This window comes from Lissotriton helveticus, chromosome 5_1 (assembly GCF_964261635.1).
Source record: "Lissotriton helveticus chromosome 5_1, aLisHel1.1, whole genome shotgun sequence".
Lineage (NCBI taxonomy): Eukaryota > Metazoa > Chordata > Amphibia > Caudata > Salamandridae > Lissotriton > Lissotriton helveticus.
In genome coordinates, this window is record NC_136065.1 from 2,068,349,145 (window position 1) to 2,068,493,323 (window position 144,179).

Sequence of the window (144,179 nt, forward strand, 5' to 3'; positions counted from 1 at the left end):
CTTGTTGAGATCCAACTTTGAGAATACCCTGGCTCCATTCAGTGCCACTATCATGTCACTCAGATGGGGCCCTGGGTGCCGCTCCCGTTCAATGGCTGTGTTGGGAAGCCTCATGTCCACACATAATCGTACTTTCTCAGGGGTACCCTTTTTAGGGACAATTACAACTGGTGAAACCCATGGTGTGGGACCGTCCGTTTTTTCAATAATGTCTGCTTAAAGAAGTTCCTGAATCTCGTCCTCTACTGCCTGCTGAAGGTGGAAAGGTACTGAGCAATAGGACGCACTTGGTCGTTTATGTGTAGGCGAATCAAGAACTTGTTCATTTTGCCTAGTCCGCTGAACAACTTGGGAAACTTCCGGACAGTGTCTGGATTGTCATGTACCCGGTATAGTATTTCAACCAGTCTGAGTCTCTCTGCTGTGGGCAAACTGAGGAGGCAATCAGCCTCCGGTCCTTCAATGACATGGATGTACGCCGGTACCGCTGTGGATTCATGTTTGAGTGTCGTTGCAAACTTGCCCAGGCAGGGAAGTGGTTTCTTCACCATCCAGGTAAATACTCTGACATGTGCGGGACTCAGGACCGGCGGCGGTTTCATCTTGTGATATTCGGTCACAGGCATGTAGTTCAAGGAGGCCCCACTGTCAAGTAAAAATTTGGTGGCGTGAGTCCCCACTTTAATATTTAGTGGAGGATACTTTTTCAGCTGGTCTGGGTCAGCCACCATGCATATGTACTCATCCGTGAATGCTGTCTCTTTAGAGGTCGACCTCGAATCCCTCGACGGTGACCTTCTGATCCATTGAGATCTGTGCGATTCCTTGCTGCAATGCGACGAGCCAGAAGATGACAGTGCTCTGTCTTGCACAACCTTTGCGTGATGTCGCTTTTCATCTGGTCGAGATCTGGTTTTCTCTCTCCTTCTCTCCATGCTGTACACTCCACACATGGCTTCGAAGTGGTTCATGCGCCCACATTTCCGGCACTGTTGGCCCATTGCTGGACAGGTGTCTATGTGTGGGAAGTCATACCCACATCTGTAACATTTCCTTGAACGTTCTGGCTTCTTGATGTGACTCGATCTCTTTTCTCTCCTGCTCGATTCATGGCGTCGATGACTTTGGCGCGTGTGTCTAGACGCTGGACAAGACCTTCTCTGATGGTCGCTTGATCTATTCTGCTATTATTGCGTGTTCTTCCGCCTGGTCGTATACTCTCATCATTTCTTCAATCTCGTCGAGATCATGGCTCTTCCGTAGCAGTCGCCTTCCAAGCGTTTCTGAATGGCAACCCTCAATGACTCTCAGTCTGATGGCATCCTCTGTTGAAAAGGAGTCAAAATTGCAGTACTGCGACAGTCGGCGCAGTCGTGAGATGAAGGTGCTCATCATTTCATCTTTGTCCTGACGTGCCTGATGAAACACGTATCTTTCGTAATCCACATTTCTTTTGTGCACAAATTTTTTGTTTAGTGCGTCACGCACTTTGTCATAAGTTCCTTTGTCATCCGTCGGTAATTCTTTGATTACCTTGCCGATTTCTTTGCCAACAAGATTGCGAAGTGCAATTAATTTGTCTCTGTCTCCTGTGACTTTCGACCCTTCTAGGTAATCTTCAAAATCCTCCAGCCACTCCTGCCACCGAGGACCCATACTTGCGCCCGCCACCAGAGTCAATGGTTCCGGGGGGCGTAGATGAGAGACGATGGGCACGACTGGGGCAGCCGCAGCCGCTGCTGCACCACCTCCGTTACGGGCAGATGAAGTCGACATGGCTGGTCTGACGTGTTAACGGTGCACTTTTTGCAATGTTCAATGCTTTTTTCTGCAACTGTCACTTTTTGTTTTTCACGTGCACTCGCCAATGCTTGTTTTGTACTTGTCAATGCTTGTTTTTACTTTTTCAAGGCTTGTACTCGCCAATGCTTGTTTTGTACTTGTCAATGCTTGTTTCTGCCTTTTCAATGCTTGTTTTCGCCTCACACTGGGGATGCCTGACTTCAAAATGGCCGCCCATGTACTTTACAGGGATGTCCTTCCCAGCTGCCTGACTCTAAGATGGCCACCACATATCACCCACGAGGCTTGAATCTCCATTCATTCTACAGCTCACTCGGTCTCTTTGGACACTCACCGAGGATCTCTTCTCCACACAGCAGGAATTGTGCAGCTCAGTTCCCACTTCCAGACCACTTTCACCATTCAGGTAGGCCAGGGGGCAAGCTCCGGTTTCTTCCGTCCACCGCGTGCCATTCCTCACGCATCGGGGGTGAGACCCGATGTCGGTAAATCGACGCTTTTCTTCCTGCGCCTCCGCGGGGGTCCCTGGCTTCTCCGGACGCTCCCCACTTCTTCAGGGCACTTCAGGAGGACTGAGGTGGGCTCTCAGTTCCTTCTCTATGGGCACAGTTTTCAGGACGCACTCGCAACTTTCTTTTGGCACGAAGGGTCGCGTCGGGTGCCAGAGAGGCAGCGCTGCACTCACGCTGTTTTGGAGGGGTTCTACACGATCGCCTGATCGCGGAGCAGCTCATTCACCGCTGGCCTAGGGCTGTAGGCGGCAGTTTCCTCGGGGCACACGTGTCCTGCAGACAAATTTTCTTTTTCTTCGTGGTTCCCAGGGACAGGACGCTTCTTCTAGGGTTCTGAGGTGATTGTCTTCACATCCCACCCTCGTCGCCAGTTGTCATCTCGTGACTTCAATAACGACATACAAATATAGTTATATTAATAAGAGCTTTATTGCTTGCTTCCATTCATGTCCCTGTCCCTACCCTAACTGCCCCTTTCCTGTTACTGCTCCTCCTCTTCCTCCAACCCTAAGCTCCTCCCATCCCAACTACTAGAGCGTGTACAACATCACACCGACGTAACTAGAAAATATATTCGTTTTATGAAGAGAAGTGACCGCGAAGGTAAAAATAAACATTGTGCTCCCAGCACAGCCCTTGCCATTCTCACACCTACCTTTGGTATTTCAATGGTTAGTTTGATAGTACTCCAGGGACATGCCCCCCGGCTGCCAGTTGTTTTGTACCCCGACTCTACTTTGCAAATGATTGGAAAGTGCACGGCACTAGATGGGCGTGCTGGGAATCTCATCGAAAGTTCCCTTTGTCACGCATAGTCTTGCGGAGCTGCTTGCTTCTATTTTTCGGCATTTGTGGTTTTGCGTTGCTCAGTTCTAAAGGATTATTCTGGCTGGGAATTCCATTATGAGGCTTTCGAGTAAACCGGCTGGGCCCCAGCTCTCAGGTGTACCTGCATGCCAGGCTCTTTGTTGGCTAGCATGTTTAGGTTTCATTTCTTTCTCTACTCCAGACAATGACCTAAGGATTCGAATAATGGTCTCCTAAATGCTGTTGATAGATTGCAGGCTATAAATATTCCTGCCAGTTGGTCTGGCTACTTCTTTTAGCGTGATCGAAAGAAGTTGGTGGGATATATGTAAACAAACGCATAGAAAAGAGAACCCGGGACTGTTTCATAATGGGTGGGGGGGATATGAACTTTTTTTCTAAGACGGCAGCCGCGTGCACTGCATTTATCTCAGTCGTCTTCAAACTTTTTTATATCGTGCCCCCCCAGTATAAAATAAAAATCGCTTGGGCCCCCCACATTTTTTCACAATTATTCTATTAAATTGGCAATGAATGCTTCAATATGTCTAGACTTATTTAAACATTACAGTTACGTTCTGTTAAGCCTTTAAAAATGCTATTAAATACGATATCCAAACATACTATTCTGATTATCTAGGCCTTACTGACGTGTACACGTATCCACAGTGTGATTATTAGAAATGGGGGCGGGGAGGCTTGAAGAATATTTAAAGTAATTTTCCTTTGGACACATACTCCTAGCCAGATATAAATGACAAAAGATGTTAGCAATGGCCAATTACAGAGTGGCTTACTGCTGCGCAATTTTTTATCAGCTTAAAACAAAGCACTGCTATCAGCATGATGCTTCTTTTAGCCAGAACAAGGAGCCCCCCCCCCCCGTTCGAGCTACCCAGCCACGTTGAGGAGACCCTGATCTAGATTCATTCGATCGTTTGCATCGGGAGAATGATTACCTAGTTTGCAAGATAAGCAACAGAAATTTTCAGGACCATCTGGAGAGCCCATTAAGGATCGCACATTGCCCGTCCTTCCTTACACAAGTGCTCACCCCACTAATCTGTCCTGACGAAGACCCCGACATGAGGACACCACTCACCCTCCATCTTGCCGGGGTCGAAACGTAGACCGATTTACCCAAACACCCACGAGCTCATAGAATGGAATAAATCAATTGAAAAAGTACCTATGAGCAATGTGTATATAGGAACTGACTGACCTTTAATAGGCTGGAAAGGTAATGTTGTATATAATTTGAATTGTGTCTTTGTCACAACACCTTTACCCTGCCCCTCACTCGCCAATTCACTACCATTGCCCCATCTTCCTTTCTTTCTCACACTAAGAGCACTGTGAATACTTTATGCACTACCAATGTTTTGGAACTAATGCATTGCGACCCATTAATGCTTTGATTGACAATCGCATTTAATGCTGGGGTTATGTATGGGAATTAAATTTCTGTTTTTGAATTTGCCTTTGAATCTATAGTGGTGAATTGTTTTCTGTTTTGTAATTCTTATGAGAAATAGAACTACCTCGACCATTCCTTTCAACGTACTGTATTACTGACCCAGGCTGGGTAGTTTTTTCTGGGTGTCCACCCCGTAAAAACTCTCCCCCCCCTTTCCCCCCGGCATCAGTTAAACTCCCCCTCGCCCCCTCCCCCAGTTTCAAGACCCTGGATTTAGCTTGTATAGTTCTGTATTCCAAAATATTTACATGCCATCCCACTTATTTCCAGTACTTTTTCCATATCTTTATTTTGCTAGCATTTCCTGTAGGTGTCATTACTTAACTCTACGTGCAAGAAACGTTATGAAAAAACACGGGTTGTGTAAGGGAAAAATACACAAGAGAAGTCTTCATGGAAGCGCATTCTCAGGCCGAGCCCTTTCCTTGGGATGCAATTCCTAGAAATGCTGTCGCGTAAGGAATATGAGGCCAATCGTAGTTCTGCCTCTCAACCTCCTGCTCTCAGAAACAGTCTCGCTGAGGGGCATAAACGATTATCAGAAGAATCGCTGAATTCACACCGACTAACAGCACTTGGGGGCAGATTTACAAGCCCCTTGCACCTCATTTACGCCGCTGTTGCGTCACTTTTGTGACGCAGCGGCGGAGAAAATCATGCTCCATGGTGCAGGGGTACTTACAACGTGACGCATCTGGGAGATGCGTCACGTTGTAATGCCCTGCGCCACATGTAGGCATTCCTGTGCAGGGGGGGCGTTACGGCGCAGGAACGCCTCCTAAAAGTGGCTGAGTAAAATCTACAAGATTTCACTCAGTCACTTTTAGGCCCATGCTGCGTCAAAACCCTGCGCCTGCCTGAAGCAGGCGAAAGGATCTCGCTGAGGGGCATAAACGATTATCAGAAGAATCGCTGAATTCACACCGACTAACAGCACTTGGGGGCAGATTTACAAGCCCCTTGCACCTCATTTACGCCGCTGTTGCGTCACTTTTGTGACGCAGCGGCGGAGAAAATCATGCTCCATGGTGCAGGGGTACTTACAACGTGACGCATCTGGGAGATGCGTCACGTTGTAATGCCCTGCGCCACATGTAGGCATTCCTGTGCAGGGGGGGCGTTACGGCGCAGGCACCGGAACTCACTTCAGTTCAACTCCGCGAAAACCGAGGTGATGTACTGCCCTGCGAGTCGTATACCCCGCCCTCTGCCCGATGAGTTTTGGCCCCTGGAGAACTCCAACAACCCTCCACCAGTCACCACAGTTCGTAACCTGGGCGTCATGCTAAACCATCAACTGAGCATGGAAACTCAGGTCTCAAGAACAGTCGCCACTTGCTCTGGCCTTATGCGCTCACTGCGCAAAGTTTTGCCTCTACTCCCATCCTCCGCCAGAGCACTAGTAGTCAGGTGTACTATCCTTAGTCGCCTTGACTACTGCAATGCCCTGTTGCTCGAATCTCCTGCGACACTACTGGACAGACTCCAACGAGTCCAGTCGGCAGCAGCCAAATTGGCTCTCGGATGGACCAGGAGATCCTCGGCCACGGCCGCACTGGCCGAGTTGCATTGGCTGCCTTTGAGGCAACGTATTGCCTTCAAGGCCCTCTGCTTGGTCTTCAAAGCACTACATGGAATAGGACCCAGACCTCTTCAACGTCTGTTCACTTGGTATACCCCCACCAGAACACTTAGGTCCACAACTGCCTGCCTTGTGAGAGTGCCCAGATGTAAGAAGGCCAGGATGGGAGGTAGATCATTTAGAGTAGCTGCAGCCAAGCTATGGAACAGCCTACCTGCCGACATTCGCCATATCCCCAACCTCCTCTCTTTCAGGAAACGTATAAAAACATGGCTCTTTCCTCTACCCCTATAAAAGAATCGGCCAGCCTTAGTTCACCCTCGTCAATAAACCACAAGAGTAGCTACTAGCGCCAGGATACCTGCCAGGTGACAGCCGCGCTTTATAAATATTTTAAATAAATAAATAAATAAGGATTGACGCAGCATTAACTAGATAGGGCCCCCAGAGCATTGCTGGAGCTGCGTCGCGCTTGCGACGCAACTCCAGCAATGCGTCACTTTTACGGCACAGATGCATCACGCATCTATGCCGTTTTTGCACCATGGTGCGCCGCATTGTAAATGCGACGCATCTATGATGGCGGAGCTATGGCGCACAATAACTGGGGCATCCCTGCTGATTTCCAGGGATGCGCCAGTTATTGTAAATATGCTCATTTATTTTTATTTTTTTAATGCCAGGCTTCTAGGGCTTCAATGAGAGAATGCAGAAGTGCATGTTTTCACACAATGGGGGGTAAAGTTAACCAACTTGCCTTTATACACCTATTTTTCTTTTACATCGATTTTTTTCACCCACAACACACTTTTGTGTACTTTTATTTTTTTGTTTATTTATTGGAAGCAATGTCCATTAGACAGTCTGTAAAAGATGTTTTACCCCTTGAAAAAGAATGACCTACTCAAAAAGCGGTGTGGCCCAAAAGTGTCGCGACTAGATTAACCCGGCTTTTAACAGTTTGTGTCTGATACGTTTTCATTAATTCTGATTAATCAGCACTTAGGGCCTTATTACAAGTTCGGCGGTGTGGGAGTGTGCCAAAGTCACCCGCCCACCTGATTAGGAGTTTTCTCCTGGTCTGGTGGGCGGTGCTTTGGCGGTATTCACGGCGGTGCCTTGCTAAGGCTTATATGTGAGCCTTAGCACAACATCGCCGTGGGACCGCCAAAGCGCATTCCTGCACGGGATGGACTGTTAAGTCCATGTTGTGCATGAACTGGGGGTGCTTGCATACAGGGGGGGTACACCATGTGCCCCCCTGCATGCCTCCCCTGGCCCTGCAGCACCAGGGGCCCTGTAGGCCTCCCTTAGTTTCCTCATTGCCACTTTTCATGGCAGGCTCACCACCATGAAAACTGTGGTGGTGAGGAAACTCAGAATACGCTTGGCGATGATCGCGGAACTCTGGTGGTAGGAGCGGTCACATGGCGGTCCAACCGCCCAACTCGTAATAGGGTAGGTTGGACCGCCGGTGAAGCAGCATACGCATTGCCACCGTGGTTTGGCGGTCCATCGGACCATCAAACTTATAATCAGGCCTTTAGTCATTTCTAGTTCATTAATACAACTAAGAAGCCTTGTCACAGAATCCCATTTAACTGCGATATGCATAAAAAATCACAAAGTGCCACCAAGTGCATATTACTGAACGCTCAGATAAAACTTTGAGTTGTTTCCAGTGTGTAGTCATTTAGGATCTGTAAAACGGTCCAATATCCCTGAAGATGTGGTGAGCACTTTGTATATAGGTAGCACTCTACTTTTCTGGAACCATGGATGTACACATCTGACAGGGCCACTTTTCTTTTCATCATTCTTGATCACATTTAATGCCCGTGCTGCTTTTCGCACAATCAACAATATTAATTACACAGTCATGCACTAATAAGAAGTACAGCTCCACCCATTTTTAATAATGCTTTATATGGCCACCCCCTTTCTACGCAGCCACGAGCTAGTTTTTACAGGTCCTTCACAAGGATCAATGAAAATATATTGTAAACTATGAGCACTCGTAGCAAATAAAATCAATTTGTAGAGTCACTGTACCATTTTCATAATCTTGTTAAAATAAAGTCCTTTCTTTTGGTATGCTTCTTCTCAGTCTATTAAAAATGCAAAATCTTTGTAATTTTTAACAAATGTATTAAAAAGAAACTATTAAAAACCTAGATGTGCCGGTACTTCAGTGTTTTAATGAAAGGCCAATGTCATAAATAAAGAGTAAGTAACTCATAAAGTATTTAATATCATTGAATATTATGTTATGTATCATTGTAGGAAACCGCCTCTCTGTACAGTGTACTAAAATGAAGTACACTATGTAGAGATTGCGAGAAATTCCCAAAGGTCAGGCAGAGGTTAAAGTAGATAATACTAAACAGATTTTGTGGTAGTGTGGTTGAACAGTTAGGCTAATCAGAGGGTAGGGTTAAGCATTTGTTGTATTCACTGAGGCAATAAATGAGACACACACTAAAGAATAAATCCGAGACTGATTTGTAAAAATAACATTGTTTTTTATATAACGTTTAAGACCATAACCACCGTTCTAGGATAAATACTTTTCAAGTTATGAATTTTCAAAGTTCAATAAGTATATCACTTCTATGCGCAGTTACGCACCTTAGGAAACAATGAGGAAAAAGCAGAACCCATCCATATTCTCAGGGTCCACCAAGCCAACCCATGTGGAACTCTTCTCCTTACCTGTGCAGCACCTAAACTTGACTTGCTCACAGGTGTGTCCCAACAGACAGACAGCAAGCCACAGTGGCCACTGACAGTGGTCAGGGATAAGACCCAGGCCTTATGCCTCTCAGGGCTCTCCAACCCCTGTGGCGTCAGAGGGTGGGGGGCAGTAGCCCCAGGTGCTTGGCATCCTTTGTCCACTCCCCCTCCTGTCAGGTCAGGTCTGACATCCTGGCACTGACCCACCAGTCCTGGGCCTGTATCCGGTGGCTGGACAGGAGGTGGGTGGGCTTCCCGGGCCTCCTCTTCATTGGGGCTTTTTACCCTCCCACCTGAAGCGGTGCCCCCTTCTAGAATAGTCAGGGCACCTATGGCAGGTGTCCTGCACCAGTTACCCACCAGTTCAGGGGCTCTATCCTGCAACTGGGATTCCAGGTCAGGGGGGACACTCCGGACCTGGCCCTCCAACCTAGGCTCTAAACCTTCCAGGTGCACCGGGGTCAGAGGCAAGGACGCCCTCCCTCTGCGCCCCCCTCCAGAGTTCTGCACCCTCCCACTTGGAGTGGTACCACTAGAAGACAAATTGGTAGGGACAATGTTTACAGATGTCCTTCCCTCCAGGTCAGGTAACACCTGAACCTGGCTTACCAACCCAGGGGCCAACCCCTGCGGTTGAACACTTGCCTGGCACACCAGGACTTCACTCACAGATGTGCCCACACAGGTAGACAGTACCCTCCTGGCCAACACAACGGTGTGGCCCAGTCCACCCCCAGGGTGAGACTTCTGTCCCCCTTCCAGGAGCAACCCTGTCCACCAGGACAACCAGCCACTGAGGCCACTGACAGATGTCAGTGATGAGAGCCAGGCCTCCTGCCTGTCAGGTCTCTCTAACCTCTGTGGCGTCAAAAAGTGGGGGGCAGTAGCCCCAGGTGCCTGGAACCTTTCCTCCACTCTCCCTCCTGCCAAGTCAGGTAGGGCATCCTGACACTGGCTCACCAGCCCATGGTCTGCACCCTCAAGCTGACCAGAGGTCACGGGCGAGGCTCTCCTCTCCCTACCCTGCCTTCTGGGTTCCCGCTCTCTCCTACCAGGAGAGTCGCCCTCAGAACACAACTCTCCTACCAGTTCAGGACCTCTCTCCAACAACTGGTCTCCCAACCTAGGGTCTAAACCCTCGGGTTGCACCGGGGTCAGAGGCGAGGACTCCCTCCCTCTGCACCCCCTTCCAGAATGCTGCACCCTCCCCACTGAAGTGGTACCCCTGGAAGCCAAATCGATCAGGACACTGCTTACAGATATCCTTCCCTCTAGGTCAGGCAGGGACTAAACCCTGCGGTTGAACACCTGCCTATGTGAAGGTAAACACCCAGGCTATCTGTACACCTGCCTGGCATGCCAGGACTTCTGAGGACTCACACAATATCCCCCGAGGGTTACACATGACTCATGTGTCTTGTGACAGTCGCCTGACCCCTGTCCACTGGACAGTGCACGAAGATCCCCCCAGGACAGAAGTGGTGTCACCATGGTCACTCCTGGGAGACTCAGCCCTTATGGCTGGTCCCTGACTCACTGGTTCTCCCACTGGTAATCACATACTCCTCTCACCCCTCAATCTGGACTTCTGCACCCTCTCAAATGGAGCTGTACTGCCAGACACCAGAACCACTGGAGCTCTGGTTACAGAAGCTCCTGGTTCTCCTGACACTAGGAGGTCCCCCTCAAATGGCCTGCAAGTACATCCTAGGTCTCCAACCTGGTGTTCCCTTAAGGAACCCTCCAGGTCCTGCAACTGGGTTTCGGGCACCTGGGGACCCACAGTCCCACACTCACTCCTTCTCCACTGAGACAGGACGTGAGCCCCTTCACTCCTCCCACTACACTGGGACCTAACTGGGCTACACTGAACCTCTACCACCTCACAGGTCTGGAAGATATCTGCACCACTCATTTTTGGATCACTCCCCAATGCCCCTTCAGACCCTCTGGAATCCACCAAGAGGTGTGCCTCCAATGCAAGGTCCCTGGAATCAGAGAACTCACACTCCACTGTGTAGATATATGGTGGGAAAAGTTGACTTCCATTTTGGCAGGACTTTATAGGTGCAACACTTGCCAGAGTCTCAGTATCCCAAAAATACTTCCAGGAGGACACCAGGAAACAAAACAAACAGTATGTGGTTGCGTAATGGTCTGCACTAAATTAGTGATGTACACCAATTACTGTGGGTCAAGTACAAATACAAGTTCAAATCCTCACCGCTGACCACCGATGTTAGATCTGGGGTCTCTAGTTGGCAGAGGTAGGTACCAATGTCCAAATAGGGATCCTTGCTTCCAGTCAGGGTAAGGGGGATACACTCTTTAGATAACCCCTGCTCACCCCCTTGGTAGCTTGGCACGAGCAGACAGGCTTATCAAAGGCAAAGTGTGAAGTATTTGTACCAACACTCACAGTAACACAGTGAAAACACCACAAATGGACTCCAAACCAGTTTAGAAAAATAAACATATTTAATCTAAACTAAAAAAGACCAAAACAACAAAAATCCAACATACACAGTTTAAGAATATGATTTTCAAAGAGTCCTAGGGTTTGCGTTAAAATATCCACAGTTGTGTCACGTTTAGCCCAAAGTACCTGTAGATGCGACAAAAGTTCCAAAGGGAAGCTGCAGCGTTGAAAAACAAGCAATGCGTCACTCCTGAGACCCTGGGGAAGCGATGCGACAGCCCCGCTGGATGCAGCGGGCGTGTTGCAACGAATCCAGTCTGTATGAGGAGTGATGCGATACCTTTTATGGATTCCAGTGCGCAGGTTCGGTAGGAAGTATCTCGCACAGGCACGATGCGACAATCTCCGGGGCGGTGCCGATCTCTGGTGCGGTGGCGATGCGTGGCTCAGCATTGATCTTCTCCTCTCACGGCTCCTCGATGCGATGGCTCTGCGACGATGTTCGCAGCGACATGATGCAGTCCGCAAGCAAGCGGTGCGGCGATTTCACCCAACGACGAGAGGCGCTGCGAAGATCTTGAGCCTCGCGGGGATGCGCTCCACAAGCGAGCGATGTGTGTAAATTGCAGATTGTCTTTGTTTCTCCTTGTCCAGCTCCCCAAACAGAAGGCACAACTTCCAGAGGCCCCACAGTTGAACAGGCACTCTAGGAAGGGCAGAACTCTCTCAGCAGAGTTCAGGTGGGAAGCTGGGGGTGAAGTCCTTTTGTTCCTGGGACTTCTTAACAGGAGGCCAGCTCTCTTCAGGCCCTTGGAGATCTCTTCAAGCAAGGGGACTAAGCACCAACAAAGTCCTTCCCCTCTCCTTGGCAGAAAAGCAACTTCAGGTAATCCCACAAACACACAGCAGGACAGTCCTTCCTCTTCTGTCTTCCAGCTTTCTCCTTGGCAGAGGTTCCTTCTTGATTCCAGGATGATCTAATGTTCTGTAGTCTGGGCAGCCTTTTTTATGCCAGTCTTTACTTTGTTCTCTAGAGGCAGAGAGGCCTTGGCTTGGTCAGAACCAGTTCAGGTCAGTTCCTGAGCACTTTGTTTTTCTGTCTTCTCCTTTCCTTTCAGAGAGAGGGGCAGGGTTGTCAGCCGCCCAGCAGGAGGTGGAGCCAGCATTGTGGAGGGAAAGCACAGCCCTGGAGCACTTTGTTGACATGTATCCTTCTCTCCTTTCACAGTGCAGGGCAGAGACATCAGGCGCACCACAGGGGGTGGAGCCAGCACTGTTGGGGGCAGGCACAGTCCTATTCAGGTCCCAGGGGCAACTCCTCCCTCCCATCTAGATGCAGATCTCTCTATTCACCACTGGGCGGACTCATTCTGTCTCCTGGAATCCCCCAGCCCTGTCACTCACAAACCAGACAGTCAATTCACAAACAACCAAAGGCACACAGAAAGGTCAGACAAGAAAGTGCCACTTTCTAAAAGTGCTGTTTTCAAACACAGGATTTAAAAAACATTCTTCCTAAAAGATGTGTTATTAAATTCTGAGTTCGGGGATATCAGACTTTAATTTTTTATTTTGCTCCTATGGGAAGATATGCAGATAAACATTATACACAGCATTCCCCATTATAGCCTATGGGCAAGATAGCCCTCTCAATAGTGAAAAACAAAATTTGCAGTATTTCACTGTCAGGGCATGTCACCTACATCAGGACATGCTCTACCTTTCACATTCACTGCACCCTGCCCAGGGGGTACCTAGGGCCTTCCAAAGGGGTGTCCAATGTGCACAGAAAGGGAAGGGTTAGGCCTGGCCAGTGTGGACACTGATCAGGTCAGCATGGCAGTTAGCAACTGCACACAGGCTGTGCAATGGCAGGCCTGAGACACCATTTTAGGGCTACTAAGGTGGGTGGCACAATCAGTGGTGCAGGCCCACTAGTAGCATTTGAATCACCAGCCCTGGCACACTTAGTGTACTTTACTAATGACTTCCTGGTAAAACAAATATGCCAATCATGGATAACCAATCACAATAACAATTTACACAGAGAGCATATGCACTTTAGCACTGAACAGCAGTGGTAAAGTGCCCAGAGTCCTACTGCCAACAACCACAGGTCAGGAAAAATAAAGGAGGAAGAAGCAAAAAGTTTGGGGATAACCCTGCAAAACAGGCCATTTCCAACAGACCCTCTAAAATGGTCCCTTATGTGAATTTATTTTTAAATTCATCACTGGCGTCAGTGAGGACTTATTAAGACAAGTTGTTTAGTACCAAACACTTTAGAAATCAGTTAAGCTTCCCTGTTCACTTACAACATCACAGAATAGACTGGACTTTGTAGGAGCATCGCTGCTCATGTGATGTACTCACACATAGGATATAGTGCACCCTGCTTTAGGGCTAAAGGCCTGCAATAGGGGTGACTTACCTATATCCCATGCAGTGTATGGGAAGCATGGCACAGCGGGATGTGTGCCATGTCAACTCTTTGGATATCTCTGCCCCAAGACATGAAGCCTGCAATAGCAGAGTGCAGAGCCTTGGGGAGGGGTCCCTGTGGTGGCACAATCAGTGCTGCATCCCCAGAGGACCCTCTCCAGTACCCATGCCCTTGGTACAAGGAGTACCACTTACTAGGGACTTACGGGGTAACTGAAGTTATGCCAATTGTGGTATAGCTTTAGGGAAAGAACACTGGTACTGGAGACCTGGAAAACAGCGACACAGTACTCTACAGTCAAAGTTTCATCAAAAGCCAAGCAAAAAAGTGGTGGTGGTGGGTATTGCAACAGAAACCCGCTTTCCTACAATCTACAATCATTCTTTGATGCAGTTTGATATTCAATAATTGATTTGTGGACTAATAATGGCTGGTATAGACATTTACCATTCCATTCCATGCTTTTATCTTTCTTTATTTGAGAACATTCTGCTCTCAGTAAGTGGAGTGTTCTAATAGACAGCATTATAGCCCTTCTGCCTCAGGCTATTTTGGGTGTTAAAGCCCCTCACCCTCATTATAGGCCCTAACAAGGAGTCAGACCTGTAACTCACAGAGAGGGCCTTTAGCCCTCTGCTGTGGGCTATGGTCCTATTATTGCTACAACAGCTCTTTCCAGCCTAGCAACACATTCCAAGGAGCGACCCGTGACCCTGTAACCAGGTAGGCCGCCGCCTCAGCCACCACACGGTCCTCCCGTGTGGCGCTACCCCTGCTGCCGCCACTCGCTGTGCCCCGCTGTCCCCCGGTTTGTACCGGGTGTCCCCCGCACTGCCTCTGCACTGTTGTTCATTTTGGCAGGACTTTATAGGTGCAACACTTGTCAGAGTCCCAGTATCCAAAAAATACTCCCAGGAGGACACCAGGAAACAAAACAAACAGTATGTGGTTGCGTAATGGTCTGCACTAAATTAGTGATGTACACCAATTACTGTGGGTCAAGTACAAATACAAGTTCAAATCCTCACCGCTGACCACCAATGTTACATCTGGGATCTCTAGTTGGAAGAGGTAGGTACCAATGTCCAAATAGGGATTCTTGCTTCTAGTCAGGGTAAGGGGGATACACTCTTTAGATAACCCCTGCTCATCCCCTTGGTAGCTTGGCACGAGCAGACAGGCTTATCAAAGGCAAAGTGTGAAGTATTTGTACCAACACTCACAGTAACACAGTGAAAACACCACAAATGGACTCCAAACCAGTTTCGAAAAATAAACATATTTAATCTAAACTAAACAAGACCAAAACGACAAAAATACAACATACACAGTTTAAGAATATGATTTTCAAAGAGTCCTAGGGTTCGCGTTAAAATATCCACAGTTGTGTCACGTTTAGCCCAAAGTACCTGTAGATGCGACAAAAGTTCCAAAGGGAAGCTGCAGCGTTGAAAAACAAGCAATGCGTCACTCCTGAGACCCTGGGGAGGTGATGCGACAGCCCCGCTGGATGCAGCGGGCGTGTTGCGATGAATCCGGTCTGTATGGGGAGTGATGCGATACCTTTTATGGATTCCAGTGCGCATGTTCGGTAGGAAGTATCTCGCACAGGCACGATGCGACTATCTCCGGGGCGGTGCCGATCTCTGGTGCGGTGGCGATGCGCGGCTCAGCATTGATCTTCTCCTCTCACGGCTCCTCGATGCGATGGCTCTGCGACGATGTTCGCAGCGACATAATGCGGTCCGCAAGCAAGCGGTGCGGCAATTTCACCCAGCGACGAGAGGCGCTGCGAAGATCTCGATCCTCGCGGGGATGCGCTCCACAAGCGAGCGATGTGTGTAAATTGCAGATTGTCTTTGTTTCTCCTTGTCCAGCTCCCCAAACAGAAGGCACAACTTCCAGAGGCCCCACAGTTGGCACAAGCACTCTAGGAAGGGCAGAACTCTCTCAGCAGAGTTCAGGGGGGAAGCTGGGGGTGAGGTCCTTCCGTGTGGCGCTACCCCTGCTGCCGCCACTTGCTGTGCCCCGCTTTCCCCCAGTTCGTACCGGGTCTCCCCTGCACTGCCTCTGCACTGTTGTTCATTTTTGCTGTTGATCGTTTTTGCTCCTACTGTTGACTTGCGGCTATCATGTGTGCTGTTTACTTCTTTTGCCCACTGTTTTTGCTGTTAATCGTTTTTGCTCCTACTGTTGACTTGTGGCTATCTTGTGTGCCGTTTACTTCTTTTGCCGATTGTATTTGCCTGCCCTGTGTGCCCGTTTCTCTGTGCCCTCTTCCCTTCTGTGCCACCCGCCCTACTCGCTCTCCCCCGCCCCCCTGGTTCCCCATTTGCCGCCCCGCTCCCGCCTCCCAGCTGCTCCTCCCTCCCTCTGACCCTCATATGGAGGCCGCGCAGCGGCCGCACAGCGGCCGCGCCGCTGGCTACTACGACTCCAGCACCCTCCACGTACTCAACACCGGACGAAACCACCTCTGCTACTGGGCCACCCCGAAGCGCACCTAAGGGCCCTTCGCCTGCCGGAACTGCAGATTTACCAGCATCCAGCCCACCAAACCACCAACCAGAGAACCCAACCACCTCAGCTGCATCCTCCTCAACACTCGCTCCGCTCGCAAACACGCCATCGAACTCTGGGACCTCCTAGACTCTACCGCCCCCGACGTCGCCTTTCTGACGGAGACCTGGTTGAATGCCACCTCGGCACCAGACATTGCCATAGCCATCCCACAGGGCTACAAGATCTCCCGCAGAGACCGCACCAACGGAGGGGGAGGAGGAATCGCCATCATCCACAAGGACACCCTCAGAGTCTCAACCAACACCGACGACACCCTCACCACCGCCGAGCGCATGCACTTCCAGATCCACACCGACCCCAACACCACCCTCAGAGGAACACTCCTTTACAGACCACCCGGACCATGACCACAGTTCAGCGACACCATCGCCGACCTCGTCAGCACCCACGCCCTCGCCTCCACAGACTACATCCTCCTCGGGGACTTGAACTTCCACCTCAAGAACAACAACAACGACAACTCCACCGCCCTGATCGACAACCTCGCCAACCTTGGACTCAAACAGCTTGTGACGACACCCACCCACGCAGCTGGACACACGCTGGACCCCATCTTCTCCACAAGCCCCCACGTCTCCTTCAACCACACCACCGAACCCCACTGGACCGACCACAGATGCGTGCACTTCACCTTCAGGAAACCCACCACACACCACCGCATCCAACAGCTGCCACGCTGCTGCTGGGGCAAGGTCACCAAGGACCAACTGACTACCACCCTCGCCCTGAAACCACCTGCCAACCCCACCGACCCGGACACCGCCATGACCAACCTCAAACAGTGGATCAACAACTGCGCCAACACCCTCGCCCCTCTCAAGACCTCCACACCCAACCACACCAACAAGAAAGCCGCCTGGTTCACAGAAGACCTCCGGAGCTCCAAGAGCACCTGTCGGAAGTTGGAGAAGAAATGGCTCCACGACCGAACACCAGACAGCCACACAGCCCACAAGAACGCCACCTGCAGACATCACCAACTCATCAGGACCGCCAAGAGGACCGCCAAGAGGACCGCCTTCAAGGACCGCTTAGACAACAACGCACACAACACCAAAGAGCTCTTCAGCATCGTGAAAGAACTCTCCAACCCCAGCTCCAACACCAACGACATCCCACCTTCACAAGACCTGTGCGACTCCCTGGCAACCTTCTTCCACCGCAAGATCGCCGACATCCACGACAGCTTCAACTCCGACACCCCCGCACCCACCACCGAGTCCACCACCCCTGCGACCACCACCGGCACCAGTCGCCTGACCGCCTGGTCCAACGTCAGCGATGAAGACACCATGTACTCCATACACTCCGGATCCCCATCTGACCCTTGCCCTCCGGATCCTCATCTGACCTTGCATCTTCAACAAAGCCAGCACAACCATCGCGCCCCACCTCCGGAAAACAATCAACAGTTCCTTTGAGACAGCAACCTTCCCGGAAAGCTGGAAGCACCCCGAGATCAACGTCCTTCTGAATAAGCCCAAGGCAGACCCCAAGGACCTCAAGAACTTCCGGCCCATCTCCCTGCTCCCATTCCCGGCAAAAGTGACAGAGAAGATTGTCAACAAACAGCTAACCCGCTACCTCGAAGACAACAACATCCTGGACCCCTCCCAATCCGGTTTCTGCAGCAACCACAGCACCGAGACCGCCCTCATCGCCGCCACTGACGACATCAGGATCCTGATGGACAAAGCAAAAACAGCCGCCCTCATCCTCCTGGACCTATCAGCAGCCTTTGACACAGTCTGCTACCGCACCCTATCAGCTCGCCTCCATGACACCGGAATCCAAGAGAAGGCCCTACCTGGACCACTTTCTTCCTCTCTGGCAGAACCCAGAGCGTCCGCCTCCCCCCCTTCTGCTCGAAAACCACCGAGATCATCTGCGGTGTCCAACAGGGATCCTCCCTCAGCCCGACGCTGTTCAATATCTACATGGCACTGCTCGCCCACGTCTCACACCAACATAACCTCAACATCATCTCCTACGCCGACGACACCTAGCTGATCATATCCCCCACCGAAGACCCCCACACAGAAAAGCCAACCTCCACAGAGGAATGAAAGCCGTAGCCGACTGGATGAAGGACAGCAGACTGAAGATGAACTCAGACAAGATGGCGGTCCTCATTCTCGGACCCACCCCATCAGCCTGGGACGACTCTTGGTGGCCCACGTCGCTAGGCACAGCCCCGGAACCCACAGACCACGCACGCAACCTGGGGGTCATCCTCAACTCCACCCTCTCCATGACAGGCAAGTCAACGCCGTCTCCGCGTCCTGCTTCAACACCCTCCGAATGCTCCGCAGGATCTTCAAATGGATCCCTCCCGACACGAGAAAAACCGTCACCCAGGCCCTCATCACCAGCAGACTCGACTACGGGAACGCCCCCTACTCAGGAACAACAACTAAGCTCCTGAGACGACTACAACGAATCCAGAAAGCCTCGGCACGACTGATCCTCGACGTCCCCCAACGCAGCCACATCACACCCCACCTGAGAGGCCTGCACTGGCTCCTCGTCAACAAGAGGAACACCTCCAAGCTCCTCATCCACGCACACAAAGCACTACACAACACTGGACCTGCATACCTCAACAACCGTCTCAGCTTCCACACCCCCACCCGAAGCCTCCGCTCAGCCAACCTCACCCTCGCCACAGTTCCTCTTATCCGGAAAACCACCACCGGCGGCAGATCCTTCTCCTACCTCGCCATCAAGACCTGGAACGCTCTCCCTACCAACCTACGACAGACTCAGGCCCTGCTGGCCTTCAGAAGACTTCTCAAGACCTAGCTCTTCGATCAGTTGCAACCTGGCTCTTCGATCAGCAGAACCCCCCCCAGCGCCTTGAGACCCTCACGGGTATGTAGCGCGCTTTAGAAATGCAATGATTGATTGATTGATATTTCAGCAGAAATATCAAACATAAATTCAAAATCTTCTTTAAAGTACATAACACAAAAGAAAACACCCTACTCAGGAACGGTGTTTAAAAACAGTATGTGAGTTAAAATTAGTGCCCTGTACAACAATGAGCCCCGCCACATACACAACACAGTCCGGATTCACAGAGGTAAATGCACCTTTTTGTGTATGTTTTCAGGTATTCACAAACTAAGGGGTCCATTAGGATGGCGGACGGAAACAGTCCGTCCGCCATCCTGTCGGGGGCAGGTACCGTCCGCCACAAGGGCGGAGGAACCGTGCCCCCAATTAGGATGCACCCGCCACAGTGGCTGGTGCATCCCGCCTTTTTAACATTGCGGCGGACGGTGCTTAAAGCACCAGCCGCCACAATGTTAAAAATGCTTGTTGTGCGTTTCACAGCACAACATGACAGGCACCGCGCGGTGCCTGCCATGTTGTGCTGTGAAACGCAGGGGAGTACCACAGGTACCCCCCATGTGCACCCCCCAACCCCCCTTCACCTTGGGGGCCCGAAGCAGGAACCGTATGCCTTTTTGTGGCGGCATTGCCGCCACGGAAAGGCATTCCTCCCAGGCCATCCTAATATGGCTGGCGGTGTCTGATAGACACCGCCACCATATCAGGCCTTTTCAAAGCGGCGGACGGTCTTCCCCTCCGCCACGGTCCCCCCGCCATTGTAATATGGTGGGGGGAATGTAAATGTAAATGTAAATGTGTTGGACTTGTAAAGCGCACAGCTGCCCGTAAGCGTCCCGGCGCTTGCTTAGGGAACCCGTCCTGGTATTCCCCTGTGAGAAACCCCGGCAGGGTGTCCACAAGGTGAAAGCCAGGCATCCCGCCGCGAGGGGCCGTAGTGGAGATTAAGCAAGCTATTGCCCAGAGTCGCAGAGTGTGACCCCGTGAGTTGAGTAGGCACCAGAGCGAGAATTGTCGAGTCCATTGAATTTTGGGCCAGAGACCCGCCGAGGCGGGGAATCGAACCCTGGTCCACGGCCGATCTCAGCTTCTGGGTCTGCCGCCTCTAACCACTGAGCCCCCCAAGAAAGGTGGCGGATGGGCAAGGATGGCGGACGGATCGCCACCACCTGCATGGCGGTGGCGATCCGTCCGCCATCCGAATGGACCCCTAGGTGAGGAGTTTTATGACTACGCTCCCTATAGTTATGCCTGCTTAGCTCCCCCTAACAGGAGACTCCGCACACATAAGAATAGGGAAGATAAAGTCATAAAACTCCGCACAAAGTTTGTGCCTAAAAGTAGTACATTTCAACTAAAGTGTAAATTTATGTTTGTGAATCAGACCCACAGGGTGGCTACCACACCCTCATTCAATCGAAATTTCTGATATTACAATACCCCCCGCCCCCTCCCACACACAAACACCTCAAGTCCTAAAGCCCGGCACCAAAGTGGTGTCATGGGTACCATAGGATGAGACAAGCTGCTGCTACTGTGCATATGCTTTGCGTGTGAACGGCAGAACCAGCCACCTGTGCTTCGGATAATTAAGTAATGAGGGCGAATTAAGAAGCATACCACAGCTTCTTGAGTGATGTCAACACAGAGGCAGCTTACTATGGCAGCCCAAACCCACCTAGCATGCCAGCAAGACACCCACTCGTGGATGTAGAGATGCCTCGCCAATCCGGTGCCACCTAGGCTTGCCACCTTTTCCCAGAGAAAAATACCAGCCATCTGTTGATGTTTTAAGATTCTGCAAAGTCCCAGACATCATTCTTAAGTAGAACTGTATATGACGTCCTCTCTGTTTATCCTTAACATGGCCTCTCTGTTTTTGTTTATCAGTTAATATTAATTAAGACAGCTGTAGAAAACATTTTAAAGTGTTTTCTTCTAACATTTACGGTTTAAAGTGTGCGCTGATAAAGGGAACAAATACCAGCTTCAGGATTTTTCTATTTTTCATAAATGCAGGGACAGGCAAATGCTGATATAAACCGTCCAGATGGCTATCCTAGTGCCACCTCACACAGGAGAAGAGTGCAGCTCAGGCCCCACCCTTCAGAGGGCCCTTACTCCATTGAAGCCCTTGTCTGTCCATGAGTTGCTAGAAATGGAAGAGCTCCTCACTGCATTTGGCAAATTTGCAGGTTGGGGGTGGAGATGTACATTTTGATTTCCACCTAGGTGGGTAACTGCAAAAGGAACACAGCTGAAACATGCACTGGTAAAACCACTCAGTCTTGCCTTGCCAGTGCTTTATGACTGATGCTTTGGGCTTTGCCACTGCTGACGCCATTCAAAAGCATTGTCCACAGTCCAAGTCACTAGTAGCAGCCATCTTGAAAGTGTATTTTGTATGCTTTCAACATGGCCACTACATTGTATCAGGTTATACTGCGGGCAGCCATCTTGAAATGATGACAATGTTTTTTCTAATACTTTCAAGGTGGCTGGCATGTTGCTTCATATGTCTGGGTGTGCGTAAGTTGGGTTAGGATGAGTAAGTGTTCTGTTTTTTGAGGGGGAGATGCAGTTGGGGCCTGTGGTAAATGCGAATGTAGAAAGGATCAAATCTGAAAAGGTAGCATAGAACAGTGTTTCCCAAACTTTTGACTCCTGAGGACTCCCAGTAAGTCACTACTGGAAGCCGGGAACCCCCAAGCAATTTGTACTATTTAAATTTCAAACATTAAAACAGACGTCTGTGAAAAATACACAAACACATGCATACCAAACAAATACTCTAATAGCTAAAGATTTGATTATTTTATATTGAAAAAATTTGCAAAAATCCAAAGATTTAATTGGAAGGTTGGTGCTGCACCTCGGCGAATAACTTTTCAATGTTTGCTGTTATTTTGTGGTATGAGGCTCCTGCTTGTGCCAGGGCCGTACTGGAAACCCAACGCAGCCCTGGCAAATATTGTCAGAACAGTCCCTCCACTCTGCGCACACACCCCCACATGCATCAAGCATTTTTGTAGTCGCAAACGGTGCGATTCCTTAAAATCGGCCGTTTGCGAATGCAAAAGTGCTTTTTGGGATGCATGAAGCAATTTTAGAATTCGTAACATTTTTGCGAGTTCTAAAATTGTGGGTGCTTTTAAGAAGTCGCAGATGTGCGATTTCTTAAAAGCAATGCATCATTAATTTCAAAAGTGCAAAATCGCAATTAGGGTGTCAAATTTACCGAGTGGTTGAACCACTCGGTAAATTTGGAAAAAGTGTTTTAAATGCTGAAAATGTTTTTTTTCAACATTCATGTTTCACACACACATGTCCTTAGGACATGTGTGTGTGAAACATGATGCGAAAAATACATTTCAGGGGTGCATGGGGGGGTCCTTTGGACCCCCCCTGCACCCATGAAATTTTCTAAGTGCCACTCGCAATTTGCTACTGCCTTCCCATTGACTCCTATGGGCCTTTTGGCCCATAGGAAACAATGGGAATTGCGAAAATGTACTTAAGAATTCGGTATTCATTTGGGATTCGGTAAAAATTGCGATTTTTACCGAATCACAAATGAATACCGAAAATAATGATGCATAGCATTTTGCACTTCTTAATTTGCGATTCCTTATTTTTCGCAAATTAAGAAGTGCAAAATGTCACAATGATGCATGTGGGGGCAAGTGTAGCGAGTGAGCCTGACCACTACAAAGGGAGCTTTGGGGGGCTGTTCCCCCCCAATACAATTCGGAAAAAATTGTGCATATTGAATTGTATTTGCTTTTAAAGCATAGTAAATGATGACCTTACTGTGTAGCAGGATCTTTTGTTGGGGCTCCTGAATGATTCCCTCACTATCACCCTCCAACATTGCCTCTTATATCTCCACAGCTCCTCTGTCACATGTATTGCATTTGTTTCATAGGATCTCTCATGCCAGTGTGGGGCAGAGACAATGTGGAGGAGTGTGGCTCAATGGTTAGAGCGGCAGACCCTGATGCAGAGTTCTGGCCAGGGACCAGGGTTCGATTCCCGCCTCGGCGGGGTCTTGGGCTCAATTTCCTCAGACCTGTTAATTCTCACCTCGGTGCCTATTCTAATCACGGGCCCCACGCTGCAACTCTGGGCAATAGCTTGCCTAGCCTCCACACCGGCCCCAACAGTGCTAAGGATGCCTGGCTTCACCCTGGGGGTGCCCAGGAGTGGACACTTCACAGGGAAAGCCAGGAGGGGTTCCACAGCGGTATGAGTATCAGCGCCAGGAAACCGCATAGGCGACACCGCAAGGTGACCGTCTGGTGACAGTGCGCTCTATAAGTACCATGACATTTACATTTACAATGAATCATACATGTGCAAATCAGTGTATAGAAAATGCTACATAAGGCAAAGGGGACTTCAAGGTGTGGGATTTATGTCATCTACACATGTAGGCATTGTTTTTAAGAGTACTTGGTCAGGAGAAGCACAAACTCAGGATTCAGAACATAACAGTTGTTAGCACTAACGTTAATATAAGAATTTATTTCTACCCAAATAAACCTTTATTAGCAGCATCAGGATAATGAAAGACTGAGAGAAACATAACTTACTCCCTTGTACCATGCAGTTTGAATGCAGCTCTTTGATGGCAGTTCATAGCTCACTGTGCTAGTTTACGATTGTAACTTATGAACTGCACAGTAACAACAGATGCTCTGTGACAAAAGCCATAACCCACTGAGCTATTCACATAAAATATTGTTTTTTAAAGGCATGGTACATGTTTTTTGCACCAGGCATATTAAACCTCTGCGCTTCCATAGAGGAGTTAAAGTTGCCAATAGACAAACCTCCTATCTCTCTCTCCAGCAGGTACATTAATCACCAGAGTTATCTTGACGCTTTTATTGTTGCTTTGAAAACTGCTGATTATAAAAGGAAATTTGCAGTGCTTTTAAAATTGCTGCCTGGGGCCCCCCTGGGAATGTGTCACGTGCCCGTAGCGGTCCAGGGACCCTAGTTTGGGAACCGCTGGCATAGAAGAAACATGTATTCAGGCAAAGTCCACGATGACCCACGCCAAGGCAACCGCTGATCAGGTGAAGCCCTCACCAGGCAACGGGAGCGACCGTTCCAATGCACAGGAAAACTAATTTATATAAACAAGTTATATTTCCAATTTGAAGTGACAATACACATACTACAGAAATGGAGTGAGTTACAAAGGGTCTGAATGAGTTCTGAGGTAGGAGTGGGGTTGTGGGAGGGCGGCTGTGATTGGGGCCAGGGAGATTATCGGGGTGAGAGTGAGTCCTGGGGTAGGGTCAGGGCTGGGCTTTGAATGGGTGAGTGTTGTGGTTTAGACATGGGTTGTGGAAGAGTAGCATTGGCCATTGAGGTTACAGTGAGTTATATCACGGTTGCAGCTCAGCACCCCAACACCCCCCCCCCCACACACACACACACACACACACACACACACCTCCCTCGTTGTATTGTGGATGGTGGCGGGGTGAGTTCCCCTCTCTGGAGATCCTATTATGTATTTTTGTATTCTGGCTCATTTCCAGGCTTTCCTGATGGAAAACCTGAAACGAAACCTCAGCCGAGGCGGCCCCTCGTGCGAGCCGAACCTGCCCTGGTGTGAGGGAGGGGGTGGCTCCTCTACGGGGCGCGGGTATAACTCTGTGCCCAGCTAGTCGCGGAGATAAATGCCCTCTGGACTCCACTGCTGCACTGACTCTGCCCCGAAATCCTCGCTGACATCGGTACTGCCCCCACTGATTTCAACAGCACCCCCCCCCCCACCCGATTTAAAGACTGACCCCCGGTTTCACGCCCCGCCCGATTATTGCACGTGTGCGTCCCCACGTTCACTGACAGCAGCACCCCCTTTTTTTTAGACTGTACCCCCGATCTGAAGACTGCACCCTCGATTTTGAGACTGCCCTCTGATTTCCAGGGTGCGCCCCGGTCATTGCCTGCACCCCCAAGCGGGTGACCCCCCTCCTCCCCCCAACTCGATCCCTGGGGGACATCCGGAGCCGAGGATGGACCGGGGGCTCCTGGTCGGGCTCTGCCTCCTCTTTTACTTCTCAGCCGGTAAGTGGGGTACACCCCCCTCCCCCCACACACACGGTATGCTTTGCGAGCTGGAGCCCATTAATTAGGTGGCGGGGACAGTGGCAAAAGGAGAAAATAACAACCGAAAAGCGCCGAGAGGCCCCGCATCACTGAGCGACTCTTTCTTATCTTTCCTTTTTATTTTACATTTTTTTTTACTTTTCTTTTTCCTCGTCGTTTCTTCGGATTTCTAAAAGTTTCTTACGTTTTTCCATATGTTTCCTCTATATTTCATCCAAAGCCCCCACATGTTCGTGGTGGGGCGATTCCGCAGTTCCTGCAGGGGCTGAGCACGCGCGCACACACATTCTCACACAGACATATGATATTATATGAACTTTTTCTCAAGTTGTCTATCACGCACACGGCTCTCTTAACACACGCACCCAAGTTCTTTCACGCACGCATTTCTCTCTCATACTCATTTCTCCAAAACACATTTCTTTCTCACAAAGTTCCAGACACCCTCCCTTATAAGTTATCTCACAGACACTGGTTCACCCTCACACTCTCTCACGCTCGGACTCTCTCCTCTCACGCACACTCTCAGCTTGCCCTATCTGATGCGTTGCATCCCGTGTGACCCTGGACATTTTGAACAGGGGCTGCTTCAATTAACAATGACCTGCTAGGTAAGGGCAACGTCTCGGTACTGGGAAAACCAAAGAATAAACACGAGCTCCAGGATTTTGTATAAGGTGCCCAAATTTCATGTCCCCCAGTTTCCCGATTAAATATCAAATTGATTTTGAAATCATCATTGCATTGATTTTGTACAGATTTGTATTTTCAGATCTTACCATCAGGGGCCGCTAAAGCCAGCGGCGGCCTTAGGCATGTGCAAACTGTGCACCTGCACAGGGCCACCGAACCCCAGGGGTCACCACGCCAATATATATCCTTAATATAATAATCCTCTGAGGATGGATACATATGTGCGTGGCGGCCCCTGGCAGGAATTTGGCGGACTACGGCTTGGTTTCCAAACACCCTGATCCCCCTCTCTTCACTGGCTTCCGTGCTCCGCCCCGCCCGGACCCCCTCTTCCGGGGCCACCTACCTACGCTCCCTGCCCAGGGCCGCCATGAGCCTAGAGCCGGCCCTGCTAAAAGCCTGTTGCCAAGTCGTGGATCCTAGAATTAAAAAACAAGCATTGGCATTGCCAATAGGTCTCGCTTGGGGACCTTATAAGTATTTAGTTTTGCAGCACAATATCCGATTATGCAACAAGGATATTGTGCTGCAAAACTAAATACTTATAAGGTCCCACAAGCGAGACCTATTGGCAATGCCAATGCTTGTTATCTCCTGCGCGCGCCGCCAGCCCGGCGAAGAAACTTGTGTTTGCAAACGCTCCATCAAAGCGGGTCTCCGAGGATCAGGTGGGTAACAGAAGCAGCAGCAGGCAGGGGCGCGCTGCCAGCCAGCGCAGGCCTTGGCAGATGGGATGACATTACTGTCTTAAGTGTTGAATAGGCTGCTTCTTAATTACAGGGAACATGGCGTTCATACCCTTACAGGCTAAGCTCCCCCGCGCTCTGGTCTACCTTGTTGTCAAAGCCTGCCTGGTGACTCTGAATCTGCACTCTGAATCTGCAATCTGCACTCTGAATCTGCACTCCGAATCTGCACTCTGAATCTGCACTCTGAATCTGCACTCTGAATCTGCACTCTGCACTCTGAATCTGCACTCTGAATCTGCACTCTGAATCTGCACTCTGCACTCTGAATCTGCACTCTGAATCTGCACTCTGCGCTCTGAATCTGCACTCTGCACTCTGAATCTGCACTCTGCACTCTGAATCTGCACTCTGCACTCTGAATCTGCACTCTGAATCTGCACTCTGAATCTGCACTCTGAATCTGCACTCTGAATCTGAACTCTGAATCTGCACTCTGAACTCTGAACTCTGAATCTGCACTCTGAACTCTGAATCTGCACTCTGCACTCTGAATCTGCCCTCTGCACTCTGCACTCTGAATCTGCACTCTGAATCTGCACTCTGAATCTGCACTCTGCACTCTGCACTCTGAATCTGCACTCTGCACTCTGCACTCTGAATCTGCACTCTGCACTCTGAATCTGCACTCTGCACTCTGAATCTGCACTCTGAATCTGCACTCTGAATCTGCACTCTGAATCTGCACTCTGCACTCTGAATCTGCACTCTGCACTCTGAATCTGCACTCTGAATCTGCACTCTGCACTCTGCACTCTGAATCTGCACTCTGAATCTGCACTCTGAATCTGCACTCTGAATCTGCACTCTGAATCTGCCCTCTGCCCTCTGAATCTGCCCTCTGAATCTGCCCTCTGAATCTGCCCTCTGAATCTGCACTCTGAATCTGCACTCTGCACTCTGAATCTGCACTCTGAATCTGCACTCTGCACTCTGAATCTGCACTCTGAATCTGCACTCTGCACTCTGAATCTGCACTCTGCACTCTGAATCTGCACTCTGAATCTGCACTCTGAATCTGCACTCTGAATCTGCACTCTGAATCTGAACTCTGAATCTGCACTCTGAATCTGCACTCTGCACTCTGAATCTGAACTCTGAATCTTCACTCTGCACTCTGAATCTGCACTCTGCACTCTGAATCTGCACTCTCCACTCTGCACTCTGAATCTGCACTCTGCACTCTGAATCTGCACTCTGAATCTGCACTCTTAATCTGCATTCTGAACTCTGAATCTGCACTCTGAATCTGCACTCTGAATCTGAATCTGCACTCTGAATCGCACTCTGAACTCTGAATCTGCACTCTGCACTCTGAATCTGCACTCTGAATCTGCACTCTGAACTCTGAATCTGCACTCTGAATCTGCACTCTGAATCTGCACTCTGCACTCTGAATCTGCACTCTGCACTCTGAATCTGCACTCTGCACTCTGAATCTGCACTCTGCACTCTGAATCTGCACTCTGAATCTGCACTCTGAATCTGCACTCTGAATCTGCACTCTGCACTCTGAATCTGCACTCTGCACTCTGAATCTGCACTCTGCACTCTGAATCTGCACTCTGCACTCTGAATCTGCACTCTGCACTCTGCACTCTGAATCTGCACTCTGAATCTGCACTCTGAATCTGCACTCTGCACTCTGAATCTGCACTCTGAATCTGCACTCTGAATCTGCACTCTGCACTCTGAATCTGCACTCTGAATCTGCACTCTGCACTCTGAATCTGCACTCTGAATCTGCACTCTGAATCTGCACTCTGCACTCTGAATCTGCACTCTGAATCTGCACTCTGCACTCTGAATCTGCACTCTGAATCTGCACTCTGCACTCTGAATCTGCACTCTGAATCTGCACTCTGAATCTGCACTCTGAATCTGCACTCTGAATCTGCACTCTGAATCTGCACTCTGAATCTGAACTCTGAATCTGCACTCTGAATCTGCACTCTGCACTCTGAATCTGCACTCTGCACTCTGAATCTGCACTCTGAATCTGCACTCTGAACTCTGAATCTGAACTCTGAATCTGCACTCTGAATCTGCACTCTGCACTCTGAATCTGCACTCTGCACTCTGAATCTGCACTCTGCACTCTGAATCTGCACTCTGAATCTGCACTCTGAATCTGCACTCTGCACTCTGAATCTGCACTCTGCACTCTGAATCTGCACTCTGCACTCTGAATCTGCACTCTGCACTCTGAATCTGCACTCTGAATCTGCCCTCTGCACTCTGCACTCTGAATCTGCACTCTGAATCTGCACTCTGAATCTGCACTCTGCACTCTGCACTCTGAATCTGCACTCTGCACTCTGAATCTGCACTCTGAATCTGCACTCTGCACTCTGAATCTGCACTCTGCACTCTGAATCTGCACTTTGAATCTGCACTCTGAACCTGCACTCTGCACTCTGAATCTGCACTCTGCACTCTGAATCTGCACTCTGCACTCTGAATCTGCACTCTGCACTCTGAATCTGCACTCTGCACTCTGCACTCTGAATCTGCACTCTGAATCTGCACTCTGAATCTGCACTCTGCACTCTGAATCTGCACTCTGAATCTGCACTCTGCACTCTGCACTCTGCACTCTGAATCTGCACTCTGAATCTGCCCTCTGCCCTCTGAATCTGCCCTCTGAATCTGCAATCTGAATCTGCACTCTGAATCTGCACTCTGAATCTGCACTCTGCACTCTGAATCTGCACTCTGCACTCTGAATCTGCACTCTGCACTCTGAATCTGCACTCTGCACTCTGAATCTGCACTCTGCACTCTGAATCTGCACTCTGAATCTGCACTCTGAATCTGAACTCTGAATCTGCACTCTGAACGCTGAATCTGCACTCTGAATCTGAACTCTGAATCTGCACTCTGAATCTGCACTCTGCACTCTGAATCTGCACTCTCCACTCTGCACTCTGAATCTGCACTCTGCACTCTGAATCTGCACTCTGAATCTGCACTCTTAATCTGCATTCTGAACTCTGAATCTGCACTCTGCACTCTGAATCTGCACTCTGCACTCTGAATCTGAACTCTGAATCTGCACTCTGAATCTGCACTCTGCACTCTGAATCTGCACTCTGAATCTGCACTCTGAACTCTGAATCTGCACTCTGCACTCTGAATCTGCACTCTGAACTCTGAATCTGCACTCTGAATCTGCACTCTGAATCTGCACTCTGCACTCTGAATCTGCACTCTGCACTCTGAATCTGCACTCTGAATCTGCACTCTGAATCTGCACTCTGCACTCTGAATCTGCACTCTGAATCTGCACTCTGCACTCTGCACTCTGAATCTGCACTCTGAATCTGCACTCTGCACTCTGAATCTGCACTCTGCACTCTGAATCTGCACTCTGAATCTGCACTCGCACTCTGCACTCTGCACTCTGAATCTGCACTCTGAATCTGCACTCTGAATCTGTACTCTGAATCTGCACTCTGCACTCTGAATCTGCACTCTGCACTCTGAATCTGCACTCTGCGCTCTGAATCTGCACTCTGCACTCTGAATCTGCACTCTGCACTCTGAATCTGCACTCTGAATCTGCACTCTGAATCTGCACTCTGAATCTGCACTCTGCACTCTGAATCTGCACTCTGCACTCTGAATCTGCACTCTGAATCTGCACTCTGCACTCTGAATCTGCACTCTTAATCTGCACTCTGCACTCTGCACTCTGAATCTGCACTCTGAATCTGCACTCTGCACTCTGAATCTGCACTCTGAATCTGCACTCTGAATCTGCACTCTGCACTATGAATCTGCACTCTGAATCTGCACTCTGAATCTGCACTCTGAATCTGCACTCTGAATCTGCACTCTGCACTCTGAATCTGCACTCTGAATCTGAACTCTGAATCTGAACTCTGAATCTGCACTCTGAACTCTGAATCTGCACTCTGCACTCTGAATCTGCACTCTGAACTCTGAATCTGCACTCTGCACTCTGAATCTGCACTCTGAATCCGCACTCTGAATCTGCACTCTGCACTCTGAATCTGCACTCTGAATCTGCACTCTGAATCTGCACTCTGCACTCTGAATCTGCACTATGCACTCTGAATCTGCACTATGCACTCTGAATCTGCACTATGCACTCTGAATCTGCACTCTGAATCTGCACTCTGAATCTGCACTCTGCACTCTGAATCTGCACTCTGCACTCTGAATCTGCACTCTGAATCTGCACTCTGCACTCTCCACTCTGAATCTGCACTCTGAATCTGCACTCTGAATCTGCTCTCTGAATCTGCACTCTGCACTCTGAATCTGCACTCTGCACTCTGAATCTGCACTCTGCACTCTGAATCTGCACTCTGCACTCTGAATTTGCACTCTGCACTCTGAATCTGCACTCTGAAAATGCACTCTGCACTCTGCACTCTGAATCTGCACTCTGAATCTGCACTCTGAATCTGCACTCTGAATCTGCACTCTGAATCTGCACTCTGAATCTGCACTCTGAATTTGCACTCTGCACTCTGAATCTGCACTCTGAATCTGCACTCTGAATCTGCACTCTGAATCTGCACTCTGAATTTGCACTCTGAATCTGCACTCTGCACTCTGAATCTGCACTCTGCACTCTGAATCTGCACTCTGAATCTGCACTCTGCACTCTGAATCTGCACTCTGAATCTGCACTCTGAATCTGCACTCTGCACTCTGAATCTGCACTCTGAATCTGCACTCTGCACTCTAAATCTGCACTCTGAATCTGCACTCTGCACTCTGAATCTGCACTCTGAATCTGGACTCTGAATCTGCACTCTGAATCTGCACTCTGCACTCTGAATCTGCACTATGAATCTGCACTCTGCACTCTGAATCTGCAGTCTGCACTCTGAATCTGCACTCTGAATCTGCACTCTGCACTCTGAATCTGCACTCTGCACTCTGAATCTGCACTCTGCACTCTGAATCTGCACTCTGCACTCTGCACTCTGAATCTGCACTCTGCACTCTGAATCTGCACTCTGCACTCTGAATCTGCACTCTGCACTCTGAATCTGCACTCTGAATCTGCACTCTGAATCTGCACTCTGCACTCTGCACTCTGCACTCTGCACTCTGCACTCTGCACTCTGCACTCTGAATCTGCACTCTGAATCTGCACTCTGAATCTGCACTCTGAATCTGCACTCTGAATCTGCACTCTGCACTCTGCACTCTGAATCTGCACTCTGAACTCTGAATCTGCACTCTGAACTCTGAATATGCACTCTGCACTCTGAATCTGCACTCTGAACTCTGAATCTGCACTCTGAACTCTGAATCTGCACTCTGAATCTGCACTCTGCACTCTGAATCTGCACTCTGAACTCTGAATCTGCACTCTGAATCTGCACTCTGAATCTGCACTCTGCACTCTGAATCTGCACTCTGCACTCTGAATCTGCACTCTGCACTCTGAATCTGCACTCTGAATCTGCACTCTGAATCTGCACTCTGAATCTGCACTATGCACTCTGAATCTGCACTATGCACTCTGAATCTGCACTCTGAATCTGCACTCTGCACTCTGAATCTGCACTCTGCACTCTGAATCTGCACTCTGAATCTGCACTCTGCACTCTGAATCTGCACTCTGAATCTGCACTCTGAATCTGCACTCTGCACTCTGAATCTGCACTCTGCACTCTGAATCTGCACTCTGGATCTGCACTCTGCACTCTGAATCTGCACTCTGAATCTGCACTCTGCACTCTGAATCTGCCCTCTGAATCTGCACTCTGCACTCTGAATCTGCTCTCTGAATCTGCACTCTGCACTCTGAATCTGCACTCTGAATCTGCACTCTGCACTCTGAATTTGCACTCTGCACTCTGAATCTGCACTCTGCACTCTGAATCTGCACTCTGAATCTGCACTCTGAATCTGCACTCTGCACTCTGAATCTGCACTCTGAATCTGCACTCTGCACTCTGAATCTGCACTCTGAATCTGCACTCTGAATCTGCACTCTGAATTTGCACTCTGAATCTGCACTCTGAATCTGCACTCTGAATTTGCACTCTGCACTCTGCACTCTGAATCTGCACTCTGAATCTGCACTCTGAATCTGCACTCTGAATCTGCACTCTGCACTCTGAATCTGCACTCTGAATCTGCACTCTGCACTCTGAATCTGCACTCTGAATCTGCACTCTGCACTCTGAATCTGCACTCTGCACTCTGAATCTGCACTCTGAATCTGCACTCTGAATCTGCACTCTGCACTCTGAATCTGCACTCTGAATCTGCACTCTGCACTCTAAATCTGCACTCTGAATCTGCACTCTGCACTCTGAATCTGCACTCTGAATCTGCACTCTGCACTCTGAATCTGCACTCTGAATCTGCACTCTGAATCTGCACTCTGAATCTGCACTCTGCACTCTGAATCTGCACTCTGAATCTGCACTCTGAATCTGCACTCTGAATCTGCACTCTGCACTCTGAATCTGCACTCTGCACTCTGAATCTGCACTCTGAATCTGCACTCTGAATCTGCACTCTGCACTCTGAATCTGCACTCTGCACTCTGAATCTGCACTCTGCACTCTGAATCTGCACTCTGCACTCTGAATCTACACTCTGCACTCTGAATCTGCACTCTGCACTCTGAATCTGCACTCTGAATCTGCACTCTGCACTCTGAATCTGCACTCTGAATCTGCACTCTGCACTCTGAATCTGCACTCTGAATCTGCACTCTGAATCTGCACTCTGAATCTGCACTCTGCACTCTGAATCTGCACTCTGAATCTGCACTCTGCACTCTGAATCTGCACTCTGCACTCTGAATCTGCACTCTGCACTCTGAATCTAACAACTGTTCAAATGGCACAGTCACCACGCAGGGGTATTCGAGGATTTAGTGAAGTGCACGCACAGTTCTGCTTGTGTAAATCCACCTTTTGGACTGTTTAAACAACAAACGTAACTAGTGCTCATGAAAAGCGCTCCTGCACCTTCGGGTCGAGTTCGCCTATATAAATCTGCAAAAAACAACAAAGTAAAATCTGACGTGGTGACTGGTAGTTAAAACTGCAGACTTGGAATGTGCTGAAATAGTGTACACGTTGTCTGTTGTTTCCAAAGAAAATACCCGGGGGGGGGGGGGGGGGGGGAAGAGAAATGCACGTCTCGGAGGGCGCATTCCTTTGAAGTGTCTGATGCAATTATGCGAGGCAGGCTGGTTAGGAAGCAAATGGCATGGGAGGGAGGCTGAGGCTTTGATGTGGGAGTGAAGTGAATAATTAGGGGAGGAGAACTGGCAGGCTGATAGGCGGAAGGCTCAGGCAAGCTAGTGCACGAAGGAGCTTGCTGTCACGTGGTTCACGTGAACGTAAACAAAACGCCAGCTGAAAGCCCTTAGTTTCACGAGGATTTTGCCGACATGAATTCGATCCTATCCATTCCTGCGGAATGGGACAGGCTCGACCTAAAAACAACTGACCGTTCAGGATTCAAGCAGCTGATAAGAAACATAAAAACACAGCCATCCATGAGTGTCTGCATTTGCATAAGAGAGAGAACAAAAAACTGAAAGTGTTTGTGAGAAACGGGAGAGGATGTGGTGTAATGGCCAGCGCTGTATCTGGAACTAGCGAACCGGTTTCGAGTCTCAGACAGTGTCCCTTAACATCCTGTGATTCTGGGCAAATCACTATGGGGGAGTTTTACAAACATTTTGCGCTGGATTAGTGTCACAAAAGTGATATTTACTTAACAAAATGTTTTTTTCCTAGTTTACTTTCCAGCGCAAATCTGGAAAGTACCCTAAAAGTCACACAAAGCAGCGAGAAGCACTGCTGTGAGTCACCTAGCACCAAGGGGGCGTTACATGGGTTGTCGAGGGCGTTCCCATGCAACTACCCCTGCCTTTTGACGCAAACCCCTATCTACAAACAATAGCAGGCAGGGTTTAGCGCCAAAAGATAACGTCATTTGATAGGAGGTGTTAAAAGAAGAGATGTTTTAATTTCTCGTTTCTTTTCCGACTTTGCATGCGTGCTGCACTCTGCACTCTGCAGCACACACAAAGTAGGAACAGTTTTAAAGTGTGTCTAAGCATGGTATTTTGTGCTGGAAGACTATCCTTTCAGTACTAAACCTATGATAGACTCACGCACACATCCCGCCAGCTCCGCTTTGCTGACCTCGCCCTCACCACAGTCCCCCACTTCCGAAGAGCGACCTCCGGCGGCAGATCGTTCTCCCACCTCGCCGCCAAGACCTGGAACACCCTCCCCATCCACCTATGGTTGACCTTCAGAAAACTCCCCAAGACCTGACTTTTTGAGCAGTAGCAGCATTCCCCACCCCAGCGCCTTGAGACCCTCACGGGTGAGTAGTGCGCTTTACAAATTATATGATTGATTGATTGATAGCACTATGGCGCAAAGCAGTGTGCCTGGAGCACAGCAGCTTAAATCTGAGCCGGTGCTATGGAGAGGGGAGGAGATACGTGCACTCCTGCACCCTCCCTGTCACACAACGCAGCACAGCATTTTTGGCTGCTGCGCTGCGTACCATGACTGTTTTGAAAATGTGGGCCATAGGACCGTATTAATGGGCAAGTCATGCCGTGCTGCGTGACAGGGAAAGAGCACGAATGCTTATTTAAGTCATACAGCGCATTCTTTCCTTTTCCCCTGCATGATACCCTTTCTTTCCACTGGTGCCCCGGGGCATCAGCAGTCCACGCTACCCTTTCTTTCCACTGGTGCCCCGGGGCATCAGCAGTCCACGCTACCCTTTCTTTCCACTGGTGCCCCGGGGCATCAGCAGTCCACGCTACCCTTTCTTACAGAACAGGGTCCTCAGGGAAATGTAAGATTCATTCCTGCACAGTGGGATGTGCCAGCTGAACACCCAGCTGCGGGCACATCTGACCATAGTTCACAACTGACACAGCTGCCGATGCAGTGTATTCTGGGATTGCGTCACATAGAGCAGGCCCATTACAATTACTATGGCATGTCGGAGCCAAACCAGTCAAGATGTTTCTTTTAGCATATTTTTAAATCAGGGTTAATAGATTAATTTAGATATTAATACAATAAGCTGATTACATAGGTCAGGCCCGAGCCATGTGGGGGAGGCCTATTTACAGTGTGTGAAACTCACAGTACATTCACCACGTTGATTCACCACACTGGTTTGGGATTTTAGGCACAGATCCAAATCTATTTGACTTGTGTGGACGATGATGCATGTTTGGCAACATTTGGTAACAGAAAATAGGGAGATTTAAAAAGCATTCAGAGAAATAAATGTCCCTTGACTTGCTTTGAAGTGGGGGATTTTCTAAGCGGAAGAAAGCTGAAATAAAACCATTTTGGGGTACATAAATCCAGAAACTCCCACGTAAATTAGGGTGTCGGCTTGTCTACCACCCTTTGACATCGGATCAGAAGAAACCTGTGGAAAATAATTAAGGGGATAGATTTTCCCCATTGTCTTAAATGGAATCCTTTTTTGACAAAAGAAAACTAAAACGAAGCCCTTTCTGCTTATAAACCTTTGACTCTCCTACCTACATTGGAGAAGTACAGCTATTCATGTGCATGAGTAGACATCTTAGGGTCAGGCAGGCCTGGTTTTGTAAGCAAATTGAGCTTGTTCTGGAAATAAAGGCTGAATTTCATATGAGACAACTGAATATTTAATATGCCTTATTTCCAACTTTATAGAGCTTACTCTTGGCGGTGAGACAGTAAGATCTTGCATCATTTTCTGTCAATGAACGTTTTTCTCCTTTTTATTTGCTATCTGACATCGTATTCACGGATCAAATATAATTTAATAGTGTGCCTCTAGATCTCTAGGGCAGCCAAGGACTCAACCTTTCATGGCAGTCCGTCCTCTTACCCATGGTGCGGTACCAGAACATCATGGCCGAAGTATCGTGGGATAAAAATGTTCTGGCCCAAATATTGATACAAAAATATCACCCTTTGCGGTTTGTAGTAGAAAATGTACACCCAGCAGAGCAAAACGATATTTTTGTCAGATAATATTTTGTTATTGATATTCTGATACAACTTTTATCCGTTATCCTAGAATTGTCCTTCCCTCTCACTTTTGTTTTATAGGCTCCCCTCTAACACTACCCCCAATACATACTTTTAACCTCTTCCGTGCTCACGACGAGACCAGCTTGTCACGCGTCACAGTGGAGCTGTGCTCATGACGAGCTGGTCTCGTCATAACGGCTCCGCGCCACCCACGCACGATTGATTCCCCGCCTGTGCGGGCGAATTAATCAGTGGGCGGGGTCGTGACGAGACCAGCTCGTCATGAGCACAGTTCCACTGTGACTCATGATGAGCTGGTTTTCTCACGAGCATCGCGGCGCCGGGCTCACCCCGCCTCCTCTGCACTGTGGGGGAATTATCCCCGCAGGGAAGGGGTTAAAAGTATGAAAAATAAAACCCGTTTTATCATCATTTTATTATTACTTGTGCTGAGGCTTGAGGGGCGGGGCCAGGGGGGTGACAGGCTGGGGGGGTGCGGGGCACTTCCTTCACTGCACATGTCTCAGGCTGGTCAAACCCATATGCATAGTGACCTCTCTCCAACCCCAGCTACATCGATGGGGTTGGAGAGAGCAGCCACAGGCTCCCAGTCTGCCCTGGAGCGCAAATCATCGGTGCTCAGGCCAATCCTGAAGTTGCTCTCATGAGGAGAGCAGCTTCAGGATTGGCTGCAGGGCAGGATGGGAGCCTGTGCGTGCCTGGCAGTGGAAAGGAGAGATCAGCAGAGGAGAACCACGTGATCATGGAGGGTCCAGGTAAGTTCTTTTTTCATTGTGTTCCATTTGTCTCTGTGGTCTCTCATTCCCCCTTCTACTGCCAGCCTCTTTTCCCCGATATGAGCCACGCCTGCCCCAATACTGCTGTCACCTGGTTTGCTATAAAGTAGAGATCCTTGTGAATTGATGTATGAATCAATAAATGTTTCACTACTGCTCTATCCTTTAGTTCTCACAAGTCTAATCTCCACCCATCCAACTCCCCCCTCTGCATTGTTTTCCAATGTCATTACAAGCATAGAGTGACCCGAAATGGCCCCCACCAAAAAATCTCTCTTACAGAATCTATGTCCCATATTTAGAAATGAAAAGTGATGCAATCTAGAGAAGGAATGCTGCACTCCTGAGTACAACGAGCACAGCTATGCACTAACCTCCAGGGAATACTTCTGTACACTCGTGAGACCCAGAGCTTCTACAAGTGTCCTTAGGTTTGTCAGACACGTGATCCGGGAGGAGGATCACCAGAAGGGGCAGCACAGATGGGGTTCGCCCCAGTGCTGCTTGGCTCATCAGGCGGGCAGGTGGCGAGAATGCTGCCTGCCCTTGGATCGCCCGTAAGATAACCCACCATATTACATAACGTTGTATGTAATAAACCTGCAGCATTTTTCCCAATACAAAATCTGTGTTGTGTGTACTTATTTGCATGCATGCTATGTGTTTGGGGGTGGGGAGTGTTGTCATGATGGTACTATACTTCTGCACACCCGTGAGACCCAGAGCTTTTACAAGTGCCCCTTGGTTTGTCAGACTTCCGGTCCTATAAACAATAGTCCTACACGCTTACATAGCCAATTTAAAGCCCCCTCCCTTCATTCTCTCCTTTTCTGCTTCTTGCCCTGCCTGTTATGCCTTTCCTCCTCAGCCTTCCCACACACCCACAATCCCTCTGTCTGCTGTATTAAAGGTTTGCCTTGCAGCATCTGTGGGCAGCCCTGGGTGTAGTGCTCATATTGCCTTGTGACAATGACTGCCACATATGTGGGTTTTAGCACCTGCTCTTCCATGCAAACCGGCCTGGAGAATGTGTTTTGTTTTAAATGTTAGAAACACTCCAAGGGATGAGGGCTTCCTCATTTGACTACCGCAACATTGGACAACGTAAGGAGTGGGTTGGTGGGTTTGACACTCGTTCCTTTGCCTTGCACAGACTACCTCGAAATTATCTTTCTTCTGTGCATTTTTTATTTATTTCTGGCAGTTGCAGAGACCCACACACATGCCAAAGATCACACAATGTGAATAAAAGATGAAGCTATGATTAGAACTCAATCCTACTTAACAGCAGGGTGCCTGGAATATGGTGGTAGTGGGGATCCAAATTATGCATCAGGGTTGGCTAAAATATGCAGGTTCTCTTGCCATTAAAACAGCTCAGCAGGACAATATAGTATATTTCCAACCATGTACGTGTTTCCCTAGGAGGAAATTTAGAATTCAAGACATGTGTCCTTACAAAGATGCAATACATTTGTGATTCTTCTAAAGTCTGAGTACCTGGTGAAGTAAATGCATCTTTCAAAAAGCGTCTGTGACATGGACATAAATTTGCAGCCGCGGTCCGTGCAGGTAAGAGTGGTGGGGTGGTGCGGCCCAGTGGGGGGAATTTCGACATACGACCACGAGGTAACATTATTTATTTATTTAATTTTCCCTCGCAGTCGTATGTTGAAATACCCCCTGACCTGGCCCCACCGCTCTTACCTGCACAGGCCGCGACTGTAAATCTGTGATACCCGTGAATTAAACCTAACAATTAGAGGAACCATGTAGCCATCCTGTTTGAATCATGTTTAATTAGCTAAGGCTTTTGTATGCTGTTGCTAGTTAGCTTATTGTGTACTTATTTTGTATTTCTCATGATTTATTATTATTATTATTATTATTTGTTCTTTTCTTGAAACTCAATAAAAATGATTTGAAATTTAAAAAAAGCTAGTTAGCATTGCAGTCTGTCATCCCAGCTGCCACGGTCTGGCCTTCCAAAGTTTTCAGTTTCTTCTCCAACAGAACCTGCGTGTGTGGGTGTGTAAGTGTAAGTGTGTGTGGGTGTGTGTTTGTGTGTGTGAGTATGAATGTAGGTACTGAGAGTGTAGTAGAACCTGCTTCCATTCTGCATATTTCACATAGTTCTTTCCCTTAGTCCTGGCTCTCACATATGGAGCAAAACTTAATATATGTTTTGAGAAGCATCTATAGGCTATGCCTGACTTGTGAAATTGAACTGAACACATTTATACAATTGAAATGTTGATTTTACCACTGTGTGGGTCATCTGTCAGTGTCCTTTGTAAAAGATGGGCCTAGCCACATATTGCTCAAATTAAAGACACTTCTCAGTGTTCACTTGCATGCCTAGAAGAGTAACATGGGCTGATATGCTACATGTGGAGCTGCAGTTTGCTGCCTACACATGTTAAAGCTTGCAACTTCAAAATCCTATTTATTTCTATCTTCCATTGTAAAAAGATAAGAAAGTACTTTTGCTACATATAAGTAATGAAAATAAAATTCAGTAGTCAACATGAAGTTTTATTCTATATGTCATAAGACTGACTTTAATGAGATTGTCTAGTTCTTAGCTATTAAACATTTAGTTTGGCCGGGTGACTTATCAGTCCTGCCTCTAGCTGTACCCTTAGCTGTACCTCTACAGTTCACCTGCTATAGGTCTTGTTCATACCTTCTTCTTTAACAACAGGCTATTTGGCAGCCATCTGTCAAAGGAAGCTTGCCACTAAGTAAGCCTTGATCAGAATATTGTCACAAGGGCTGTTTTATGCTTGAATGTTTTATTGGAATAACTTTCCGAAGTAAACAGATTTTCTGACTAAGGTCTGCCTCTTTGTCAACGACTTTCAAGGAAATGTTGACAATATTGAGGTATAGCTTCAACAAAAACTTTCATGAGCCTCTTGTCACTTGCCTTATGCTTCGACAACTATGGGTCAAAAGGAAGGCTCTTTTGAGTCTCCCAGACTGGAAGCACCCCATTCCCTAAGTCAGAGAAGGCAGGGGTACGAGACTGCGTGAGTGTTGCTTTGATGTTAGCAGAGCTGTTGAAAATGAGCTTTGAGACCGTTCGAAAGAGAGAGAGATAAAAACTTGGGGTCTCATTTATAAGAAGTATTGCATCGCTGCAACACTTCTCAGTGTGCCCTCCTTGCGACACCAAGGATGCGCTGTATTTACAGAATGGCGCATCATGTTGCAAGGAGTTACAGATACGTCAGTATTACTGATGTATCTGTAGGCACAAAAGTGGCGCATTGCTGGGATGTGTCTGAAAACAGATGCAACTCCAACAATGCGTCCTTCCACATGGGGAAAGCCCCATGTGAAAGGGCCTGTGTCATCCTTACGCCTGCCATGAGGCATGCATAAGGTTTTGACGCAATGGCGTCCTAGACGTGGCACACTGAAATCTTATAGATATCATGGCGCCACTTCTACGAGGGTTTGATACGGAGGAATGCCCACCCTGCATACATTGGTGCACAGACAGAATATCAAGTTTTAAATATCGACATACACAAATATCGAGTTGGAAATATCGTGATACAGATATATCGACAGCAAGAATATCGTGGTCAAGAATATCGACTTTAAGGTAAGAAATATTGTTTTGTCGTTTGGAAAAATATAGTTGTTGAAAATATTGATTTTTAAATTAGTGTTATGTATATTAGTATGTATTTTAAAAGCATGTGATCTATTTTTTGTATAAGTTTTGCTTTTGTTTTTTAATATATGTGTTACATATTTTTTTTTTTTTTGTCCTCATCTGCCTTCCCCTCCGATGAAAAATACCAACCACCTTGCACGACATTACTGACGTGATATGTACTATTGGTGGGAGATATATGTCGAGGAAAAACGGCTGGGGGTGCGTTCTTTTGACTCCATCTAGGTATGTTTCAACCTGCTGGACCTTGTTCGGAACTGTCCTAACCCTTGGTCCAAAAGAGTAAAGGTGGCATAATCATCGGACCCGGGGGAAAAAAAACCAAAAAAAAAAAAACCCCGGATCATCTCCAGTTGGTCAAGAGATCCCAAAATGCCAACTTTCTCTTATTTACAGATCTCTTTAGGTCTCTTTTGGAGATCTCGTATAATGATGTAAGCCATGAACAGTGTAAAGAAGGTGTCTTCTCTACCCACTGTATACATATCTGTCTTCTCGCCAACAAAATTGCGTAGAAAAGAAATGACTTTTCATTGCCTGTGATATTGCCTTCTGTCCCAAAGATAACAAGTGGGAGAGTTATTGACAAAGAAGTGTTTAGTATGGAATTTAAGGTGTTTTTCACATCTTCCCAATTTTTTTTTATATTAGGACATTCTAAGAACATATGTATATCACATGCATCTGCTAGGTTGCATTTATTACATTTTTTGCCTATTTGATATTTAGAGAGTTTCCGTGGTGTTAAGTATGCCCTATGTACAGAGAAAATGTGATTTCGTACAAGCCAAGAAGGCTTTACGATATTGCGTAATATCTCAAAAGAGTTTATCCACCTCTCCTCGCATGGAATCCCGATTTCTGTCCCCCATAACTCATCCGGGAGTTTAAACTCCCCTTCGCTTTCCTCCAACAGAAGCCAGTACCATCTAGCAACTTCTTTTCCTCCAGTTGGTCGTTCTACCAATTGTTGTTCCGTATTGCTAATTTTCCCAATATTACTGTCTTTGCGGGTTTCAGATCTTGCCCAACTATCCACTTGAATATATTTAAATCTGGAAAGCCCAGGGCCTACCTGCTCATATAACTCGTCCCAAGTTATTAATTTATTTTCTTTAAATAGTTGGCCCCATTTACTGATGCCTGCTTGTTCTATTATAGTGGACAAACTATCTTTAAGGCATAGGGGTAGCCCTGGAGAGTCCCATATTGGGGCATAGTTTGAGTAGTAAGATAGGCCCAATTTTTTCCTGATGTTAAGCCAGTTTTTGGCCCATGAGTGTAATATTTTCAATTTTATATTTTTGAAGAATGTCTGACTTCCAAACTTAAACATAAAGCCTTCTGCTGCAAGATTTGTCCCCTCTAGCATGGCTCCGTACATGGATGTATTAGGTAGGTTAGATGGCATTTTAAGAAGCATTCTAGAGTAGGACATCTGAAAAGCCCATGAGTAGAACATTAGGTCCGGTAGTGCAAGGCCCCCTTTTTCTCTTCTTCTTCTGAGCTTTTTCCATGATATTCTTGTGGTCTTGTAATTCCATATAAATGAATTGATTTCTCTTTGACATTTTTCCATCATTTTTGTGTTCATAGTTATTGGGATAGTGTTAAAAAGAAAGGTGAATTTTGGGAGGATACACATTTTGACTAAGTTTACTCTTCCTGTTATCGAAAGAGGCACCTGTGTCCAAGATTTCATAAGTCTTTTACTTTCACTATGTATTCTTTCCAAATTAGTTTGTACAAGGGTGTCCACGTCTTGAGTTATTTTGATTCCCAGATATCGCATTGAGGATGAGATATTAATCCCAAGATCTAAATTGGGTAAGTTCCATGCCATGATCTCGCTCTTACTCGAATTTATGTCATATCCCGAGACCTGGCCAAATTCTAGAGCGCGTTGTATAACCACTGGATATGCCTTAACTGGATCAGCTGTGAACACTAATATGTCATCTGCATATAGTGCTACTCGTCTTTCCCACTCTCCGAAACAGAAGGATGGTATATTCGCCTCTTCCCTTAACACCTGAGCAAAGGGTTCGATGTATAAATCAAATAGGAGAGGGGAAAGCGGGCAGCCCTGCCTTGTTCCTCTTGTGATATTAAATGCTTCGGTCAAGGACCCATTAACCAGCAACCTAGCTGACGGTGAGTTGTATAGCTGATTAATCGTTCTGCAAAACCCTTCCCCACAGTTGAATTTTTTTAGGACGTCATTGAGGTAAAGCCAGTTAACTCTATCAAACGCCTTGGTTGCGTCTAGAGTCAGGGTGGCCAAGGGGAGAGAGAAAGCGGTGGCAATATCTATAGCCCCTATTAGCTCACGCGTTAACTCAGCTAATTGTCGCCCCTTAATAAATCCTTTCTGATCTTGGTGGATTACGGTCCCAAGAACGCTAGACAATCTTGTGGCAATTACAGTTGTGAAAATTTTATAATCGTTATTGAGTAACGATATTGGTCTGTATGACCCACACTCTAATGGAGATTTCCCTGGTTTTGGGATGAGAACAATTGTGGCCTCACCCCAAGATTTAGGCATAGGCTGTTCTTCCAATAGAATGCCATTAAAGAGTTCGATTAGTACTGGTATAATGGCATTCTCAAGTGTTTTGTAGATCTCTCCCGGCAATCCATCCGGGCCTGCCGCTTTGCCTTTCTTAATTTGAGTGATAGCTTTTTTCACCTCCTCTTGTGTGATGACTGATTCCAATGATCTACTCTGAGTTGATGAGAAGGTTGGTAATATAATAGCTTCCAACCAGCTATTTCTTGCGGTTGAGTTATTGGGGAGATTCTCTTTGTAAATTTCCTGAAAAAAATCAAGAAATGCTCTCCCTATCTCAGGAGTGGTAGTTCTTGTCTCTGGCTCACCTTCTATCTTAATTTCCCTGATGTAGTTTAGGGCCTTATCAGTTTTGATTTTCCAAGCCAGAATTTTTCCTGCACTTTCTCCAAACTCAAATTGAGAAGATTTACTCGCTTCCCACCTACTGTTTATTCTCTCCTGCAGTGTATATTCTAACTCCGCTTTGAACTCAGCCATTTGTTCTTGTTCTTCAGCTGTTCTTGGTGGCAAAGCCATTTTTAACTCTAAAGTTTTCATGTCTTGTTCTATTCTTTTTATCTTGTCGAAGTATAACTTCCGCCTATGGGAGGCTCTGTTGGTAATTTGCCCTCTTAAAAACGCTTTAAATGTCTCCCAGATGATTGTTGGGGTGGCTGAATTTCTATTTAGATCAAAGAAAGTTATAGATTCCTTAATTAGGAAGTTGATTTCCTCTTCTTCCAGTAGGAGTGTCCTATCAAAGGACCATGAAGGGTGTGTGACAGAGGTTTCGGACTTAAGAGTAAATTCTAACGCCGAGTGGTCTGACAAATGTGATGGTAGATATTCTATTGATTCTAAAATATCTTTTAGGCAATAACTGAAAAAGGCATAGTCTATTCTGGATTTATGTTTAAACCTACTATTCCTATAGGACACCCCAATCTTTTTACCCACTTTTTCTCTCCAAAGATCAGCCAGACCCATGTGTGTCATAATTGCTTTAAGTGTTTCTCTGGATTTAATCGAGCCAATATTTTTAGATCTTGTTGATTTATCTAATTTAGAATCGAGCACAATATTAAAATCACCCATCCAGATTATTGGCTCTTGCACTGTTAGTAGTTGAGTCCTTATTACATCTAGATATGATGGGTCATCTGAATTTGGACCATAGTAACCCACCAAAATTTTAGTATGACCATCAAGCGAAACGCTTATCATTAGCCATCTCCCGGATTGGTCTTCCCTGCTCTCTAATATTTCTGCCTTTGCAGATTTTTTAAAAATGAACACTACTCCTCTTATATTAGCGTTGTGGTCTGTGGAACAAAATTTATCAATCCATCTATGATTCCTTAAAATAGTATTTGCCTCTATTTTGAGAAGGTGTGTTTCCTGTAACACAATGACCTGCGCCGGTGAGTCTCTCAGATATTGTAGTATTCGCTCACGTCTTCCTCTCACGCGCAGACCATTTACGTTCCAGGACAAAAATTTAGTACATGTCATAGTTTGTATCTTCCCCTAACGCCGCTCGTTTTTTTTTTTTTAGTATTTATATGGAATTTTCTTAGACCTAACATGAAAAAAAGAGCCTGTTTTAGTAAAAATCGTGGTATTAGATATTTAAGCCAACAGTTGAGGAGCACAAATGAGGATTTTTTTTTCCCCTTCTGCCGCCCCCCCCTACCCTTACCCCGGGAAACCCCCCCATGTTTACTCTGGCTTGGTCTTTAGCCAGGTTAACGCCCGCCTACAGCCAATCCATGGGCTACTACTGCTACCTGTTATTATAGGAGTATGTTGGTCTATGAGGAGGTAGGAAAAAGCCAGGCCTTCCCAAAAATAACAGAGAAGAAGGAAGCTTGTTTTCCCTTATTTTTATTCTGCCTCTTTAAAGTACTCGTAGGCGGTAGTTAAGTGGGAGCTTTAAGTACTATTTTCATATCTATATATACATATACACACATATATATATATATATATATATATCTATATGTGCATGCCTTGTTTTATTTTTATTTTTTTCCCTTTTTTTTTTCTTCTCTCTTCTCTCTTTTTTATTTATTTGTTTATTCATCCCTGCCTATCCCTGTGTATAATCTCCCGTGACTATCTACATCTATTGTGCGTATATATATATATATATATATATATATATATATATATTATTATAATTTTTTTTTTTCCCTTCCTCCTTTCCTTTTTTTTTCCCTTCTTCCCCTTTTTCCCTTTCCCTCTTCTCTTTTCCTGCCTTCATTTTCTGACTTTTTTTTTTCCCGTTTCCCTATTTAAGTTCCTACTTTTATAAGGTTGGTTTCTAAGCCTTGTGAGGGTGAGCCTGGTCGTGGGATTGGGTTTGGGCATGATCTAGAATGGACTCTAACAACTCATCTGCGTCATGTGTAGTGCGAACATTATGCATTTTGTTATTATACATGATGCGCAGGAATGCAGGGAATCTCATCTGCACCGTAGCCCCATAAGATCTAAATTTGTCCATGCGTTGCCCCAATTCCCACTGTCTGTCCAGTGTGGTTTTTGAAAGGTCAGAGCGGATTTGAAAAGAAAAATCAGGACCTTTTATTGTTCCAGCTTTCAGAGCTAGGTTTAGTATTTTCTCCTTGAGAGTATACGTCAGGAAGTTTACCAATACTTTCCTAGGTTTGGTCCTTGCTGGATTCAAGCGAAATGGATCTCTATGTATCCGTTGGATGTCCTTGCCAAGTTCTTCAACCGTTTCCTCCAAGTTCAGTGCCTCTTTTATTAATTTTGTTATGTATCCCTTGAGGTCTCCACTTTCCTTCCCTTCCGGGATCTTCAAAAGTCGAATATTGTTTCGTCTGGAAAAATTTTCCAACACTTCTATTCGCTCCTTCATGTTTTCTCCCTCTTTTTGAAGATTGTATATTTTTGACCTGGCGCCCTCCAGATTGTCTGTTAGTAGACCCACAGAACTTTCTAGAGTCTCAGTCCTCTCATAGAGTCCATCAACCTTATGACCTAACTCCTCACAGGTTGCTCTTATTTCATTTTGATTAACTTTAGAGACTACAAATTCCTGTTTAATCTCTTCTCTCATTGTTGCGAACGGTACACAGTTTTAAAAGTGCCCGGGTTTCCTCTCGCTTTCTCCCGCTTTGACTCGCATTACCATCCTGGTGCTAGCGGTAGCAGTGTAGGTTTTGGATCGGCTGCTCCCAGGGACGTGCGCGCCGCTCTAGCCTGCGGCCGCCATGTTTCCCATGTGTTACATTTTTAGTAATGATTGATTTTATGTTAATTACATTTTGCATTTTTTAGTTCTGTAGCGGGTTGTGGGTTTGTAGGGGAATAGAGTCGGAAGTGATTTAATTGTAATAAATTAATTAATATTTTGTATTTAGTAGTATTTATTTAAGTTAGATTTAATAGTGTTAATTGTGGGAATTAATTTATTATGAATTAATTATTAATTGGTTGTTAATTATTATGAATGAATTGGTAATTATGTAAATTGTGTCATTTTTGTAGGAGCAGGTAGTGGAGTAACTACCGCCAGCCTGGGGCAATCCGCTTGACATCATAATGGGCCCCTAAGTTTTTATGAGAATGCTATATTTGTCTTATCTTTTTGAGCAGAAATTGCACAATTAGTTTGCTATATTTGCGGAGGGAGAAGGGGCATGAATTCCACTTTTACCTGTGGTAGTCCTAGCTATCAAAAAGAAACAAATCAGTAATGATTGAAAAGTATGTACACTTTGGTTGCCAAAACTGTAGCATGTTCCAGCTTATCTAAAAGGTGAGTAGCTTTTTTAAAATATAAAATATGCAGAATTACACTGTTTCTAACACTTTCCACAGAGACCCAACATTATGGAGGACTGTAACAATAATTTCAGGCTGTGGCAGATAAGTGCTTAAAACAGTATAGGAACTGTGATCTTGAGTGTAATGGGGGGGGGGGTCAGTAGGTTTGGGGCGGTGCCAGAGACATGTCTAAATAGAAGAAAGAGTTCTGCCCTATTTTTTGGCCTTTCAAATGTTTATTTATAGTGCTGCGAGAACCTGACCTGTGACTGAACACCCTGTGGATATGCAAGTCATTATTTTAAAATGGTATCAGACAAAGTGTAAGTTAGGCTGCTGCAAATGTGCAGATTTTGCGTTTTAAAACAAACACTTTCCAAATATATATTTTAGTGCTAGGCAATCTCACTGTACCTAATGCTAGCGTTTGTATGAGTTTCCTTTAGAGGACGCACTGCAGAACTTAACTGGTAGTAATCTTACAATATTTCATAAAGAATAGATCTCTGTCACTATAAAGTCTCAAGTGAGTCAATCAGTTAAAGCCAGGTGCCGGCTCTGAGCAGCTTGTACATCTGCTGATTAACCATTTGCACACAGTTACATTTCTTTCAGGTTGCAGGCACCCGCGGGAGAAGGCCAGTTTGTTTTTACTTTCACTGTCTGCCTGTCCCTTGGTTTCACAGAATAAGAGACCCCTCCCTCCCCTTTCAGCCAGAGGCACCATAGGTTGAAGAACATTCGGGAACATCCCTCCCAGTAGATCCGGCCATCCAGCCATTACAGGCTGAGGGTGGGGAGGGGAGGCCCTGGCACTGCCCACTGGGGGAGGTAACAATAAAATGTGGTGTCCTGGCAACAGCTTTCTGGTTACAGGAGAACATGCATCGACCTGGGACAGAGACAGACAGGTAATGGAACAACACTCCAGGAGGCAGGCCTGGGCAGTTGTTGTTTGCAGAACAAGATGCTTTGCCAAGAGGCAGGAGCGGGCAAGTAACAGCACATCTCTCCCATGGGCACTGCTAGGCCGCACTGAAAGCATTATCCTGGGACTGTATTATAAGAAGGGTACTCGATCTGTTCTGCGGCACGCCCTTACCTGGATAGTGTGCCCTATTTCAGCAAATGCACTCTTGGCATTAGTGCAAGGCTGGCTGGCTGTTCATCCTTCACTGAAGGCTGAGACCTGGCCTCACTGTCCAAGAGGAAGAGGATTCCACCTGCAGGTGGGTGCAGTGATATCCCTGCGAGCCTCACTCCCTCTTCTAAGAGGTGCCCTCAGGGACAGCACGGTGTGCCCCCTCATTAGCGGCATACAATCAGTGCACCTCCTGATTGCTTCTTTGCCAATGCACCCGCGTCTGTAATACAGCATGGACGAAATAGCAAAGGGCTCCCTCACTGGCATGGAGCCATACCCTGTACAAATGAGGGAATGCCAAGTGTCACTGTTGTTCCAAAAAGGGTCAGCGTGAGCATCTGCAGTACCAGAGTGCCTCAGGGGTTCAAACAACAGGAGCACATGCCTGTTGTGCTCCCAAAGGCACATTGTAAAAGATGCGTGGCCCCAGGTAGGTAACAGCTGACCAGCCATACTTTAAATGCCTCTCCTGGGTGAAATAGGACAAGTATTAGAAGAACATCCAGAGGGCAGTGGTGGACAGGTATCACAAGATCACCCCAGGGCAGCACTATGCAGGTGACACAAGGATGTCCTACACAGTGCTTGTTCATTTACATCCCTGGCACATATTGCAATGCATATTCAACACCTCTAACTGGTAACAAAAGCAGGAGCATGAGAGCAGTGTGGGGACAGGAATACTCCGGGAGTTTGGGTGCCATAAATGAATGCAGTGCCTAGGGGTAGAGCCCAACAATCAGCCAAAACACATGCAGTTTTAAAGGACGGGTCCAGATAGACGGAAACAGCCGGAAAGCAGAGTATTGGACAGTGCCAGGTTGTAAGAAAAACCAGACTATGCAGGTCGAAAGTGCAGTGCCGGATGGGTAATAAAAGTAAATACACATATAGGGCCAGATGTAGGTAAATTCAAATTTGCGAGTCCTTAATAGCGAATTTTACCGATTCCCTATTAAGGACTCACAAAATTGAATGTAGGTAGGAATCGCTAAAATATTAGCGATTCCTTAATATTCCTTAATAACGAATCGCTAATTGAGATTCGTTAATAAGGAATACCTACCCATTCATTCCAATGGCCTAGGAGGCCCATAGGAATGAATGGGAAGATATTCACTATTTGCGATTCGGTATTAAAGAATCGCAAACTGTGGAAAAGTAAATTTTGCCATGTTCTGTGTCCCTACGTGTTCCCCATTTTATGTTATGTGTGCATGATTAATATGCATATGTATTCCCCATGATCGATTAAAGACGCAATTACAGTTGTGTCCAACTCTAGTATGCCAGTTTCCAGTTCTCGTGAAAGCTACGAGTATTAGGCCTATGTAAAGTTACGTTGCCACGTTTCACAGTGTACACGTTATTTCATTGTAAAGTCCCCGTTTCTAGGCCTCAAAAGGGCCCGGACTCAGATTCAGCTCCTGTCTCCTGAACCCTCTCCGAGGAGCGATACAGCCCCACCTGTATCCCTGACCCTTCACTTACTTCCTGCCTCACAGTGCCCGGCTCGGCCTGGCTCTGCCTGCCAGTCTGCCAAGAGTATGTTATGATTCTAGTTATCTGTCCAGCTCTCCTTCCCTGCATTCCTAAGCTACGGAATCGCATCAATAGTTTCCGTCACAGTCTAGCCTTTACGTCTCCATGTCAATCAATCAATCAATCAGGTCATTTGTAGAGCGCACTACTCACCCGTAGGGTCTCAAGGCGCTGGGAGGGGGGGGGTGCCGCTACTGCTCGAACAGCCAGGTCTTGAGCTTCTTCCTGAAGGAGAGGTGGTCTTGGGTCAGGCGCAGATTGGTCGGAAGTGAGTTCCAGGTCTTGGCGGCCAGGTAGGAGAAGGATCTTCCTCCTGTTGTCGCTCTTCGGATGCGGGGGACGGCGGCGAGGGCGTGGTTGGTTGATCTGAGGAGGCGCTTGGGAGTGTAGAAGTTGATCCGGTTGTTGAGGTAGCTCGGGCCTTGGTCGTGTAGGGCTTTGTGCGCGTGGGTGAGGAGGCGGAAGGTGATTCTCTTGTTGACCGGGAGCCAGTGCAGATCTCTCAGGTGTCCGGAGATGTGGCTGCGTCGGGGGATGTCGAGGATGAGTCTCGCCGAGGCGTTCTGGATCCGCTGGAGTCTCTTCTGGAGTTTGGCAGTGGTTCCGGCGTAGAGGGCGTTGCCGTAGTCCAGTCGGCTGGTGACGAGGGCTTGGGTGACCGTCTTCCTCGTCTCGGTGGGGATCCACCGGAAGATCTTACGTAGCATGCGCAGGATGTTGAAGCATGACGAGGAGACGGCGTTGACTTGTCTGGTCATGGAGAGGGAGGAGTCCAGGATGAAGCCCAGGTTGCGTGCGTGGTCCGTCGGTTTGGGTGCGGTGCCCAGGGCGGGGGGCCACCAGGAGTCGTCCCAGGCGGAGGGCGTGGAGCCCAGGATGAGGACCTCCGTCTTGTCTGAGTTCAGTTTCAGGCGGCTGGTCGTCATCCATTCGGCTACGTCTCTCATCCCTTCGTGCAGGTTGGCTCTGGCGGTGGCGGGGTCGTTGGTCAGGGAGAGGATCAGCTGGGTGTCGTCAGCGTAGGAGATTATGTTGAGGTTGTGTTGGCGTGCGATGGTCGCGAGGGGGCTCATGTAGACGTTGAAGAGGGTGGGGCTCAGTGAGGATCCTTGAGGGACGCCGCAGATGACTTTGGTGGCCTCTGACTTGTACGGTGGTAGGCGGACTCTTTGTGTTCTTCCGTCGAGGAAGGAGGTGATCCATTCCAGTGCCTTCTCCTGGATTCCGATGTTGCTGAGGCGCTGTACTAGGGTGCGGTGGCAGACAGTGTCGAAAGCCGCGGAGAGGTCCAGGAGGATGAGGGCCGCTGTTTCTCCGTTGTCCATCAGAGTTCGAAGGTCGTCGGTGGCGGCGATGAGGGCGGTCTCGGTGCTGTGGTTCGCTCGGAAGCCGGACTGTGAGGGGTCGAGGGATCCATTCGTCTCGAGGAAGGCGGCCAGCTGTTTGTTGACGGTCTTCTCGATGACTTTGGTCGGGAACGGGAGGAGCGAGATGGGACGGTAGTTCTTGAGGTCGGTGGGGTCTGCTGTGGGTTTCTTGAGGAGAGCGCTGAGTTCGGCGTGCTTCCAGCTCTCAGGGAAGGTGGCGGAGTCGAAGGAGGTGTTGATGATGTCCCGCAGGTGGGGTGCGAGGACAGCGTCGGCTTTGTTGAAGACGTGGTGAGGGCAGGGGTCAGTCGGAGATCCGGAATGGATGGAGTTCATGGTGCGGATGGTGTCTTCGGTGCTGATCGGGGTCCAGGTGCGGAGGGTGGTGGTGGGTGGCGTCGTTGCGGTTGTGGCTTGCGTTGGTTGGTTGTTGAAGCTGTTGTGTATGTCCGTGATCTTGTTGTGGAAGTAGGACGCGAGGGAGTTGCAGAGTTCTTGCGACGGGGTGATGTCATTGTTTCCGGCGTTGGGGTTGGAAAGCTCTTTCACGATGTTGAAGAGTTCCTTGCAGTTGTGTGCGTTGTTGTCCAGCCGGTCCTTGTATGCATTTTTCTTGGTGGCGCGGATCAGTTGGTGGTGTTTCCGGGTGGCGAGCTTGAGGGTGGTCATGTTGTCCGTCGTTGGTTCCCTTCTCCAGGCTTTCTCGAGGGCTCGACAGTTCTTCTTGGAGCTCTTGAGTTCGTCGGTGAACCATGGGGTTTTTCTGCTGCAGGATCTGCTGGGTGGGGTTCTCAGAGGGGCGAGTTCGTCCGCGCAGTCGTTGATCCATTTCGTGAGGTTGTCGGCGGCCTGGCTGGGGTTCGCTGAGTTGGCGGGAGGGTGCTGGCTCAGGGACGCGGTGAGCTGGTCGGCTGTGATCTTGTTCCAGCTTCTTCGAGCAACCTGTTGCTGGTGGTGGTGGATCGTCGTTCTTCTGAAGGTGAAGTGGACGCAGCTGTGGTCCGTCCAGTGGAGTCCTGTTGCGTGGCTGAAGGTGACGTCTTTGCTGGATGAGAAGACGGCGTCGAGTGTGTGTCCGGCGAGGTGGGTGGGGGTGGTCACCAGTTGCTTGAGTCCGAGGTTGTCGAGGTTGTCGAGCAGGCTGATGGTGTTGCGGTCGTTGTTGTTCTCCAGGTGGAAGTTGAGGTCCCCCAGGAGGATGTAGTCGGCGGAGGGGAGAGCGTGCGGGCTGACGAAGTCGGCGATGTCCTCGCTGAATCGTGTGCGTGGTCCCGGGGGTCGGTAGATCAGGGTGCCTCTGAGGGTGGTCTTCGGGTTGGTGTGGATCTGGAAGTGCAGGTGTTCAGCGGTGGTGAGGGTGTCATCGGTGTTGGTAGTGATGCGGATGGTGTCTCTGTGGATGATGGCGATGCCTCCTCCGGTCTGGTTGTCGCGGTCCCTCCGGGTGATCTTGTAGCCCTCTGGGATGGCGATGGCGATGTCTGGGGCTGAGGAGGCGTTCATCCAGGTCTCGGTGATGAAGGCAACGTCGGGGGCGGTGGTGTCGAGCAGGTTCCAGAGTTCTACGGCGTGTCTGTGGACGGAGCGGGTGTTGAGCAGGATACACTTGAGGTGGGTGCTGCTGGAGTTCGGCTTGGCGGGTGCAGGGAAGGTCCGGATGCAGGTGAACTTGCAGGCGTGGCAGCTGAAGGGTCCGTGGGTGTGCTTCGGGGCGGCTCGGTGACATCCTGGGATGTGGCCGGTGTTGAGTGCGATGAGGTCGGCGGCGCTGTAGGTTCGTCGGGTCGGCTTCCGTCGGTGGGGGCCAGGGGTCCTGGCACTGGGCGCGGTCCAGGCGCGGACGGGCGCAGACGGGCTTACCTTTGGCGCGCCTTCGGCGCACAATCGGCGCACCCGCTGCGCGTCAACGCTGCGCGTTCGCACGGTCGCCATTTAAGGCGAAGTGCGCGGGTGGGCGGGTCAGCTGGGAGGCGGGAGCGGGGAGGGAACACAAGGAAAAAAGGGGCGGGGTCGAAAGTGGTGGCGGGAAGCGGGGGCGGCGAGGGAGGCGGGAAACAGGACAGGGGACGGCGAAACAAGCACAAATTCCAGATAAAGACGCTAAACACGGGCCAAAAAGACTAGGGGAGACAAAAATACAAGCACAAATTACAAGTAGAACGCAAAACACGGGCAAAGACAAGAGAAACCAAAGCAAGCACAAATGAAGTCAAAACAGGCAGCGAGGCAGCGCACAGCGGAGGGGCACACGCAGCAGCTGGTGGCCGTGCGGCGCGGGGGTGTCCCACAAGTGGGTCACACTTACCTGTGCCGCACGGTCGCCATTTAAGGCCAAGTGCGCGGGTGGGCGGGTCAGCTGGGAGGCGGGAGCGGGGAGGGAACACAAGGAAAAAAGGGGCGGGGTCGAAAGTGGTGGCGGGAAGCGGGGGCGGCGAGGGAGGCGGGAAACAGGACAGGGGACGGCGAAACAAGCACAAATTCCAGATAAAGACGCTAAACACGGGCCAAAAAGACTAGGGGAGACAAAAATACAAGCACAAATTACAAGTAGAACGCAAAACACGGGCAAAGACAAGAGAAACCAAAGCAAGCACAAATGAAGTCAAAACAGGCAGCGAGGCAGCGCACAGCGGAGGGGCACACGCAGCAGCTGGTGGCCGTGCGGCGCGGGGGTGTCCCACAAATGTAAGAGAAATACTGTATTAATGGTCAGTTAATATTCCTCAACACGCACTACATGTAGAATTATGCATGCACCAGTCTTAGAGTCTGTTAGCCTTTACCCTGATAACTTTTGGATTCTATCAACATGTTCTCTAAACATCAGATACTAGATAGTGTTTAGGTACATGTCGCTCTGACTCTCCAGACTTCAGTCTCTTCTTCTAGCGCAGAAGTCATAGCCCCCAGTCCCTCCTAGTAACACGTCATTGTCAGTTTGCGCGCACCACTAGGTTAGAGGTCCCGGCTCCTTAAGTAGCCCCCTCCATGTTTCCGCCCCATTTATGACATATTCTGTTACGTTTACATCACATGTCTATGTATACGCCCTGTTCACGCCTCTTGTTACACCTACTTTCTGCCTTATCTTTCGCGACTGCTACAGGCCCTGCCCACTGCTACGCCTATTGTATTGAACATCATGTATTTTGTTTAAGTATATATATGCTTGTGCCCTGTTATTAAGTGTTGTGCAGCGCTGCCATCCTATTCCTGTGCAGGTTGTCCTGTTCCTGTCCTTTATGCTGTATTAAACCTGCAAACTCCAGCTACCTCGAATCTTGACTCTTATTTATTGAGCTATCTGTTATTATATATCTAGTCAAAAATAGAGGTATTATTTATTTATTTACCACATAATGGCGCCCGAATAGGGACTTGCCCTTTCCCCACGCGCCGGTGAAGCCACGCAAGCCCCCTGATCCTCTGCAGCCGTGACGGAACCATACCGTGCACGTGCAGATATTTCTGTCAAGTATCCCTCAGGCCCACGGAGGAGACGGAGGTTGCGGTCCAGCATCCAGACGAGGCGGTGGAGGAACGCGGCGAGTCCCGACCAGAGCCCAAGCCGAGAGTCCAAGGTCCGAGGTACCCGGAGGCCCACCCGTAACAGAAGTCCGAAGTTCGTCCGTCCGGCGTCGTAGCAGTCCAGTCCAGTCCGAGGCCTTCCATTCTTGCTGCCCGGTGAGTACCGTTGCTGGGGTAGTATCTAGACAGGGTCAATTGCATTGTCTCTGGTCCGTGGGTTTGGGGTACACAGATCCAACACGAAGTGTCCACTTAGGTGGATGCGGGTCCTGACGTGTCTCTTTATGAGACCGGTAAGTTCCGTACTGTTTTAGCAGTGCATCTAGTTTCTGTTCTAGTCTGTTCTGTTCTCGAGAAATTCATGTATTCTGTTTTCAGTATTCCAGGTAGTATTTTGTCAAAACTGTTATTTTAAATGTCATTCATGTATTTCAATGTCGTGGTATGAAAGTGGTGTATCTTCAGTAATTATCGTGTTCATTGTGTATTGTATTGTGTCTAGACTCCAGCCCAGTCATGCCATTGTTCTCAAAATTACGTCAGTTAAAAACTAGAAAAGGTCTGTTAGAAGAAGCAGTTCCTGTCCCGCCTAGGGACAGTCCAGGTCATTTTATGTATCAAAAGCATGGCATAAGTGCCATATTATATCTAGATTTATGGGTGGAGTACACCAAACAGTTAGAGGAAAAGTATAAATGGCCCGTATCGGGTACATGGGATGCCGAGTGCATCATGCGAGTAGAAGAAGCATTATGGAAAAAGAAAGCCAGACAGTCACAGAAAGATGCCATCGAGTTATGGCGCAAAGAATCTCATAAAAGAACCGAAAAAGAAATCAGAAAGTCAGAATTAAGTAGAGAATCTTCAGAAAAAGCCCAAGAAAGGGAACTAATCGAAATAGGTGAACGAGTTAAAACCGAACAGTCAGACCGACAGAGGAATGCCCTTATTAAGGGTATGTATCCTCTTCTTGCCGAGGGCTTGCCAAAAGCAACCCCGGAGGCATCCAGAAATTTTCCGCCGCCCTTAGTTCCGACCAAGCTACATCACAAACCGACCGCAGCTGATATTTTTCTCTCGTCCTATTTGGACGACACAGTCCCAGAATATGCAAATCCTGTTCCACCAGCTCCTGTAAATAATGTAATCCATGGTCCTCCAGCCACCAGGGCACCTGTTACAGCATCTGTTACGGTACCCCCGGTCCAGCCCGTAGTACAAATTCCCGCCACATCGGTCACTCTGCCAGCACGAAGAGTATCAGTCGACGATTCCAGTATAGGGGCCGCGGGAGGAGGTCCTCCTGGTACCCCGCCGCCAAATAGACGTCTAGGAGCAGTCGAGTTACATGAACGTGCGTTACAGCGTACGCCTAAATATCAGTCCATTGCAGATATCAGGCGAGTTCTTACTGAATGCTGTTATGATCCAGTCCCAGGCGAGGATAGTATGGTTCTATATTCCGTACGTATAAGACAGGTGTCCGAGTATTTGGTCACCCTACCGAATATGAAAGAAGATCTAGACAGAATGTATCGTTTCATTCGTACAGGACAAGATCCAGAAAGTATTGGTGAAGTCATGTCTCACAGAAAATCTGAGATCCAGTTCATGTTATTAAAGTTTCTGATCAATTGTTTAATACAGGAACAAGATTCCCCGACTAAAGATCCGACCGAAATGAAAGTTCTGACAAGGTGGAGTGATAATATAGCCGAGGGTAAGCACAAGACACTCAATAGTATAGAGAGTATGTACAAGAAAATACGTAAAGAAATAATAAGGTTACACGAACAACGCAAAGAAGCTCTAGGAAGCGAGAAAGAAAATGACTCTTCTACTGAAGAGGTGGAAGACGAGAATACCGCCAGAATAGCGTATGTAGGTAAATCTAGATTTCCAGACCGACATTTACGCCTAGAACACAAGAAAGTGTTTCATCTTCCAGCACCAGAACAAGGCTCTCTAGAACAGGTATTTCAAGCTACCGATCAAATTTTGAAATCACGAATCGGTTATAGTGAGTTAAGTACTATGCATGAACAAGAACTAGCCCGATCAGCAGTCCGATGGATTACTGATTCTACCACTTTTCCAGACGAAATAGTGGCACAAATGTTTCTGAAATTGCCCCCAGCCGAGCAGCGACTGGTGGGTATGTATATGATCCAACACCTCATTACACTGTATGAGGGTCAACATTCTGATCCAGGTCCGTTACATGATATCCTGAACGAGTTACTCCAGTATAGATGGAAAGGTTTAGGTACCGATTTAATTAGTGTCATTCTAGAACAGCGCCACAAATATAGAACGTTTCTGAACCCGCATTTTGTTCATGTCTCACCTCCAGAAAGTAAACCGTTTTATATAGATAGACAGCATCCATTACGAGAAGTACACCCAGTTAGGACACCAGATGGTGAAATGCAACGAGTATTTGTTTACACCCCAGTTACCAAGATGGAACTCTTAGAGATGAAGAAATTAATTCCCTGTCACGACAAAGATCCAGCAGGGTTCCACCGAGAATTAAAAGACATGCTCCGTATGGGAGAATACACGTATCCAGATATTATTAAAATGTTAAAAGTCCTGTTGCCCGCAGGGGTATACGAAAAACTCAAGGAAAAAGATTGGGAGGTGGGAGAGAAAAAGATCAATTGGACAGCTCTAGAAGCTGAAGATAAGATACGAGTACCAGGTACCGGTCTTGGAGAGAAATGTAAAGAATTACCTGAACTGTTAATACAAGTTTTGCCTAGATTATTAGCCACTAAAAAGGAAGACTGGGATGCAATCTCAGCCTGTAAACAGAAACAAGACGAAGACACTAGTGATTTTTATTCCAGATTTGAGAAATGTTTCATAATAAACAGTGGTTTGAAGACGAGTAGCGAGTCATACCCTCATCTTTTTGTTACTAAATTAGTCGAGAATTCAAGTCCACAAGTTAAAAATCGAGTTTTGAAAGTCGAAAGTACTTGGCAAGCTAGTACCCCGTCCCAAATGCTCCAGATGCTCCAGTATCACCAGAATAGAATCAGAGAAGAGCAAGAACACGAGAGAAGACGTATGAAAGACACAAAAATGAAAGTACTAGTTGCACAATCTGTTCCCCAAGACAGTCAGAAGAGGGGTCCGAATCAAGCCAGTCATCCTGCAGCTCCCGTTAAAGGGACATGCAATTATTGTAAACAGCCAGGTCATTTTATAAACGAGTGTGCAGTTCTGAAACACAATATAGCCACTGGTAAAACTAAAGAAAGACCACGTCCGCCTAGACAAGAACAAGTTTCACAGACTTCTCAGCCACAGAATGCACAACAGACAGTTACAGCACCGCAGCCTATTGCTGCAACACAGCATGTTACACAGCAGATGTACCAGTATGCACAGACAGAGTATCCAGAGTATCAAGCGTATTCATGAAACAGCCTAGAGAGGGAGGTAGGCTTGCCTCTCATCGAGATTCCTGTAGATCAAGAAGGTCCCTATGTTCACAGTCAAGTATTAGGGAAAGACAGAAAGTTTCTGATTGATACAGGGGCAAGTAGGACGACTATTAGTCATGACGAGGTTCCAGGGGCTCCGCTCTCAGGCTCTAGAAATGTTTCCCTTGGATTTTCAGGAAAGCCTATTGTAAACGAGATATCAAAGCCAGTTACTCTAGAAGTAGGTCCATTGTCCCGAACTACTGATCTATTGCTTACGAAGTCATGTCCAGAAAATTTGTTAGGTATTAAGACACTGAAAGAATTAGGTGCAGTTATTTGTTGTTCCCCGGAAGGAATACGTTTGTTTTTACGTGACTTCAAGGGTCACTATGTATTACGAGATTTTGATCCGAGATTGTCTAATGTCCCGCAGCATCTATGGGCGCAAGGTCCAACTGATGTTGGTTTCATGCAAATCACACCTCATCGTGTGACTCTTAAGCAAGGTATAGTCCTGCCACGAATCAGACAGTACAGATTGCCACCTGAGGCTGTAGCAGCCTTATCCAAAATTATTGACGAGCTCATGGCTCAAGGAGTAGTTGTAGAAACTGACTCCAATGTATGTAATTCTCCTATCATTCCAGTCATGAAACGTACTGATCCAAATGCACCCCCAGTATATCGATTAGTGATTGACCTTCGAGAACTCAATAAATGTATTATTCCTCAGTATCCAGTTGTTCCAGATATCTCATCTCTATTGACAGCCATTGATTCTGAGGCAATATTTTTTACAGTAATCGACCTCAAGAATGCATTTTTCAGTGTCCCGATTCATCCAGACAGCCAGTACCTTTTCGGTTTTTGTTTAAATGGAAGGAGCTATAAATTCACACGAGCTCCTCAAGGTTTCACAGAAAGTCCTAGCATTTACAGTCAAGCACTTAAGAGACAACTAGACAACATTCACATGCCAACTGACACTGCCCTGCTCCAGTATGTCGATGATCTACTGATCACAGCCCGTTCTGAACGTGACTGCGAGCGAGCGTCACTTACAGTTCTGTATTTCCTAGCCGAGATGGGGCACAAGGTGTCCCCTTCAAAGCTTCAATTCTGTGTCCAGCAAGTGATCTACTTAGGCCACTTACTGTCCAAGTGGGGTAGGCAGTTGACACCTGACCGTATCCAGTTAATAGCAAGTCTTCCACAGCCCAAGACACAGAAGGAGGTACGAGCTTTTATCGGCCTCACTTCTTATTGCAGACAATGGATTCCTCAGTATGCATTTCTAGCCAAGCCACTGATACGATTAACGACACAGGAGGCAGCCGTATCGACTGTCCTCCCTTGGACATCTGAACATACACTTAGTTTCAATGAGTTAAAGAAAGCTTTATGCCAAGCTCCCGTTCTAGCTACACCGAACTACAGTAAGCCTTTTACACTTTTTGTCACAGAACGTGATGGTACTGCATTATCTGTTCTCACCCAAGATCAAGCAGGACAATACAAGCCGTGTGCTTATTTTTCGAGCACACTAGATCCAGTAGCCCAGGCTCTGCCTGCGTGCCTCAAGTCAGTTGCAGCCACAGCACTAGCTATCAGACAAAGTGATTCCATAGTATTAGGACACTCCTTGACAGTACAAGTTCTACACTCCGTGGAAGTTCTTTTAAACCGAACACAGACTCAGCACTTGACAATTGCACGTTTGACAGGTTATGAACTGACACTGTTCCAGCCACACATAGAAATCAGACGCTGCAACGTTCTAAATCCTGCTACACTGTTACCGTCAGTTACTTCAAATCCTACCACACATGATTGTGTGGAAGTAGTTAACACTATGACTAAGCCAAGACAAGACCTGACAGATATTCCATTACCAGATCCCGACCTGACACTTTATGTGGATGGTTCATGTATGAGAACGAGTACAGGAGAACTAGTAGCCGCGTATGCAGTGACTACTGACACTGAAGTTATTGAAACACACCGTATTGACACCCTGTCTGCTCAAGCAGCAGAGCTAGTTGCTCTGACTCAAGCCTGCATACACGCCAAGAACCTGAAAGTTAATATTTACACAGATTCACGCTACGCATTCGGAGTTGTACACGACTTCGGAGTGCTCTGGCAGGAGAGAGGTTTCATGACTTCTCATGGAACCAAGATTCAGCATGGTTTCCTTATTCAAGCTCTGTTAGATGCAATACATTTACCGACATCTATCGCTATCATGAAGTGCAAGGCACATACTAAAGTTACCGACATTATTTCCCAAGGTAATGATCTAGCAGATCGAACAGCCAAGCTTACAGCACAGACACCAGACATACCAGTTAACAAGACACCGACATCCACTCCAGATCAGACTACTTGTATGACAGTTAAGGACCCTACTCAAGATGTCATAGATATCCAGTTACATGCTACTCCCGAAGAAATCAAGAAATGGTCCGAACAAGGAGGGGTCCAGACAGATCAGGGATGGTTGACGAAGGGAAAAGCCACATGGTTTCTCCCCGACTCAATGGTTCAAGTCATTATCAATACCGCACATAGTCCTGCACATTTAGGAGAAAAAGCCATGTTAGACAGTATCCAGAACATTTGGTTTAACAAGCATTTACGAGCTGCAGCCAAGCAGAAAGTCCGTACCTGTATGATATGTTGCCAGTTCAATCCAGGTAAAAGTGTCCCGGTGGAACAAGGTGGATTCCAGCCCCCTGACCACCCTTTTGAAGTCCTCCAGATGGATTATATTCAGATGGAGCGATGTCGAGGTTTCAAGTATGTCCTTGTAGTTGTATGCGCTTTGTCCAGGTGGACAGAAGCATATCCAGTCCCAGATTACACAGCCGCGACCACTGCCAAGCAGTTGGTTCGTGAATATTTCCCCCGCTATGGACTCCCTAGGGTCGTGTATTCTGATAACGGCCAGCCCTTCTCATCCGAACTTATGAAGCACGTTTCCCTTTTGTTAGGGTACCAGTGGAAGTTCCATTGTGTACGCCATCCAGAAGCAGCCGGTCTCGTAGAGAGACATAATCAAACCTTGAAAACACGTATTGCCAAAGTCTGTTAAGAAAAAGGTGTAGACTGGTTAGTTGCCCTGCCAGTTGCTCTGTTCTATATGCGCATGGTTGCACATTCCAGATCAGGTCTGTCCCCTTATGAGGTCGTATTCGGCCGCCCCCCGAATATGTGGGGTACACCCAGACCCCGAAGTATTACAGATGTTTCCAGTAATATGCTGACAGATTACCTAGCTTCCTTGATGTCTGCCCTACACTCTTGTCGTTCACAGGTTGCCGCTGCATTTCCCGACAATACTGAAGTCAAGCCACACGAGATCCTTCCCGGCACCCTGGTCTTAATCCGAAATTTTGATCGTTCAAGTCCGCTGGAGCCTCGCTGGAAGGAGCCGAAGTTAGTCCTTTTGACCACCCACACGGCCGTGAAGTTGGAAGGCAGAAAAGGCTGGGTGCATCTGTCTCATGTCAAGAAATTTCACGGACTAAGACCTAAACAGCTCAATGACACTTCTATAGGCACTTCCGAATCTGAACATTGGCCTATTATCAAGGACTGTCCCGCTATTGACTCTGATTCAAAGGATCCCCTGTTAGAGAAAACTCCGCAGCAGGAGTATAAACAGAAGCTTCGGTCTAGTAAAATAAGTCAGCCAGTTTAATTGTCTAAGTCCCCCTGGGTGAAACGGTTAGACAGGTATCTGACATGTATGAGATAGACCCCCATAGTGAGAGAGTTAGTCAAAACTCAATCCGATGTATCGTTTTTATAAGTTTTATATTGTTTTTAAGCTTGATGGTTACCTGCACGAGTTATGCATTTCATTTATGTTTTCCAATTTCTCATGTAAATAAGTTTTCTAATGCTACAGTAGAGCACACGTTTAGTGATCTGCCTCCTCACGAACTATCCTATCGTCTTGCTATGCGCAACAATACATTTATCCGTATGTTACATTATTCACACCAGACCAGCAATGCCACTAATTGTTGGGTGTGTGGTCGACTCCCCCCTTTCCAGACACCGAAGGGAGTTCTGCCACTGTTTCCTTATCCGTTTTCACATAATGGTTCATGTGGAGCCTGGTCCATGTTAACGTCATCTCCAAATGATATGTCCCTTCTGAACAGTACATGTTTTTCAGACAAGCAAGGTCTTCCCCACAGAACAGGGTTAGATCTAGAAAATGAAGTTTATAATTTGGGTAATTATTCTTCGAATTTTATGGTCCTGAATGTTCAGTCTGATCCTACTCCAGACTTACCTGCTATTTCAGTACTACCAGTCAAAGGCGAATTATGTGTCAGAAATAATGGTTCCGTCCATGTAGGACACAGTGATTGTACTACTATTGTCAAGTATAGTGACAGTGGGAAATCTATTTTCAAAGCTTCACGTCATTCTTATTTTGTTTGTGGTCAGACCGCATATGTTCGTCTGCCCCTCGATTGGGAGGGAACCTGTTACATTGCCTTCCTACTGCCACCAGTTTTCCTAGCCCCATCTGATTATCACAGAAACACACATCTAGTACACATTAGACATAGAAGGGAGATCGAGTCCCCAATTGTCGATCAAACTGAAACTGCTCTAGAACAGTATACAGATTTCAATAGAGGATTCTTTTTCTTTATAGGACCTATCCAGAATAGTAAGTTAATACGTAGATTAACCAGAACCCTTGAAGCAGTAGTGAATGAGACTGCCTCTGCTCTAGGTAACTTAACCGAGGAGCAATCTGCTATGAGATTTGTCGTGCTCCAAAATCGTCTCGTTCTTGACGTCATACTGGCCGATAGAGGAGGAGCATGTAGAGTCATCGGATCTAGTTGCTGCATTTTCATTCCTAATAACGCGCCGTCTATTTATTCAGCTATAACCAGACTTCATAAAATTGCCCATCAGTTACACCAGAATCCAGGCACCTGGACATGGTCCGGTTGGTTTTGGAGTATAATTTCTGCCTGGGGATGGAAAATATTGTCATTTCTAGGTATTGCAGTAGCGATCATATTCAGTTGCTGCCTCTGTATACAATGTGGCCCTGCGATTTGCGGCATTTGTGCTACCTCTTGTATTCCTAGTCCCAAGTCCCGTCCTAGATCCCGTTCCAAGAAAATTCGAGACGAGCAAATGATACTATATGAAATGATAGATGGTATTATGAATATTGATGTTTCCTGATGGAAACGTAGTGACAAGGAGGGAATGTGGAAAAGTAAATTTTGCCATGTTCTGTGTCCCTACGTGTTCCCCATTTTATGTTATGTGTGCATGATTAATATGCATATGTATTCCCCATGATCGATTAAAGACGCAATTACAGTTGTGTCCAACTCTAGTATGCCAGTTTCCAGTTCTCGTGAAAGCTACGAGTATTAGGCCTATGTAAAGTTACGTTGCCACGTTTCACAGTGTACACGTTATTTCATTGTAAAGTCCCCGTTTCTAGGCCTCAAAAGGGCCCGGACTCAGATTCAGCTCCTGTCTCCTGAACCCTCTCCGAGGAGCGATACAGCCCCCACCTGTATCCCTGACCCTTCACTTACTTCCTGCCTCACAGTGCCCGGCTCGGCCTGGCTCTGCCTGCCAGTCTGCCAAGAGTATGTTATGATTCTAGTTATCTGTCCAGCTCTCCTTCCCTGCATTCCTAAGCTACGGAATCGCATCAATAGTTTCCGTCACAGTCTAGCCTTTACGTCTCCATGTAAGAGAAATACTGTATTAATGGTCAGTTAATATTCCTCAACACGCACTACATGTAGAATTATGCATGCACCAGTCTTAGAGTCTGTTAGCCTTTACCCTGATAACTTTTGGATTCTATCAACATGTTCTCTAAACATCAGATACTAGATAGTGTTTAGGTACATGTCGCTCTGACTCTCCAGACTTCAGTCTCTTCTTCTAGCGCAGAAGTCATAGCCCCCAGTCCCTCCTAGTAACACGTCATTGTCAGTTTGCGCGCACCACTAGGTTAGAGGTCCCGGCTCCTTAGGTAGCCCCCTCCATGTTTCCGCCCCATTTATGACATAGTCTGTTACGTTTACATCACATGTCTATGTATACGCCCTGTTCACGCCTCTTGTTACACCTACTTTCTGCCTTATCTTTCGCGACTGCTACAGGCCCTGCCCACTGCTACGCCTATTGTATTGAACATCATGTATTTTGTTTAAGTATATATATGCTTGTGCCCTGTTATTAAGTGTTGTGCAGCGCTGCCATCCTATTCCTGTGCAGGTTGTCCTGTTCCTGTCCTTTATGCTGTATTAAACCTGCAAACTCCAGCTACCTCGAATCTTGACTCTTATTTATTGAGCTATCTGTTATTATATATCTAGTCAAAAATAGAGGTATTATTTATTTATTTACCACAGCGGGAGCTATATCAAGGGTGCCAGGGTGTCAAAAGGACACCCTGTTCCACCCCTGAAATGTGCATGTGTGCACATGTGGCGCACATACATGCCCTAAGAGCAAAAAAGTGCTTTTTTAAAGGAAGTCACTAATTACCATCAACTTAAAGTTGGTGGTAATTAGCGATTCCTTAAGGCTGAAGTGCACTTTTTTTGTGCCACTTCCATTGCATTTAAGGAATCACAATTTTCGATTCCTTAAATGCAAGAGCAAAATAAGGAATCACAATTTTGCGATTCCTTATTTTGCAAATAGGTTTAAACTCATCTACATTGCTCTCAGCCAAATACCGGTCAGTAACGCAGAAATTCTGCGAATTTCTGCGTTACCGCTCGGTATTTGGCCACCTACATTGGGCCCATAGTCAGAAGCATTAGAACACAAAGCACAACTGACATGTTAGACAAATACCGAAAGACAAATAGGCAGTGCTGTCGATAGAAATTCTGTGCACATCCATTGTGCTATGTGTTGGACAATATCCCAAAAATTACCACAACTCCACCATGGCCTGCACTGTGCCGAGGGAGGCGTTAAATACATGAAATGAAAGCAGAGATTGACCCACTAGCCCTGGCACTGAAGTGGGTTGTTTTTGAGGTGGGTGTGCGCACGCATGGTCAGGGCCGGCTCTAGGCTCATGGTGGCCCTGGGCAAGGAGCGTAGGTAGGGGGCCCGGAAGAGGGGGTCCGGGCGGGGCGGAGCGCGCAGGCCAGTAAAGAGGGGAGGGGGTCAGGGTGTTTAGAAGTGGAACAGAGTCGGAGGCCGCCAAATCCCTGCCAGGGGCCACCACGCAAATATGTATCCATCCTCAGAGGATTAATATATTAAGGATATATATTGGCGTGGTGGCCCCTGGGGTTTGGTGGCCCTGTGCAGGTGCACAGCTTGCACATGCCTAAAGCCGGCCCTGGCATGGGCACAAGCAGAATGCTTGCACTCACAGTGAAGCGATCCGGTTGCAAAAGAGGGCTGACCCATTGCCCATACCTTAAGCTGTGAATGGGTGGAAGGAAAATGTGAATGACATGTACACAGACCAATGGATGAAGAGGACTGACGGAACTCCCCCCCTTCCCCCCCCATATGTGTGTATATTTTTATTATGCTTTTGAAAACGTGTGGCTGTTGGGACTGGTAAAATTGCCTTTAGCAGAGACCAAAAGAGCTGCTTCCTCTGTAGGCGAACTACCGGACAATAAAATGACCGGCTATACATAAAGCGGAAAGCTCTATGATTATTGACTGATAATTACAGCTCCTAATGATTGTAATGTGGGGTACTCCTAAATTTACATTAAACTTCCAACGGACAGTAATCTAAAAAAACATGTTTACAGGAAGTTTAAATAAATTATTTTGCACAATAATAATAATGGAATAACATTTACTTTCAACAGGCCTGGGCGCAAACACTTATATTGCATTTTAAACGCAGCTTCAGCCAGCTGATCTCAATTAGAGTTTCAGAGGTTGAGGGGTTGTTACCTTTTTAGAGGTATGTTCATGGTAAGTTTTGGTTCTTATTAAGGTTCTCAAAACCAAAGCGGTATGTTGTATCTTTCCAAGGGGAAGAGATCTGTTAGGTACTTACAGCCTGATTCATCAAAGACCTGTTTTGCGAGTCTTTAATAGCGATTCATAAGGATCGCTATTAAGGACTTGCAAAACGGTATTCATGTAGGAATTGCAAAAAATATTGCGATTCCTACATGTTCTTTATTTGCGATTAGCAATTAGCTAATCGCAAATAAGGAATAACTCCCCATTCATTCCTATGGGCCTACAGGCCCATAGGAATGACTGGGGAGTTATTCCATATTTGCGATTAGCAATTTGCTAATCGCAAATAAGAATGCGAATTCAAGGGTGCCAGGGGTGTCCAAAGGACACCCTGTAGCACCCCTGAAATATAATTTACATTGGTGTTGCGCACACACATTTCCGAAGGACATGTGTGTGTGCAACATGCAACTTAGAAAAATGCATTTAAAAGCATTTTTCTAAGTTTTCGCTATTTACCATGAGGTTTGACCTCGCGGTAAATAGCGGCCCGAAATTGCGATTTTGCAATTTAAAAATGGTTGATGAATTGCTTTAAGGAATCTCAAATAGAGATTCCTTAAATGTAATTCCTCGCAATTTAGCGAATTAGCAATTACCGATTTTTGCATTTGGGATGATGAATCCCAAATGCAAAAATTGCGCTCGCAAAGGGCCAGATTCTCAGAATCTGGCCCTTTGCGAGCGCAATTTAGCTTGATGAATCAGGCTGCATATCATGTATGACATCGCACATTATGGTGGGCAGTGTAAATATTTCAAGTTGCAACCGTGACATTCCCTCATTAATGTCTGAACCTGCTCATATTGGGCAGTGTAAAATTTCAAGTTGCAACCAGGAGATTTCACCATCAATGTCAGCAGCTGCTCACCCTGCTATCAGTCAAGCAGCCTGTGAAGTCTGGGGGCAAGCAGATCAAACTGAACAGGCAAAATTCCTGTAAGAAAGGAGAGATACATGGCAAGTACATGAGGACACATATTTCTAGGCTCATAGGATGGTTGTGCTTTTCACATCATATTAGGATAGTCACCAACGCAGAACAAGCTATTGGGTATGCCTTGCCAGGACATTGACACACACTTCATATGAACTGGAACCTCTATAAAGGATAAATGCTGAAAACATGGACTGGGATCTGTTTGGTCCCAAAACCCTCTTCACCAAGCTGCTGCGTCATGTTGTTGCCAGATGTCTTTGATTGACAGGCAAGTGCAGTAAGGGAGCTTGTTTAAGTAACAAGGTTACTTGTAGTGGGCAGAGGGGTCCCAGCGGACCCACAAAAGGTGGGTTGTGGCAAAACATGAATCTGGGAATCTTAGATTCTGACATTATCATTGGTTAATAATACGCAAGTCTCCCTGGCTATGCCGGGAAAAAACTCTCCAGCATGAATTTCAATGTTACTAGAAGGTAAGTCGATCCCGGCTTTGATTCTGTGGAGGGCTATCAACTCTGGGGATAAAGAAGTGAACTAGTTCTATTGCTGGTTTATGCACTAAGGGTCACAGCTGTTTAGCAGGTAGTGTGTACCTGTGATCATACTGCAGTTAAGCAGGCCTGGTGAGCTGCGTAAGTTGTCACTCCACAAAGGGTGCAGTGACTGCAATAGGGTGCACAATACAAACATTCCCTCAAACAGATTTGACACCATTCATGTGTTCGCCATGGGTTACCAAAAAGGTCTGGGCAAATGTCTGGTCAAATTCAGCAAAGTATGTGCACTATGGAACCGTGGGCATGTTACAGGTTTCTTCAGTTAAGCAAAAACGTCCCCGCCTGATGCCATAAGAGCTAGGCTGGTTATGGAAGCTGACAAGTGTGCTTCTGTCTCAATAATTGGGGAAACAAGTTGTTAAAGCACAAAAAGGCTACAATGTATTAAGAACATTTGGCATGTTCATTACTAAGAAAAGGCAGGTACTTGCACTTATTGTTTCCCCCCATCTCCACCCTTTGGTCTGCTCTATGGTACTCAATAGCAGAAGTTTGGAAAGCATGACTTAATGGTGGGGTAATAAAGCGTATCACTGGAGTCAGGCGTGAAGCTACAGGCATTGCATTGGCCATACACGGGCAGAGGGGGGCAGTGCCGCAAAATAGTGGGTTTTTTGAAAGGCGTTGCATAAGATTGGCAGTCCAAATAAGGGTGTGCTGCGACTCCAATGAGGGGGATATAGAAGCGTTTGGTGCACTTATGCTGACAGTTCTAGAAAACAGTATGCATTCATTTAAGGAGCAGGTGAATTTCCACTGCTGGGGCGGTACACAGCTATCAGCTTGAACCCCCTAATCTGTGGAATAGTCAGAATCGAAGTTAAACAAGGGCTTAGTCTACCCTTATTGTAAAGCACATATTGCACGCAGTGCATAATGGTTAAAATCTTCATAACCAGGGTTTTAAGAAACAGTAGTTTTGCATTCCTGCTTGGGTTATAAGTATGGCTGACATGGTACACCTATACACGGGAGGCCAGCTGATGAAGTTAAGGGTATGTTGTTGGCCACAAACAATAACTTGTTCACAATTACGCTGTTGGCCTGGGAGGCAAACTCCAATAAGTTTTCCAGCATATTCTGAAATCAGTGACTGGGCAGTGACAGTTAATGCATGACCTGGCAACACCTAACAAGAAGGCGCTCCTTGGCGCAGTGCACCCTAAGGATTTCATCCTTAAATGGTAAGGTAGAGAGCAGTTGTTTCAATTCCGAGCAGGCCATCAAACATGCCTACTACAGGTTAAAACAAAACTGTGGTTTAATCAAAGAACAGTAGTTCACATTTATGTGGAGGCCATCAAACTTGCCTACTACAGGGTAAATAAGCCATCCACAATCCCACCAAGCAGGAGGGCTTGATTCAACTTTATTCAAAAGCAAATAAGCGGGCTTGGTAAATAAAGCGTGGCCTCTTGAGTGCATATGCTGCAAGGTTCCCCCTATAGGGGCAGGGAAAAACTGCGGACTGTTAACCTGTGAGAGGTAGATAGGAATTGTCCAGCTACAAGGACTGGTACCAACATGTTGCAGGAGGTTATGGAGGTTACGGAGCCTGCTATAGTGGGGTGGGGTCCCTGGATGTGACGCTGCCCAAATCCAGGGCTGTGGCGGAGTTACAGGGCAATCCGGAGGCTGATTGGCACGAGGTGTACCCTTTCAGGAGCACAATAAGGGTGCATTATGCCAAAATCCCAGGAGTCTTTACAGCAAGACCCTGGTTGAAAGAGACGGTGCCCCACTATTCCTGCAGGCGGTTGTAAGCCTGAGCACCTGGGGGCTTGCCTTGTTACGCTCCACCTCTAAAAAGGCTTGAGTAAAAGGTATGGATTAGTGGTCCATGATATGTAAAGGGGATAACCCCCACATAAATGGTAGCACCGACTGGATTGGCCATGGTGCAGTTTGGCTCATCAGGTGGGCAGGGCAGCTTAGATTAGTCACCGCTGCCTGCCCTTGGATCGCCCGTAAGTTAACCCATCAAGTTGGCATACTCCTTGTATGTAATAAAGCTGCAGCAAACTTTCTTCAACAAAATCTTGTGTGGACTGTTTATTTTGCGCAGCCGACTAAATACTGCTGAGCAGGGGGGTTGCCGATCTTGGCACTATGGGAGATGTAGGTAGACGAGATAAGCGTGGACTGCCACTGGGTAAAACTCCTCTACTGACTGCCCAATCGCAGCTTTCACTTACTACATCCACAGATCACCTTTGCTTTGTCTTTAATAAAGACAGGACTATACAACAAAGGACACCAGGAAGTTTGTGATATGGTGGACTGGTCCCTTTTGCTCACTTGTCTTTAAATACCTCTTGCTGATAGCATCCAAATTCTCAAAGATATGGGAATAGATATTTCAAGGCAGAACTGATAAACCGGTGGGGTAGCATTGGGGTTCAACAGTGCAGTGGTAAATGGATTACTCAACAGATAGGGGCAGATTTACAAGAAAGTAACACAACCGTAGAGATGTGTCACTTTCCCTGCGCCACCTTGAGACACCCTTGTGCCACCATGGTGTGCCCGTATTTACAATACAGAGCAAGGATTGACAGATGCGTCAGAAATTCTGACGCAAGTCCAGCAATGCATGGAGAGGCCTATCCTCATTGTGCTGCTTCACAGCTTACGCCTGCTTCAAGCAGGCGTAAGGTTTTGACGCAGTGGCGTCGTAGAAGTGGCGCAGTAAAATCTTATAGATTTCACTGTGCCACTTCTACCAGGCGAATATACATGGGAACACCACCCTGGGTGCTGAGACAAAATATTGAGTTGCACAAATATCAAGTCATAAATATCGTGGGTCAGAAATATCGACAGCAAGAATATCGTGGTCAATAATATAGATTTAAGGTAAGTAATATCGACTTAAAAAATATCAGTGTTTAATTTCATTTGCAAAAATATATTTGTTAAAAATATCGTTTTTATTAATGTTATGAATTTTAGTATATATTTTATATGCATGTGATATATTTTTTTAGTATGAGAATTGTTTGTATTTTTATTGTAATATTTTTTATTTCAATTTTACGCTTTTAGATCCGTAGCGGGTTGTGGGTTTATAGGGGAATAGGGTGGGACGTAATTTAATTATATTGAATATATTGATTAATTTTTGTTTATTAATATTTGTTTGATTGAGATGTTATAGTGTTAAATGTGTAAAGTAAATTATTATTTATTAATTATTAATTGGATGGTGATTAATTATGGTAATTGTGTAATTAATGTTAGGTGTGTGTTGTGGTGTTTATAGATGTAAAGGGTGGGAAGTAATTCATTTTTAATTTATAAATTATAATATATTTATTATAGTATAATATATTATAATAATTGGTTGTTAATTAATTGTAATTAATTATTGGTTATTAATTTTGGTAATTTTGTAAAACAATTAGGTGTGTGTTGTGGTGTTCATAGATGTAAAGGGTGGGAAGTAATTGACTTTAAATTTATGAATTAATAAATGGTTGTTAATTATTTTTAATTAAATAATGTATAATTAATTTTAGTAATTTTAGGTGTGTGTTCTGGTTTGTATAGGTGTAAAGGGTGGGAAGGGTGCTAATTTATTTTTAATTGATGAATTAGTAATTGGTTGTTAATTTGAATTCATTAATTGGTAATTAATTATAGTAACTGTGTAATTAATGTTAGGTGTGTGTTGTGGTTTTTATAGGTGTAAAGGGTAGGAAGTAATTTATTTTTCATTCATGAATTAATAATTGGTTAATTATTTTTTATTCATTTTGTAATTATTATGGTAATTGTGTAATTCATTTTAGGTGTGTGTTGTGGTTTTTATAGGCGTAAATGGTGGGAAGTAATTTATTTTTAATTGATGAATTAATAATTGGTTGTTAATGAATTTTAATTAATTAATTTGTAATTGATTATGGCAATTGTGTAATGAATTTTAGGTGTGCGTTGGGGTGTTCATAGGAGTAAAGGGTGGGAAGTAATTTGTGTTTAATTAATTAATATATAGGTCCTGATTCGGATCTCGCTTATAAAGCCCTCCGTACAACTTGGATTCACATGCTTGCAGACTCGGTTCGCTCGGACTCCCATTGAACTCTATGGGAGCCTGTATACTGGACGCATAGACAGGCTCCCATAGCAAATAGGGGTGGGGGGAAAATCGTACACCCATGGTGTCCGCCACACTGTGCATGCATGGGAAGAGGGGAACCATGGGTACCCCAGGAGTCCAAATCGGAGGACTCCAGGTGATGGTGGGCCTGCTATGGGCCCCTAAAGAACGATTCAGCAGCTTTTTTGATTCGGACATACCGAATTGTGAAGGCTGTCCGAATCGTGCCTCATACTTGCTTGCTATGAAACAGATTCCATAGAGCTGTACCAAGCATCTGCGTTTGAGTCATACGGACATGATCGGGTTGGGAAACGATTCGGTCAGCTCGTACGTAGTCTTTGCATCGTACTTGGTCGTTCGGACCTGTGTACGATTTTGTCGGAAAAAAGGGCTACGAATCGGATCCTGAAAAGCCAAATCCGATTTGTGGGCCTTCGGAGCGAGATCGGAATTGACCCCCTAGTTGTTAATTAATGTTAATTATTTGATATTTATTTTGGGTCATTGTTCATTTTTTGTGTGTTATTTTTGCTTTTAAAGGGGTAAAGGATGGGTATTACATTAAATTTAGTTATTTAATTATTAGTTGTTAATAGTGATAGTTTTAAATTTTAAAATAAGTTTTAATTGTGTTTTATTATTTTAATTTAGGTGTGTGTTGTGGATATTATAGTGTTAAAGTCAGTGTAGTTAATTAATGTTGATTAGTTTTTTTTATTAATAATATATTTTTAATTGATTATTAATTATGTTTATTATGTAAATGCATTTAATTTAAAATGTTGAAGTGGTTATTGGTGTGGTGTTATAGGGTAGGAAATAAAATAAATACATTTATGTTTTAATTAATGTTTTTGTTTGTAAATATTTTCTAGTTGTAAATGTATTTATTATTTTATATAATATTTATAGGTTTTAGTCATATGTAATTAATATTTTTATATGTGTTCTTTTTATACGGTTAATATTTGTTATATGTATTTTTTAATATTGTTTATTATTTTATTTTTTACTAATTCTTTTTTTTAAAGTATTTGAATGTGAATAGTAATTTTCTTTTCCTCTATCCTGCACTTTCCCTACTGTTGCACTCACTGGAGTTGGAATAGTAATTTTTATCTCTCCGCTATCCAACACATTCCCTACTGTTGCTCTCACTGTAATTGGAATTGGAATTTTTACCCCTCCGCTATCCAACACTTTCCCTACTGTTGCACTCACTGGAAGGGGAATACATTTTTTTAACCCTCCGCTATCCAACACTTATCCTACTGTTGCATTCAGTGGAGTGGGAATGCTTTTTTTTACTCCTCCGTAATCCAACATTTTCCCTACTGTTGCACTCACTGGAGTGGGAATAGTAATTTATGCCCCTCCGCTGTCCAGCACTTTCTCTACTGTTGCACTCACTGGAGGTGGAATAGTAATTTTTACCTCTCCGCTATCCAATGCTAATCCTGCTGTTGCACTCAGTTTAGTGGGAATAGATAATTTTTCCCCCTCCGCTTCTAACACTTTCCCTACTGTTGCACTTACTGGAGTGGGAATAGTAATTTTACCCCTCCGCTATCACCACTTTCCTTACTGTTGCACTCTTTATAGTGGGAATCATAATTTTTACATCTCTGCTATCCAATACTTATCCTACTGTTGCACTCAGTGGAGTGTGAATAGTAGTTTTTACTCCTCCGCTATCCAACACTTACTCTACTATTGCTATTACTGAAGTGGGAATAGTAATTTTTACCCCTCCGCTATCCAACACTTTTCCTACTGTTACTCTCACTGAATGAATGAATGAATGAAATTATTTGTTGAGCGCACGATGGCCAAACGGCTTCCTGGCGCTGGGAGGACTCGGGAGCAGAATAAACAGGGCCAGGGAGGATTAGCAGGGGAAGGCTAAGGAAAACAAGAATGTTTTAAGCGCTTTACGAAAATGTGAGAAGATAGGGATAGAACGCATAGAAAGAGGAAGAGAATTCCAGAACCGGGGTGCAAGAACAGAAAATCTAGACCCACCGGTGCGAGTTTTGCGGAAACAGGGAACAGTGAGGAGGGCAGAAGAAGATGAGCGGAGAGTACGGACAGGGGTGTGGGAAGAGATAAGAGAGTTGATGAACGCCGGTGCAGAGCGATCAAGGGCCCGGTAAACAAGGCAACCTAATTTGAACAAGGATCTCTGCGGAATGGGTAACCAGTGAAGGGATTTGAGGACAGGAGTGATGTGGTGAGATTTGGGCAGGTGAAAAATGAGACGGGCAGCCTGATTCTGGATTGCTTGAAGACGGCGGGTTTCGTAGGCAGGAATACCCACGAAAAAGCTGTTGCCATAATCGAGGCGAGAAGTGATGAGGGCAGAAATGATAATTTTAAGAGATTCAAGGGAAAAAAAACGGGAAATTTTTCGGATCAGCCGAAGGGAGAAAAAGCAGGAAGATACTACAGCACTGACCTGGCCGTGCATGGACAGGTCCTGGCTGACCTTGATGCCCAATGTTTTAACAGAAGCAACCGGGGTGGGAGGGGGGCCGAGGGTGGGGGGCCAGAAAGCAGAGGACCAAGGGCTGGATGAGCCGCCAGTCAGGACAAGCTCAGTCTTATCTGGATTGAGCTTGAGATGATTGGCGCCCATCCAACCAGAAATAAAGACCATAGTGGAACGAAAGAAGGATAGGGAGTGAGAAGGAGAGGAAAGGTCAAAGACAAGCTGGAGGTCATCTGCGTAATTAAACACCGAGACCCCCAGCTGAAGGAGAGAAGAAATAAGTGGGTGAATGTAAAGATTGAAGAGAAGTGGAGAGAGGGAAGACCCTTGGGGAACCCCACAGGGCACCGGAAGGGGGGGAGCAGAAAAACCGGGGAGGTGAACAGCTTGTGAACGTCCTGTTAGAAAGGACGTAATCCAGGAGAGGGCAGGGCCTCTAATGCCCGCTGCGCTGACACGGTCCAAGAGAATGTTATGGTCGACCGTGTCAAACGCAGCGGACAGGTCGAGGAGAACCAAAGCTTGGGGAGAATTAATGTCAGCCTTGGCTTTCAGCTCGTCAAGAACGGCGAGCACCACAGATTCGGTCGAGTGACCCGAGCGAAAACCTGCTTGGTGAGAAGCAAGAAGGTGGTTCTGCTCAACGTAGGTAGAAAGACAAGAGGTGACATAAGATTCCAGAATTTTAGCAAGGTAGGGAAGAAGAGAAATGGGCCTGAAGTTAGAAGGGAGGGAGGAATCGAGACCGGGTTTTTTGAGAATAGGGGAGACAATAGCAGATTTAAATGAAGAAGGGACCGATCCAGTGGAGAGAGAGGCGTTAAGAAGGGAAAGAGGGGTAGCAGGGCAAGAAGAAAAGAGAGTTTTAAGAATGCGAGCAGGGGCACAGTCGGTGGGAGAGCCGGATTTGATTTTAGTGAGCAGGATTAAGAAGGAGTCCAGGGAAAGGGGTGGGAAGGAGGAGAAGGAGGAATTGGACGCAGAGGGGACAGAATGAAGCGGAGTGAAAGGAGTGATAGAAATGTTAGATTTAATTTTAACGATCTTCTCAATGAAGAAGTCGTTTAAGGAAGAACAAAGAGCCTGAGAGGGAGTAAAATTAGGGCAGGCACGATCAGAAGTAGCCAAATTTTTGACTAAGGAGAAGATCTCTTTAGATTTGTTAGACGAAAGGATTACTTGTTCCGAGAAATACTTGGACTTAGTCTCGAGAATGGCTTTCTTGTACTCCTTAAGAAGAGATTTATATTTCTCCTTGAGGTCGGGGCAGTAGCTACGGCGCCAAAGGCGCTCAGAGCGTCTAAGTTCCAATTTAAGGGCCTTGAGCTCAGAGTTAAACCAACGGTGAGCCTCGTGGGGACGGATGGACTTAACTAGCTTAAGGGGGGCTACAAGATCGCAGGCAGACGATAACCAGTTGTCAACTGCGGCGGCCTGTGAGTCAAGGGAAGTGCCAGTGAGGTCAGGGGGAGAAGAGGCGAGGGAATGAGAAAGGGAAGACAGGTCAGCACGATTCCAGCTACGTGCAAAAACATTCTTGGGACGAGGGTGTTTGTGAGGGGGACCAATGTTGATAGTAAAGGAGATGAGAGAGTGGTCGGACCAGGTGCAAGGGAGAATGCTGGGGGAAGAAACTATGTCCGGGGATGACCAAACTTGGTCCAGAATGTGTCCAAGATTGTGAGTAGGGGACAGTACATGGGACTTAAAATTTAGACATAAGAGAGTAGCCGTGAAGTCCTTGGACGCTAGGTCCTCCCTGGGGTCACCTGGCCAGTAATTAAAGTCGCCTAGGAGGAGGATGGAAGAATTGTTGACTACAAGGGTAGCGAGAAGTTCCTGCAGGGAGGCCACAAACAGAGGCATACTCAGGGGGGGGCGATAGACAAGGACGACAGTAAGAGGCGCGGAAAGATTGGTGGAGCGGGCGACCAGAAAGTCCACCCCAGCTATAGAAGGTTGTGAAAGAGGCTGAAATTGAAGGGTGGATCGAGCGATCATAGCGACACCCCCCCCGGTCTTGCCGTCGGGGCGATCGGCCCGGAGGGCGTAATAAGAGTCGGGGAGGATGGCTAGAATGTCAGGGAGAGAGGCCTCAGAGAACCATGTTTCCGTTAGGAACAGAATATCCGGGGAGTCGGTGGTAAGAAGGTTGAACAGTTCCAGGTGATGCTTGCCTGCCGAGCGAGTGTTAAGAAGGTAGGCAGAGGCAGTGTGAGAAAATAGTGAGGTAGTAATGGGGGGAGGTCTAATGTCCTGGGTAGGCAAGGCTGAGGCACGGGCTGAGTGGGGGACATAGATGCCTAATGCAACGAGATGCTGCATGAGAGAATGGGGAAGAGGTGCATTAGCAGTACAGGAGAGAAGTTGTCCAGAAGTATATGTCACAGAAGAGGCAGAGGGTATGGCCCCTGGGCCCGTCCAGCCGCGGACGGGCGCAGACGGGCTTAACTCTGGCGCAACTCCGGCGCCTTTACGGCGCGCCCGCTGCGCTCGTCCGCTGCGCTGACGCGTGGAGGACGTATAAATAGGCATGTGACGAGGGAGGTGGGAAGAGTCAGGAGGGCGGGGTAGGAGGGGTGTTAATTAAAAAAGAGTAGCCGTCCTCCGCTCGTATTCAGCGGGACGGGGAAGCTGTGGGGCTGCTAGTAGTCAGCAGCGAAGGTAAGGTAATTTAAAAGTGGTTTCTGCGCTCAGCGCACGAGCCCTCTGCCCTCTGCCACAGGGCTTCAAGTCTGCGCTAGAAAGAAGGCGGAGCCTAAATAGGCATGTGACGAGGGAGGTGGGAGGAGTCAGGAGGGCAGGGTAGGAGGGGTGTTAATTAAAAAGGAGTAGCCGTCCGCCGCTCGTATTCAGCGGGACGGAGAAGCTGTGGGGCTCACTGGAGTGGGAATAGTAATTTTTACCCCTCCGCTATCCAGCACTTTCCCTACTGTTGCACTCTTTAGAGTGGGAATAGTAATTTTTACATCTCTGCTATCCAACACTTTCCCTACTGTTGTACTCACTGGAGTTGAAATAGTAAATGTAATTATTTTGCTATCCAACACTTTCCCTACTGTTGCACTTATTGCATTGGGCAATTTAGGTTGAAATATTCTTTTTTATAGTTTATTGTTAGAATTTTTTCTAGAATGTATTTTTTTATATTTTAAATTATTTATATATATATAATTTTTATATCATTTTAAAATAAATTAAAGATAATAGTGTATTCATTATTTTAAAGTAAATATATGTATATGTGTCCATTATTATGTTTGTGTGTTTCATTTTTTTTTTTAGGTCTAGCCTAGCTTTGCAGCGAGCATGTGCTGCTCACTCTGCGAGGCCTGCAGTAGTTTTTTTATGAATAATTTTTTTATTGAAATCAAAGTATGATATATGAAAAGAAATATTGAATCCTTGTACATTTACAGTGGCAATAAAAGTATGCGTCAACGACGGCATAGAGCAGGAGAATTACAAAGCAACAATGCAGTAATCACAATTGTAACGTACTCAAACCTTGTGCAATGGTTTCATCCCTCATCAGCGGAGGTTCATATATCCCACTATATTCCACTTTTCCCATACCTGTGTCCATTTGGTGCCCCCCCTAGCTTTGTATATGGTCCTTTCTGTGACCATACACCAGTCCATGTCCTTGCCCCAATCCTCTGTCCTTGGCGGCAGCTGGGCATTCCGCAATCTCGCAATATTGCGCTTCGCCACCATCAACCCCAAAGTTATCCATATTCGCTCCTTAGAGGTTAGGTCAGTTGGGCCCCAGGCATTGAGGATGGCCAGCTTTATGTTACAGTCAATCTTCTGCCCAAGCACCCCTTCCATAAGTCTCACTACCGCCGCCCAATACCTCTGGATAACCGTGCACTCCCAGAATGTATGGATGAAGGTGCCCTCCTGCCCACAGTGCCTATAACAGCCACCATCGGAGCTATATCCCATTCGGACCAGTAATGGACTAGATAGGTAAGATCTATGTAGGAGCTTCTGGTGTACTAAACGCAGCCTGGAGGAAATGCCCACCTCCTGAGGAGAAGCTACGGCTGCCAGCCATTCCTCTTCATCCAATCCTGCTACATCTTTGTCCCATTTTGCCCGCAGCTGGACCAGGGGATCTGGCAACTTATTGATCAGTTTTCTATAAATGAGCGAAATGGCCTTCTGTGGCAGGTCGCCATCTAAGATTCTAACCTCGAGTGTAGAGTACACAGGGAAAGACTTTCCTCAAGGGAGTGCAGCAAGTAGGGCTTGTTGAATTTGCAGGTACCTAAAATATTCTGATCCCGCCAGCTCGTATTCCTGCTGCACCTGAGTGAATGGGATTATATCGCCTTATTTCCACATGTCTCCCACCCTGGATATGCCTATAAGATCCCAACGATCGAAGCCCTTTGAGCTAATCAGTCTACCCAGTCGGTCACTGTGAAAGAGTGATGGGGTCTGTGTAATCTTACCGTCCCACCCCAGGCTTTCGTGGCGGACTTCTACACCTGAACCGCATGTCCAGGGGGACCGGTCAAGACAGGTTTCAGCAAACGCACACATAGTGCCCCATCAAAACTTCCTCCCGGCAAAAGTCACCTATCAATCCGGAAGGCAGGGTCACCCTGGGGTCTGTACATGCATTGATTGATGTCTGCGATAGGATGTATGACGTTACAACGCACACTTTTACAACGCATACCTTTACAACGCATTTTTTACACCGCAACATCCATTACAACGCACACTTTTACAACGCATACCATTACAACGAATTCTTAAAACATAACTTTACAACGCTTTCCACTACAACGCATACTACATTTACAACGCATACCATTACAACACATTACATTACATTACAATTAAGGTAAGTGTTGGATAGTGTAGGGGTTAAAATTACTATTCTAACTCCAGGGGGTGCAACAGTAGGGAAAATATTGGATAGTGTAGGGGTTAAAATTACTATTCTAACTCCAGGGGGTGCAACAGTAGGGTAAGTATTGGATAGTGAGTTTTGCATTGTAATGGTATGCGTTGTAATAACTGCGTTGTAATGGTATGCGTTGTAGTGGTATGCGTTGTAGTGTCATGCGTTGTAATGACTGCGTTGTAAATGTATGCGTTGTAATGGATGTTGCGTTGTAAAAGTTTTGTTGTAATGGTAGTGCGTTGTAAAAGTTGTGTTGTAAACGTTACATACCCTGCGATATTGCCTAATGTCCGATTGCCCCATCAAACCACCTCAATGTGAGCTTGTGGGTAGCGATGCGGGGGGCTTAACCTTGCAGAGCAGGTCACATAGGAGACAGTCAATTTTTTTAAAGTATGAGGAGTAGACATAGTGCGGAGTGTTCTGTAAGCCGTATAGGAATCGGGGATGGGACATCATCTTGAATAGGGCTGCGTGTCCCAAGACGGAGAGAGGGAGCGATTTCCAATGCCCGACATCAAACATAAGACGTGTAAGGGGCGGCAGGATTTTGCGCTTGTAGAATCTGGTAGGGTCTTGGAGACCCAGATCCCAGGTACTTGAAGCCGTCTAACTGTAGACTGTCCCTTCATCCTCCTCAAATATGTGTTCAGAGCCTTGAACTCTTTCCTCCTCTGTGCCATTTCAGGGCTCTAATCGGGAAACAGTGGGACTTTCCATCCAGCTCAACTCAACTCATCTTTTTAATTGTATGTGGTTTTTAAAATGTCACCTCTGAGTGTTGAATAACAAACGGTTTTAAGCTCTGTTCCTTCTTGCCTCTCACCCCCATTTCTCCCTTTTCTTTGGCAACCTTACCACTCGCTTCACATTTAAGGAGTCTTCTCTGTGGTATAAAATAAAGAACAACTTTTGTTCCAAGTAGCCGCCTCTCAGTTCCTCCTCTCTTCTATTGTGAGAATTCCCAAAACTCTTAGCATAGCAGTCCTACTCACAATCTCTTTTCCGTCTCATTAATAGATTTCACTGCATATCTGGAATTTTTCCTGGGGTCTCACAATTTCTGTAGTTGGTTGATTCTTTAATCATGCATCTTGGAGTTAAAAACTTTCACCTTTGCTATCATCAATATCAATACTGTTATTTTTTAGGTTGAGCCTATATATTTATATATATTGTAAATCCTTAAGCTCCTCTCACTGAAGTGGCGCTCCTTCCCAGCTGTGCGTTCCCTCCCGGTCAAGCCACACTGCTAATTATCATGCAGAGCTTCTTTTAACAAAGAAAACAGGTTGCACTCCGGTTGAAATTGTTCAATACTTGAGCTTATTTATTTCATAATACTCCAAACGTGGAAAACACACCCTTGCAGGGCATTATGGTATTTGTAGTGACCCATTGAAACAATAATATATACACATTGCATTAAATAAACCAAAATAAACCAAAACTTTGTAAAGACTCAGATTGGTGCCAGCCATGCAAATTTCATGTAAATTGATATTCCTTGTTTAAAGAAACTATAATTTACTCAACTTATTTGGCATTTTGTATGTCATTAATATACATATTGTTAGGGTTGCCATTCCACCTGCTGTATTTGGTTTCTCAAACAGTACCTACAATAGCAGCTTAAAAAATACTAATAATAATAATTGCCCCCAGTGGCATTGATCGACCTGTTATGTTCATACTTATTCTACCCTCATTTTCGGTTATTTTAACCATTTCAAAATCTATTTGATGCCTCTGGTGGCATTAAATAACGCCTTGTTTTGGATTGCTGCCGGTCATACTGCTATTTGCAGATCTTTTCTGCGGCTACCCATTTTATTTTGTCTGGACCCCCCTCTTTTCCCTATCTAAAATAAAATTAGAAAATATAACCCAATGTGAAAATCAAACAAAATTAGATTCAAATGTTGTAAAATATGGGTGTCCCCTTATTCCCAAGAGTTTAAAAGCTAGGCATCACTTTTCTGCTGCAACATCTTATTACCTCAACTGGAAAAGAAACCTTCTTCACTGATTAATCCCTGACATGTTATTTACAAAAATTATTTGCAAAGGTATTTACAGTTCCTCACTCTGATTGAGTCCATGCGGTGTCAGAGAATGCAGATTTAAAGTGTATCTCGATTCTTTTTGTCTGAGTATTCTTTCTCTGTCACCGCCTCTTGCCTGCTTCTTAGCCATGTCAATGCTGTAAAACGTTAAGTTTTCCAGTTGCTGTCATGATGTGTTTCCATGTGTTTGGCAACTGCATTACTTCTGTCTTTGTGTATACTTGCCCAGACATATTCCAGAATACGTTTTTTTAGTTCACATATGGTGCTGCCCACGTATTTAAGTTGGCATGGGCATTCTATTTCATAAACAACGTACTGACTCTTGCATGTGATCAGCTCCTGTATATTCCATATTTTTCCACTTGCCATCATTACATTTTGGGTGTTTTTGGCGATTTGACACACTTTACAATTGTAAAATTTCTTGAACCCTTTACTTTGTATCCAAGATTTATTCGTTTCTTTTTGAAAGTGGCTGTGTGTTATCCGATCCTTTAAGTTGGTTGCCCGTCGATATGTTACCTGTGGTGCATTGCCTATAATTGGTCCAACAGTCGTGTCTAATTTCAAGATTTTCCAATTTCTTTTTAGTATTTGTCTGATCTGTCTTGAGTCTTTTGAAAAGGTGTTTATAAATCTTATTGGTTCAGTTTCACATTTCTTGGTGGGATTTTCTGGGATTATTTGTAATAGATAATTTCTGTTTTTTTGATTTGCTCATTCCCAGCCATTATTGATGTGTGATTTTGAATAACCTCTCTATTCAAATCTTTTGTAGGTAGATGCACTCTGTTTCAACCATTCCGTTTCTTCTGAGCAAATTCTTCAAAGTAATACAAATTCGCCAAATGGAATGTTTTGGAATAAACATTGCTGATGAAAACTACTTGCATGCAAGGTTGCATTTGTAGCTGTTGTTTTCCTGTGCAACGTTGTTTGTATTTAATTTGCATCGATATAGATTTTTGTGTCAAGGAAGGTAATGCTTGTTTCACTTAACTCATGTGAATTTGAAATTTGCAGGTGTTTTGTTTAAAATTTCAAAGTATCCCTAAGTTCCAATTCTGACCCATCCCAGATGATAAGGAGGTCGTCGATGAATCGTAACCATAGTATTGTTTTGTTCAAGAATACGTCATTGTCTGCTTGCCATGCCCATTTTTGCTCCCACCAGCCCATGGTGAGGCAGGCGAAGCTTGGGCTGAAGGAAAAACCCATTGTGGTGCCTTTAGTTTGGCCAAATATCTCTTCTCCAAAGTAGAATACATTTTGTTTCAGGCACATCCTTATCAACTCTTCCAACATGTTGTTGTGCTGGGTATAATGAATGTTTCTTTCCTTCAGAAAAAAGTTGCAGACCAAGATTCCAATTTCATTATCTATGTTCGTGTACAACGATATGACATCCATCCTTATCAATTTGTAAGTAGGAAGCCAGTAATTCCATTAAGATGTCTTAGCATGTCTGTGGTATCCTTGATGTAGGAACTTTATTTTGAAACAAAAGGCAACAAAAAATAATCAATGTAATTGGCCATTGGTTCGAATAAGGATCCGTTTGCAGAGATAATTGGACGCCCCGGTGGTCTAGTGCGGTTTTTATGTACTTTGGGTAGAAAGTACATTGTTGCTGTCAGAGGATGTTCCACTGTTAAGTACTTGCATTCCTCATGATCAATCAATCCTTGATCCAACCAATTTTTCAATTTCTTATCCAGTTCCAACTTCATTTTCGCTATTAGATTCGATTGTAGTTTCTAATAATAGGCTGCATCACTTAGTTGATCATAAGCCACACTTATTTAGTCTTGTTTATCCCAGATAATGATATTAGGAAACGCTGTAAACGCTGACCTGCCTGAGCCGTTGCAGAGGCTCACTCATCTTGCTTCTAGAATCTGCTGGACATCGAGGGAATTTGCCAAAACCTTGCCGGACCCGCTGCGCGGGTCCCGCTGCGCCAGGAGACACCCTGTGGAGGCACCGGGAGGGGAGTGCTGCTTAGGAAGATATCTGTCCACCGGCAGGGCTGCGAGCAGGCTAGCAGGGACTCCATTGTCCAGGAGCCCCTGCGTGCTACACCTGTGGCCGCTCTCCCTGCCGGCGACGCCCCCTGACAGCAGTTGAAATCTGCCTCGCCCTCACCACCCAGCGGGAAACGCTGTAAACGCTGACCTGCCTGAGCCGTTGCAGAGGCTCACTACCATGTGGGTTTTCCACGGCCATAGATGTAGGTCATGGGTCAACAGGGTGTGGAGTGGAGTCTTTGCACAAAATTATTCATCTAGATGCAGTGGGGGGAGGCTCAGCGAATATGGGGAATAACCCTCCAGCACCTAAAAAAGTTTCGGAGGCCATTAAAAATATGGCTCCCACACAAACAGAGGACAAAAGGGATAGTAGGCAAAACCAGGTTCCCATCCTGGCCCCATCCACGCATCCTCCCCCTGTGACTTTCCACAGCCTGTCAATTCTATCCTGGAATATTGCAGGAATCAAGGCCCGCATGTCCTCTGCTGATTGGTTGGAATTTGTGGACAAGTATGACATTATCTTGTTCCAAGAAACCTGGGCAATTGAACCAGTCTTCAAGATGGGCTATGTCAATTTTTTTAAGCCGGCGACAAAAGGGGGTAAAGGGCGTGCCTCAGGTGGGCTACTGATCTGGGTGAAACAATCACTGGGTCTTTATCCAACAGAGTTACATGTCCAACATTTGGACCTTCTCTCAATTAAATTGAGTAAGGTCAAGCAACGGGATCTATACATCTTCAATATATATGCGAGAGGCATTCCAGGTGGCCGCAGCCCGCCGTTGCTGAATCTTATCGATCATAAACTTGATGAAATTGGATGTGAGAATGTTACCCTGTTGGCTGGAGACTTTAATTGTACCATAGAGCCATTGTTTGATATGGGGGACAACTGGAGCTTGGCCGAGGACGCTGCTTGGGATATCCCCGATTTGATGGTTGATAAAATGGCTAAAGCAACTGAGGCGGCAGTAAACTGGATGGCCCTTTGTTTAAACAGGGGTTTCCGAGCATGTAATGGCCGTACAAAGTCAGATAAAGAAGCTAACTGTACTTTTGATAATGGCCTAAGGCGGAGCCGCATTGACTATGTTTTGTTGAAAATGGAACATTGGTCTTCTCTAGTGGACATGGTAGTAATACAGCGCCCAGAAAGTGATCACAATCCACTGCTAACATCATTGAAACTCCCAGATCTAAAAATCGCAGTGGAGCCCACTTCCTCACAAACAGGGGATGTGCTGCTGACTAATGACAGGAGGAGGCTGAAATGGGCTAAGATTATGGAGGATGAATCTCTATGGGACAATGCTAATATAATGGCTAAAAATGTGTATAATGATATGTTAACTTTTGACATGTTGGGGGAAAGTTCGGACTCAGCAAACAATGTTATCAACCTTCACATTAGTTGTTTTGCTCATCTAAAATCCCTCCTTTCCCTCCCTTGCCGGAATATTCCCGCTAAAGCCAACCCCCTCCCTCAGAAGTGGTATAATAAAAAATGTAGGGAGGCCCATTCTGATCTCATCAAAGCTATAAAATCCTGTGACATGGGAGCAGTTAAAGCGGCTAGGCTTCATTACAGAAAAACCCAATGTGAATCCAAACGGGAGTGGGAGGATAGGTTTTGGTCAGATCTCTTGGATGCCTCCACTTCGAACAATCAGAAAAAATTCTGGGACCTACTTAAGTGGGGGAAGGACCAAGACTCGAGCTCCCCGTCTAACCATGTGCCCCGAGAGGAATGGGTAGCGTTCTATTCTGCTCAATTCAGAGATGACAACCCTAATTGCATAACAACAGCGGGTACGACATCTCTGACATATACCCACGGGAAGAAACTCCTTTTTACAGTTTCAGAGGCTGAGTTGGCCTTGGGCTTGACCCTGCGAGGGAAAGCTCCTGGCATGGATCTCATACCAGCGGATCTGTTTAAATCAAACCCAGCCCTGTGGCTCCCTTACATAACTATGATAGCCAACTCACTAGTTAAAGGAGCTACGATCCCTCATTCATGGAGGGGAGCCGAGATCATACCAATATTAAAAAAAGGAGACAGGTCCAAGCCGGGGAACTACCGCCCTATTAGTCTCATTGACTCCATCCAAAAAATCATTGCTCGCATGATCTTGGGACGGGTTCAGGGCTGGATCGAATGTGAGGACATATTATCTCCTTTGCAGGCGGGCTTTAGATCGGGCACAAGCACCATTGATCAGGTGTTTAGATTATGCCTGATCTATTGGAAAGTGGTCCTGATTGGCGGCGGTACCATCTTTGCCGCATTCATAGACCTAAAGTCCGCCTTCGACCTAGTGCCAAGGGACAAACTGTGGGGAGTGATGGAAAAATTGGGTTGTCCACCAGACTTACTTGACCTCATCATTAAACTTCATGAGGATAATTTTGCGAGGGTAAGGTGGGGTGGCCAAGGACAGGTGACGGAAACCTTTCCTGTGACCAGAGGAGTCCGTCAGGGGTGTGTCCTGGCGCCAACACTCTTCCTCCTATTCATCGACCAAGTGGTGAAATTTTTTATGACCACCCCCACTGATGCCCCAATGCTGGCTGGGAGAAGATTCCCATTGCTCATTTTCGCCGATGACACCCTACTCCTCTCTAGAACACGCAGTGGTTTACAGCGGGCTCTGAACCGCTTTGAGGAGTTCTGTGCCATTAATAATCTGGCAGTGAATGTGGGGAAAACAAAGTTTATGGTTTTCACAAGAAACCATCCTGTCCGGAGCACTGTGAACATGAATGGAGTTAAACTTGAGCAAGTTGAGACAATGACCTATCTGGGGGTTACCCTTGACAGCCGTTTGAGATGGAAAGATCAAATCAATATACAACATCTCAAACTTGCACGGTTAACGGGTTGCCTTATAAAAGAGCAAAAAAGATCCACCACCAAGCGGGTCCTTCCAGCCCTCAGGATCTATGACGCCAAAATTACCACCGCCATTTTATATGGCGCAGATCTATGGGGCTACATGGACCTCCTTAATCTCTTTAAAACCCAATGCAAGTTCTTACGGAACTTGGTGGGATTACCACAGTCGACCCCTTCAATCCCTCTTTGCCTGGATTCGGGATGCCTACCAATCAATGAGATGGCTAGATGCAGGCTGGTGGCTCTGTGGAGGAGAATATGGACCTCCCCTGACCTGTATCTATTTGCGAAAGAACTAGCAGAAGTCAGGTCAATTAGTGGATCTGGAAAAATCCCATGGCTCCAAGCAGTAAAAAAGATTCTTACAGACATGGGCCTAGAACAGCTCTGGTTAGCTCCTTCATCTAATGCCTTTCCCTCTAAACAGGAGTTTAAAGCCATGTATTGGGCTTCAGTCCGCCAACCCCGAGTTTCACTGTCCGGCAACATTAGCCTTACGGGCAGGTTCCTCACATTTAAGTTAGATATGTCCCGTGAGCCCTACTGGGATCTTATCACTAAGCAGCTGGACAAGAAACTGTACCACCAGTTTAGAGTGGGTGCTCTGCCTCTGAATACTTTTGTTTGTAAATGGTCTATGGGGGCTTCAATCTCTTGCAAAAGCTGTCCAGGCCAGAAAGAATCAGAGGGCCACTTTCTTTTTGCCTGCCCCAGTTATTCGGCGCCGCGGAAAAAATGGCTCAAACCATTGTTCCAGCGCCTACCAATTAGTAAATCTGCTGATGCAATTTGGGTGTTAAAAATCAATACCTCTGAGGTCTTTGTAGTGAGCCTGGCCAAATATCTGGGATGGGCCTGGCTTATAAGGCAAAAAAATATGTTAAAGCAGCAGGAGCGTATCAACAGTGTTTCATAAAGTGCAGTACTGTGCCTATTGCCTCTACAATCGTTCTTCTACATCAGTATGATTGGTACCTCAATCTTGTAATGGTTTCCTATCAATTATGACTTAATGTGCATCACTAATTCTTATGTTTATCCAGGTTTCTTATTCTAGATATTTAATATTTCTTTTTAATTGTTCTTAAAATTAATTCCATGTAGGTTTTTGGTTGTCTCGTTTATCTTGTTTGGCTTATTTGCTCGATCTACATATATTTTTTGTATTTGAATGTCTCGTATTCCTTTTTTTGTTTAAAGCCTTTTAATTTATTGCTTTTTTAAATGTATTAAAATGTGTCTTTTATGATTTTCCAAAAATCGAAATAAAGACTTGAAACCTGAACCTGATATTAGTACCTTTATCAGCCATTTTTATTTCAATTCTATCATCTTGGCTCAAAGTTGTTAAAGCCTTCTGTTCTTCAGGTTTCAAATTATCCAGGTATCTTTGTTTTTTCGGTTTATAAATATTTTGTATTACTGCTTTATTAAAGGTGTCTATCTTATTACCAGGTGTTATTTGTGGGTAAAAATGCAATTTGGGTTTCTTTTGGCTTAGACCTGCTCCTAACTGTGTGCATGCTTCATCTAAAACCATATGTTCTGACTCTGTTAGTACATCCAAATTTATTAAAGGTAAATAACTCTCTGAATTTTTTGCCAGTAAAGAGGAGCTTGGTGTTGCTCTTGCTGTCGATTGTTGTTTTCTATTTATTTATTTCTCCTTTTCCTTGAACATTTTCACCAATTTGATTTTTCTTATATAAGTCAATCCTGGTCTGCACCATGTCCATAGGTGTACTCGGACAGAAATGTAAACCCCGTTTTAATAAGGAACTTTCTGAATCTGTGATTGGTCTGCAGGATAGATTTATGATGGTTAATTCCTGTGTATCCTCTAGAATGTTTTCTTCACTCTCATACTCCGAGTTGTTGCTCCTACATTTTCTCCACCGGAAGCCCCTCCTTCCTCTTCTTGTCTGTTTGTCCGTTGTCTTCCTCTCCCACGTCCTCTTTGGTTCTGCGGCTGAAATCCCCTCGTCTGTTCCCATGGACGTTGCTGTAGGACTAGCCGCATGTCCCCCAAAAAAGACTGCTTTCTTGACGTGTTCTCTCCATCACTTTGATCCGTTGGTGTGAGGGAGGATATGCTGTATGAGGTACTCGCTATGTTACTGGTATGATCTTGTTGTTTCAGGAGATCAAATTTCCATGCATAAGTAAAGATTCTACCTTCACTGTAATCTTCCTTGTCTCATTGAAACTTGACTCGCTTGCAATTTTGTGCTGACTCCTCGTGCAGCTCAATTTGTTTTTCCAGTTCAAGTTTGAACTTTTTCATGTCTGGGGATAAATCCATTGTAAATAACTCCTTCTCTATTTCTGATACCTAATGTTTAATTTTTTGTAGCGCGATCTCAATGTGCTTGACCAGTATATTCATTAGTCCTAATGATGAATTTAAAATATGCTTGCCCCATTCTTGTAAAAGTTCATTGCTTGAATCCTGGTGACTTGGCATTCAATGGATCCTCAGACCCCTCGGTACTTTTTGTACTTCTATATATTTTTTCAGTGTAGTGACCTCCCACCGTTTGTTAATTTCTTTCTTTGGGATTTTCTCCCATGCCTTCAGTTTTGTTTTTACATCAGATTTTTTCTGTATCCTTGGATCTCCCCCATCTGTTACCTCTGTTTTAAAAAATGCTGGTGTTTGTAGTAATGCTAGCCTTTTTGCATCTCAGGATTCCATAATGTTTTCCTCTTTGGAGTATCCTTTCTTTCTTGTTGTTTATTTGCTATTCATTTCAGATCTTTTATTGTCTCACCGGCGTGACTTTCACATTCATAGAGCTCATTCTGAATCATCCCCTTGATTTCTTGTGAAATCCTTCCAAGTAGGTTGCTATTCTTGAGCCAAATTGTCCTGAAATATGTCAAGAGCTGACCGTCGTTTTGCAAATGCAGTTATATGTTTATCTAACTCCTTTCACATTCACAGCTTACAGGCACACAGGCGCTTACCTATTTCGCAGCAAGAACACTGCGTCTTCCACCCTCTGGTTTCAAGCGTGACCTTGCGGTGAATTAGTTGGCACCACATTGCCCCTTCTGCTGTGAAGGGGCAACGTGGTGCCAACTTATTGTGCCAGGTGCTGTAGCCGGGTATTGTGTCACCTTGTTGTGGACTGGACACAACAGTGCAGGTCGGCAGTGTTACAGAAAAACCATGTACTGCACCACAACTGCTGCATGCACATTTGAAACACACTACTTAGACAAATCACAAACTAGGCATTCATACACAAACCATACACAACTTTGTCCAGGCCTCTCTCTACCCCCTGTCCCCTGTCCAGACACAGAACAGTTGTCTTTCCTGACCCCTACAGCGTCCCGTCAGGCTCCCACTCTTCTTCCCTCCTCACTCAGACTAAGGGGCATATTAACAAGGACCTATCGTCACACGAAAGTCACTTTTAACAATGTTCCTGTGGCGATAGGGACTTTGTGGTTTAACACTGCCTTGTAAATAAGGCACCCTTTCACGCCACAACACCCATGCCCCCTACTTACAAGGGTAGCGTAAATACTAAGCAGTGCTAAAATTAAGACCAGAGATAACCTGGTGTTAACATGATGAAACGAGGAGAAATGCTTTATTTCTCCTTGTTTCTGCTGTTTCTATGTGTGCTGCATTGTGCAGCACACATAGAAACAGCAAAACGCCATGAGTGATTGTTTATCTGCAGGAAGGTGTCCTTTCCTGCACATAAACAATCATATAAAATGACAATTTACAACTTCTATGCAGCACACATAGAAGTTTCAAATTGCCATTTGTGAATATTTACAGGAAGGGACACTTTCCTGCACATAAACAATCATTCCCTCAATGCAGGCACCCTTGCACCATGGCGCAAGGGAGCCTGCCTGGCTCTAGGCAGCCTAATTTAGCACCAACACCAGGCAAAATGCAGGGATGTGCCATATCTTTTTAATTACGGCTCATCCCAGCGTTTTAGGCATAGCACAGCGTGGCATTAGCATTTTGTGCTTAAAGCCAGCCTCCTCCATTCCCTTGTAAGTATGCCGCTAAATCTGTATACCACCAAAACTCTTTCCGACCACTCTTCTGGTCTTCCTTCCTACGGACCTTCCCTCACCCAGACACTAGCCATAACTCTCTCTCGGCCTTCCCCCTTCCTGGAGACTAATTTATACCTCAGCCTAAGGATACAGAGAGCAAAGGAACCTGAAGCCCACCCTTGGGTAAGTCCCTGTCATTCTCAGCTCTTAGTCCTGCAGTTAGTAGTTAGATATAATTGACACACCAAATAATTCACCTCAACAACACATTTACACAACACACCACATACACCCAATCTACAGCACACAACACCACATCATGCCACAAAATTCAACACCGCACAACATATTTGAACTGCACAACATACCACTACACAACACAAAATACCATTACACATAATTACACTCCATGCCAGACAATCCCACTCCACATAATCCCAGTACACTCAACCACATAATTACATTCTACATAATTCCACTGCAAATCATGCCACATAATTCTACACCACACAATTCCACTACTAACAATTCCAACCTCAACCTCAAATGATCAAAATAGCGAACAGTCTTTCTTCTCCTGTGGCGGTGGGTCAAGGTGTTCCCCAAGGCTCTATACTTGCACCCACATTGTTCAATCTCTACTTAGAACCACTGGGAAACCTCCTAAGCAAATCTGGGATTCACTATCATCTCTATGCAGACGACACTCAACTCTACCTCAAGGTTGCCTCCACTCATTATCTCTCCATCCTAAGATCTACTCTTGACTCCATTCAAAACTGGATGTCAACTCATCAACTGATTCTGAATCCCTCCAAAACTGAATTCCTTCTCTTCTCCTCCTCACTCTCTCCTCCCCCGGTTCAAGCATGGATGGATCAGATGAATCTACTAAACAATAAACCCATCATTGTCCACAGTGCAAAATCCCTTGGTGTCATTCTAGACAAAAAACTCAATCTAACTCCCCACATCAATTCTATTGCAAAATCTGCTCGCTACCAACTGCGCCTTCTCTGGGGAATCCGTCGCTTCTTCCCGGAGCAGGACCTTATAACCCTGGTGCAATCGCTGGTCCTCTCCAGACTAGACTACTGCAATTCTCTTCTTACTGGCCTCCCCAAATCTCATCTGTCCCCACTTAAGTCTGTCTTCCATTCAGCAGCTGGTTTCATTTATGGGGCCAAAAGAAGCGATCACATCACACCGATGTTATCCACCCTCCGCTGGCTTCCCTTCGAGCCTAGAGCTATCTACAAGACCGCTTGTATCACCCACAAAGCCTTGCACTCCTCCTCTCCCCGCTACCTGGCGAATAAACTGAAACTCTCTGGAGGCTCTAGACCTTCACGCAATGCGGAGAATCTACTGCTTGAACCTCCCACTTTCAAGAAGGAAAGAACAATGGCCCAATCCTTTTCAGGCAACGCAGTGAGAATCTGGAACTCCTTTCCGCCCCAGCTCCGGACCACCGCCTCCTCCCAGGCCTTCAAAAGGGACCTCAAAGTTCTCCTCCTCCAGAGACACCTCCAAAAGTAATTCACGTCCTCTTGCTATTTGTGAGGAAGACTTCCCACTACTGATAATTTCTACTTTCCATGACCATGGAAGAGCCTTCCCAGTGTATTCCTGTGGTTGGAGTGTCTGCCTTTTTGCAGTATTTTCCATGTACTGGTGTTCGGTGCCCTTTTGTAACATGCACACACCACTCTGCCCTTGTAACACACGGTTGCTACCTCTCACATGTTTTTACCTTTGATACTTGCACAAGTGCCACCTTTGCCTACGTAACGCTTGTTCTTGTGCCTGAGTGTCTAGCACTTATTGCAGTACTATACCTCTAATTATACTCTATTTTCTCTTATAACTGTACACTGGTCACTTTTCCTCTTGTGCACTTTTAACTACCTCATGTATTTTTGGTTGCTCACAATTTTTACTACCTCAAGTATTTTGTTTGCTCACAATTGTCACTATTACCTTTACTACCTCATGTATTTTTGGTTGCTCACAATTTTTACTACCTCATGTATTGTGTTTGCTCACAATTGTCACTATTACCTTATGTAAGTAACGTATGTTTTTGCAATCTGTTCTTTTGTAATGTTTCTCATTATGTTTCATTTCTGTTCCTAATGTGAAGCGCTCTGACGCCTTAGGGTAAAGTCTGCGCTATATAAAAATGCATAAATAAATAAATAAATAAATAAATAAATAAATAATAAACCCAACCCACATAATTCCACTCCACACCACATACCTCCACTCCATAACACATGGGTAAACCACATTGTCAGTTACAACGCCAAAAGCTCTAACTTTCACAAATGCGAGACCTAGTGGCATTGCAAATGCTTGTTTTTGTTATTGCTGTTCTTCCATTTGACAGCTGTATATAGTGGTAACAGCTATTTGAGCGCTATTCATGAACACCAATTTCTGTAGACAAGATCAGATTTTTTATTTAAGTGCCTGAGAGATGAAGACATTTGCCCAGAATCACAGGATGTTGAGAGCAGACTCTGGGACGCGAACCTGATCCCCCATCTCTGCAACCTGACCTTCAGGCCACATATGCCTATGCACACGCAAGGCATAAAAGTGGGAGGATATTGGGCCTCATTTATGAGGCCTTACGTCAGTTTTGCGCCGCCGGTGCGTCACTTTTTGTGACGCACCAGCGGCGTAAAAAATGCGCCTTGTTGCGCCATATTTAAAAAGTGACGCATCTAGGTAGATGCGTCACTTTTTAAACCCCTGCGCCACATTATACCTGCGTCAGGTATAATGTATGCAGAGGGGGCGTTCACCCGCAAAAAGCCTCGTAATAGTGACGCAGTGAAATCTATGAGATTTCACTGCATCACTTTTAGGACGCTGTTGCGTCAAAATCTTGCGCCTGCCTCACAGCAGGCGTAAGATTGACGCAAGCCCTTTCACATGGGGCTTGCCCCATGTGAAAGGAAGCATTGCTGGAGTTGCGCCACTTTTGTGACACACTCCAGCAATGCGTCACTTTTGCGCCTACAGATACGTCAGAAATACTGACGTATCTGTAACTCCTTGGGACATGATGCGTCATATTATAAATATGACGCTTCAATCATGTCGCAGGGAGAGTGCAGTGAAAAGTGACGCATCGCTGTTTTCACGCAGCGATGCGTCACTTTTCATAAATGAGGCCCATTGTTCTTGGGAAAGACGCTGGGGCCAAGGTGAAAATGCGAACCAAATAACACTCCCACCCGACCTATATTGCTTCTATATGGGCCTGCTAGGGCTTCGTTGGCTGACCATTATTATATTCATTAAATCATACGCATATGCATACTGTTGTTTATCTTTTCATTAAATTGCATAAATGTGTTAATTTACTTTACCAAAGATAATTTCTTTTTTCATTTCATTATGCTAAATTACATAAGGTGACAATGGCCTACAGCCTGAGCAACAACAACTGCGAGGCACCTACTATTACTAAATTATTCAACCCCTCCCCAGCCCTCCACTGCCTCTGGGCAATGGCCTGGCAGGGGAGGGGATTACGCATAAAACACAGCTGCTGGGCCATCCATAGAGTCAGGGGAAGGGGGAAGCTTAGGTGAAGATGTCCCAAGTCCACAACATCCCCAGTCCCCCACAGCGAGGCCACAGCATAAACCCACCCTCCCACGCCCACCATGCCCTGAATGAGAAGGGTGGCGGGCGAGGTGTCAGATAAAAACACAGTTTCTGGGCTGCGTTGGCCCCAGGGGGCCGAGGTGAGAATGCCCCAATGAAGCTTAGAAATATATCTTGAGCAAGAAATAATGCACTTAAATTAGGGGCATATAACAATACACTGGCAACTTAATCGAAGAGTACATCGATGATCAATATGATACAAACATTGCCTAGATCTGATTTATTTTACATTCGAAGTAGCTGAATTTTTATCTGATATACAATTAAGATAAATACTAAAATATCATTAGAAGACTTTCCACTGAGCTATTCACAGACTTCTGTTGTGGTGAATCTGACAGACATTCAAAACCATATGACAGTAAATCATGATATTGATGCAATGCAATGTTGCTAACAGCTGTGGCAATGACCTAAGCCAGACCTGGCCCCCAGGGAGGACGATTCTTGTAATCACCTGATCCCCAGCCAACCATCAGGGCGATTGCTCGGCATGGCAGGGGATCAAGGATAGGCCACAGCTGATCATCGTCCAAGGGCCATATCACACGGCACCCCAGCGAGGCTGCTTTACTCTCCCGATCCCGTACCCTCTGTGGGCTGGAAAAGAAAACAAGCATTTGCAGTGCAATAGGTCTAGCATTACTGATAGTTTGAGGTATTGGCGTTGCAAATATTAATGCAACGCCAATAGCTCAAACTTTCAGTAATGTGAGACCTAGTGCATTGTAAATGGTTGCATAGTGAGCCAGGATCCAGCACTGTATGTCTCAGTGCAGTACCACAAGCTGCTCCTAGAGCTCCCTAGTGAGCAAGGCACCATCACTGCATGTCTAGGTGCAGTACCACAAGCTGCTCCTAGGGGTCCCTAGTGAGCAAGACCAGCACTTCTTGTCAAGGTGCAGTACCCCAAGCTGCTCCTAGAGGTTCCTAGTGAGCATCATAACTTTTTAGTCACATTTGGTACTGCACCCTGCAGGAGATATGGTAAATCCACTCTACCCATAATGCATTGCATGCAAGACTGTACCACGAGTACATTCAAATTGCTATGTCCATCAGTAGACAAGATCAGATTTTTTATTTAACCCATTGGCTGTGCCGCCCGTTTTGCGGAAGTGCGGCACTTCTGCAAAACGGGTGGGGCCTAGGGTGGCCAACTGGCATGGGTGCAAATTCAGGACGGGTAAGGTTAAAAATTCAGGACAGAAGGTCAAAATTCAGGACAAAAGTTCAGGGCAGAAGGTCAAAATTGAGGACAAAACTTTGTGAATAAAAGGTACTTTTTTCAGACACATCAGAGGAAGTTCCGTGATAGTATAAAAGTGAGTAAATAGACAACCACTTAAGTACAAGTCAAAATAAGTTTATATTAGCTTAAGACAATTGTGCACCTTATGTTTATTTGGTATGTGTGCAGCTTTGAGCAACTTTGCAGGTCTTTTCGTGATATTTCATATGATAATTTACATTCTGTCATCCATTAATTCTTTCATCTATCATTCAATCTTTCACCATTCATTCTGTCCTTCCATCTGGGTGGCCATCCATATCCAAACCTTTTCAATCATTTGCAAACCTATCCATCATCTATCTTTCCATCCATCATTTCACTCATCCATCCCTTCAGCCACCCGTTCACTCACCCATCCATCCATCAATCCACCCTTTCACCCAATCCATCCTTTCACTCATTCATCCACTCTTCCACCCATCCATCTATTCACTCATCCATCTAACAATTTACCCTTTCACCCAAGCCATCCTTTCACTCATCCATCCACTCTTCCACCCATCCATCCATTCACCAATCTATCTAACCATTTACCCTTTCACTCATCCAGCTTTCCTTTCACTTACTCATCCATCCACCCAGTCACTCATCTGTCCATCTTTTCACTCATCCATCCATCTTTTTTTCCAGCTCTCCACCCTCCCTTTCACTCATTATGCATTCTTTCACTCATCCATCTTTACATTCTTCTTTTCACTCATCCATGCACCCATTCACCCATCCATTCTGCCAATCATTCATCCATGTTTTCACTCATCCATCCATCCTCCCTTTCTCTCTCCATTCCCCTTTGTCTTAGCCACCCATCCTTCCAGCCACACTTTACCCATACACCCACCCACCCATCCAGTTGCAGACAGAAGAGGCCCATCAAGAACTTCAACCCCGCTGTAGTTTCTAAAGCAAGGGGTGGGTGGGTTGGGGGAGGGTTCACTATGCCCCTGCACATAGGCAGTCAGAAAACGTGGAAGTCATGAGTCATGCATGATGCACAGTGCCAGGACGTGAGGTGACTGTGACATGGTGTTGTTTCAAGGGCTTTATGTGGGATGATAAAACTGGGGGTCTCTCCAAGGGGTGTGTCTGATTTAATTAAGAGATTAACTTGTGCTGAGCACAGTGTGCCACCCAACTGGTATTTTGCTGTTTCTATCATGGCATCCAGTAACATTAGACCAACTGCAATCCATGACTATTGGCTTTGTCAATGGATGTTAGTTGCCTAAAATAAATAAAAAAGCAGAAACTATGGCATCGTTGTATATAATATTAACAATGCTTCAGCTCTGAACTGATGAGACTGTGAAATAACTATTAGGTCTTTTTAACTTTATTACACTGTAATCGTGGTACTTCTCTTCTACATAGTCTTTTCGTTTGCGTGCTTGCTTTATCTTTTCCTTCTGTGGCAACAGTGCTCTGGAAGAATACCTGGTACAGAAGAGGGTCAGGGTCAAGGAACGTAATGGGAATCCTACAGTTTGTGTGCTGTGGACCCCTTAAGTGCACCAGCGACCCATTTGAAACAAGAGCTAATCCCAATTTGTCCGCTGACTCCCACCTGCAGCAGATTTGGGAATTTGAGTAAGGCATTGATTGTGCACCCCACAGGTATTTATTTGCCTGCCTGTATTTCGCCAGGCAAATTCTGGCTCAAATCATACAGAGAAATGTGCGAAAGAAATCTGAGTTTCTGCAACTTGGAGTCTGAAAAAACACGCATAAGTAAACAGTTATTCCTCTAAACCTCAACACTGAATGAAGTGCAACATGTCACCCGAAAAATGCTGTACCCCGTGTCAATGCGGTTTACTAAATGCTCAGTTCACACCTAAAATTGCCTGAGAATCAAAATGGGATCCCAAGTTATGAAATTTCAAGTCAGCCTTGTGTTGCTGTAGCCGGCTATCTATACTAGTGTTAAGTGTCACTCTCCATACCACCGCCTAAGAGGAGTCTTAAATTTAAATGTCATTTAAATGTTGTCCATCTAACCCTAACAGAATGCCGTGCCTGACTAGTGGAGGCCGCCACATGTTTTCACAGCCCAGACTGGCCCTTTGTCATTCTGTATGTAGCAATCAGCCGCAGACAGAATGACAATGGGCAGGTGGGGCTGCTCTTGTGCTTCGCAGATGAGTGCGAGGCGCCCCATGAGGGAGCTGAGGCCTCTCACAAGGAAACAGTCTCTGTTCCCTGCAAGGCCCAAAATTACGGACAAAAGGCGTCCGTCAGGGCCGGCTCTAGGCTCATGGTGGCCCTGGGCAGGGAGCGTAGGTAGGGGGCCGGGAAGAGGGGGTCCGGGCGGGGCGGAGCACGCAGGCCAGTAAAGAGGGGAGGGGTCAGGGTGTTTAGAAGTGGAACAGAGCCGGAGGCCGCCAAATCCCTGCATGGGGCCACCACGCAAATATGTATCCATCCTCAGAGGATTAATATATTAAGGATATATATTGGCGTGGTGGCCCCTGGGGTTTGGTGGCCCTGTGCAGGTGCACAGCTTGCACATGCCTAAAGCCGGCCCTGCGTCCGTAAAAGGGATCCTCACGGACAACGGACGTGAGGTCCAATTTACGGACGGTCCGTGAAATTTACGAACGGTAGGTCACCCTAGTGGGGCCGCGTCGGCCATTGGCCGACGGTAGCACCAGCGAGGTAGTGCTGCCGTCGGCCAATGGCCGGCGGCAGCATGGATGGTGTTAAGCACCTGAGAGATGAAGACATTTGCCCAGAATCACAGGATGTTGAGAGCAGACTCCGGGACTCAAATTAGTAGCTTTGAAATGTGACAAACAATTATTATATGAATTCCGGATTAGGTTGCTTGTACTCTATGTGGAGTTGATGAAGGGAAATTTAAAGAAATGCGCTGCCTGGGAGAGACCTAAAAAATGGGCCACAGAGGGCACTGAGACACCAGCCCTTGTATGTATGTATGTATGTAAATGTATTGCGACTTATATAGCGCACGTATCACCCGAAGGTATCAAGGCGCTTGCTTAGGGAACCCGTCCTGGTATTCCCCTGTGAGATACCCCGGCAGGGTATCCACAAGGTGAAAGCCAGGCATCCCGCCGCGAGAGGCCGTAGTGGAGATTAAGCAAGCTATTGCCCAGAGTCGCAGAGTGTGACCCCGTGAGTCGAGTAGGCACCGAAGCGAGAATTGTCAAGTCCGTGGATTTTTTTTTAGCCCGAGACCCGCCGAGGCGGGGAATCGAACCCTGGTCCATGGCCGATCTCAGCTTCCGGGTCTGACGCCTCTAACCACTGAGCCACGATTCTCCTTCGGCCAATGCCCGACTGCCCATTGTGCCAATCCGTCCCTGCCACAAGGCCATTGCTCATACAGAGTCCTATACGGTGCACGAGGGATGTCAGCCCCCGATCGGTCAGGAGGGAAGAGGGCGAAGTCTGGTATAATTTTATCCTGCCCACCCACCTTGCCACCACCCTTCCGGTTGCTTCCTTGTCTCACACAGCCCTTCTTTCTCTTGCAGGGGATGCGTTGACATGCTACAATTGCCCGTTGGGCCTCTGCCTCCTACCCACCACCGAGACCTGCTGGTTTTTGCAGATGTGCGGCACCGCCACCGCCACGGTGTCATCCGACATTAGTGAGTAGCGCGAGACAGGCGAGCGCGTGCGCACATAACACGTGGGTGGCGCGGGCACTCCCAGTCTGACACACACTTCACGCCGTTATACAAGAGTAACCGGCCACTGGCATTTAATGGAATGCTTTTAAACTGGAATTGCGCTTCTGTGTTTACCTAAACATTCTACTGGGACTGGTCTCACAGAGATGGCGTCAGGGTTTATGGCAATTTTATTTTGTGCTTGAAAAAGGGGCAAGATGGGTTTTTGGGATATCCAGATTGCTTCATCCTGGTCCATATATAGTCTAATTGTTGATTGACCTCTAGATTTCATTAACTCTATGCATCTTTCTCATCTTCACGCACATGGCAGCAATATCAATGTGCAATTATTAACCTATTCAATTAGAATGTTCCGACAGTTTGGTTTGATAAATCACACTTAATGATGTTACATCGGCATGATAACTGTCCCTCATGTACACTTCAATTGTTACGGTCAATTTTACTTTCTCTCTCTCTCTCTCTCTCTCTCTCTCTCTCTCTCTCTCTCTCTCTTTTTTTTAGGTCTCGGACTAGCGTTGCACTGCGCAGCAGTGCTGGCGCAGCCGAGAATTAACATGGTCTTGGACTGCCGGCCACCTCCCCCCTTTAACACTGACTGAATTACCCAATTCAACCAGACAACACATGGGGGTCTTTGGAAGTCAAGGGGGGGTACAGGCCCCCCCCCCTGGCCGTATTTATTAAAATATAAAACAAATCAAAAATTTTAATCAAATAAACATTTCTGACAATTATTAAAATGCACACTTTTCAGAAGATTAGATTGACATCCGTTTCGACATGGTATGATGGGCTAACCTTAACAAATAGCTAGTACAGCATGTTTCCTAACGTAATCTAATCATCCTGAAAATTAAACTGCATTCTAATATTTTTAATAAAGTCCTACGGCAAGGTCGCCAACCGGTGTCAGATCCTTTTACAGCTGCGCTCTCACGTTGAAGATGCGCATGCGCAACCCCAGGGCACGTTACACCCACGTGCGCTCCCTGAACTCCATTTAACCATAACAGGAGGGCCCAGACACTCGCGCACCTTAGTGACGTCATAGTGTTGTGAGGGGTGGCTACCAGCCTGAGGAAAGCGTAGACTCCCTCCCCCGCACCCTTTAAAACGGGATATCATATCCTGCCCCTGAAGTTCTGAGAGAGACCAATGGCCCCTCCCGCGGGCGGCCCCTTTCGTGAATGGGTCCGCCCCCCCGTAAGGACCTTAAAATGCTGCTCACCGATTAATGACCTTACCGCCAGACACACATAATAAATACGACATTGCTATTCTAAAAGGAAAAAAGGCCTAAGGAGAAAAAATTGTTAATACACAGCAAAGCACAAAACATATACATATACAGATACTCCTGTAAGCGGGAAAAAGGCCTAAGGAGAGAATTAGTTAAATATCACGGCACTGCACAAAATATTTACCTCTGTTCTCCCTTTGAGTAAACAGGAAATTCAAGGCCCGCTTTTACAAGCCCCCTAAACCTATAGTCCGGGACATTGACAAACCTGATACTTACCATTTGCCAGGCCCCAAAGTCTGCTAACAAGGGATGGAGGGTGGGGAAAATTACACGGCCCCACGGTGGGGCGAGGAGCGAGCCTGGGAGCGCGGGCACAAAGAGGCCGCTTCCCGCGCTCCCCAGGCTTTTAACCCTTTCGCTGCCGCGACCCCGCCCCCTCGCCCCGGAAGCACACCAGTACTTCCGGGGCGAGGGCGCGCGGCAAGCGGCCCCGAAAGGGACGGGGTGTGGGAGGGGCCGGGCCCCGCCATGCTTGCGTGGGGGCCTATTGGCCCCCCCTTGTATCATGGTCTTGGACTGCCGGCCACCTCCCCCCTTTAACACTGACTGAATTACCCAATTCAACCAGACAACACATGGGGGTCTTTGGAAGTCAAGGGGGGGTACAGGGCCCCCCCCCTGGCCGTATTTATTAAAATATAAAACAAATCAAAAATTTTAATCAAATAAACATTTCTGACAATTATTAAAATGCACACTTTTCAGAAGATTAGATTGACATCCGTTTCGACATGGTATGATGGGCTAACCTTAACAAATAGCTAGTACAGCGTGTTTCCTAACGTAATCTAATCATCCTGAAAATTAAACTGCATTCTAATATTTTTAATAAAGTCCTACGGCAAGGTCGCCAACCGGTGTCAGATCCTTTTACAGCTGCGCTCTCACGTTGAAGATGCGCATGCGCAACCCCAGGGCACGTTACACCCACGTGCGCTCCCTGAACTCCATTTAACCATAACAGGAGGGCCCAGACACTCGCGCACCTTAGTGACGTCATAGTGTTGTGAGGGGTGGCTACCAGCCTGAGGAAAGCGTAGACTCCCTCCCCCGCACCCTTTAAAACGGGATATCATATCCTGCCCCTGAAGTTCTGAGAGAGACCAATGGCCCCTCCCGCGGGCGGCCCCTTTCGTGAATGGGTCCGCCCCCCCGTAAGGACCTTAAAATGCTGCTCACCGATTAATGACCTTACCGCCACAGGCCAGGTAGTTGACCGACTATCTGGCCCCCCCCAACCTAGGTCATATCTTCCTAATCAAGAAACCCTCTACCCCTGCTAGTTTGTTCCCTATCCCTAGGACATTCCTTGACTGTCAGCTGGACCCCCCACCCTGAGTAGAGACAACCCCTCCAATAATCGTCCCCTCTTCATTATCAGCCGACTGGCAATTACTGTGTTTGAACTAATTTCTCAAACCAAGTGCTGATCCTCTTTATCGAGTGATTCTTCACCGAGTGACTCCGTGCACTCGCCTAGTCCCACCCCCCTTGTACGTGCAGCCTGGGTAAAAAACTGCCCCCTTATGGTGCAGTCTGAGTCCTACCCTCGTTACCCCATGTCCTAATGCATGAGGGTGTGGAGGCACGCCTAACGAGGATCCCTGCAGATGCTGTGACCGGAGGTATCCTGGTACTATCATTCTACCCCTCCCACTGGCATACTGAACAGTCTGCTAACCATCCACACCTAGCCACTACGCTCTGGAAAGTGTTAAGTGTATGGTACTACTTTTACTATGGAAGTCACCGCTTCCTGAACAGGGGAAATGAGGCGTTGCATAGGCCTATCATTCCCGGGGTTGCCGAGGCCAGGACTGCATACCCTTGTGTACTGTCCCATCTCTACCGTTGTCACTACCAACTGGTGATCTATGCATATACCATGCTGACACTGGTGGCCCTGCGTGCACAGACGCCATTACTGTAGGTATACAATTTCCTGTTAGGGCAAATACTGCCATTCTTTGTGAAGCAACATTCTGCTACCAATTAATGGCTTACACACCAAAAACAATCAACTCTGTGTTGGCACCTCCTGCGTCTATTGATCGCTCGCCCATCCCACTTGCGTTGTTGCTTGCCATCCTCTACCTGACGTAAGCATTCCTTGGGCTGTCCACCTGTAGTAGCTGTTGTGATGTGGAGCACTCCAGATATCCACCGTGGACCCGGCCATACATACATGGAAAAGATAAACACAAACCATTAGTGTTTCTGGCGATAACTGCTGTACACGTGCTTAGTCTTACATTGCCATTACTTGCTAAGTTTAGATAAGACGCCAAACACATACTCATTAACACTCCCAACTGCAAGTGCTCAGCACAGCCTCAGTTTGTGTCCCATGTAATGTGTTTCGATTAGTGTTACGGAGAGTGCCTTGTAGAATGACCTTCATTAGAGAATAATATCCAGTGTGCAGTAAAGTGACCCCGTGCATGGAGCCCACCGTGATTACCATAGCGCCCTCATGACTCCTCAAGGACGATACACAGTGTGAAGTGCGGTGCCTACGGCACATACAAGGTTACTACAATTCTGTAGCAGACCAGGACATCACCACCTATTCCTGATTTTCTACCCACGTCTTTTGGCGATAGGCACATACATGGTTATTACAATTCTGTAGCAGACCAGGACATCACCACCTATTCCTGGTTTTCTACCCACGTCTTTTGGCGATAGGTTTGAAAGGGACAGTCTGCTTGGCACAAGAGCCTCTTTAGTTCCCCACTTTGACTTCTGGTAAATACCATCCCAGTCAACCAGACATGATCGCAAGCATCCCCAGAATCTTAGTGCTAACATGAGATGACCTGTGAGATAAAGGATTTTCCTTCGCGTGGGCCCCCATGTGTCACTACTTTGGGTTCTTCCTAATGGCCCCCCGCTCTAAAGGCTCCAGGCCTTGTCAGGATGCCTGCCGTGGTCCGTATACCACTTACTTGATATATGGTCCGGTACGCCCCTAGGGCACTACGTATACTGTGCTAAGTTACTGCGTGTTAAATAAGTTTACTGACTGTAATTCTTTGCCTCATAGCCTCCTAATGGGATCAGAGGGATGTGTTTAGAATAAATACCTATATTTAATATCCACCTCGTGTGGTATAACTTTCATTCCCTCACTCGAGAGATTTTATACTGGTAAAACCAAGCTGCTTTTACCTCCCTACCAGCCTTAGCCTGACGGCTGGTCTCCACAGTTACCACTAGGATAGCTTTACTACTAAGGTTGTCTTTAACCTGCCCTCCATAAGGGTCGTTTGGACTGGTGTAATGTGCCCCCTAGAATAGTGGGCAGCGTATGTCAGGGAAACCTTCCCACACTATGCTCACATAATTTGTCTCCCTGATCTGGCTGGATCAATGTTTAAGGCCTTCTGAGCCGTCTACAAATCATCTCACGGAAAAGGAGAAACACTGCAATAAAATGTAAGAAATGCAGGCAAAACAGTGGTAACGCCTCAGATTCCCACTCAGGTTTCAATAAGAAATCCACTTGCGGATGCCCTTTTTTGGTCCCAGTGGCCAAGCCCTGGAAGTCATCGCCACCTAAGATTCGTTGCATTCAGTAATGCATAGAGTTCAGAAGAGAAGAGTTGCTAGGATAGCTTACTCATATGGTTGTCTTTAACATACCCTCAATAAGGGTCTTTAGACTGGAGCACTGTGCTCCCTAGACTATTGGGCAGCATATGTCAGGAAACCCTCTCGCACTATGCTCACTTAACTTGGCTCCCTGACCTGGCTAGAACAATGTTTAAGGCCTTCTGAACCACCCACAAATCATCTCAAGGAAAAGGAGGAACACTGACAAACAACTGTGAGCAGTGTAGACAACAAGAGTGGCAACACCTCAGATTCTCACTCAGGTTTCAAATAAGCAATCCACTTGATGACTCCCTTTTTTGGTCCCAGTGGCCAAGGCCTGGACGTCATAGTCCCCTAAGACTCGTTGCATTCAGTAATGCATAAAGTTCAGAATAGAAGAGTTGGATGTTCATGGGATAACCACATGACGCACCCCCCCTAAGAATGAGCAACATTCGACTCTTAATACCAGAGCCACGGCAGAATGCTAATCTAATCCCTATGTTAGGCTTTCTGCCCTGAGTTGCAACAGAACGTGGTTGACTTCTGTGCTTGGCAGAGAAACAGTTTTTACTAGGCAATGTCTTTTCCTGAATGTGTCACCTGTCTTATTTGACTAAATGAGCACGTCACAGTCTGTTTTACTGGTATCTGTTAAGGAAATTGGTTTACTGGCACCAATAAGCAACCCGTAGGCCAGTTCATAATGACTTCGCTAGTGGGAAGTTGCTAAAAGGTGTCAGTGTGCATATCGCACGTTCCATATACAAACCCTTCTTGGACCAGGTCATGATCGAGTTCATACCTGCACTTTCTTTCTCCTAGCGCTGAACTATGAAGCAAGATGTTTCGGATTTTTTAGGACGGCTGCCTTGGCCCTGTACCCCGAAATATATATTGTGTGACATAAATATTTTGGACCATCTGACGTCCACTTTCAATCGTGCAAGGGAAGAGTTTCTGCTTCTCAGTGCAACCTTGGGGTCTCCCCCTCACGCGAATAGAGGTAGAGGCCTCGTGTCACCCGAGACACCTTCAGCCACTCCTGGCTTTTTCCCCAACCTGAAAATTGCATCCCGGGAAAATGTTTCCAGCTCAAACCTGCACAAGCTAACGGTCAAAAACAAAACCCATGCCAAAACAAAACCCATGTCCCACTTGGCACTTACAGTTCCTTCTGCCTATAATATCACCCACGTGCTGCTTGTCAGGCACGAAAACTGTGCAGATTGGCACCCTTTACAGTTTATTCAAATGAAACCTCGCACACAATTGTTCTTGTTGCTCCTCCCTGAAATACCCAGCACTCCTCTGCGACCCACGTGTGGTAAAATAATCACAAACCAACACTTTGAGCTAAATGATAAACCGAGAGCTTCATTACTTCAATAAACCAAAGTTAAAAGTACGTAACACATTTGAAATTTACATTGGAGGCGCCTCTCCTTCCATTTTCAACTTTAAATTCCACCCCGTCCATGTTTGCTCTCAGAGTCCCTACTCTCCCCTGGTTAGACGAGCATTATTGGCAGCAGCTCCCAGTCTCAGCTTGTGGCCATTTTGAAACTATTAGAAAGCGATAGCGGGGCACCATGGCAGCAACAGTCTACACAGACATCAATCTAATTATTCATTCAAATGATCATGTTCTGGATAATGCAAATGAGGTCCCAGATCGGTGCACACCGAATTATAGCAAGCTGCAGTGAGATTTCTCGCACGGTTACACTGCTAAGCACTTGCAGACGTTCCTATGCGCAAATTTGCAATGAAGGTTGTAACTTGACTTGAAGATACAAAGCTTGTTACGCAAGTATGCATTGTTAAACATTTTTTGCCTTGGGATGATGTTATCTACTCAGCAGCCCTTGACATACGCTAATGAATGCTGCCTAATTTCACCACGTTAAAACAATGCACAGCACTTTTCCATAATATTCCTGGCGCAGTTTCATGAACGCAGTTTCCATGATCTTAAACTCAGCGATAACTACATGCTTCTATGATTTGTAAATTGTATATAAAACAGCGTCCCCTTCAGTACAGAACGAAACGTTCACCACTGCATATTGCTGTTCCACACTCCCACGGCTTACTTGTAGATAAGGCATGCTCTCTGGGCATTACTAAAGCATTATAGCCCATCGCAAAAAGTGCTACTGTAGCTTTCATAACACTTATTGGGTGCATATTATAAGGTCTCCGACTGTGTTCAGTTTTTTAGTAATTCTGCACTCCCACATCATTATAAACTGTTTTGTAGACTCTAACACCGCATAAAACCGTGCTAAACATTTAAGTAATTCATTAAATATATGCTCAATCTTTTCATGGCACGAATATTTTATAATAACTAAATAACGATGTTAGAACTGCAGTTCTGCAGGCCTCCTTTCTAGAAGGGCTGTTGTGTGTGTGAACGCCTGTCACCAACTTACTCATACACATAAAACATTCGAGAGAGACAATTGTGTGACCAAATCAATTGCATCCTTAATTGCCCCTAGGCCATGCAAGCACTAACAATGGTGCCGACAGCGCAGTGCTCAAATGAGACATTGCTGGGAACTGTACCCTATGATACACCCATACATTCAGGGCTGCCGAGGAAGCTTTAGCGGCGCCCTCTCCCCCCTCCGCACGGCCCCGGCACTAGTATTGCAAAACCCCCGGTATGTGCCCAAGACAACAAACGTGCGCCTGGAAGTAAGCCCTCGCAGGTATCAGCGCACCGCAAAAACCACCCACTCTAATGATGGCAGCCTTCACTTGTAGCGTGCCCTCTCGAAGCCACTTAACTTAAAAATGTTCCTGTATCTCCAAGGACGACGCCGCTGCTCTCCCTCGGACCGGAGACCTGAAGCCGATTCACCCGCACTTCACAGCACTTCACCCTCGCGCGCCATGATTCACCCGCAGCTTCGGGCCACTCCACCCACGTTGTCCGCTCCTTCACACGATCTAGCTCCTCCGCCATTCCGGGTGACTTGCTAGCTTCGCTCCCTAGTAGGAGACCGCACACCTGCAGAAGGGACAAAATGAAAAGAGATTACGGGCCGCTGGGGGGGCCCGGGTGCTGCAGCATGTTCCGTGGGCAAAACACTCCACCACAGTTGTCGCCCCGATGCACGTCGCTCCACGTTGCCCGCTACTTCCCAGGGAATATATGATTATACCACGATTTCAGTTACCACGCATGGCTTTACCACGCGAATTTTACCTCGCAAGTGGCTTTACCACGCTGGTATTTACAACGTAGCATTTTACTACGCGTTGCAACGTCTTACCTTCACGTCTTTCTCCACGAGCCCTTACTTCCATCCTCCTTTGAAACAAGCGTCAAAACACGTATACCAAAATAAAAAAAGGACTGCTTTTTTGACGTACACGGCACGTCTTTGGGGGAGGCTCTTTCCTCTTTCTTTTAAATTTATGTTCGTTTTTTTGTTAAAGTAACCTGCTTGTTATTTTTGGGGGGGGAGACCCCCCCCAGCCCCCCTCCGAGCCCCCCCTCCCTCTGCCCCCCCATGCCCACGCAGATCGACTTGAAGGAATACCACGTCTCCCCCCTAGCCCGTGGTAAAGACGTCGTGGAAGGTACCCTGCGTGGAAGGCACCCTGCGTGGTAAGTGTCACGTGGTAAACGTGAGTAGTGGTAATGCCTTCGTGGTAAATGATGTTTCCCCTTCCCAGGGCACCTGAAATGAAAAACGAGAGAAAATAACCGGAGTCCTCCCGCTGTTCTTCCGCCGTACGTCGGCTGAAAACCAGGCGATCACCGAAGCCCTTAGAATCCGCCGGCACCTGAAATAAAACAAGAGAGAAAATTACACGGCCCCACGGTGGGGCGAGGAGCGAGCCTGGGAGCGCGGGCACAAAGAGGCTGCTTCCCGCGCTCCCCAGGCTTTTAACCCTTTCGCTGCCGCGACCCCGCCCCCTCGCCCCGGAAGCACACCAGTACTTCCGGGGCGAGGGCGCGCGGCAAGCGGCCCCGAAAGGGACGGGGTGTGGGAGGGGCCGGGCCCCGCCATGCTTGCGTGGGGGCCTATTGGCCCCCCCTTGTATTGTCTCTTAGTAGGGGGCTTGTTTCTTTCTTTTCCCCATCTCCAACTTGTCCCTCACTGCAGATGCTACGCTTGCTGACACCCCAAAGATTTCTGGGCTACGACATTGTCTAGAGAATTTCTAAACCCAACATATTCAGGCACCAGAGTCAAAATAGGGCCAAAAATTATCATGAACATAAAAAAGTTGCCCAAAGTTGTGAATTTTGATCTTTTGCACCTCATTGCTTGCCTGGGACCTTTGGGGTGCGGAAGCAAGGCAGTTAGAACCGCCAAAGAGGATGGCAGGGTGATCAAAAGGCAGACACCATGGATTAAGGGTGGGGAGAGGATGGATGATTATAAACATTAAAAAATAGCACAAACGTAGTTCTGAACCTTACAGGTGTTCTGAGTGGCATTTTACACACATTATTAACAAACATTGGCAAAGTCAACTACTCCGGCATTGAACGACAACTTTCGACTTTGCCAACGTTTGTGAATGGCCTATGTGAAACTGGGTAAGGCTACTATTTTGTGTGTGTAATTGTGCAGCAGCAGATTGCCATCACTGACAGAGAGGTAAACTACTGACTGACGTGGGCTGACCCTGTGCCCGATGCTGTATGCTGTGTTGGGTGATACAAAAATGTGAATGACACTAATAGATCAATGGGTGAAGACAGGTGGCAGAAAGTTCCTATGCGTAAGTATATTATATACACAGTTTTACTCAAAGTGTCTTGACTAATGAGTGGGCTAAGGCCACATGCTCACCCATTCGACACGCCAGTATCCTTCTCCAACAAGATATTTAATGACTAAAAATAAAATGGGCGAAGGGTGTGAAGCCAATGGGCCATTTGTAACAGAGAGGACTTCGGGTCCTTTCTCTTCCATCACTGTTTATTCTGCACATCTGTACTTCCTGCCTGGTGGTAGCATTACTTGGAGTAGGGGAAACTGTCACTGTATTTTAGCCCTCTGCCTCCAAACAATGATGTCACACCCCAGTGTGCCATGAGAGCACAGCAAGGTCTGGCCCAGTGAAACCAAGATTCTGTGTTTGAGGTGGAGCAGCCCAGGCAAGTGAGCCATCGTCCAAAAAATACTGTTTAGGAAAAATTCAACCAGTTGACTGGTTTGTGGTTGGGGCCATTGGGTCATTGTCAAATTGCCTATGTGGCTAACCCAGCGGTGCAAGGAGCAGGGCTGAGAGCAGCCAGATTCGGTGACCATGGCACAGTCTACCGGGGAATGGAGCAACGAAGGGTGATTATTGAAAAGTGATAGCAAGAGGTGATCCGGGTGAGTAGAAAGGATGTTATTGGGGCATCGACATTGGGAAGACTGGTGAGTCCTCTGGGTCCAGGAAGCTGCCAGTGAGGCAGCGATGGGTTTTGAAGCTTTGAGGTTTAGGTGCCATCTGAGTGCTGGAGGACAATACTGAGCCCTGCTGGCCCAGGAGAATGGCAGTAAGGCAGCTATGGGCCACATCTATCAAGGTACCAATTTGCGATTCTGAAATAGCGATTTTTAAGAAATCGCTATTTCAGAATCGCAAATTGGTATGTATCAAAAAAATCGCAATTTTTTAGCGATTTCTTGATATTCCTTAATTGCGAATTCGCAATTAAGGAATACTTTCCCATTCATTTCTATGGGCCAGGAGGCCCATAGGAAGGAATGGGAATGTATTCTCAATTTGCGATTCGCAATTTGCTAATCGCAAATTGAGAATTATTTCAAGTGTGCAGGGGTGTCCAAAGGACACCCTGTTGCACCCCTAAAATAATCATGGGTGCACATGTGGTGCACATACATGCCCTTAGGGCATGTATGTGCGTCACATGGCACTTTGAAAAATGCGAAAATGGGCATTTTTCAAGGAATTCGCAAATTACCACCACCTTGAAGTTGGTGGTAATTTGCGATTCCTTAGGGACAATTTACAATTTTTTTTAGCTTCATACATTGCATTTAAGGAATCGCAAAGTTTGCGATTCCTTAAATGCAATTGCAAAATAAGGAATCGCAAATTTTGCGATTCCTTATTTTATACCGGATTTTCCTTCATACATCCCATTTAGCAAATTCGCATTCGCAAAGGCCGAAATTCTGCGAATTTCGGCCTTTGCGAATGCGAATTTGCATGAGACATATGGCCCTAAATGTTTTAAAGCTTGAGGGGTAGGCGCTGTGTAAGGCCTGGAGGACAGTGGTGGCCGTGCGAGTGCTGGAGGACAGTGGTGGCCGTGCGAGTGCTGGAGGACAGTGGTGGCCGTGCGAGTGCTGGAGGACAGTGGTGGCCGTGCGAGTGCTGGAGGACAGTGGTGGCTGTGCGAGTGCTGGAGGACAGTGGTGGCCGTGCGAGTGCTGGAGGACAGCGGTGGCCGTGCGAGTGCTGGAGCACAGTGGTGGCCTTATGAGTGCCGGATGACAGTGGTGAGTCCTATGGGTCCAGGAGGGTGGTGGTGAGCCAGTGATGGGTTTTGGAGCTTGGGGGCATAGACGCTGTATAAGTACTGAAAGACAGTGGTGAGTCCTGTGGACCCAAGAGGGCAGCAGCAAGGCAGCGGTGGGCTTTGAAGCTTGGGGGAAGGTGCTGAGTGGTTGCTGGAGGCCAATGGTGGCCTTGTGAGTGCTGGAGGGCAGTGGTGAGTCAGATGGCTCCAGCAGGGTGGCGGTAAGGCTGCTATGGGTTTTGAAGCTTGAAGAGTTGGCGCCGTGTGAGAACTGGAGGACAATGATGGCCGTGTGATTGCTAGAGGACAGTGGTGAGTCTTCTGGCTCCAGGAGGATGCTGGTAAGGTAGTTATGAGTTTTAAAGCTTGAGGGGTAGGTGCTGTGTGGGTGCTGGAAGACAGAGGTGAGTACTGTGGGTCCTGGAGGGCGGCTGTGAGGCAGCGATGAGTTTTAAAGCTTGAGGTATAGAGGGTGTGTGTGTGAGTGCTGGAGGACAGTGGTGAATCTTAGAGACAGAAGGAACAGGTAGACATCAACAACAACCTCCTTAAGCTAGCTTCTGTGGTAGAAAAAGGACCGGGGAAACATCAGCTGAGTTGGGAAAAGGTGTAAAAGATGAGGTCAAGAAGCAGTTGCACAAAGAGGAGGGGAGCAATGGAGAGTGGAACGGGAGGGAGGCAGGTAAACATCTGTACTGACCAAATGCTGGGTCAGCAATCTCACATCATCCAGTCACAGCCACGCCCCACAGGCAGACAGCCAATCAGCACCCTGCTGCCTCAGCTACACAGGCTGAAGGCACACCCTCAGGGGTAGACCAAATGTGGCACTTGTCTTGCACCCCCCAGCCCATTTGCAGCAAATCACACTCCCACAGTCATGCTAAAACCTGAGACCTCATTTCCTGACACAAGGTCACTTGGGGGTCATAGATCCCTGCACATATTGTATATTATGGCATACAACAGTATTAGAGAAAGAATGGTCAGAGATAAGCTGCATTTGTGTAGACATGCGTTTGTGCCTAACTGAACTTGTTAAATTAGAAGTGATGTTTTCTGTTGATATAACCTAGTATCCGGGCCAATGCTTAACTAAGGGAAGTAAGTAAAGTGGCCACATAACTCCAGTGTCACTATGGGCATTGTTTTGGACCTGGACTTTTGTGTGATTGCCTAATGCATTTTGGGTGTTGTAGTCTTGCTTTGCCTTCGCTGAATTAATTAGACCAACATACATGAAATCAATGTTTCATAGGTGAAAAGTTCTGGACTGAAGCTTGTGGCTGTAATGATCTGGATTAAGGTTGTCACCCTAAAGACAAGGTGACAAAGCAGACCTTAGCCAGAAAGCAGCCTTTTTAAGAACTGTGGAGCACTCATCCAAATTTACTTCCCATTGCAACATGAAGAGTTAGCAGTTACATTTTGTAGTTGTTTTTGAAATTCCTTATTTCTTTTTCATAACTTTCTCTCTGCATGTACAGCCATCATTCTTTAAAATGCTGACTGGGTCTTCTTTCCCAGATATATACTCTGGCTCAAAAGATGACTTGGATTTTATATGAATTAATTTAAATAAATGTTTATCTCTTCAGACCTTTGCCTTTCAAAGGGACAAAGCACATTATATAATGTGAAATTAAACAATTGGATGTGAAGCGACTAACTGTGGCAACAGATGTGACTGATTCTTTCCTAGCCAAAGCATTTCTCCATGACAAAGGCATGTTGTCCCCGTATTGTCGCATCCCAATAAAGCAGAACCAATGCCTTGTTGTGAAACCTCAATATTGATCATCTATTTTTCTCTCCTTTTGCACTAGTCGGTGTCAGTGTAAAGGGTAAAGGCTGTCTGGGTCTCTTTACCTGCCTGACCTCCGCCACGCAATCCTATAATGGGATAGAGGTTTCAGTTTCCAACTCCTGCTGCTTCGGCAGTCTCTGCAACGCCGGCTCCTTGACGAAACCCTCCCTGCTGGTGGGCTTGATGACCCTGATGGCTACACTGCTGATGACATTCCTCTGAGGGATCCACATGCTGACACCATCCGCCCTGCTGGCCTCAACAATGACAAAGAAATCAGTGATTTGCTCAAACTTTTTTGGTAGCTTTCTCGTTCAGATTTGACATTTTGTAAACAATGTAGATATAAGGTAGGAGAGAGCTGATGGGTGGCTGAAATGGAGCTCAATTCATTAGACTGCCATGGGGCTAGCCTTAGATCCCACTGAAGTTACAAGATAGACTCTCATGTTACTTAGTTTTGTCCACTGTAGCTTCGAAGACCACGACACTGACAATCCAAATGCAATAAAGTAGTTTCTTGCGTGCCTCTGTTTCTATGTGAAATATATCATTTTGACGTTGCCATCCTATTTACACTTAATATATTGTTGTGCAGTATTATTAAGTAGTCTGATTTTCCAAAGCTCCAGTGGACGCCTTGTAGGCCAGGATCAAAATGCCTTGTTCTGCACCATTACATTATTGTAATGTTACTCACTGTATGCTGCATTTTCAAAATATTGACCTAAATATTAGAAATGTATTTTATCCAAAAGAGCATTGAAAAAGTATTAAAAGTAATACTTTGCTAATTCAATAAATAGTGTTATTCTCTTTTTTCTTTAGTAACTTGTATTTTTAGTAGGAAATCAACATGTAATCCTTTGTTTTAACTTTAATGGTTTGTATTTCAGTGTGGGACCCTTCATCGCGGACTTACATTTGGATGTCTATTGTTTTGATCGCAGGTGGGAACAATTGGTCATTGTGTCGTCCCTCAGTGCAGTATCTCACCCTCCTTTCTCCCCTAATATTTCAGGACAACATGTCCCCTCGCCCCTCAATGAATTATTTAGGATGGACCCATGCACTTTGATGATGCATGCCCACCCATACACATTATTTTGAATTTGATATTCTTCCATAAAATTATATTCTATGCTTTATATTTTGAATTAATCTGCTTTCTACGTCTTGTTTGGGCACTTAATTAAATCGTCAAGTGTCAAATGCTCAATTTCACAGACACCCCATCTCCATCTGCTTTCATCTAACGCCCCAACTGTCTCAGTTTTTAGGTCTCGCCTAGCGACGCAGCGCATGTGCTGCTCGCCTTGGTGAGATCCATTGTTGTGGGTTTTGCGACCGAAGGGGGACAGGAGATGTGAACTTGCCCAGACAGCCGATGTGCCCGCTCACCGCGTGTCTTCTCTGGCGATCTCAGCTTGAGCCCGGACAGTCGATGTGCACGCTCATGGCGCCGGCATCTTTCTTAGCTCTTCAGAAAATGCAAGCATTTGTGTGATTGTTTAGCCATCCCACAGACCATAGTGTCTTTTAGTGGAGCAAATGTATCATGGAGTCGTTAAGGTTAAATTGTTAAGTTTCTTAAATTTGCCTGTCTTGGAAGGTCGGAAAACTTCAAGTAGTCTGCACGAGGTGGTGGTAGTCGAAAAGCAGTCCAACGTGGTACTTCTCTCATTATTTTGTGCATTTTATTGGCCTCGAAAGGTACCAAATGACAACATTGTTATTTCTCATCTATACATTTACATATGATGTTTGTGCTAGTGTACACGTATAGTTCCATGCCCCGCAGTAAACATAGCCAGTAAGGCTGTTAATTTCGCACATATTGCTTTACAGAGTCTGTTTAGAAAAAAACCTCAGGAAAGACTTAATGCACACTATGTGCTCTGCACATGAGATGGTCAATTAGCGTCTGTAGGTGGTGGTGGATTTTGTTTGTTCGAGGTGTGCTTTTTGTTTCCACTGAGAAGTAGATAGAAGGCCTCTGCTGAAATGGACTAAGATTCGTCTCTGTAACCTACTCCACCAAAAATACATCTTATGGTAATGGATTTCAGTCCATTCCAGCACTGGTCATTCTCAGACAAAGGCATCTGCAGGTGAAAGACTGATACAATCCCGGTAAAAGCACACATTGCATTCACGCTCATAGTCCTGGTAGAATTTGTTGCTTCATAGCTGTTAATTTTGTAGTGAAATGATGCTGAAATCTGATCATCGACAAGCAAACAACATGCATTACCGTAATCTTTCTTATTATAAACATTATTTAAAGATATCAATTTCAAAGCAAACTAATAGTTTTATGTATATATACTCGTATAGAAACTCTATGAAAACGATTATTCAAATCATGTAGAGAAGAGTCTATCAGGGAATTACAATCAGAGGTGTGTTTATTTCTCTTTTCACATATTTTATTGATTTTTGCACCAAGACCACCTACATAGAGTTCCTCCCCAGTCCCTGGCTCCTACAGCAGGGATGTCCAATGTAGGTCTGGGAGGACCTGATACATGAAAGATATGCAGAATAGCCACTGACTATGTAAACTAGTAATATTGATTTTATGTAGGTAAATGTGGGTATTCCGAAATTCTGGCACAAACCTGAGTCTGCAAGAACTTTGCTGGTCACTGCGAGTCTACCAGGTAACTCGATTCAAAGTGCAGTACTATTGCTCTAGAACCCTTTCAGATTAATAATGGGATCCACCATGCTCGACTTCAAGTTAATAAATGTTCATCTTCTCTAATGTTTCTATTCTACATATCTTTATAATGGTAAATAGTTGTTAAAAAAGCTTGCCCCAGCTGCTATCTACAGTCTTGGAATCAAAGATGAATAATGCTTATTTTGGACAATTTTTGAATGGCACATGACTTGTTTCCCAATCTTGTTTCCCATTCTTCATTATTATTATTTCCAAAGTGAAAATTCAGTGCTTTTCTGTTTTTCTTTCTTATTGTAGTTTTATTTTCGCGTAATTGCAGTATCGACCACCAATCTTATTACACAGATACTTGGTAATCATACTGTAACATTTACAGTAGATAAGCTCAAAAAAGAAAAAATAACTAACAATAATAATCAAGAGTGACAGAATAGCAGATAACCAGGAGCATAGAGACAAAAGAAAACAAGAATCGGCAATGTAATAGGTCTCACATTTATGCGAGTTTGAATTACTGCCATTGTAAATGATATTGCCTTTCATTTATGTGTTCATCTTAAAAACATAAATAAAAGACATTGGGCCATATGTATCAACATTCCTTTTTGCGATTCCTAAATAGCGATTTTTAAGGAATCGCTATTTAGAAATCGGAAAATGGTATGTATGTAGGGAATCACTTCTTTTTAGCGATTCCTTAACATTCCTAAATTGCGATTAGCAAATTGCAAATCGCAAATTTCCCATTCATTTCTATGGGCCAGGAGGCCCATAGGAATGAAGGGGAAATTTGTGATTAGCAATTTGCTAATCGCAATTTAGGAATATTTTCAAGGTTGCAGGGGTGTCTCAAGAACACCCTGCTGCACCCCTGAAAATGACATGTGTGGGCATATGGCGCACATACATGCCCCAAGGGCATGTATGAGCGTCATATGGCACCTTTGGATTTTAATAAAATTGCTTTTTTAAAAGAATTCGCAACTTACCACCAACTAGAAGTTGGTGGTAATTTGCGAATCCTTATGGGCATTTTTGAATTAATTTTTCTTTGATACATTGCATTTAAGGAATTGCAAAATTTGCGATTCCTTAAGTGCAATCGCAAAATAAGGAATGGCAAATTTTACGATTCCTTATTTTGCAGCCAAAATGTTTCATACATACCATTTTGCAAATTAGCATCCGCAAAGGCCGAAATTCTGCGAATTTCGGCCTTTGCGAATGCGAATTTGCTTGATACATATGGCCCATTGTCATTTACGATGCCAATACCTTAAACTCTAGCAAATGCGAGACCTATTGCATTGCAAATGATTGTTTGTATAGTCAGTAACCTGTAATTGGTGTTAGCCCTCCTGCTGGCAACCAGCTGGATGATGTGAAAGGACATTTACCACCTAGTGGTGAAGGGAATGTCTTACAATCAAATGATCTCGGTTGGGAAGAACTCTATCGTACCCTGGAACAAACTTAACTAATGAACGTCTGGAACAGGCTTATTGTGAGTGAAAACCTCTGATATCTTCCAATGTCCTTAGGTCTTAATGCGGCCATCTAGTGTAGAGAAAAAAATTCTCGTTACCCAGTCCTGCATCTCTAACAATCACCAATAATCAGCTTTCTTGAATGTTTGTTTACAGTTCTATTATGACAATCACTGCATGGCCCCTTTAAGTAGGTGCCGTAGGAATTAAGGGAGGCAAAATCCTGTATTTTGAGGACACTGTTTCATCCCATCTTGATTAAATATCAGCCTTTAGTGTGCTCTCAATGAGTGCTGCATTAGCATATTTAGGTCTGGCGTATGCAAGACCGTTTGATTTTACAAAAATTATGCATCTAAAATACTTTTAGGTGTTTTCAGCCACCCTGTTATCTTTTAAAAACGTCTAAAGCGCATAGCTGCCCTCGGAACGGGGCTTGCCAGTGCTAGCCGACCACCACGGTGGCACAATGCAAAACTAACATAGAAAGGGCCTTTGCTGCAGACAGCCAGGTCTTCAGCTGCTTTCTGAAACACAGATGGTTTTGAGTCTTCCGTAGCTGTAAAGGCAGGGTATTCCATATAACCGGAGATATCGCTCCAAAGGATCGACCTCTCAGTCTTTTGGTACTAGGTATAAGAGGTAAGTTCCGGTCGGCAGAGCGGAGGGCCCTAGTGGGTATGTACTGCTCTACCAGGGCAGCCAAACTCGGTGCCCCCCCCCCCCCGCTTCTTGATAATCTGATGAGCTACGCACAAGGCTTTAAACTGGACACGTTTCTCAATCGGAAGCCATTGATGTTTGCAACGCAGCTTAGAGACAGAGCAGAATTTAGACAAATGGAAGAGTAATCTGGCATCCACATTCGGAACAGTCTGCAATCTGTTTATAACATCCCTGGGGCCATACTATACAAAGTGTCCGGAGTGCACAACACCCGTTTGCGCCTGCTTTGCCTGCCCCTGGGACACTTTGGTATTAAAGAAGGGGCCGCAGACACTTATGCGGCCCCTTCTGTAATACAGATAGCGCTGGCGCACATATAGCGACATTGCTATCATCAGAGGGCGTTCCCTCATTTGCATGGGGGCGTGGCCCCCGTGCAAATGAGGGAATCTCTCTGACTCAGCGCCCGTGCCGAATTAGAGATGTGGGTGCAGAAGCAAAGAAGCTGTCAGGAGGTGCACTGTCAGGGAGTCCCCTGATGACTGGCCTCTGAAGGGGGTATTATGGACCCCCTAGATGTTTCCTTGCAGGCAGGTGCAGTCACTCACTGCACCAGCCTGCAAGGGGATCCCTCATCCCTCTTATAACTGCAGGCAAGATGCCACCTGCACAGTGAAACATGGAGCGGCTGCTTCAAAGCCACTCCGTATTTCACTTGAATGTGCTGCCCTCAAGGCAGCACGACTTTGCGGCTGCTTTGGGGCAGCGCATTTAATGTAATATGTCGCACTCTCCTTGTTTGGCAGGGGTCACCTTTTCAAAGGTACGCCCGATACAAACAAGGAAAATGTGCAGCAATGTGTAATACTGCCCCTGGCAGCGCCCAGACATATAATGTTGCAATAGACAGGTGACGAGATGATTAAAGACTGTACAGTCATTTGCCAAAGCAGGAGACTGAATAAGCAATTATCGATTTAAGGCTTTTTAGAATGCCAAAACACGTTCCTGAAAATGCCCTGACTTGTGCAAGGCACAACTCCTATAAAAAGAAGTGGGGGGACTGACCAAGTAAGACAATATGCAAATGACCTCATGACATCACGAGGTATGCGTCTATCTGGGTCAAAGATGGCCCAATCCTGTTTTATTCAGTCTTTAGATGTGTTCTTTGAAAAGACCTGGATGCGTCCTCTTTGTTAGCAAGTTGTGGATGAATAAAACTCATCTCCCTTTCACTAAAATACTGCATGCACTACTGGCGTCTGGGGGGCCCAACTTCTTGGCAGGGGGGACGGCGTCCACCCTGTGAAAAGAGTGGGGGGAAGCCGTGTACCTGCGTGTACCCCTGACTCGAGCATTGGACGTGTGGCTCAAATGTAAGAGTGTTGTCAAGCCAGACACAAATTCTTCTTCATTCATGGGTATGTTGCAGGGCTGGACTGGGTACTGAAAGCAGCCCTGGCAAATTGTGCCAGACCAGCTCCCGTCTGGCGCATGGGGAGCGAGCGCAGCAAGCGAGCTCAGCCACTAATAGGGGGGTTTGGGGGATTCTCCTCCAAAGATAATTTTGGAAAACAACAGACCAAAATGGTGAAATTTACAGCACATTTTTCATTACATATTCAATTGTATCAACTTTCAAAGCACAGTAAATAGTAGATGATGACCTTAAAGAGCACCAGGTTACCCACCCCGTCATATGTACCCATAGACATTCAGAGAGCACCAAAATAGGCACAAGTAGTGAATCAGAGAGAACAAAGTAAAAGTGTGACCAGCCCCCACATGGTGTGTAGCGAGCAAGTTTGGGCAAGTGCATGGACGGTAGGAGGAGGAAATGACGGTAGACAGTACCTGCAGGAGTGTGTGGCCAGTGGATGGAGGCTGGCCACAGACAAGAAACTGTACTTGGTCCATGCTTCATGGCAGGGGCAAACACTGAAGCCCCAGGAGAAAGCCAGAGATGCTGACCAATAAGATGCAAGAAAACAAGAGTGAAGTCGAAGCAAACCAGTGGTAGTAATGGTAAGTAATAGGTGGGCTCTAAGCCATTTTTTATCTTTTTTTTGTTTAAAAAAATATTTTGCCGACGTGTGCATTGTCTTAATAGAAACCTAAAGAAGTGCAAAGTCTTGTGTGACACAAACAGCCACACCTATTCAATTTGTTTGTGTTCTTCCTCTGTTCCTGTGAAATGATTTTTACTCCAAAACAAAGTCTCAATTTTATGACGCGGTGTACAATAGTATTCCCAGGTATTTCATGTAGCAAATATAATGTGAAATGACAGAATTTAGGGAGGTTTGAAATTTCGTCCAGGCCTAATGGCCTAATGAAAACATGTCTTACTCTCCAGTAGCCGAAAACAGACAATTGCTCCCTCAGCATCTGAAAAGACATGACTGCCTTCTCAGCAGGTCATACACATGATTGAACCCACCACAGGTTAAAAACATAATTGCCTTTTCAGGAAGTTTAAAGCATGACTTACTCTGAAGCAAGCCAAAAATATGTAACCCTCGTCATCAGGTGAAAATACATGAGTAGTTCCACAGCATGCACCAGTACAACGCAATTCCCACAGCAGGGAAGGCACACCAATGCCGCCTGCACTGTTATTGGCTAGAGGCTTGCTTCCTCAGCAGGTGAAAAGTCATTGCCCAGGAATCGGGTGAATCCCAGCAGGAGAAAAACAATAACTGCTCCCGCAACGGCTGAAAACCGACAACTACCTCCACAGTATTGCCAAATACAATATTACCCCCTCAATAGGAAAATCATACAAATGCCAATTATTTGGCAAATTACAACTCTTCATCCCACATTAGGTGAAAACACACAACTGCCACCTACACAGGTGATCACTACAGGCATGCTATTTACTAGGGGAAAAGTAATTGCCATGCAACCTTAGCAAGAAAAACACAGGATGACTCAAACGTTGAGGTATAACAATATAACCGCCTTCGAAGGGGAACACACAACTTCCTCATCAGTAAGTGAAAGTACCAAATTGTCTCCTCAGCGGGCTAAAACACTTTCAATTTTCTTTCCAGGTAAAAACAGCGTCCTCAATGCATATCAATCCAATTTCAGACCCTCAGTTAGCCCAGAAGCAGTGCTAGTGGCTGCAGTCAGTGACATCGGTATGATCTTGGAAGCAGCGAGCCCTGAGTCTCTACGCCTCCTTGATCTATCCTCCGCCTTTGACACGGTCTCACGTGCTGTCCTGCTAGAAACATTAAACCTTATTGGTTTGCATTATTCTGATTAGTATTTTAGTTCCTGTCTCTCCTTTAAGAAAATGAAGAAGAAGAAAGGCTTAATTAAGGATGGAAATTAGGAAATAAGGGGTAGGAGTAAACCACAAAAGGAGGGGGGGGAAAAAGGGGAACCATAAAAGAACCACAATAGATAAAAATAAAAAAATTAAAAAAAGGGGGAGAGAGGGAATATGAGAAAATTTACAAAAGTTTATAAAGTAGAGTAAGAATATTTCTCTTTCTTATACAAGGGTCTGGCCTGATTAGTAACTTGTACTCTTGTGCTCATCCTTATTTTTATTTCCTGTTTTTTGAAGACAGCACAGTGGGAGTGTTGGGTAGGGGCACTATCTTCTGGACTAGTTTCCGAATAGATAGGGCAAGGGTTTCCTGTGGGGGGTGTTCCGGGGCACAGGGGGGAAGGGAGGCTGGGGAGTAATAATAAAAAAAAACTCAACCCAAGTAAGATTGACCAAGCTTTACCTGGGACTAATACACAAGCACTCTCCAACAATCTAGTATTCTTAAAGGGTCTGCTGGGTCCGGTGCTTAATCAACATTTGTTGGAGAAATGGGAAGCTAGTAAGATAGCCCATTTTCAATATGGAGAGGGAGCAGGAAAGCTTTTGGCCGGGAAAGCTAAAACCGACCAGGTCCGCAATAACATCGTGTCTATAGCTCACAATGATGTACTATATTCGTCAGATTGTGATATTAGGAGAATCTTTAGAGATTTCTTCCAAACAATTTATCAGGAAGATAAAATCTTGGACCAGCAACATACCAGCAACATATTGAGATTTGGCTCGAAAAGGTGTCTCTCCCTTCCCTATCCGCGGAGCAACGAGCTTCTCTGGACAACATCATTACGAAAGAGGAGGTTAGAGCAGCTATCCTAAACAGCAATAAGGGGAAGGCAGCTGGTCCAGACGTCCTCCCAGCCAAGATCTATAGGGCCTTGGAATAAGTGATCGTACCCTTCCTAACTATGCTTTTCAACCAAATCCTGCAGGATGGATTAGGCACTCATGTCTCCTGGGATAGCGCCTCAATTACTTTAATTTTAAAGCCAGAGAAGTCAGCACTGTCCTGCGGGTCATATCGGCCTATATCGATCCTGAACGTGGATTATAAGATCTTTGCCTCGGTCCTGGCGAAGAGGCTATGCTTAGTAGCGTCAGGTATTTTACATCATGACCAGAAGGGGTTTGTGAAAGGCCGTCAATTGTACGAATTGACGTATGATCTGATAGGGGCCATAGATATGGCGACGACTCATTCACTCCCACTGGCAGTTCTTCTAACGCTTTATGCTGCCAAGGCCATCGACAGGGTGAATTGAGCGTACCTGTCGGGGGTCTTGGATAAGTTTAATATTGGGGAGAGCTTTCATGGAGCAGTTAGACTCTTATATTCTAATCCATCAGCTAGAGTGTTAGTGAATGGCGAATTATCTGACCCTTTTCCTATTACAAGAGGAACACGTCAGGGCTGCCCTCTTTCCCCCTTATTATTTGACCTATATATAGAGCCCTTCGCCCAGTTGTTAAGGGAGGAGGAATCTATTAAGCCATTTATTTACGAAGGGTGGGAAAGAAAAGTGGCATTATATGCCGAGGATATTTTGTTACTTTCCTCAGACATACATACAGCCTTCCCAGCAGCTATTAAACTGGCTCTAGAGTTTGGGGAAATATCAGGATATGAGGTCAATGCCTCAAAGACCGAGGTAATGGTTTGGAATGATAGGGATAGTGGTACGGAATTTCAACCCACTCCAGGTTTACGTTATCTGGGTCTGACCTTCACTAACAACATCAATAATATTGTCAAAACCAATTTTGCTTCAGTCGCAAGGGAATGCCGTAAACTCATGCAATCATGGTCTCATCTTCCTTTCTCTTTGCTGGGACGAGTCAATTTAGTTAAGATGACGATTTTGCCCAAAGTCTCATTTCTTTTCAACAACATTCCCCTTCTTTTTGACTCGTCCTCTATATCCAAGTTGCAGGGGGATATAACATCTTTTATTTGGGTCAAACATATTCCAAGAATTGCATGGAAAAAGCTCAGACGCCGTAGGGAGAAGGGAGGCTTAGCAGCTCCTGATCTGCAAATGTACGCGTGGGCGTTCCAACTATGTCATGCCCGAATGCTGTTGCAGATGCCCGTAGATCATGGGGTTGGCAGTATGTTTTCAGCTATGCTGAAGGGGGAAGCAGTAGCACAGTCAGGTTTCTTGTTCAAATTTGGAGACACAACGTTTTCTAAGAAAATCAAACTGAAGGTATTACAGGGATGGCAAAAATGTGGTTTAAGGTAAGGAACTCAATAAAGCTTGGATATTTCTCTAGTAGGGCCCTGCTGTGGGATTATCCTGGAAACCCTGGGTGGCTAAAAGATAGTCTGGCTGCTCCTTTGCGGGATGGTGGACTGGAGACATGGGGAGATATCTTTGTGGAAGGAAACTTGCTGCCGTGGGAAGTTTTAAAAGGAAAAACAGGGCTAAACTTTTCCAAATTTAAGTATATCCAGATGGCTAGTTGGGCTCATTCTTATACCTCGCAGGCCTTAATCCGATTTAGAGCTCCAGTTGGGGGCGGCAACCAGCTTGAGACTCTACTTTTGGATAAACCATCAGGTAAAAAAGAGAGGAATCTTTGTGGTATAACTTAATACAAGATGAGTCTGACGGGGATTTCCAGCTACCCGAGTTGTTGTGGGGCTCTTTTCTAGCCTGTTGCAATCTAAAAGATCGGTGGTCTGCATCATTTAAGGTCCTGTGGGATATTGTGAAGCCCGCATGGTTGTTTAGAAACCACCTTTATACACTCCACAGAGCATATTACTCACCACAGAGATTGTCAAAATGTGTCCAAGGTTCCTCGGTATCCTGTGCCAGATGTGGGTTAATACATGCCACTGATGCCCATATGTTTTTTTAATGTCCTTCTGTTTCTGCTTTCTGGGATTCCATCAGCAATCTGCTTACAGTATCTTTGGGCCTTCAAATTTCGATTGATCTCCCTCTTGCAATATTTGGAGTGACTGATGGAGTGCGGAGTCCGGCGAAAAATCTTCTTTTTTACTCCATTTTATTAGCCAGAAGGGAGACCTGTAAAAAATGGAAAGACCATCATCCTCCGACATTGTTGGACTGGCAAGCTTCGGTCCTACAAGTATCTAAACTTCATTTGCTAAGATCCGGGAACCATAGCAAAAGATCTTTTTGGCATTTGCTTAAATAGAATTAATTTGTCCGGGTTTTTTTTTTCCCCCGGTCCAATGATTATGCTGCTGTGGCTCACTCCATTTGCGGGCCTGTCTCTAAAACTGGATCCCCATGTATGTTAGCGGCATTGTCCACGTTGAGATCGTTTCGATTTGCAAGTTTTGAAAAGACCTTTGCTTGCTGAAGGGTGATGGAACAGAATATCATATAACCCTTACCAGTTACATACTGAGACAGTGCAAAGGATTAAACCAATCCTGTCATATATCAAACCACGGTGGAAAATGAGGACCCAAAAAAAAGAAAGTACCAAATTGTCTCCTCAGCGGGCTAAAACACTTTCAATTTTCTTTCCAGGTAAAAACACGACTAACTACTGAAAAGGTGAAATACGTCACACTCTATAATAACTCCCTGGTGAGATCACAATCTGTAATAACTCCCTGGCGAGTGATATTGTTGCCTCCTTTTGTAAAACAACTTTAGGGATGTATGACATAACAACGCATACTTTTACAATGCATGCTTTTACAACGCAAGTATTGCAACGCAAACCTTTACAACGCATAGCGCTTAGGGGTGCTGGATAGTGAATAGTTTAATTTACTATTCCAACTCCAGTCCCCGTGGACACTAGGGAATGTGTTGGGTAGTAAATTAAATCTATTCCCTATCCTAGAGCGCCCCCCAGCGCAATGCGTTGTAATGGTTTTCATTGTAAAACCTGCGTTGTAATAGCACTGCGTGGTAAAAGTTGCGTTGTAAAGGATGTTTCCCCAACTTTAGTCACCCTTTCTTCAAAAAGGATACTTAAGAACCTAATATCTCTTCCAACTATCCTATTTTCATTCTTCATTTTTATACTAAAGTTTTAAAGATTTGGATGTATACACAGCTCATTTCTAATATAGAGGAAAACAGCGTCCTCAATGCATATCAGTCCAATTTCAGACCCTCAGTTAGCCCAGAAGCAGTGCTAGTGGCTGCAGTCAGTGACATCGGTATAATCTTGGAAGCAGGAGCCTCCTTGATCTGTCCTCTGCCTTTGACACAGTCTCACGTGCTGTCCTGCTAGAAACATTAAACCTTATTGGTTTGCGGGACAACAGTCTAAGATGGTTTGAATCCTTTATTGGAAAATAGAATACAGGCTGTTCGGAGGGCTTTATTCCATGCAGATTTTAAAGATATGCCCTGTGGGATCCCTCAGGGATCTGTTCTCAGTCCAACTCTCTTTAATATATATGTTGCTCCATAAGCGTATCTGATCACCTTGTCTGGGTTCTAATTTTCTTGCTATGCTGATGGCACGCAGATCATTATCTCAGACAAGATAGAGGTGCTGATTTTCGGTAATCCTTAAAATTGGTCCCCGCTGCGGTGGCCCCAGGCGTGAGGAGAGTGCTCTAAACTGGCAACTACTACCTCCAAACTTTAATATGTACACCATATAAAAAGCTAATAGCCACTTGTTTTTTTAATAATGAAAATATTATAATAGATTCAACTATTCATTCCTCAATACTCCAGCGGCTGTTAATACAAGCCTCGATTCTCAGCAGGTTGGACTATTGCAATGCATTGTATGTTGGTCTCCCTGCCTATCTTATGCTGAGACTGCAGCTGATGCAGAACGCAGCTATGTCTTCAGCCGCCGAGTGAGCATTCATGTGTTTTTATCCATTGGCAGAGGTGTGTATTTTCATCTCCTGGGGAGGTAGTTTTGAGTGTTGCCTACTGTAGAAGCCATTAATGCCATTTCACTTCCTGAGCTGGAGGTTATTTTTCATTTGCTGAAGGCTTGGTGATGTTTTTACTTGCTAAGACAGAAGTCACCTGTATAGTCTGCTTATGGCCACTCACATCCTGGTGCTGGTGGGCATGTCGGTGGGTTTGTCATGCTGGCGAGGCAGATCTCTGTTCTCTCCTTTTGGGGAGGTAATCATATTTTTTAACTTGTTACTTGGACTGTCAGGTGTTTTCTGCTGCTGAGTAGGCATTCATCTTTTTAACCTGATGAGAGTTCGTTTATGTACTCTCAACTGCTGAGCAGACAGTCTTGCTTTTACCTGCTCAGGAGATATTTATGTTTTAGTTCCACAAGAGGAAGAATTATTTTCGTTTGCTGAGGAAGTTGTGTGTTTTCTTCTCTCTTGTGGGCAGTTGTGTGTTTTCACCTTATTGCGGAGGCTGAGCACAGCCGTCTATACGAGGGGTGCCTTTTAAGCATGCCAGAGATTCAATTGGTTGGAGATGCTGGATAAATGGCCTTGTGGCAGATGCAGAGAGCCTTCAACCAACATCTTTTGTGAACGGGGAGCCAACGTTACCAGTTGCACCGAGGCCTATCAAATCTCCGCATACCAAATATCAGTCTGGCAGCTGTGATGCGTGGAAACATACAACTGCCTACAAACCATGTACACATGGATCCATACTGATTGAGTAGATAAAACATACAAATGCCAGGCAGGGGGCAACCATGTGATTGCATCCCCAGCAGGTGTAAACCTATGACTGCACATCTAATCAGTCTTGACCCTGGCCTCATGGGAACAGTCCAGCCCAAACTGCCAAGCCATGTCTTCCCTGGACCGGAATCAAGCATCCTAGGACTGGTTTCTGGCTATCAGCCTTCATCGGCCAGGATAGCTTGATTCCAGTGGCATGGAGAGCACGGGACTCACGTCTGATGATACCCGGACTGTTCCCAGGAGGCACAGGGTCAAGACTGATTTGCATATGGCCATGTCTGAACTGGGGTGGTGTGGTGAGCAAAATAACGATGGATTAAACCCAGATGTGTGACGGGGGGTGAATGTTTTGCCATTGTGCAACATTCTATCCATCAATTGTTGTTTTTGCATTTGTCACCCCGAGTGGGCCGGGAATCCTCAGACGTGAATCCCGTGCTCTCCATGCCACTGGAATCAAGCTATCCTTGCTGACGAAGGCTGATAGCCAGAAACCGGTCCTAGGATGCTTGATTCCAGTCCAGGGAATACATGGTTTGGCAGTTCAGGCAGGACATTTCCCATGAGGCACAGGGTCAAGACTGATTTGCATATGGCCATGTCTGAACTCGGGTAGTGTGGTGAGCAAAATAACAATGGATTAAACCCAGATCTGTGACTGGGGGTGAATGTTTTGCCATTGTGCAACATTCAGTCCACCAATTGTTGTTTTTGTATTTGTCACACCGAGTGGGACGGGTATGCTCAGACGTGAGTCCCGTGCTCTCCATGCCACTGGAATCAAGCTATCCTGGCTGAAGACGGCTGATAGCCAGAAACCGGTTCTGGGATGCTTGATTCCGGTCCAGGGAAGACATGGCTTGGCAGTTCGGGCTGGACTGTTTCCATGATGTACAGGGTCAAGACTGAATTGCATATGGCCATGTCTGAACTGGGGTGGTGTGGTGTGGTGTGGTGAGCAAAATAATGATGGATTAAACCCAGATCTGTGACTGGGGGTGAATGTTTTGCCATTGTGCAACATTCCGTCCATCAATTGTTGTTTTTGCATCTGTCACCCCGAGTAGGACGGGTATTCTCAGACGGGACTCACGTCTGATGATACCCGGACTGTTCCCAGGAGGCACAGGGTCAAGACTGATTTGCATATGGCCATGTCTGAACTGGGGTGGTGTGGTGTGGTGAGCAAAATAACAATGGATTAAACCCAGATCTGTGACTGGGGGTGAATGTTTTGCCATTGTGCAACATTCCGTCCATCAATTGTTGTTTTTGCATTTGTCACCCCGGGTGGGATGGGTATGGTCAGACGTGAGTCCCGCGCTCTCAATGCCACTGAAATCAAGCTATCCTGGTTGAAGACGGCTGATAGCCAGAAACTGGTCCTAGGATGCTTGATTCCGGTCCAGGGAAGACATGGCCTGGCAGTTCGGGCTGGACTGTTCCCATGATGTACAGGGTCAAGACTGAATTGCATATGGCCATGTCTGAACTGGGGTGGTGTGGTGAGCAGAATAACGATGGATTAAACCCAGATCTGTGACTGGGGGTGAATGGTTTGCCATTGTGCAACATCCGTCCATCAATTGATGTTTTTGCATCTGTCACACCGAGTGGGACGGGTATGCTCAGACGTGAGTCCCGTGCTCTCCATGCCACTGGAAACAAGCTATCCTGGCTGAAGATGGCTGCTAGCCAGAAACTGGTCCTAGGATACTTGATTCCGGTCCAGGAAAGACATGGCTTGGCAGTTCGGGCTGGACTGTTTCCATGATGTACAGGGTCAAGACTGAATTGCATATGGCAATGTCTGAACTGGGGTGGTGTGGTGTGGTGTGGTGAGCAAAATAATGATGGATTAAACCCAGATCTGTGACTGGGGGTGAATGTTTTGCCATTGTGCAACATTCCGTCCATCAATTGTTGTTTTTGCATCTGTCACCCCGAGTAGGACGGGTATTCTCAGACGTGAGTCACGTGCCCTCCGTGCCACTGGAATCAAGCTATCCTGGCTGAAGATGGCTGATAGCCAGGAAGCAGTACTAGGATGCTTGACTCCGGTCGAGGGAAGACATGGCTTGGCAGTTCGGGCTGGACTGTTCCCATGAGGCGCAGGGTCAAGACTGATTTGCATATGGTCATGTCTGAAGTGGGGTGGGGTAGTGAGCAAAATAACCATGGATTAAACCCAGATCTGTGACTGGGGATGAATGTTTTGCCATTGTGCAACATTCCGTCCATCAATTGTTGTTTTTGCATTTGTCACCCGAGTGGGATGGGTATGGTCAGACGTGAGTCCCTTGCTCTATATGCCACTGGAATCAAGCTATCCTGGTTGAAGATGGCTGATAGCCAGAAACTGGTCCTAGGATGCTTGATTCCGGTCCAGGGAAGACATGGCTTGGCAGTCTCGGCTGGACTGTTCCCATGAGGCATAGGGTCAAGACTGATTTGCATATGGACATGTCTGAACTGGGGTGGTGTGGTGAGCAGAATAACGATGGATTAAACCCAGATCTGTGACTGGGGGTGCATGGTTTGCCATTGTGCAACATCCGTCCATCAATTGTTGTTTTTGCATCTGTCACCCCGAGTGGGACGGGTATGCTCAGACGTGAGTCCCGTGCTGTCATGCCACTGGAAACAAGCTGTCCTGGCTGAAGATGGCTGATAGCCAGAAACCGGTCCTAGGATACTTGATTCCAGTCCAGGAAAGACATGGCTTGGCAGTTCGGGCTGGACTGTTCCCATGAGGCACAGGGTCAAGACTGAATTGCATGTCTAAACTTGGGTGGTGTGGTGTGGTGAGCAAAATAATGATGGATTAAACCCAGATCTGTGACTGGGGGTGAATGTTTTGCCATTGTGCAACATTCTGTCCAGCAATTTTTTTTTTGTAATTTGTCACCCCGAGTGCGACGGGTACGCTCAGACGTGAGTCTCGTGCTCTCCATGCCACTGACATCAAGCTAACCTGGTTGAAGATGGCTGATAGCCAGAAACTGGTCATAGGATGCTTGACAGGGAAGACATGACTTGGCAGTTCTGGCTGGACTGTTCCCATGTTGTTCCGGCTGGAGTGCTTCCCATTATCATAGGAAGCACTTTTAGCGCCCTCTAGTGGCCGAAGTGCGCAATTGTTGGTTAAAAACTGCAAACACTAAAAACATTTGCATTTGCTTTTCTTTCTTTTAAGCACATGTACAAATGTTCGCTTATTAATAGGCACTGTCAGGGCTGTATGTTATTGCTTAGTGCCTAGTGGTATAGATATATAGAGGTTTTTATTAGGTTCAAAAGCGTAACTTTTTTGTGATTATTGTTTTTTCATGGTTATTGTATTAGAAGTCACTGGCTGGTACAGAGGCTGACTTTAGTGAGACCATAATATCTAGGTACACATTGATTGTCTTTTTTTGATTTATTGTTTTATTATACGCACATGGATATTGATTATAAAATAATATTAGTGAAGGTCACTGCCAAATGCAGAAGACTGGTTTGTTAGTGAGATTCAATAACTAGGGAGATTGTAAATGCATTTATGTATACCCATGTGTATTGATCTGCCACTGATTAACTGAAGAGATTCTGTAAAGCTAAAGCATCTTGAGCGCCACAATTGTCACAGATATACTATTTTAATGCTGCTACCTTTCCGTTTGCATATTGTTCATTTAGGATAGCCCCCCCTTATCAGCGCTGCAGGAGGAGCGAGAGAAGATCACTGTGCTGTTTAAAATAACTAGTTGTCACTTAGGTCTACAGAAAATGTTTTTCTTTTAAAACAGCGTTTTTTCACACAAATGAATAGTATACATGGTTATATAACATACAAGACTGCACACACAATACATGTGCAGGTTTCTATGATAACACCAGGATTAGAGATACCCGCTGTAGTGATCACTTCTTGGCCCCGCAACCCCCTGCGAAGCAAAGTCCTCGTTGCTTGCTTGGGCGAACACCCTAGTGCGGTAGAGAGACAAAATATCGAAATTAAAATATCGATATACAATAATATCGATGTTTTAATTTCGATGGTATAGAATATCGATGTGCAATATTATCGATAGACATAATATCGATATTAAGGTATGTATGTTACTAATATCGAAATTTTGTTTAGTGTTATGTATTTTATTATGTTGTTTATATGTTTGTTAAACATGTTTTTAATGTATGTTTAGAAATTAGTAATTTTGTTTACATTTTGCGTTTTAGTATCAGAGCGGGTTGTGGGTTTATAGGGGAATAGGGTGGGAAGTATTTTAATTATAATTAATTAATTAATATTTTTGATTAATAAATAATTATTAATTAATAATTAATTGGTAATTAATTATTATTAATTAGTTAATTAAAGTAATTTGAGTTAATGTAGTAATATTTATTATTTTTTGTTATTGTTAATTACTAATTAATTGGTAATTAATTATTATTAAGTGATTAAATGACAATTACACTTTTTATGTGATTTATTTATGTGTAGTGGGTTGTGTGTTTATAGGGGAATAGGGTGTGACATAATTAAGAGATTGTATTTATTTATTGGTATTTATTGTTAATTAATTGGTAATTTTGTTTATTATTTCATAATATTAATTATAAATAATTTATTAATAAATATTGTTTATTCTTGTAAATATCTTGTTAATTAATTATTAATTGGGGATTAATTATTAATTGGTAATTAATATGTGTTAATTAGTTAATTTATAATTACATCAATGTAATAATATTAATTGTTATTAATTGATTAATTGATATTTATATTAATTATGTTTTTTTGTGTGTTAAAGGGGGAGTAGTGTGGGAAGTAATTTTCTATCCAACGCTTCCCCTACTGTTGCACCCTCTGGGGTTGGAATAGCAATTTTTACCCCTACTGCATTTTCACCTGAGGCACAGCCGGGAGCGTTGTTTTAGATTGTATTATTTTAAAAACAAAACTGTGATATTGTGTTTTTACCTACCCTCTCCCTTGGGCACTCTCAGACGTGGTGTTTACTCCCCTGGGCATCCCCGCGCAGCCGATTTTGGCGCTGCGGCGGGAGACACCCGAACGCTAAATCGCCATCAGCTGGGACCCCGGAGGCCACGCCCACCACAGCTAGGCCACGCCCCTCCGCTAGAGTACTTAAGGCGCGCTGTGAACGAGCGCGAGCCAGAAGACTGCATTTTCTCCTGAGGCACAGCCGGGAGTGTTGTTTTAAATTGTATTATTTTAAAAACAAAACTGTGATATTGTGTTTTTATCTACCCTCTCCCTTGGGCACTCTCAGACGTGTTGTTTACTCCCCTGGGCATCCCCGCGCATCCGATTTTGGCGCTGCGGCGGGAGACACCCGAACGCTAAATCGCCATCAGCTGGGACCCGAGGCCACGCCCACCACAGCTAGGCCACGCCCCCTGCTAGAGCACTTAAGGCGCGCTGAGAACGAGCGCGAGCCAGAAGACTGCATTTTCTCCTGAGGCACAGCCGGGAGCGTTGTTTTAAATTGTATTATTTTAAAAACAAAACTGTAATATTGTGTTTTTACCTACCCTCTCCCTTGGGCACTCTCAGACGTGGTGTTTACTCCCCTGGGCATCCCCGCGCAGCCGATTTTGGCGCTCCGGCGGGAGACACCCGAACGCTAAATCGCCATCAGCTGGGACCCCGGAGGCCACGCCCACCACAGCTAGGCCACGCCCCCCTGATGTCCCCCCCTCCCCCTATATAGTATGTGTCACTTCCGGACGCGCAGCGGATGAGTGCAGCGGGCGCGACGAATGCGCGCCGAAGTCGCGCTTAAGTCAAGCCCGTCTGCGCCCGTCCGCGACCGGACGGGACCTGGGGCCAAGATCTCTGCACAGACTGGGCAAACCCGCATTCAGTATGACAAACAGGAATTACTAAAAATACAACTTCCTAAAGAGGAGCCTTGCTGGCACTCTATGGAAGCTCCGACTCTAAGCAACTGTGTACACTGTTCTTTTAGAGTTACAAAGGAATCATTAAACGGATCAACAAATAGATTCGTCCAGGGAGCCCTGCTAAACTGTAGGTCGCTAAGGAAGCACAGCATTCAGATCTGGGATCTCCTTCTGGAGGGCAAATTGGATTTTCTCTTCTTAACGGAGACCTGGCTAGGGGAACACTCTGATCCAGAGATCATAGAAGCTATCCCACCCTCCTACTCACTGGTAAGACTAGACAGGAGTGAAGGAAGAGGGGGGGGGAATTGCCATTGTTACTAAATCTCCGATGGAATGTACCTTAGAAGCTATAAATATAGACAATTGTGAGGCAGGCTGTTTTGTACTAAAATTGGGGCCTCAATTTTCTATATCGGGGATTCTTGTCTATAGACCCCCAGTGGGACTAAAGAACTTTAAAGGGAGCTTGTTGGAGGGCATTGCTCATCTGGCAACCAGAAAGAGCAGATTTCTGATGTTAGGTGATCTTAACATCCATCTTGAGGATGAACAGGATAAGGAAGCCGCTAATCTGATACTAGATCTACAGGCACTACAAATGGACCTAAAAAACCACATGCCCACTCACAAACATGGCCACCTATTAGATCCAGTATTTGGTAGCTGGGACGGAATAATGACTGATACTCCCCTTCCGATCCCGTGGTCAGACCACTATCTAGTCCCATTTAAAATTCTTATTTCAACCCCTGACTCTCACCTAGCAGAGAATAAAAGATACCCCCGACGCAAATGGAAACAATTCTCCCAAGAGGTGTTCAATGAATTGTTGCTAGAAGGGGGCCCTCCGGGAGGCGACGATTGTGAGCTCGCTCTCAAAAGACTAGAACAGCGCATTCTCGAAGCCCTTGATAAGACAGCCCCGATACACCTCGCTAGAATAGGGTGCAGAAATGGGAAATCAGCACCATGGTTTACGCCTGAGCTACAAGAGGCTAAATCGGCATGTAAAAAAATGGAACGGAGATGGCGAATAGACTTTTGCCCTCTAAGTAAGCTATAATACAAGGAGGCTCAGAAAAAATATCAAACGATGATACGCGGAGCAAAGGCAACTCACTATAAGATTCGTATTGGGGAAGCAGAAAACTCATCGAAGGAGCTCTTTAAAATCTTCAAAGAGATCTCGATGATACGTGCCCCTACCACCCAGCACTCTGACTCAATAGCAGAATCTAACAAAATTGCCGAGTGCTTTGCAGGAAAGGTGAGGAAAATATATGATACCTTCTCCAACAAACCTGCAGCTGGTACGAAATTTGTAGTAATTAGGTCAGTAGATAATATTGAAGGGGGACTGTCATCTTTTTCAGTTCCTCCCCCAGAGATGCTCTGCAGCCTCTGTCAGGGAATTAAATCGGGCTCCCCTCGTGATCCAGCCCCTCCTAGGGTAATGAGAGAAAGTCTCTCGACACTGGAGCCGTATATTAGACACTTACTAAAGGTCTCTTTTTCCACGGAACACCTCCCAGAAATTTGGAAAAAAGCAATTGTGCTCCCTTTACAGAAAAAACCCAATATGGCCCAGGAGCTACTGGAAAATTTAAGACCCATTTCTCTGCTCCCCTATTTAGCTATGGGAGCGGAGAAAGTAGCAAATGGTCAATTAATGACACATTTAGAAAAAACCGAATTCCTGCACCCCTCGCAATCTGGATTCAGGGTGGGATTCTCCACGGAGACAGCTCTCCTGAGAGCGACTGAGTCCCTTAGGCAGGGGGCGAATGCCGGTAACACCATGGCCTTGGTGATGCTTGACCTCAGTGCGGCATTCGACACTGTAGCCCATTCCATCTTACTACAGTGTCTAGTTAGAGCGGGTGTCACCAGCTCCGCACTGGGGTGGCTGAAATCCTTCCTCACAGGTAGAAGCTTTATGGTGCAACAAGGCTCTTGCAGATCAGCCGAAATGGCCTTCGAACAGGGGGTTCCTCAGGGCTCGGCCCTGAGCCCAACGCTTTTCAATCTGTATATGACCCCCTTGGCCGAAGTGGTGCAGGCGTATGGAGTAGAACTTGTATCCTACGCTGATGACACCCAACTGCTGATCTCGCTGTCTCAAGCACCTGAAATGGCAGCATCTAATTTTAAGGCGTGCATGCAAGCATTAGCAGAATGGATGGATGCACATTGCCTAAAGCTAAATGGATCCAAAACAGAGGTAATGGTGGTGGGAGGAAACAACCTGATTGGTCCCCAGACTGGTGGCCGACGTGCCTGGGTCCCACACCTGTTCCTTGTAAAGAAGCCAAAAACCTGGGTATTTGGATGGACCACACTTTATCCTACGAAGGCCACATTCGTCGCCTCGTAGGAAAATGTTTTGGAGTCCTGAAAACACTAAATCGAACCCTGGACTTACTCCCACTGGAGGCTAGACGCACTATGAGCCAGGCGTTGGTTACCTCCCGGATGGATTACGGGAATGTTCTATTCCTGGGTGCTACAGAACATGGTCTAAAGCGCCTACAGGTCCTCCAAAATACAGCAGTGCGTCTCGTTTTACGACTCCCCAGAAGAGCAGCATCTAAACCAGCTTTAGCTGCTCTACACTGGCTACCGATCAAAAAGAGAGTGATGTTCAAAGCCCTCCTAATGTGCCACAGGATACTCCAACGTAAAGCCCCTCCATATCTGTTGGATCTAGTACTCAGATATCAGCCAATCAGAGCCCTCCGATCGGAGGGCATGGGGCTGCTGACGATCCCCCGTGTCAAAAGAGCAAAACTAGGTGGTCGCTCTTTTAGATATATGGTAGCAAAAAACTGGAATGCTCTCCCCACATCCCTAAGACTGGAAGAATCGGAAACAAAATTCAGAACAATGTTAAAAACACATCTATATAAATTATAATTGGGGGCAAGGGGGTGGGTGGTCGGGGGAAGTCTGTATGCCTCTGATAATTTGCTGTCTTCAGCGCGGGGACACGCCGGGAGGGCGTCACCAGGCGCTTTATAAACTACTTTATTATTATTATTATTATTATTACACTATCCAACGCTTTCCCTACTGTTTCACTCTCTGGAGTGGGAATAGTAATTTTTACCCCTACGCTATCCAACGCTTTCCCTACTGTTGCACCCTTTGGAGTGGGAGTAATTTTTACCCCTACGCTATCCAACGCTTTCCCTACTGTTGCACGCTCTGGAGTGGGAATAGTAATTTTTACCCCTACGCTATCCAATGCTTTCCGTACTGTTGCACCCTTTGGAGTGGGAATAGTCATTTTTACCCCTACGCTATCCAACGCTTTCTCTACTGTTGCACTCTCTGGAGTGTGAATAGTAATTTTTACCCCTACGCTATCAAACGCTTTCCCTACTGTTACACTCTCTGGAGTGGGAATAGTAATTTTTACCCCTACGCTATCCAACGCTTTCCGTACTGTTGCACCCTTTGGAGTGGGAATAGTAATTTTTACCCCTACGCTATCTAACGCTTTCTCTACTGTTGCACCCTCTGGAGCGGGTATAGTAATTTTTACCCCTACGCTATCCAACGCTTTTCCTACTGTTGCAATATGTGGAGTAAGTATATATATTGATTTATATGTAGAGTTTTTAATTTATTTTAAATGTATATGTATTAGTTATTTTTTAAATGTATTTCAATGTTAATATTTATAATGTGTTAAATTATATGTATTTGTAAATTATTTTTACATTATTAATACATTTAAAAAAACTAGATTTTTAACTTCGATATTTTTGTACTACGATATTTTTTCTCTCGCTATTTTTGTACTTACCTGTATGTAGATAGAACTCCAATATTTTTGATGTCGATATTTTTGTGTCGATATTTTTGTATGTCTATATTCTGTCTGTCGATATTATGTCATAGATTCCCTAGTGCATTACAATACCCTGACCTTTCTCCAGAAGGTGTTTATAACGGCCCAGATAAAGAAGAGATTAAAGAGGCATTTTATTTAGTCATTAAAGAGGCTATATATATATATACTTCACTAGAAGATACAGATGAGCAAGAGTGGGCAGCAACCAGTTGAGGTAGTTCTGCACATAATAGATAACAAATTAATAGCAGTACAGAACACTAGCGCACGAACTCTGTTAAAATTTGACAGACGCCAAATTGCCTTGATATCTAAAGTGTGGAACCTGTTGGGATTCCCACTCACACAGGGTACTGAGGTAAGAGTATCTACACTGCATCTAGTGAAACAGTGCCTCCCAGTGCAAACCTATAGATCCCCTACCCATAGCCCACACCTTACACTTGAGGGACCACAGTACTCACAGAGCTCTCCCTCTGTGGGGGACACTTAAGACATACCTTTGCAACTACCACTAGAGTCCCCATCAACATCATAACTCTAGGAGATGAGCAGACAGCCCACGCAAAACAGAAGACTACAGATCACGGTACACTTAGAAAACGGCTGTGTTACTACCCTTTCTGAGGATCTAACACCATCCTCCATTCAGGTTTCACCACTGACGGTTACAGTAAGTTTGACACTAATCTCAGTCCTGGGAATTGACACAACAAACTTGCAGCAAGTGAGACTGACTATAACACCCAGTGGAGTTACACCTTTATCCCTTTCTGCACACAACGCTGAGGAATAATGACAACCCCTCTGCAACACGTGGTAAAAAACTTTACAGCTCAGGAAAAGCGTATCATAAAACATTGTAGCGAGCTGCACGAACTCACACAAAATATACTACACTCATGGCCCAGAGAAGGTACATTCGATAGAACGATACTAGATCACGCTAGAACATTCTTGGAGGGTAAATACTCTGGTAGCAAGCTAAAAAAACGTAAAGACACCCTGGCTATGTGGAGCGTCTTTAAGGACAATGACACACCTGCCCCAACATCCGCCGCACCCCAACCAGCCTATGGCGAAGGTGGCATGGATCCAGGATGGGTCATCAAAACTGACCTAGAACCCTCATCGAATGACCGGGCAGCCATAGGCCATGACGATATCTCTGTCCCAGACATATCAGATGATTTACGAGACAGTAGATCAAAGAATACACAGGGCCAGCTATCCCTAAGCTCCCAAAGCCCGGTGATGCAGGGTGCCACATCAGGAATACCAGGTCAGATTGACCACTATTTACAACAAGCATTGGAAATGCAATAGGTCTCGCAATAGAAAAGTTTGAGCTTTTGGTGTGGTAAATGTAAAAAAAAATTATTTTTGTTTATGTTTTGCAAATTATAAAAGTATTAATTTTGTTATTTGACATGCCAATAGTTATAAATTTAGCAAATGTTACATCTATAGCATTAGTAAAGGTACATGTTTAGATTTCCCCTGTCTTACATGTATTGATCTGACAAATCACAATCTTTTAAAATTTTTATAAATAATACGTTTGCAATGCAATAGGGCTCGCATTAGTAAAGTTAGAGGCATTAGTATTGTAAATGACAACTTTTTTATTTATGTTTTTGTTTTGAAAATAACAAAATTAATAACTTTGTCATTTACAATGCCAATAGTGTTAACTTTTGCAAACGTGACACCTATAGCATTTGTAATGCAATATGTGTTGTATTTACATGACTTTGATGTATTAATATTAAAAATAACAATGGGTTGTATTTTTTCCAGTATTTAATACTTAAATAAAAGTTATTGTAATGTATAATGGTAATAGCTTAAACTTTTGCAAATAACTTTTTGGAAGATTATTTTTAGTGTATTTTATTGTGATGAAAATACAAGAACAGAAGTGAAATATTAACATTTTTTTGTGACATTTGTAATAAAGTTTGAAATATTGAGAGAACATATTTGAAACAGTTGTTGTTGAATGGTTGCACAGATTGATGCTGTGGTGATTCTGAATGATGTTGTGGCGGCGACGAGTGATGCTGTAGCGTTCAGTGATGCTGTGGTAGCGCATAGTGGGCGAGGGATGGAGTGTGGGCCGGGGGAGGGATGGAGTGTGGGGTGGGGGAGGGATGGAGTGTGGGGCGGGAGAGGGATGGAGTGGGGGGCGGGGGAGGGATGGAGTGTGGGGCGGAGGAGGGATGGAGTGTGGGGTGGGGGAGGAATGGAGTGTGGGGCGGGGGAGGGATGGAGTGGGGCTGGGAGGGATGGATGGAGTCGGGGGATGGATAGATGGAGTGGGGGATGGATGGATGGAGTGGGGGGGATGGATGGATGGAGTGCGGGATGGATGGATGGATGGATGGAGTGGGCGGGATGGATGGAGTGAGATGGATGGATGGAGTGGGGGGATGGATGGATGGATGGATGGAGTGGGATGGATGGATGGATGGATGGAGTGGGGTGGATGGAGTGGGATGGATGGATGGATGTAGTGGGGGGATGGATGGATGGATGGATGGAGTGAGATGGATGGATGGAATGGGGGGATGGATGGATGGATGGATGGATGGATGGAGTGGAGGGGATGGATGGATGGATGGATGGAGTGGGGGGATGGATGGATGGATGGAGTGGGGTGGATGGATGGATGGATGGATGGAGTGGGATGGATGGATGGATGGATGGAGTGGGACGGATGGATGGATGGAGTGGGGGGATGGATGGATGGATGGAGTGGTGGGATGGATGGATGGATGGAGTGGGGGAGTGGATGGATGGATGGATGGAGTGGGGGGGTGGATGGATGGAGTGGGGAGGTGGATGGATGGAGTGGGGGGATGGATGGATGGAGTGGGGGGATGGATGAATGGAGTGGGGGGATGGATGGATGGATGGAGTGGGGGGATGGATGGAGTGGGGGGATGGATGGATGGATTGATGGAGTGGGGGGTGGATGGATGGAGTGGGATGGATGGATGGAGTGGGATGAATGGAGTGGGAGGGATGGATGGATGGATAGATGGATGGAGTGTGGGAGCCAAAAGCAAGAAAAAACGAGTGCAATCAGGGGAGTAGAAGGCAAGAAAACGAGTGCAATCAGGGGAGCAGAAGGCACGAAAAACGAGTACAATCAGAGGAGAAGAAGGCACAAAAAATAGAAGAAATGGAGAAGTATGGGGAGCGGTCAGGAAAGAGATGGGGGTGAGAGGATAAAGAGTTGGATAGAAGGACCAGGAGAAAAGGATGGAAGGTGGTGAGAAGAGGGTGGATGAGATAAGGGCGAGGATGTAGGTGGAAGAGAGAGACTCAAAAGAGATGGGAGTGGAAAGAGACTATAGAGGAAAAGGAGGCTGGAGAGGAGAGGAGCAAGAAAGAGATCGGGGGGAGGGGGCAGGGAGGTCAGAGGAGCTGTGAAGCATCCAGACTGTCCTGAATACAATAAGGTGCGAGGTCGAGGTGAGGCCAGAAAGAGATGAGAAGGGCGGATGGAGAGGGGAGAGAGGAGGTGAACATATGGCGGTGGGGACGGAAACATGCTAGAAATGACGAGCAGGGAGAGAATAAAACAGATGTGGCCGTATTACCACCCCATTTACCTACCATGGCAGTTATGAGGTACAGAATGGGGAATAACATACAAGACCGGTGTTACCAGCAGTTCACCGCAAGCATTTCCTTCTTCAACATTGTGTGCCCTTTTTCACTCACCAATTCCACCTGCTCTAAGGAGAAGGAATGTGTGACTGTGAAAGCAAGAGGTAATACCAGGTGCGGTATTACTGGGTGTGGTAATAATGTCTGGTAATATCACCGAAACCCACAGCTAATATAATCCGCACTCTTTACAATGATGACGATGCACTGCTCGTGATGCTAGGGGGAGAGATCTCCAGAAAATAGATTACCATCCTTTGTTACATTTCGGCAGATCAAAAGGGGAACAGGCCCGGCATTTGCCAAAGACGCAGATTTCCATAAAATAAACAGCAAAAGTCACATGTTATTCCACAGAAAGTCGGAATATGCAATAATTATCGCATGATAAATTCCAAACACCTCGGCGACGGATTTGTATCGGGTGCACCGCACTAATCAGAGGCAAATATGTTTTGCTATTTCCTAAAGCGCGGAGCATGCCTTGGAGGACATCAGGACAAGAGCAGAAGCACTTTCAGCGCTGTATGTTATTTATAGATGTGTGAGCAGTGCTCTAGTCTGTGTACTTTTGTTTTTAAATGGCCGAGGAAAAATGCTAAAATTATGTGCTAACTTCAGGAAAACACAAAAACCGCTACATTTGAAGAGTTGTACAAAAAAAACCAAGTCGGGCGGCACAACAGGGGCAGAAAAAAAAACACGGCCGCGAAATGAAAGTAATAAACTCGGCTGCGAAATGAAAGCCTTTGATGCAGCAAGGGCGGAGCGGGTACCTTTGAAGAGCTGCTGGAGGCACCAAGCTGGGGAACAGATGGCTGGCTTTGATGTGCATGCGCTTTTTATGTCAACGCGCTTGCGCATTGAGCTTGCTTTTCATGGGCACTTCATGGAATCGCCCGATGGTTAAGCTCTGGATAAGCCCCTATATTCTCGCAAGCTCATTGACAGGCGAGACCTAATAAAAATGTCTCCTGCATCCAACTCTGCAGGCCCCCAGCTGGAAAAGGACCAAGAGAGCGATGGGGCCTCTGGCGGTTCACAGCACAGCTCCCACATGCCACTCCCCAGACCTAACCGCCCAGCCCCCACAACTATCACTAGGGCTCACAATACCTCAGGGACAAGAACTAGATAACAACAACAACAACAACGACCGCAACACCACCACCCTGCTCGACAACCTCGCCACCCTCGGTCTGAAGCAGCTGGTGTCCACCCCCACCCACCTCGCCGGACACACACTCGACGCCGTCTTCTCATCCAGCAAAGACATCACCTTCAGCCACACCACCGGACTCCACTGGACGGACCACAGCTGCGTCCACTTCACCTTCAGAAGAACGACGATCCACCACCACCAGCAACAGGTTGCTCGAAGAAGCTGGAACAAGATCACAGCCGACCAGCGAACCCCAGCCAGGCCGCCGACAACCTCACGAAGTGGATCAGCAACTGCGCGGACGAACTCGCCCCACTGAGGACCCCGCCCAACAGACCCGGCAGCAAGAAGGCCCCATGGTTCACCGACGAACTCATGAGTTCCAAGAAGAACTGCCGAGCCCTCGAGAAAGACTGGAGAAGGGAACCAACTCCGCACAACATGACCACCCTCAAGCTTGCCACCCGGAAGCACCACCAACTGATCCGCACCACCAAGAAAACTGCATTCAAGGACCGACTGGACAACAACGCACACAACTGCAAGGAACTCTTCAACATCGTGAAAGAGCTCTCCAACCCCAACGCCGGAAACAACGACATCACCCCTTCGCAAGACCTCTGCAATTCCCTCTCCTCCTACTTCCACAACAAGATCGCGGACATACACAACAGCTTCAGCACTCAACCGACGCACGCCACGACCGAACCACCGCCCCCCACCACCACCCTCCGCGCCTGGACGCCGATCAGCACCGAAGACACCGTCCGCATGATGAACTCCATCCACTCCGGATCTCCAACCGACCCCTGCCCTCACCACGTCTTCAACAAGGCCGACGCTGTCATCGCACCCCACCTGCGGGACATCATCAACACCTCATTCGACACCGCCACCTTCCCGGAGAGCTGGAAGCACGCCGAACTCAGCGCCCTACTCAAGAAACCTACAGCGGACCCCACCGAACTCAAGAATTACCGCCCCATCTCGCTCCTCCCGTTTCCAGCCAAAGTCATCGAGAAGATCGTCAACAAACAGCTGGCCACCTTCCTCGAGACGAATGGATCCCTCGACCCCTCACAGTCTGGCTTCCGAGCCAACCACAGCACCGAGACCGCCCTCATCGCTGCCACCGATGACATCCGAGCCCTGATGGACAACGGAGAAACAGCGGCCCTCATCCTCCTAGACCTCTCCGCAGCTTTCAACACTGTCTGCCACCGCACCCTAGTGCAGCGCCTCAGCAACGTCGGAATCCACGAGAAGGCCCTGGAATGGATCATCTCCTTCCTCGACGGAAGAACACAGAGAGTCCGCCTACCACCGTACAAGTCAGAGGCCACCGGAGTCATCTGCGGCGTCCCTCAAGGATCCTCGCTGAGCCCCACCCTCTTCAACGTCTACATGAGCCCCCTCGCGGCCATCGCACGCCAACACAACCTCAACATCATCTCCTACGCCGACGACACCCAGCTGATTCTCTCCCTCACCAACGACCCCGCCACCGCCAGAGCCAACCTTCACGAAGGGATGAAAGACGTAGCCGAGTGGATGACAACCAGCCGCCTGAAACTGAACTCAGACAAGACGGAAGTCCTCATCCTGGGCTCCTCGCCCTCCGCCTGGGACGACTCCTGGTGGCCCCCCGCCCTGGGCACCGCACCCAAACCGACAGACCACGCACGCAACCTGGGCTTCATCCTGGACTCCTCCCTCTACATGACCAGACAAGTCAACGCCGTCTCCTCGTCCTGTTTCAACATCCTGCGCATGCTACGTAAGATCTTCCGGTGGATCCCCACCGAAACCAGGAAGACGGTCACCCAGGCACTCGTCACCAGCCGTCTGGACTACGGCAACGCCCTCTATGCCGGAACCACCGCCAAGCTCCAGAAGAGACTCCAGCGTATCCAGAACGCCTCGGCGAGACTCATCCTCGACGTCCCCAGACGAAGCCACATCTCCAGACACCTGAGAGACCTGCACTGGCTCCCGATCAACAAAAGAATCACCTTCCGGCTCCTCACCCACGCACACAAAGCCCTACTCAACCAAGGCCCAGGATAGCTCAACAGCCGCCTCAACTTCTACGCTCCCAAACGCCACCTCCGATCGACCAACCACGCCCTCGCCGCCGTCCCCCGCATCCGAAGAGCGACAACAGGAGGAAGGTCCTTCTCCTACCTGGCCGCCAAGACCTGGAACTCCCTTCCGACCCACCTCCGCCTGACCCAGGGCCACCTCTCCTTCAGGAAGAAGCTCAAGACCTGGCTGTTCGAGCAGTAGCAGCACCCCCCCCCCCTAGCGCCTTGAGACCCTCTGGGTGAGTAGTGCGCTCTATAAATGTCCTTGATTGATTGATTGATTGATAATATGGCCCATTTATGTCCCCTAGCCAGCAGCATTACAATACACAGAACACTAGAGTGGGTGGCAGCCCCTGAACACTGGTCACAGGCGAGGGGAAGAACACCTGCTACAATTTAATGAAGAAAACAGGGACAGCGAATGTAGGAAGGTGGCTACCTGACTATGGTTACCCTGGATTTTTGCCTGTGTTTAGCTGGTTTTTTGACTTAGTTGACCTGGTTCCCTGCTAATCAGGGCCCCAGGCCATCTGCTCTCTCTGTAAAATGGATTCCATGTACCCTAGGTACATACCACAATTGGAAATGGACTCCTTGTCAGCCCCTGTATAATGCACTATAGGTGCCCAGGGCATAGGGGCCACCAAGGCCTACCAGGGGCTGCAGCATATCTTTTGCCACCCCTGGCTGGTTCTTAAATTGACACAACTGGCTGATCACTCAGCTGGGGTAAGGTGGTGTAATCACCCCTTGCTTAGATATAGTATACCTATATCTAAACCTATATCTGGACACATATTAACCTGTGAGCCACTCCTATGGAAGGCCTCATCAATCCTGGAGGCAGAGTGCGTGGTTTCATGTGAGATGGAGCTCTAGCATGAGCTGAGCCTGTCTGCAGCTGTCGGGAACAACTCCCTAAGCTGTTTCAGGATAATGCCATACCATATACTCTTAAGTGCCTTATAATCCTCGCGGTTAAATAGCAACTTTGGTTTGGCTTTATCAAAACATGTCGTGTAAGGTGTCATACGATTTGGAATACCATCCCCTCGCCAGTTCTGGCGACGGGGATGGCATTCCACCCCTCTAG

General features: G+C 46.2%; 1 long non-coding RNA gene across 1 annotated transcript; it reads left to right on the plus strand.

Moving 5' to 3' along the window:
• Positions 1–24,885: 24,885 nt before the first annotated feature.
• Positions 24,886–113,365, plus strand: LOC144753988 (uncharacterized). Its single transcript, XR_013594624.1, has 3 exons — positions 24,886–25,296; positions 99,188–99,304; positions 112,590–113,365. It is a non-coding gene; the product is annotated as an uncharacterized LOC144753988 (long non-coding RNA).
• Positions 113,366–144,179: the final 30,814 nt, after the last annotated feature.